Below are 113,858 nucleotides of genomic sequence, written 5' to 3' on the forward strand. Positions count from 1 at the left end.
TTGAGCGTGACACGGCAGGGAGGAGGGGAGCGCCCCTGCTCTCAGGGCGGGGAGACCTTGTTTGTCATGCCCAACGGCTGGGTGAAGTCAGGAGAGCTAGACCCCGGTTTCCTGCCCACTCCGGAGCACACACCCCAGCAGAAACGCAGAGGCCTGCGGCTGTCCGACTCCAACTCTGGAGGGTGGGACACAAGTCAGACCTACCTCGGGGGAGGTTCTGTAGGTCTGGGTTCACCCTGTCGCATGCCCCCCTCTGTTTACCTGACCACCAGACTCTTCCAGCAAGGCGGAGGTGGAAGACACAGCGGCGACAGCCGAGGGAATGACACGCCACGCCAGCACTATGTCTGTCTGAGCAAGCAAGAAAAAGCGAAGGGGACGCCCAAAGCCCCCCTCAGGAAGTCTGCAGTAGAATATGTTTACCCCATGACCCCCCAGGACTCACCTGAGCGTCGGAGGGTGGTCTCAGCACCCAGCGCACCAATGGAGTACAGCGAGCCACTGCCTTTGCGTTGGCCAGCCCAGGAAGGATACATCCTCAGCAGCCACGGGATGGTTCCCGTCCCCCTGCCTCCCCCGTCAATGCCCGCTCCCAGCAGCCAAGCTTATGTGTCCCAGCAACACAACCCCGGGCTGAGCAGGGCTCTCCTGAGAGGGGCCCTGGAGCGAGGGGAGCTGGGTGAGCTGGTGGATCTCAGCCAGCTGATGAGTAAGAAGAACTGCAGTGATAGGACTCAGGCTGGCCAGTGACTGTGGAGGAAACCAATTCTGTTTCCAGGGCTCTTTGTTTTGTTTACATAAATGTCCTTACTCTTTATTCTGCCTGTCACTCTCTCCCTTCTCTTTTCCCCACATCTTTATTTCATTGTCATTTCGGCCCACTACCCCACTGCATAATCTTCTCTGTCAGTCTCTCAGGCAACCCCTCTTTCACCCCGTGATGAGCCTCTCCTTATGACTGGCTGCTGGGTCTGCCGCTCATATCCTGGCTCACATTAATTGGTCAGATGGACTGAGGTTGTTGCTGTGTCTGCATTGCAGAGTTGCCTCCCTCTCCTGATCTTAGTGGCAGCAGGGAGAGAGAGAGAATAGAGGGGAGCAAAGAAGATGGAAAGAGAGCAGAAGGGGGGGAGCAGAGAGGACGAGGATGAAAATGGACGTGGCACTTAGATACTGCGTTCACTGTGCAGATTGACTGCAGAGCCAGTCGAATGCTCCTGCAATAGTGGGATGCTTTTCCCTTCATGGATAGCATTAACAAGACTGCTAGCCATCTGTTCCCCACTGCATTACCTGTTGGTGTGATTGCCAACTGGGTACTTGAAGTGAAATTGGAAATTCTGAACATCTTTAAAGTATCTGAAGCTCCAGGTGAAAAAAAATGGTCATTCTCTCAAGACAGATATTGAACCTATAAGTCCTTCAGTTTTTTCCCCGCTCTTTCTCCTTGCTGCACACATACAAGTACATGTATTTGTACAGGTGGGTATTTAGTATTCTGTGTATACGAAGGAGCATGACTTGTGTGCCAGATGCCTCTAACCTGTCTCGTGGGGATATGGGACCATAACTCACGTCTTTGGAGTGCAGGGCGCAGGACTGGAACGTCAGCACTATTCCTGCCAAATGCATGCTCTCTGTAATGACGGCATCTCAGCTGTCCATCACTCAATTCGTTTCTTCCTTCCACTCTATGTACTCTTTAACAACCAATAATTCCACAAGGACATCAGGTGGGATTGCACCACAGCACTGGACTGACAGAAAAATCACAAATGACAGAAATATAGACAGAAAGGCAGGAGGCGTTTTGGAGAATATAATGTATAAGAACTGCAGTGTAAGAACACCTTGTCCTTCACTGTCACCTTATGGTTTTTTCTGCTTACACACACACACACACACACACACATTCATTCATTAGGTCTGCATTATAGAACGCAGTCCAGTTTTACGGGACAAGATTTCCCCTTAGGCTCACAGTGGGTCAAGGTCCCACAGATGTAATACAGAGCACAGTGGCAGTTACAGTGGGGATGATTGAAACCTCTGGCTCATCTTAGAGCCAACAGGGGTGAGGGGAAATGTTCTCAGCTGGCAAATGGGACTATATATTCAGCCCATCAAAGTGTCCGCGGTGCCACGAAATGGTCGGCCTTTAGATCAACACAACACGGTTTAAACGTGTTGCAGCAGTAAAACAGAGACCAGATAAAGAGGGCAGATGGAAAAAAGGAAATAAAAACACGATCATATGAAGGTGCAAGAACTAAAACTACTGTGGGAAACAATGAGAATCTGTTACAGCTGACTGGGTGACTTGACGGTCAACCCTCCGGTCTACTAGACGACAAATGAATGCTGGTTTGCGCTGAATCCGAAGTGAGCAGCAATATATGGTTTATATGTACATAGTAAACTTTAATTTAGGTGAGACCATAATGTTAGACAAACAGTAACTTAGAAAAAATATAGACAGGCATCAGCTTGGAAACAAAAATATGCATTTTACTGTCTCATTATAAGAGTAACGTGGAAAATTCTCACAGTGACCTGCTCCAAGATGGAAATGTCCAAGACACTACGCATCGCCAGTGTCTTTTTTTCTTTTCTTTACTTCAATGTGCCAAACCCAAGTGAAGAATGATTTAGTGATGCCTGATTAATGAAGCAAAAAAAAAGAGTGGGAGAAACTTTAAAAGTGCCATGAAAACATAATTTAAGTCAGCAGTGCACCTTCCTCACGTACTGTGGTGTTGAAGAACTCACTTCTTGCAGTATACTTCTTATAATTCTGCCTTTGACGTAACGCGATGAATGTTTCTTCTTTTTTTCATTGAGATGCTGACTTGTACTGTTGTTAAAATACACTTTTTTCAGCTCTCTTCATGTGACGCTCCTGATGCTGAATGTTAAAAACACTATTTGAGGGTCTGTTTGTAAATTACTTTTACTTAAAGGGACGGTTCACCTCTGAAATGAAATGTATGTATTCTTCCTCTGGTCTGCTTTGCTTTATTTTATTTTATCCATAGTGTGAGTTGCTCCTTTAGAGACATCAGCTGTAGAAGTACTTGTCCGCTCTTGAATATAATGGAAAGAGATGACCATTTCCTTGTGCTTTTCAAAAATAAAAATAAAAACTCAGCAGTTATGTCCCTTTCCACACATCATGATGCAGTTGCTCAAAAAAACCCGGAAAAACAACAAAGCTTGCTGTAAGCAGTTTGTCATTGGAACTATTTTCTCCGTAACGTTTAATCATTGGTGAGAAGGAGCCTGACGCTTCCTTCTGCATAGTGACATATGTTGCTGATGTAGTTTGGTTCCTCCATGAAACTGCCTACATCAAGGTTTGTGGGCTGTTTTTTTTTTTTTAATCCAAGTAACACTTTTTGTAGAAATATTGCAGCTGAATCTTTCAAATGTAGTGTTTCAGCACTTTGTGCAACACAAGGCAACTGCAATGTGCTTCCATTATATTCAAGAGAAGGCTGACGTTTCTACAGCTGATGTATCTCCAACACGTTTTAGATCTATAGAAAGCACAGCAGACCGGAAAAAAAACCCTGATCTTAGGTTTAATACATCACGCCATATACTGTACATATGTAAGCATACATTACATACTCTGTCATGCCCTTTATGATCAACACTATTAATGTTTTCGCTGATGCCGTGACATGAACTGAATAGCAGATATCTAACAATAATAATAATGTTTTATAAGTAGTTCATAAGCAAACCCTCAAATGGACTGAAGTGCATTGAGGGAACACTGTGTAGCTCATTTCCTGATTATGGACGTTTCGTTGTGTAGTCTGTAGTCTGGTGATTGTCTGTCTGTCATCGTCAACCAACTGCCATACTGGAGGATCTTGAAAACCGCTCGTCAGCATCCCGAGTGAATGAATGTAATCACTTCTTTTGTTTGGCACCATTACAATGTGCAGAAATAAGGAAAAGCACAAACTGTGTGGGGGTTTCTTTCCTTTTCTTTCTAAAAGGGAGCTGTTCTGTATAACATTTGTGAATAATGTAAATAACCATCCTGAATGTATTGTGTACCTGTGTGGTTTCAGGGATGGGGGTGTGGAAATTGGGAGGGGGGGGGGGGGGGATCCGTGCTCTTCTAAGGCAGCACGGTTGCTGAAGTGCGAGGCTATTTTTTCGGTGACGATACTGTGAATAAGACGTATGTACAGTATTTACGTGACTATTGGCTGAACGCAGACTTCAGCAGTTTCCTTCCTGTCGTTAGAGTAGAGTCGCAGGCCTGACCTCAGTCTGAGCTGAGCCGTCTCATTTGACTGATGCCTGCCAAGTTTTGCAGTCGCTAAGCCACTGCTGATATAATAATCATCAATCTTTGGAGTACTGCTATTAAATGGCATTATATAATTGACTGCTAATGTTGTCGCGTGTGGTTTTGAATGCACTCATTAAAATAAATGCATGTCATTATGCACGTGCCCACGCACACAGTGCACACACAAATGCACAGTCACTAATGCAGCATGATTGCTTCACTGCCGTCTAGAGTGATGTGTATATCATTATCGCAGTTTATTTTCTTTAAATGAGACATATTTGTCTCGAGACTGGCAGCTTTAGGCTTCAGAGCAGACAGATTCAGAGCAGAGGAAGTGGAAAATCTTTCAAGCATGTGCTTTTCTTGCCACTAGAGGGAGCTGGACACTGGCCTGCATTCATGTGCTCCTGGGTTTCACACAGGAAGGAGTGAAGGACACAAGCTCCCATGGGCCCCCTTCTGTTAAGTGCACATTGTCTATCTGTGCTGCTATACGCCTGAGACAGACTGATGTTTTGATGAGAGGTGTGTAGCAAAGCTGGCAAAGCAAAGCCTTTGTTATCTCCTTTCCTGTTTTGCTATGAACATCACACAGACAGCACGGAAGACATAATGGGTTTTAAAAAAATACAGATATTTATAGCTTAAGACAAATATAAAACATACATAACACATATTAACTAAGACTTAATACAGCAATTTATTGAGTCAGTCCAAGCCAGGTGTTAAAGACAACTGATATATACCAATGAGTCACTGGGAAATAAACACAGATAAAAAAAGAAAAAGAAATCCATTCTCTTCCACTTATCCAATTCAGGTTTACAGGGGTTGATGCCATTTACCATATGAGCTGTGACAACCTGTCACAGGCCTAAAAGAGAAACAGACAACCATTCACACTTATGGGCAATTTAAATGACCATGGACTAGAAGGAAGGAAGCCAGAGTACCCACAGACAACATGCAAACTCCACACAGACAGTTGATTCAAACCCAGGACCTTCTTGCTTTGCGTCAACACTACTAATCTTGCTGTGCAACTAATACAAATTTCCATAGCTAACCAGGAATATTTGTGTACTTCATAGACTATAAAATTGCCTCTGCGAAAAAGGAATCATATGTCATAATACACAAAAAAGAACAAATCACAAAAAACGGTCAAATATTTCTTTTAATGCAATAAGTCAATCAGCTGCTCCATTGCTAAGTAACTCAAAGGGAACCAATGTTTTAAAAGTCAAAAAATGTCTTGAGAGAAGCAGCAAGAGACATTTTTAAAATGGTCAAAAAGTAGCAGCGGTATTCCAACTTTTTGTGAAAACCAAATGTATCAAGTTGATTCCTGTGATTCTCACAGTGTACCACAGCTTCTTCACTTTAATTCTCAGAGATTTCAGGTGCTTGTCTTCAGCAAATGTCAATCAGAGCAGGTGAAATTTACTAGAAAGCCCCTTCATGCATTGTGGTGCCATCAGTGTGGCAGCATGCCTATATGTGCAGTAAATGTGAGTTTTACATTAATATTCTTTAAGTCCTTAGATTGGTTTTGTTAAGCATTGGTAGGCATGGTAATCAGCTTTTGCTGTTGCAGACTACAAACAGTTCGTGGCAACCAAGGGAACAGTCAGATATATCTAAGCTGTCAGAAAAAATCATCCATACGAGTCACAGATTATTCACTTAAATTATGCATGAGGGATGGATGTTTTTGACAGATTTCTAAAGTATTTGTGTTTTCTTGTTTTTATGACAGGTGGTCTATTAGAGTTTCTTAAAAATGTGTGTGGAGATGACAAAACAGCACCTAAATGAAATACATTTAAGTTAGCATACATCTTGTTGTCTGATATCTGTCACTGAAAAAACATTCACCTAAGTTAAACAGCAGCTCTGACTCATTGTGGTCATTTGACCTGTATTTTTGCCCATGTGTTCTACATATTTATCAAAGCCTCAGGCTTTAAGATCTTCTTCTAGTTTAACTTCAAATATAACTGAACTTTAACGGTATTTTTGCCTCTTTGAATAACACACTCAAATGCTGCCTTAAGAGTTACGTGCTTTTGAATAAAAGCCTTTCAATAAAAAACAATAGCTGATGGAATCGAAACAGCAATTTGTGCCAGTAATCCATTCAGACCAGAGTAAATACTTGTGCACAGTAGTGCTTTTGCATATCCAGTCTTCCTGTGGCTCGTCAAAGAGGTCAGCAATGAAGGCGATATGGATCGGCGTGTAACAGACGATAAACACAATCATATTGGCTGTGACTATGCCAACAATGTTTTTCTTCTCCTCTGACTTGTCGGCCTCCTTTAAAAACATACGGATGATCCGAGTGGAGCAGAAAACGACGATCAGGAGTGGGATGAGAAAACCTATAAATATCACTGACGTGATACTCCATGTACGATGTGGAATATTTTTACATCGTTCAAAACATGTCCAGAGTTTTTCAGGATAGTTGTCCTTGCGGACTATAATGCATGCTGTTATCACAACTACCCAAATGACCAAACACACTGCAAAAGCTATCTGTTTCTTCCGTCTCCATGATCTGGCACGCAGTGGGAATCTTATACTCAGGTAGCGTTGGACACTGATGGCTGCTGTTGTGAAGATGCTGGCATACATGTTGATAAAATGTACGTACATGAGAAAGGTACAAAAGTAAGTTACAGGCAGGCAGGAGAAGGCGTCGTAAATCCTGAAGCTCAGGAAAAGGATGAGGGAAAAATCTGCAATGTTCAGGTTCAACATATAGATGTGGGTGTCTGTCCACGAGCGCCGTACGGTAATGAAGGCATACAGAGCAGCAGCATTTATCAGGAAACCCAGAAGAAACAAAGTTGCGTAACCCAGACCCTGAAGATAATCCACTGTGCAATTCGTGGAACAGTTGGTGGTAATGTTGCAAATGGTCTCATTTGCAGACATATTGTTCAGTATCTGTGGCCCTGCGTTAGAATCAAACAGAGTAATACGTTAATTACTTGTCTAGATAAGTGAGCAAATCAGTCATAATAATCCACATGTTACTCATTAAAATGTGTGTACTGTATATATTTTCAACTCTTCAGGGAATATTTTCATGACATATGTACATTAAAGTGTACAATGCTGCCTTGGAGTAACTGTTAACTCTTACTTTTTAGCACAAAATGTCCTCACGTGTTACTGTATCTACCCTGGAGTTCAGCAAGTGTGGGAAACAGTGAAGTGATTAGAAGAAGTGAAAACGTAGAAGGCACTCGCTTGACTTTGCTTAGAGTTGCTACAGTCATGTGCTCTGCATATGTACTCAAAAATATTAACGCAGCAGTTAACAAGTTACATCATTATTTGAAAATAACTGTCTGGTAAGACTAAATATAAATACCTTGCAATATAAATTTCAGTTAAATGGTCGTATATAAATAAAATCAGATGTAACGATTATTCAAAATCTTCCCCTTTTTAAACAGTGAAACAAATGTATAAACTATCAAGCAGGCAATACATAACAAAGACAACTATTGCACACCAATAACTACAGGACTGCCTCACAATATTGTGTTCAACAGAACAAAAAAATGAAATTAAGTTTGCCCTTTCAACTATTCATTTCCAAACATGCAACACAAGCTTCTGCCTGTCTTCTTCATCCCCAAGAGGGAAACTCAATTCACAGCCAAGTGACATCAGCCAGTAAAGTATCAGCTAAGAAAAACTGTGAGAAACAGAAACTGTAACAAAGTAACGTGTCTGACTTCCTGATAGCGCTGAAATTTGTCAAAACTAGAAGAAAAATCTGATAAACTTTGAGTTCCTGATTAAAGTCAACCATCAGAAACCAAAACTCACCGGCTGAGATGCACTCTTCTTCATAAAGCTTGCTGAAGTGATTTATCGTACTGCTGCACCAGCATGTTTCCGTGTCAGTAACAAACGCCCGGAATTCAAATCTGCTGTTAGGTTGCCTCATTTCCTTCTTTGTTCATTTTGGTTTATAAATTTCATGAGAAACGTCCAGCAGCATGAGCTATATGGTGGTACACCACATCATGCCGGTTTCATGGCAGGCTAACAGTATCTATTTTCAGACTACCTGCTACACAGAAAGATGTGTGGTGAGAAAATGAAACTGGTGCAGATTTTTACGACTACACTTTGAATCTGTAGTACTTGCTGTTCGCATGCAATACGAGAAAATGTTTGTAAAGTTCTTACATTTTTTAATCAATACATTGCAATCCAACAAAGACAGGTTGGAACCAAAGAACCAACTCAGGGCAGTACAGTAACATTTCAAAGACATTTTTAAAAGTGTGTAGTTTTGTCCTTGTGCAGGAGTTCTAGTTATGTAGAAGTTTTTCCAGTTTGCTGGTGTGTGTTAACACAAAGCAGTGGATAAAAGACATCGGCACTGATCTTACTTAAGCAATTATTGCTGCTGATCAGTCTGGGCAAAGATTATAAGTCCATTATTCCACAGTCTTCTTCTTTCAACTGCTCTCTTTGGGGATCACCGTCGTAGATCATTTGCTTCCGTCTCATCCTATTTCTGCTATAATCCTCTGTCACACCAACCGTCTGCATCTCCTCCCTCATTGTGGTCTTTTGTTCTCCTCCTGCCTGCTCTTTCTGCTATCCTCTCTTCACTCTCTTCTTCAACTTTCTTTTGCACCATCTGTTACTTAAGATGGTTGACCACAGGAATTCAAAATCATCTACCTTAACTGCCACTACACCTTGCACTTTCACTGCTACACCTGCCTCCCATCCATCCACACACATATTCCGTCTTGTTTCTACAGGTTTCTCTCCAGAGCATACCTCCACCTTTCCAAGCACTCTTCCATTTGCTGCCTATTCTCACTACAGATAGCAATGTCGTCTGCAAACTTCACAGAGACTTGCCTGACCTCATCTATCAACCCATTCATCGTGATTGCAAACAAGAAGAGGCTCAGAGCTGATCCCTGATGTAATGCTACCCCCATCCTCAGTCACTCCTACTGCAAACCTCACCACTGTCTTCCTGCATGTTCTGCATCACCTTCACATACTTCTCTGCCACTCCTGCCGTACAGCACCATAGTTCCACCTTTATATGCTTTCTCTACATCTACAGGTCAACTTCTTCTGACCTTCTCCATCAACACTCTTCACACAGACATTGCATCTGTAGGGCTCCTAGCTTTAACAGCCCTTTTCCATATCTTCATGGTATAGCTCATGAACTTCATCCCTCCGTAGTTCTGTTCTGTAACAACACGCTTCTTAATCATTCCTCAAGCATCCTCTCACTCTACAAGATTGTGTTAAACATCCATCCATCCATCCATCCTCTTCTGCTTATCTGGGGCCAGGTCGCAGGGGTAGCAGCCTAAGAACCAGCATGCTTTCATTCTCTTCTTGGCTGCCCTCACTTCCTCCTTACTAATCCTCTCCACTTCCTGATTCACTAACTGCCCTCCACCCATCCTCCTCTCTCACTCATTTTCTTTAAGCATGAGCTCCTTAAAGTACTCCTTTCAACTTCTCAACTCACTCTCTTTACATATTAGCACATTTTCATATCTATCCTTAATCACCCTACACTACTGCACGTCCACTCCACCTCAGTCTGTCTGTTTAACTAGCTAATCAACACAACTCCTGTTCTCCACCTTAGTGTTTAGCCTCACATACAGCTCACTATAAGCCTTTGCATTTGCTTTTGTAACCTCTCTTTCTAGCTGTACACCTAGCCATCAAGTCTCCTTTTTCCTCTGTCTGGAGGATACACCAAAAACCTTCTTGGCTGTTTTCCTTTCCACTTCAGCTTTCAGAGATTGTCTCAACCCCTCCCTGAACTCTGTGCAACATTCGTCCTACTTCAACTTCCACCATTTTGTCCTAGCCTCTACTTCACTGGCTTTCTCTTCTTGATTTCTAAAATCATACATGCTACCACCCAGTGCTACCTAACTACATTCTCCCCTGACATCTCCTTTCTCTTTCCGGTTGCACTTCCTGGATACGATGTAGTCCACCCAATATTATGTCACCTTGTGAAATATATCTTCATGGCTATGGCTACTTCCATCCTTTTTTCCCAAAATCCACTACCATCTGTCCTTCTGCATTTCCCTTCTTAATACCACATCTACCAACACCTCCTCAAGACCTCTGTTCGCTTCACCAGTGTGTCCACTGAACTCAAATTGTTCCAATCACTGGTCGCTCTCCCCTGAGAACACTCTATTCCAATTTATTCAAAAATTCCTCTTTGTCTTCTGCCTGACATCCAGGCTGTGGGGTATATGCCCTACAAACATTTAAAATCACCCCTTCAATTTCCAGTTTCAAACTCATGATACGGTATGAGACTTTCTGCACCTCCACAACACTATTTACATGCTTTTCCTTCAAAATTATCTTTACTCCATTTCTCTCCCCATCTACACTATGGTAGAACACACTGAATCCCCCTCTAATGCTGAGCTCTTGCTCCCCTTCCACCTTGTCTCCTGCAAAAATGATAAATCTACCTTCATTTTGTGCATTATTTCAGAAAGCTCGCTCTCTTCGCCAGTTATACAGGGAGTACAGAATTATTAGGCAAATGAGTATTTTGTCCACTTCATCCTCTTCATGCATGTTGTCTTACTCCAAGCTGTATAGGCTCGAAAGCCTACTACCAATTAAGCATATTAGGTGATGTGCATCGCTGTAATGAGAAGGGGTGTGGTCTAATGACATCAACACCCTATATCAGGTGTGCATAATTATTAGGCAACGTCCTTTCCTTTGGCAAAATGGGTCAAAAGAAGGACTTGACAGGCTCAGAAAAGTCAAAAGTAGTGAGATATCTTGCAGAGGGATGCAGCAGTCTCAAAATTGCAAAGCTTCTGAAGCGTGATCATCGAACAATCAAGCGTTTCATTCAAAATAGTCAACAGGGTCGCAAGAAGCGTGTGGAAAAACCAAGGTGCAAAATAACTGCCCATGAACTGAGAAAAGTCAAGCGTGCAGCTGCCAAGATGCCACTTGCCACCAGTTTGGCCATATTTCAGAGCTGCAACATCACTGGAGTGCCCAAAAGCACAAGGTGTGCAATACTCAGAGACATGGCCAAGGTAAGAAAGGCTGAAAGACGACCACCACTGAACAAGACACACAAGCTGAAACGTCAAGACTGGGCCAAGAAATATCTCAAGACTGATTTTTCTAAGGTTTTATGGAATGATGAAATGAGAGTGAGTCTTGATGGGCCAGATGGATGGGCCCGTGGCTGGATTGGTAAAGGGCAGAGAGCTCCAGTCCGACTCAGACGCCAGCAAGGTGGAGGTGGAGTACTGGTTTGGGCTGGTATCATCAAAGATGAGCTTGTGGGGCCTTTTCGGGTTGAGGATGGAGTCAAGCTCAACTCCCAGTCCCACTGCCAGTTTCTGGAAGACACCTTCTTCAAGCAGTGGTACAGGAAGAAGTCTGCATCCTTCAAGAAAAACATGATTTTCATGCAGGACAATGCTCCATCACACGCGTCCAAGTACTCCACAGCGTGGCTGGCAAGAAAGGGTATAAAAGAAGAAAAACTAATGACATGGCCTCCTTGTTCACCTGATCTGAACCCCATTGAGAACCTGTGGTCCATCATCAAATGTGAGATTTACAAGGAGGGAAAACAGTACACCTCTCTGAACATTGTCTGGGAGGCTGTGGTTGCTGCTGCACGCAATGTTGATGGTGAACAGATCAAAACACTGACAGAATCCATGGATGGCAGGCTTTTGAGTGTCCTTGCAAAGAAAGGTGGCTATATTGGTCGCTGATTTGTTTTTGTTTTGTTTTTGAATGTCAGAAATGTATATTTGTGAATGTGGAGATGTTATATTGGTTTCACTGGTAAAAATAAATAATTGAAATGGGTATATATTTGTTTTTTGTTAAGTTGCCTAATAATTATGCACAGTAATAGTCACCTGCACACACAGATATCCCCCTAAAATAGCTAAAACTAAAAACAAACTAAAAACTACTTCCAAAAACATTCAGCTTTGATATTAATGAGTTTTTTGGGTTCATTGAGAACATGGTTGTTGTTCAATAAGAAAATTATTCCTCAAAAATACAACTTGCCTAATAATTCTGCACTCCCTGTATTCCCTACTTTAAAGTCCCGACTCAGTATTCCACTCTCTTGACTGCAGTGTGAGAAATTAATCACAACTTGAAAACATTTAAAACAGTGTCCAATCTTCCCAGAAGTGGACGTCTGAACAATTTCACCCCAAGGTCGAACTGCTCATTTCTCAAAGAGAACTGTCCAGGCCTTAGTCAGCATGTTAAAAGTTCATGACAGGAGGGTTGATGATTTGGGCTTGTTTTGCAGTAATTGAACTGGTAGTGAAATCCTCTGTATACTGAAGTATTCTAGAGTCAAATGTGAGACCATCTGTCTGACAGATAAACTGGGTTGTGCAACCCAAAAAATATCCAAAGCACAGCAGCAAATTTAACAAAGAATGCCTGAAAAAGAAAAAACTTGGAGTGTTGCAATTACCTGGTAAAAGTCAAGACTTCAACTTTGCCGAAATGCTGTGTCAAGACCTTGAGAAAGCTCTGCATAAACAAATACCCACAAACCTCAATGAACTGTAGCAACATTTTAGAGAAGAGTGATGAAATCATACAGAAAACAGTTAATTCCCATTATTGCTGCTAGTAGTGTTTCTACAAGCTATTGAATCACGGGGTGTAAACTTTCTTTTTCACTTGACAGTAGATTGTAAAGATAAAATGCACCAGAGGAGGCAGCAAATTTCACCAAGCACAAACAGGAAAGCGATGATCCTTGGAAAATATGTGTCAGTGTGTCAGCCCTGATTGTGAAAATGTTTAAGTCATTTTCTGTTGTCAGCAGATGAACCAGAAACCACCTATGATTTTTCCAAATGCTGTCAAAAGCAGACAGTCACAGCACAACAGCCAAAGACTCCAGGATTCAACATCTGTTTATGAGCATGCACAGATCATTGAAACAGACTGAGAGCTCACCAAGACATCTGCGGGACTTTTTCTACCTTTATTCTGCCTGATGAAACAGCTTCAGGCTCATGAGTTATTTTGTTAACATGTCCTCATCAAAGTGTTTCTATGATGAGGACATGTTTCTGAGGGTGACACTCATGTAAGCCAGACTCCGCACAGTCAATGGGAATTTAACTAGACAGGGCCACAGATTGGTCACAGAATATGTGTGCTTGTGTTTGTGTTTTTGTCACCGTAACCATAATAATGCATGTAATAATCATCATTATAATCCTTTATACAGCTGTGGTCCCACAGTGAGTTCAAGTTTTAGTGCACAAGTCCAGACAGCGATGGACAGTGAAGTGCTAGTTAGCAGCAGGCAACACACGCAACAGCCAGGATGTTAGTCATTCTGGCTCCTGGCAACATTTTATACAAAACCGTCATGGTGTGAGTGACTGATTCATAACGTGGGTTTTAAGCTTATACTTCCTGTCAATGATTTTTCAGGGACTATGATGACAAAGCACGAAATACTAGAAAACTAGAACTAGAAGAATGTTAGATTTTTTGCGTTAGACTTGGACTTCCACAAAAAAAAGTTGGAGCGGGCTGAAAGTTTATCCAAGGGAAGGGAATTACTGACGAAAAATACTGAGAGTGATCAACTGATTTTATATGGAGTGACTGAAAATGTAATCTGGAAAGGGTTTTTTTTTGACGGGCTTAATGGAAATAATGAGAAAACAGATGACAGAGCAGAGAGGCTCAAAGTGTGAGCTTGTCCTTTTACTAGTTAAAGCTATTTTAGGCCCTGCAGCTTGGTTTCAGGAAAGTTTTGCAGTCGCTTTTAAAAAAAAGAGTAATCGGCTCCATCCGTCTGGGTCCTCTGTGAACTAAACTGTGATCCTAGGGGAAAGCCTGAATATCAGAATTAAATGAGCATTGACCGTGGGCCTCTTTTTTAAATAGAGTGGCTTAAGTAAGTAAAATACCTGCAAATCAATGTAGTGCATCCAGACGATTTCCCATTATAACACCCTTTAACATTCATAACAAGATGAGGAACTCTATAAAGCGGAGGAAATGTCGGATTAGATGTAGTTTATCAGTAATTACAGTATGCATTTTGCAGTTATTACATTTTTTGGGGGGAGGGGGCAATCTTGTGATTTTATTAAAAGCTACTTTATGCCCTAAAGATATTATGCTCTAGAACAACGGGAGAAATCTAATATTGCACAGGATATGAAGGGGTTTGATATTTCAGATGCTGTCTGTTGTTCACATTAATTCGTTTGAAATCCCTTTAAGGCCTATCCTGTTTTCACAAAGATATTTCCCAGATCTACTTTGATCTGATATATTTTGTGGACATATTTGCTTGACTCACACGGGCCTGTCTGTTGATCCGCTCCTACCTGTCTCTCTCGCTCTGACTCCCTGCATTCGTTTCTGTCTGTCTGGTACTGTTTGAAAGTGCCCTTTACACGTCAGTAGTGAGGCGGGTAGTGCAGGGAGGTGGGGGTTTCCACAGCTCTAACTAGGTCAGTGAAGACACACCCCTTTCTACCCTGGCTGTGCCCCTGTTCCTCTCCCCCTCCTGCTTGTCTCCTTTCCTTTTTCCTCTGCTCCCTGCTGTGACGCAATGCAGACTTTCTGCAAACCTCCCGAAGCTGAAAAACACAGCACAGTCTTCCATTTCATTAACTGACTGACACATCCAACAAAACAGCCGCACAAAAAACAACTTTCATAGATGCCAACCCGGGCAAGATGAATCAGCTGCACCATGTGGACCTTCTAATCGGCCAAAGTTTCAATGATTTGGCCCGGCTTCTTGTTGTGATTACAGATTACATAATGGTCCGGCATTGCATAATGTTTGTGGGGGTTGTCAATCTGTGATCAGCCTTTTGCACATTTGGAGGAACAGTGCGGCCACCATAAAGTGTTGTTTGCTTTGGGAACAACATCCTCTTACAGAAAGTCAGCTGGTGCACACCAGTGATATAGCAGATAGAAATGAATGCATTTATCTGCAACTTGTGAAACCCATAACATATTCGGCCTGTTACTTGCGATGTGTCTGACACGTTCTTCGAACAGTTTGGACTGGAAATCACAAAATAAGCACAAGTGCTAACTCCATGTGTTACATAAGTCCAGCCTGTTATGGCACAATCCCGACACTGGATGTCTCCGTTTCTGCTTGCTGTGCTGCGATGAGTCATCTGGGAGGTTATATATGAACTGAATTATCAATCTCACTCATGCCTGATTCCTAAATGTATTTTGGTAAACAACAACCAGGAAATAGATCCTGCTATCTGTAGGTGTAGAGCTGATCTCACAAGCAAGAAAATATCACAAACTCCAGCCAACAACCATAAATGAGCTGCAAAATAAAAAAAGATTAATTCACTGATTTTTTTTTTTAGCCATAATATGGAGTGACAAAAGCATCGCTCTCCCCTGATTAGATCATTTGAGGCGCTTAGAGAAGCTGGATTTAAGAGAAAAGGAAGCAAGGACCTGATGGGAGTATGGGATGATGAAAGAAAATGGGAGGACAACACTGAGATAAAGCAGCAGAGTGCGGTTGTCCAGTAGTGCCCTGCCTGTTGGCACACAGCAGATTTAGGTCATCGGTGATTGAGGAAACACATCACTGTGAGGTGGAAAAGAAAACAGAGAAGAGAAAAGAAGTAGCTTCTTTCTATTCACTGAGCTCACTGGCCTTAATTAGCATGGGTGGAAATATCACACTGTTGTCAGCGTCCATGTGCTATTACATGTGCTAATCCATGTGCATTTGGTGTGTGTCTCAGTGTGTGCGCAGTCACAATGAGCTGGGTGTAACTGGGTCAAGTTCACATGGCAAAGCACGTTGTTTCATGCTGGAGATAAACACAACCTTGTTGCCATAGTAACATCTCTTCCCGCTTCCCACAACTTTGCATGCTATACATTTGTATTTGCATCAGATCTCAGCTGTATTGTTAACACATACACAAGCTACAGATTCAGGACAGTGTGTGACGTCCCACCAAATCCCACTGTTATCAGATGTGGATCTGAACGAATGCAATCAATCACGGCTGTCGACTGTTTGGATGATGTCTTCTCTAAATCAGAGGTTCCATGAGTAGTCCGAGTGCGTCAACACCACAGAGTTCTCCCTCTATTCAAGCATTCGTGGGTGTGGACGTGAACCTGCTTTTGTGAAGAACAAAGAGGAGAGAAACGTGGAAGGGTGGAGGAAAAGGCAGTGAGTGACAGAACGAGAGCTTTGCTGCTGATTGTGTTTGTCAAGACAAGTTCAGACATACTGGAGAAATTTAAACATAGGCTTGTGCGCGCGTGTGTAGTTAAATTGTTTACAAACTCAAATAACGATAGAGAACCTCTCCATGAAGGCATGTCTGAATTTAGCAACGTGAAAGAAAGACGCGTCCTGTTTAGCAGACACGCTGGTATGCTGCACATGCCACGTTTGCTGGTGAGTGTTTATGTGGGTCAATAATGAAATTCTGATCCACTGAGAAAATCTCAGGATGTTTTTTTTTTAGAAAGATGAAAAGTGCTGGGACAATATCTAGAAATCCAGTAACTGAATAGATATGTGTAAAATAAGACAAATGCCTGTGAAAGTACAGTAAACAAGTTTGGAGTTGCTTGTTTAGAGTCACCAGGAAATGCAATTTAATATTAGAACATAAGATATTTACAACTAAATAAGCTAGGCTATTACGTTGTTGTTATTTGTTTTTCTTGAGGAAATATACTCGGCATAACCTCATCTAATCTCTTCTATATTAAGTCTGCTTTTTTTTCCTCTAGGTGACAACACGTTTCATTGGAAGTGACCAAATGTTCCAACAAATGAGATCATATTGTATTCCAAATGTCTGTTCATCCATCCATCGATTTTCTTGGAGCCTTTCTTGGATAGGCTGGAGTCTATCACAGCTGTCATCTGGTGAGGGGCTAGGTTCACCCTGTTCAGGTCTCCAGTTTATTACAGGCCTAACACAGATAGACAGATAACCATTTACACAAGCGAATCACCAGTTTACCTAACACGCAGGCCTTTGGACTCTGGCGTAAGCCGGAGTACCTGGAAAGAACCAACATGGATATAGATACAGACTCCATACAGAAAGGCCGCAGCCAGCTGCTGCACTCAAACCAGTGCTGCTAACCACTGCACCACTGTGCCCCCTTACTCCACACTTGTTGCATGAATGCTTCAAGTAAAACATTTTGGTTTTTCTTGGTCTTTTCTTTATTTTATAAATAATTATGAAGGCACACAAAAAAACCCATCAACTGATCAAATTGAGCATCCAAAGTAAAAGCTGAATCGAAAGTTACCCCGAGGTGATGGTGGATTTAGCAAAAGGCTCGAGTTTCTATTACGCAAGCCACAAATCTATCGGTGGCATGAACAAAGACTTCTGTGTTTTCATTATTAACGTTTATTAGAGTCTCACACACACAAGATCTTTAACTCTGAAACATCCTGATGCTTACAAGACGATACAAGACAGCTTACAAGACACATACATATATAGATAGCTAGCTAGATAGCTAGATAGCTAGCTAGCTAGATAGATATGTATATATATAACTGAATGTCATCTGCATATAAGATGGCATGAAATGGCATTAAAAGGGCTCAAAATGTTTTGAAGGGGGGACAGACATAACAGAAACAGTAAACCTTGCAGCACACCACAGGAAAGTGCAGCGAAGAACCAGCCACAGAAAAAGATTGCTCAGACAGATATGAAGAGAACGCTACGCCACAGCAGACCACCAGCCTACCCATCCAGTATCTTGGTCTATCAAGCGTAACGTGACAATATGATCAAAACCGAACATTCTGCTGCATCAATATGCATCAAAATGTCACTGGGGATATGTTGTCACGTTTTGGTTTTCAAATGCGGCTTTGTATGCTACAAGCCTTGTGCCGTTGACGCTAAACCTTCAAATCAGATACTGAATTTTTTTTTTTATTATTGTAACTGATTATTATACAGGCCAAAAACACTACTATAAACAGCATGCCTGAGCTCCTATTACGAGTGCTGAGGAAGTGCTCGGTGAGATAATCTGTACCTTGTGACCCATGATTGAACTCGCAATATTCATCCCGCAGCCTTTATCAAACTGTGAAGTTGTGCAGTACATAAAAAATGAAACCGATAAGGGGAAACTAGGAGCGAAATGAAGCAGATGCACAAGTGTAAAGCTGTAACAGGAGCTGAAAGGAGGAAAAAAAAGAACTGAGAATGACATGTATGAAACATGGAGAAAAAAGTAGATTGTGACAGGAGAGAACAGCGCTCGCACTCTCTCTGACACACTGACCTAGTGACGCAGCAAAGCTCACAGTCCAGATTACAGAGCCGTGGCTTTTTAGAGCGGAGGGGAGGGGGGATTAACGGAGCCTCGAAACAGAAGAAAACAGGGAGCTTAACTGAATGAGGGAAGTAGGGATTACAGCTCAGTGGAACCTGAAATAATCCCAGCCAACTGACTGGCACAGCCCAGCACACACTGAGTGTGTGCATGTGTGTGTGTTTAAATTTCAACCTTCTTGAGGGTGAAAGCATTTCTGTACAAATTAGGAAATGAAAGGGCACAAGGCGGTGAATGTGGTGCATGAAAAATGTTGGTTAAACTGACCCCTGTTTGCATATAAATGTGTATGAGGAGCTAGACGCGAACGACGGGAGGTGATGCCGCTAACACAAGGAGAGAGAAAGAGAGCGAGATCGCCCATGGGGCCCCATTGAAACCATGTGCAGCCAATCAGTTACAGTTGGTCCCTCGTCCCTACAAAGACTCTTTGATGTGAGAGGACTTTAAATTCAACCCTGGGCAGGCACGAGGTTATACCGGCTTTGATGGCAGTCAGGAGAAACCTTATTCCATTCCTCACAACAAGACCTTGTGTATGACAAAAAAGGCTTGCTTGCCTGAGATTCAAAGATTCAGTGGCAAGCGCAGATTCAGTAGGTGGTGGAAAAATGTGAAAAATCAATTACTCTGAACTAAAAGCAGCTACACTGCTTTTCCATGTGTTTAGCTATAGTTCCCCATCCTACACGTTCTTATACACATTATTCAAAGGGCTCTTTCACAGCCTGTTTCATCTCAGAGAGCCAATTTTTCTGCATACCTCCTTTCTATACCTCTCTGATATAAATATCCATCCATTTATATATGACTTCTGCCGGCCTCCCCATCTGCTCCCTCATCCTGTTATGCTTCTCCTGGCAACCTTCCAAAGTCTTCTCCAGCTCTAAGCTCTTCTTCTTCCGCGCCTCTTCCCTCTTCACCTCTTACTTTATCAACAAAATGTCTGCCACATAAGAGCCAATGCCGAAGCCCCCCTTCGCCTCCCACTAACTCCCTCTCTCTCCCTCTTTTTGTCTCTCTTTCTGCTTCCTCTGCTGTCTAACTGAGCAGCACAGCCGTTACGTAAGAGCTAAGGTCAAAGTGTTGCTGCAGTTGTCAAGGGAAACACAGAACAGGGGGGGCTTTGGAGGAGATGCACGCATGACGAAAGACACGAAAAAAGAAAAACTGTGCCACAAAGAAGAGGATATTTATCGTGAGTGAAGGATTAAAAATACTGAGGAGTTTGAATTTATTTCACGCTGGCTGATACCGATTAGGACGAGGAAGTGTATAAATAAAAAAGATAACATACGAAAAACAAGGAAGGGGAAGAGGAAAAGGATCTCTGGAGGAAAAAATAAATGACTCTGGACATCTGTATGTGTGTGTCTGTGTATAGAGGAAAGCAAGGAAACAAAATAAAAATAAAAAAAATCTGTTGCTGTAGGTGTTCTGTGCTCAGCTGCTCCACTAACCTAGTTTGAGTAATCTCTGCCTTCATGCTGTTTCATAACAGTGATGCCAGCGCATTGCATCATAAGGCCACCCGCTACGGCAACACACACACACTCCTCCTGCTCCTTCACCCTCCCAGATCCTCATTAACACCCACAGGCTCATACTTTCCCAAGCACGCATATTCATCAGAGTTCAAATCCCTTTTATTGTTATTAATCAGTTAAAGACAGAGAAAACAAACGATTCACAAGAGCAACAGAATAACACATGCATCTGCAACAAAAATTGTTGCGATGTTGAGACCTGATAGTGAGATTAAATAAATGAGACGCAAATGCGATAACAGGGTTTCTATTGCATGCCCTTGCATGTGCAGTGCAGAAATATGAACACGAAACAGGAACCAGACTTTTGCAAAGCAAACCTGAGGTTACTGAGTCTAAACTTTGCTCAGTTCCACCGAGAATACACTGAGAGATGGTGAGCAATCACCGGGAAAACAGCCAGGAATATTTTCCCATCTATTCTTCCAAATTCAGATGAACACCACTGAGCAACAAAGCTCATCTGAGTGCACAAGCTGAAATAAATACTTTACAGACCCACAAAGTCAATCAGTCCTTGTCACAATAATCTAAATCCACTTTACCCCTCTGTTTCCCCCCTCCCTCTCTTTGAGGAGAAAGGTCGCTCATAAATGTTCAGGAATGGGACAAAAACTGCAAAAGGTGACATAAGCACAGAGGCTGAATAGAAGAGGCATTGTACAATTAGGAAAAGTTGAGTCAGTGGAGAAATAGTGCGATTTTATTCATGCTTTAAACCGTGAAACCAATATTTGAGGAGCTGGAGTCACTTACTTTATTCTTCAATGAGCACCCAACTGATTATTAGTTTATCAGCTTGAACATCAAGCTTGTTTCCAGGAGAAATATTCACTTTGAGCCTTTCATTTTTGCATTTCATTGAGGCCACATTTCCATACACCATTAATGCAAATCTGGAAAATATGCAACAAATGGTGTGTGTGTGTGTGTGTAGGGGGGGAGTACTCTCTGGTAAACAACAGCCTTTTGATAGCATCATGACGCTTGTTTACATCTTCAGCAAGAGCCTGATTAGACAGGTATTAAATTTACATTAATTTATAGGTCACAACCTGTGCTGTTACAGTAAATTATGTCTTATATGAGGGGAAACAGTGTGTTAAAGCAGAACTGACTGCAGGTTTAATTGCCTTCCTTTTCCCTGCTGGATGGTAATAATATTTATTTCTCACACTATAACTGTGTGCTGTCAGGAGTCCGGGGGAGGGGGGGGAACAACTCTTGAATCAAACGCCAAGCCACCTTAAACGCGCTCCCGACTGCGCGTCCCCGCGAGAGCTGAGAGAGGAGCTGTCGGCAGTGAGATCATGTGAGAGTACACGCTTGGAGAAAGTAGGTTAGCAGGGTAGACTGAGAGGAAAGCAGGCGGAGAAGTCACAGAGGCAAAAAGGGGGGGTCCGAGCACCGCTCTTCCACCGTGGGACTATTCTGTCAAGAAGAAGGAGGGGAAAAAAAGTTGATCCAAATCTATTCACCAGTGCGCGGAGACAGTTACGATGCGAACCAAAGCGACTTCGTACACTCTTTTATTTTCCCCGGACTTTACCGAGCGATAAAAAAGAAGAGTTTCGGATAGCTTTTTTTTTCTTTCCCCTGCCGTGGTTTGCGAAAGCTGCCTGCAGCTGGGACGAAGTTAATATTTACAGAGTCAGTTGACTCTGGCTCCAGCGCCGTATTCCCCTCTCTCCCCACTGTCACTTACAGTAAACCCATGTAGTCCAGTCTTCGTCGTTCTTTCCAGAAATAAGAAAACACCAAAATGAGAGGTAAGTTTACTTTTTTTTAAAAATATGTCACAATAAATGCGTGTGTTTTTTGGGGGTGAACTTTGTATTTTGTGGTTATGTACGGGCTGGAACAGCCACATGTGTGCGCACAGGGATTTAGGAGTGCGCCTGTTTTCCTCTCAGTTCGCGTTAATCCCTCATGACTGGATTATAGGCGCACAGAGCTGCACGCCAAACGCTAAAGGACACAGCGCTGGAGGCATGGCGTTCACTCGTGACAAATACTAAATGTTATACATGTTTACTTTTCTTTCTTTCTTTTTTCCTATGCATCTGCTTATTATGATAACATCAGACCAAGTCCTAAATGCACACATGCGCATTTGTGCTTTGTAACTTGTGCAGTGACAGACCTTACAAACCTACCTTTTCTAAATAAATAAATAAGAAAACTTGGCGCGATCTCACCTGAGACTCCTGTAAATTTTGCCAGGGCGTCCATGTTGGGGTTATGCAATGAGGAGAGGGAGGGGCGTGGAAGGAGGATGTTGTTAACCAAAACTAGAATTATGTAATCGAGATGTTATTTGACCTTATCAGGTCTCTAATCGGCTAAACTAACGCTTAAATAGGCCACATTTAGCAATAATCACGCAATCGAACATCATAATAATAATAAATTAAGACATAATCTTGAATTTGTAAACTTATAACCATATATTTTGTTAATATTTCCATATATTTGAAAAATAAAAGAGCCCTTCAAATGCGCTTGTTTTCGTGGTTTGTTTTTTTACAGCTGATGTTACAACACGGATCTGAGCAGCAGTTTGTGTAGTTGTGTTATTGTTGTGATGCGGTGGCTGTGGCAGCATGGCCGACTGTGTGAGTCTACAGAGGGAGACGGACCTGGCTGTTCCACTGACCTAGTTATGTCACCCAACGTTATACAGCACACACAGCGGAAGGAGGGGAAGCGGCTCCGGGAAGCGTCGTGCCGCCCGGACGTGCGGCTTCATGTGCGGTTACAGGCTCGATGTTCACCGTGTCGCTCCCTGACACAGGCTGAACTTGAACTTGGCCTTGGCCTTGGCCTGGAAAGAGGGCAGCTCCAAGTGATAAAGGGAAGGGGCTTTTATAGTGAAATACTAAAGATGGTTAGATACGATTTCACATGAAATCAAACTAGTCCTCAGATTTGCAAAAAATGCAAATCACTTTCATATGAATTTTTTTTACTCGTTGGATTAAGGCAGCATATGAGACAACCCCCTCCAATTACAGCTGTTTTAAAGAGGCTGATAGTGTTCTGATGGTTGGATCTGTTTATGTTTGGCAATTTGGGAGTTTTGGCCAGAGCAAGGATTACAATCTATCATGTACAGGAAAGGAGATTACCTGCAAGGAGTTTGGGGGGGGTTTGGCAGGGGAAGAAAGATTTTTTTTTTTCTTCTCTTGTACTTAAAAGATAGAGAGGTGGGGAGGTAGGGAAGGGGGGCATCTGGTGGAGGGAGTTTCCCTTTCTGGAAGGATATTCAAATGTAAACAATCCACAGCCCTTTCTTAGTTGGCTGCACTCAAAATGTAGTTTAGTCACACAACCTGTCGTGTCCTCACTGGAAAAGCACATCAGCATTTTTTGCTTTTTTATCCCATCTTGAATCGTTTTGGTTTCAGAGTGTTGAGTCATTCCAAATGTTTAGGCATGCAGATGGGCTCTGGCCTGTTGTGATGTCTGGGCTTCTGACACTTCCTCTCGTTTGCTGCACTAGACAGCACTTCTACAAAATGTGTTCCACTTATTTATAACCTAGCAGACAGTGAAAGATCACAAGACTCGTGTCATAAGCTGACAGCCAGTGTAGGAGGTCCGTGACTTTCTTAGCTCTGTTCTAATCTCTCCCAAGTGGGGCCTCAACTTGGGCCTCCACTTGCTTGTTTTTGCATCTTTTTAAATAAAGTAAGCTAAATGCACGGGTGGCCAGATTGTATATGTTAATTTAATGCATGCTGCAGTCTATATATACACATATACACACATATATATCTGTATGCATCTGCATCTGTATCATGCTTTCTAATTGGGTGTAGGCTTACAGTGTTTTTATATATATATATATATATATATATATATATATATATATATATATATATCTCAGAGATATAATTGAGCACATAGGTTGTTTAAGACGGTTCCAATGTAATGGAGTTCCAATGCAACAAGGAACAGTCACAGTGGACTGTTGTTATACAGCTCTGTGAAACACTGTAAGCCTACACCCAATTAGAAAGCATGATACAACAAGCACCTCAGTGTTTCCAGTATGTACAGTATAGAGCTCCAGCACAAGGCCTCCACCTTTTGTTGAAGGTATTATCTGCCAGTCATTATGAGTAGGTAGCAAAGAATTAAAGGCACGCCACCTTTTATAAAGACTAGGATCAATCTTGGTGTATCACTTGTTATTTTAACCCTTATAATAAACCGACACAAACAAATTGTCCTCCTTATAATTTCGTTTTTATGATTATATCATCGAGAAGTGGCATGTGTGCGTGTGTTCTTGCACGTATGTCTCAGGGAACATGTGGAAGGTAAAAATTCAGCTTTCTCTTTTATTAAGCTACTGACATACTGACCATTTGACCCGTAAGGCAGGCGGCTCCTGGGTGAATTACTGACTGTTTGTTCCTCGTTAGATGCAGAGAAGTGAACTGCTGGAAGCTCAAAGTCAGTGATTTTATTTCCTGTTTCTTTCTTTGCCTCTCCATACCCCACCCCTACTGAATTAGCCTCTTTAGAGATAACAAGGTTACACATTTAGCTGCCTGATAAACACTGTGAGGCCAACGTGTTTGCCTGAACCGTTAAAGAGTCTGTTCCCTGTTTATTTTGTGCAAAAGGTTTGGGTGCGCCAAAGTCCTAGAGACGAAACACCTGCCGTACTCAAACAATACTCTGCGTTTGCCATTTGTCATTTCTCATCATTTCTCATCATTTGTTATCATTTGTTACTAAGTTAATGTGTCACCCAGTAATAAAGCTACAGGATATATGAGCTATGTTAGCGAGAAGAAGAACTACCTTGATCCTTTTGGAGAGCTGGCTGTCTGAAGAGTGCTAAAGGTCACATACTTCAGACTAGTTTTCAGGGTTAAAGGTACATGTTTGGATTTTTTTGCAGTTTAGTGTGGCCACTGTTGCTGTGTCGCTATCAGCATTTCAAGCAGCTGAATTTTTATCAGGTTGTTAGATAACAGCAATAATTCTGTAAAGATTAGCCAACTATCTGACATCTGAATATCCCTTAATCACTAAAGGCACAAAAGTCTGAAAAAATTAGGACAAAATGGCTTCTAATACATGCATGGGCTTCATAGTCTTTAATCATGGTTAAAAATAATACTTTTACAGTGTTGGTCCAAAATCTAAATGCGTCAATTTGAGAGGGCATTTTTCACCATCCTATCACTACTAGTGTTTTTACGTCAAACATTAACCAGCCAATCAGAAGAAAGTTAACCAGTAATTAAAATAGCTGCTATTTGAAAACCTATTTTTCCACCGACTGCTTCTTTTGTAAGGCATGCCTCTTAATTTTCTGTATAGATTTTGTTTTCTATCTAATCAGTTTAACTGCATGGCTGTTCCTTATTCAGAGCGACTTTAAAACAGGGAACATAGTAGATGCATCTGTTTCTGTCTCTGGTTTTTCTTGGATGTCTGCACAGATTCAGAAAAGAGGCCCATGAAAGTATGTATGTGTGGTTGTAGCAACAGGGGTGGCTGGCTGGGCATCTGTGTTATTCTGGCTCTCAGCACAGGACAGGAATAGAAGCAGAAGCTCAATGTCAAAGACCTGGGAGAGGAGTGGGGGCTGAATAACTGACATTCAAGTTCAGAAATGGTATGGTTTGCATGGACAGCAGCCAGGGACAGGAAGAGAGGGCAATCACAGTTCTAGCAAATGTAGTTTATCTTTAATATAAAAGCAAGGTGAAGCCCTAATTAATCCATACAGAAGTAGGAGAAAACTGTGAAGGCCTGTGTTGGATATTAGGTAATGTGCAGTTTGTCTAGGCCTGATATCGTTGCCTTTCTTGTTAAATTTGGCTGTTATGCAACCAAGCCAGTGTGCTAATGCAGGCCACAAGCCTTCAGGGAAATGTTTTATGGCGAAGTCTGAGCATTGTTCAGCTCCACCTTAAAACTGCTCCGCAGCGCCGGGATCGCGCTCGCCTCCCTCTCCCCCTGCAGTGGGAAAGTGTGTCAGTAGGACAGACCGTCCACATGGGCTGACAGGCTACATCGCCCGAGTGACGTATGACTCAGCCAATACCAAGAAGCTGCTAATGCAGCTCAGCCAGTGGGAGAAAGAGAGTCTGAGCAGGGCGGGTTGTCAGTGTTGCTAGAGTGAGCGTGCTGAATGAGTGTTGTTAGGAATGCTCACAGACAGGAGTTATATAATCGTGAGATGAGGGAGGGGTGGAGGGGAACCTGAGAGAAAGAGAAGAAGGAAGGAAGGGAGGGAGGGTGATATTTTTCCATTGCATGTCTGCAGCTGCCTTGATCAGTTGGAGTATTTCAGTCAACAGTTTTAGAGAAGAGACAGCCGACTGTATCATTAGAAAAAGAAGTGGAAAGTTGTGTTTTCCAGTACCTAAGAGTGCAACAATTCCTTCTCAATCCCTAAGTGCTTTTCCATACGTGATCCTCGCGGCACAAAGGGTGATTTTGTAAATCAATCTAGGATAGTACAGGCAGAAAACCTCTGCTGTAACTATCATATGATATAGAGCTTGTCGTCTTTACCACGACCTAAAGAGAACGAGTCTTTGTGTATGTGTCGTATGTGCAAGTGTCATGTGATTTCATATGTGGTTGTGAACTCTGTTCCCTCATGGGGGCCATTTACAGGGCGCAGACAAACACAGTTTATGGCAAGTTCTCATATACACTGTGTGCTAATTGCGGGATGGTTTGTTTATGGGGTTGTTGACATTAAACAAATAATCGATGCCAGTGCTACATAGTGGAGATCACTCAGTGGACTAATTACAAGATGTGTTTTTGAGTGGTCTGGGTCAACGTCAAAATACGGTAATAATTTCTTACCAATACCAATGAAAAGGCCTGAGGTGCATTGTTTTCAGTTAATCATATGGTGTACCGAGCAGTTTACAACACAAAGAAGTTCAGAGATCAGAAGGCGTAAAAGTGGTGCGTTTGGGAGAGAAATCGGGATAGCGCGGTCTAATGGCTAAATCTGTGCCTGGCTTAGGGAACAGAGATGTAGGAGTAGCTTTAATTGTATTAAGCTGATTGAATTTGAGAGTGAAACCAAAACTTTTCCAGATTTTGAACAGTTGTAGGGCTGTGTGGACAACAGATGTCGGACTCGAGTTTCCTAAAAATAAGGAAATTATTTAGGAGAAAGGAAAGCCAGCGCAAAACAGCATTTCTTTGCCAAATATGGACTTGTATGAAACTATTTTTGTAAGTCTTACTAAATATTTTTCTTCCTGTTTTTGTGTTGTGTGTTTGGATGTTAAAGCCAAAGTATGACTGAATATGTAGTCTGAAAGCCTAATGTGAAGCACGGCTTTCCTCTTAATTTTGAGACACATTAAGGAGCAGTTTTCTGACCTCTCCTCCATGTTTCTTTTCATCAATGCAGCTCAGATCGAGGTCATCCCCTGTAAGATCTGCGGGGACAAGTCCTCAGGAATCCACTATGGAGTCATCACCTGTGAAGGCTGCAAGGTGAGCCGAGAGTAACGCCTTGGTATCAAATCTCACTTTAACCGAGCTGTTTTATCGAATGTTTGCATCTCATTCGCAGTGTCTGTATTTTGTCTTCTTGTGTGTGTTTAGGGTTTCTTCCGTCGCAGCCAGCAGAACAATGCCATGTACTCTTGTTCCCGTCAGAGGAACTGCCTGATTGACCGAACCAACCGTAACCGCTGCCAGCACTGCCGCCTACAGAAATGTCTGGCTTTGGGCATGAGCCGAGATGGTAAAAAAAAAAAAAAATACACGCAAAAACCATGCACTTTATCCACCTTACCAACTTCCTCAGTCTTTAAGCTTTTAGCAGCCATCACGACCTATTTGGTTAATCTGAGACTTGCTTAAATAAGGGAAGTAAAGAGATATGTGTGTATTCAGTGACATGTAAGGCGTGTGGGTGTCATCGGTTTCAAAGCTGATGCCAGAGGAATTTGAAGACCTCACCAGTAAAGATCGAGATCAGCTGTTGTAAGAGGGTTGGTCACATATAGGCCTGTTCTGTGGGTTGCAGAAAGAAGACAAATATTATGTGTCTGCTACCCAGGGCTGGGTAATACAGTGCTCATATATAGAAATAGGGGGTTCAAAGTGAGGTAAGATATCCTACAATTAGACTGAGGAAGAAATGTTTACACAAGCTCTTGAATTAACCTAAAAAAAAATTGAAAGTGCAATATCCTTTTATCTTTTCAGCAGAACTTTATTTAAGCTTTTATATTTGCTATTTTATTATATTCTTATTTTATTCTGTGGAATGAATGAACTCCATTTTCACTGTGCAGCAACATAAAATAATCTTTATCTGTATCTTAGCTTAAACGTGACAGTCAATCACATACTGTACATTTAGCCAAGCAATAAAGCAAGCAGTCACCTGTAAAATGTATTTGTTTGTCGACTATAATGAAAGTATTTCTGTTTTGCAGCGGTGAAGTTCGGCCGTATGTCAAAGAAGCAGCGTGACAGCCTCTACGCTGAGGTTCAGAAGCACCAGAAGTCCCAAGAGTGTGTGGGGTCTGGAAGCGGGGGCTCTGCCACTCTTTCCTTACCCAGGGAAGATGGAGTCTGTGGCAGCGGTGGGGAAGATGGCGAAGAAGGTTTGAGCAGGTCCTACAGCAGCGGCGGCTCCAGCTCCACCCTCAGTGACCTGGATGACATCGCCGCGCTGCCTGACCTGTTTGACCTGCCGTTGACACCCGAGGAGGCCAGCGAATACTGCAGCCTGGAGCTGCTCGGAGGCGGAGGAGCCAGTGCCGGGAACACCTCCAACTCATCGTCTTCTTCTTCCACTTCCTCGTCTTTGTCCAATCAGAATTCCCCACAGCAGACCATACTGGATGGCGCGGACAGTAATGGCATCCAGCTCCTGCACTCTCACACACATTCGCTTCTGGGAAACACACATGCACTGCTGGACCAGCTGCCTGATGACTGCTCAATAACAGACCTTGGTGAGTGCTGAATATAATAAACAACAAAAAAAAAGTTCTTGTTATTCACCCGTAAACCCGTGTGTACAGGAGTACCTCAAAATGTCAAATAGCGGTGGCTGATGTGTAACAGGACTTTATTTGACAGGATATAATAAAAGAGAAGAGTGATTTAGAAGTCCGTATTTTCCTAGTGCGTGCTTTTCATGCAACGTTAATATTTCTTTCAGCCGTTTGACATTCAGTCACTCTTAATGGTTCGTGAAGCTTATGACTGATTCTGGTTAAGCAAAGCAGAGTCAGTCTGGATCATTATTTCAAGTAAAATATGCAGGTTTTGCTTGAGAATTTACAGTGAAATGCTAAAAGTATTTCTTTGTCAACAAGCAAAAGGGTTGAGCAATAAGTATAATATACTACATGAAAAAAATCATATTAAATTCAAGGACAAGGACATGGTTCATCAAAAGGTTGATTTAACCCTTTAAAACCGGTCGGAGCGGGCACGCTCTGTTTTGCATAACTATTTTTAAATCCCGGTAGCTCTGCAACCACGTAAGCTAGCGCAATAATTTTTTTTGCATATGAAACCGGAGGAGTTGTACTTACATCTTATGCCATCAGCTTGTCCTAGGTCACAGTTTCCTTCCACATATGGCTTTGCAAAAACTGCATAAAAAGCGCTTGCAGCAACAAAAACATAATATTCCAGAAACATGCTTTGCCGATCCGATCAGCTGTTCATAACACTTCCTACGTTGGAATAGACGTCAGCGCGAACTTTTGCATGTCCGCCATTACCTGCCCGAAACCGGAAGTGACGTCATTTCGCGGAAATGTAGTTTTTTTTTTTACCATCAAGGCCTCATGAGCCTATACTGGTGTTTTTAAAAGTTATGTTTGACTTTATGACTTTCTGTGTCGTTTCTGGGATGCTTAGGACTCATATTGCACTGCTGGAAATAGTTTATTTTGATGCATATGCTGCTTTTTTGCAAATTTGCAGTATAATATTTATTTTCGTTTTTCCTGCAGTATATAAAAATTGGTGTATTTCAAAAATAAAGCTATGAAGACACTCAAAATAAATTTCCTGTGGTGGGAAACTATTTTGTGCAACTTTTTTGTATTTACAGTTTTGAGGGATAAGCCTCTTAAATTTCTCTAACTAGAAATATATGTTAAAAAAACAAAAACGATTTTCAATTTTTTTGTAGTTTATTGCACTTTTTTGCAATTTATGTAATTACTATGCATTTAATGCAGACATATTATTAAAATCTGGGCTATAATGGTTGTATTGATGTATAGCAACTTGAAATGCTCCCAAAAATGGCACTACAACATGTAAAAATATAATATAAGCTCTGGCGGACTTGGTTCTATGGTAGGTCTTAAAGGGTTAACAAAAGGAATCTGAGTCATACATGCTAAATCTAAAAGCAAAGAACGTTGGCAAGTGTTATAAAGAACACAAAAAAATAATAATAGTCAAACTATATAGTACATCATCTCTCCAAAAACGGCAACAGATGAAGGGATGGGTGTGTTTCGGGTCTCCGGAGACCTTGAGTGTGAACACATTTCACTTTACAGGTGTTGCAACAACAGACTGTGAGGAATTAAATGGGGTTTTGGTGGAACTTTTAAATCAACCAAAAAAACCACTTGTGAATAATAAATGCAGGAGGTGGCAAAATGACAAACGGCTGTGGAAATAAGGTGAGGAAATGAGCAATTAACACTCCTGTAAGGGTCAGTCAGCAGTAACAGCAGAGTGGTGCAAAGCATCTAGTAATTCAAGGTCACATGGCCATGGTCTGTAGATGTGTAAACAATACCAGTGTTACACTGTAACTCTGCTGAGCTCAATGCTGTCTTTCCAAAGCACAAAATCGGTGCTACCGCAAATAAACAGCACTGATTGTGTGTGTATATACCTGTTTTGTCTTACAGAGCACATCACTCAGAGTATTGTTAAGTCGCACTTGGAAACGTGTCAGTACAGCGCCGAAGATATGAAGAGATTCAACTATGTACAATATACACCTGAAGAAATGCGTACTTTTCAGAACAAGGTAAATAATCCGCACGTGCCCTCCTGAAGATCATAAGGAAAAGGGAAAAAAAGACCTAAACCAAGAAGACTGATCCTATTAGTGAGCATGGGTTATATAGTCAAAGCATGATGGAGCTTATTCTTCAGTGGCATACACCCCCAGTCCTCATCTAAAACTCACTGTAAGCCACACTATTGCTTGGCATGTTCTTAACCGTGAACATCCATATTGTGGTTTTATGGTCAGTCGGAAAATTAGAAAGACACATGTGTCCATAAGATGTACTGTAATATGCATGTTTTTCTATACTTAACAGAAAAACAAAACTATTTACATCTATATTAATATTTGGGCATCAATGATCGTATTTCTTTTTAATGGGAGGCTAGGCATCAGGATGCTGTCCATCACATTATCATTGTGACATTGATGAACTTTTAGAACTTAAATCTCCTCTTTCTTGCACACTTTGCTTTTCAGTCTGCTGAGTGGATGTGGCAGCAGTGTGCACACCACATTACCAACGCAATCCAATACGTTGTGGAGTTTGCCAAACGTATTGCAGGCTTCATGGATCTGTGTCAGAACGATCAGATCATTTTGCTGAAAGCAGGTTAGTGCACAGTCTATGAAAGCGCAAATACTCTGTTCACTAAGTTTGTTCTTCGTAAGTAAACAAAGGCTGAAACCTGCTAACTGTGATTCCTTCTGCTTTGTTTTTTTTTGTCTCCAACTCTACCTTTGCCTTTTGTTTTAACTACCCGTTCGTTTGTTTGAATAAACTATACGCTCCTGATCTGAACACTGTATCGAACACATCAAATTGCGCAATCCTGGGGGGAAAAAAACCCAAAACATAATTTTATGTTACCCGAATACCTGCATATATCTGACAATGCATTTCTGTAAATGTTTTGAACTTTTTAAAACACTTTAAAAATGTTCAAAAATGTCTTATATATGCCGTCCTTCAATCTGTTTTTAGGCTGCCTGGAGGTCCTCCTTATACGTATGTGCCGAGCGTTCAACAGCAGCAACAACACCATTTTCTTCAGTGGAAAATTTGCTTCAGCTCAGTTCTTCAAAGCACTAGGTGAGTATCAGAGCATTAAAAACAATACAATAAATGTCAGAAATATAACATTTCTTTTTCTTTATGCAAGGTTATAATCAAACACCTGTTCTAAATGCAATATGCAAATCTACCATTAGTGCATTCAAAACTGCCAGTGATCCCACTGTAAGAAATACAGCCAACACCTCTATACCTGTTACCTAAACCCTACATTGATCAACACAAATCATTATTATAAATGACATAACAGTCATAACTGTCACTGTAATGCTTTTTCCTCTAAGATAGTTATTTCTCTTTTATTCTTATCAGCAGCAGTTCGTCACAACGAGAACAGATATTAACGTTAACTAGGGCTAATTGAAACCCTGCAGATGGATTTTCCAATTTTTGCCTCATTTTTGCCTCTGCGGTATCACCGGTGCGCTCTAACAGAAGAAAAATCAGCTTTAAAAACAGCAATGAGCTGTTTGATGAACTCATTTAAAGGAATGCTGCTCAGGTCTCATTTTAAAAGACAGATTGGTCAGTGGGGAAGGATTTTCCCTTTTCTTAAATACTTCTAAGAAATCAGATACACAGTAATCTGAGTAAGAAAGCAGCTCATTTAACTGTTATGAAATTTCCAAATCAGGGAGAGAGACCGAGATCTTCAATCTCTATGCATGTCCTGTTTCCCTAAGCAGTGCTACCTTTATGATTATTATTTCTGACAATTAACTTATCAAACACAATGCATGTGTGCAGGCTGTGATGATCTCGTCAGTGCAGTGTTTGACCTGGGGAAAGGACTCTGCCGTCTACAGCTGTCCGACGACGAGATGGCTCTCTTTAGCGCTGCTGTCCTTCTAACGCCGGGTGATTATCTTTCATGCACATCTCCTTGTCGCTCATACACACTTATAAAAGCAAACAAGCTTGAAAAGAGCTACACATTGGACTGCAAAATAATAGTGATAATCAGAAAACAGGCTACACTTACATTTATGTATTAGTTTTGCTTTAGATGTTTATTCTAAATGCAATGCTGATTATTAAGCTAACTTGCAGTAAAAAACCTTAATTTGGTTTCATGCATCCGTGTATCAGCTTCAGCATCACATTTGTGGGTTGCTCGGATGACAAAAGCGTAGAACAGTTTCATGACATAATTGCATAAATGAAGCTTTAATCTACCGTATTTATCGTTTCCTGGGGATATATACAGTATCAGGCTGGGAGAGAAGGTGTAGAAATCCTGACACTTGATGTTTCTATTCGATTGGATGGTGTCAGCTAGCCCTCACATCTCTATCAAGGCTTTAGTTTAAAATCTCATCTTTAGAACCTACACTGTAGGTGGCTAATATCTAAATGTCATCTCTGTAGACCGACCCTGGCTGACAGAAGGGCAGAAGGTTCAGAAACTCCAGGAGAAAGTCTATCTGGCTCTGCAGCACAGTCTACAAAAGAGTGGCGCATCTGACGAGAAACTGGACAATGTAAGGTTAAGCAAACGTTGCCCTTTTTAATTACACACAGTTACGTATTCACATGTTTACCCTTGTATTTTTTTCATCCCCACAGATGCTGTCCAGGCTGCCTGTAATGAAGTCCATCTGTAACCTCCACATTGATAAACTGGAGTTTTTCCGTTTGGTCCACCCAGAGACAGCCTACAGTTTCCCACCACTGTACCGGGAAGTGTTTGGCAGCGAGATATCTCTGCCGGACTCCACCGACAGCTAGACAGGCAGTTAGGCTAAAGACAGAGAGAAAGAGAGAGAAAGTGTATTAAGATGTAGGGAAGCAAAAAAAAAAAAAAAAGAGAGAGAGAGACAGAGAAGGGTAAGGATTTTTAAGATCCACAACCAGCAGTTAAGAGACAATCCAGGACTTTAAATTCTCCGTCTCCCATGATCCCAAAGTAGTCCTCCACTTTCCCAGCAGGCAAAAGCACCTTACACTACAGACCACACATGCTCACGGTCCTCTGCATATTGTAGCATTGACAACACACATATGGGTGTAGTAGTAATAATAATAATGATAATAATACCACAGCAGCCCACTAAGCATGTAACAGCTGCAAGCTCTAACACATGTTCAGCATGTGATCCACTGCGGATCACCCAACCATTTATGAATGTACCTCATCAATAAGCACAAAAAAAAAAAAATCAATAAGCACCAGTGCACAAGCGAGAAACAAACAACAGAGAATGTACAACCCTGCCATTTTCGAGACAGAGTTTTACAAATAGCGTTTGTATAAAGTTGCATCAAGTAACAAGTCTCCCTGTTCTTGCAGCTCTTAGTCGATATTCATGCATCTCAGTATGGTACGTCCGCGTATTCATACAGACAGCATCCTTGTACTGACCATCACTTAGGGACCAAGATCATGAGTCAAAATTTGTGGGGGTTTTTCTCCATGACTCACAACTTCGGCTGAACTCAAAAAGCTAAGTACCAGTTTCACTCACTTATTTAGACAGTGTTTGGTGCTGCCTTTTTGTAGGCTCTTGTAATGCAATGACAAACCTCAGTCCCACACACCCCCTTCCTTGTAAATGCCACTTAGTGACAGGACATGATGAAATTATCTTTAATTTATATACACATTTATAAAAGAAATATTTTAAATAAGAATGTAAATAGATAATAGTATATAAGTGTATGGAGAGAGTTAGAATGTGTGAGTTCCGTTTGGCATGAGAGGGAGAGAGAAGAGGATAGCAAGACGTGAGAGGAGGATTTTTTATTTTTTATTTTTTTAACGGATGGATATGTGAGGAGAACTGATATTTGGACTGGAATTTTTTATTTTATTTTTTTTGCCTGGATGATTTTTCCTCTCCTGACAATACTCTCAGGTTTGCACGGCAACCAACAACCCCAACTGGGCAAAGGCGCGGCCGTCACCCCAAGCGACGGGTTGGACATTTGCTGCAGATGCAACACAGCAGGGGAGGCGGTGTTCTCGAACTTAACGAAACAAACATTGTTTTGAATTTGAACTGTCAGCTTTCGGTTTGCACTGTGGTGTCCCGTCCCTCCGCCCTCCCCTCTGCCTAAAAAGACAAGAGGATAAACAGTAAGGAAACGAGAATGCAAAAAGGCAACTGACGACTTCAGGAACTGCATAACACAAGCGGACAGACCAGGACTGCCCACCCGTTTCTAACCAGCAGTCAGTACACAGCTAAACTGTCTTCACTCACAGTGTTTCAGGTGGTTAAAGGCCGGGATAACGATGGTCCATAATATGTATCATTAACCTTCTTTGCTGGTTGGTGCAACTGTATTATTTTGTACATTTGCTGTTCCTCTCTCCTCCTGTAGTCCCAAACCCGACACTTGTCTTATTACGAAGCACTTATACTTTTCCTCGTTCTCATTGGACACTAGTCTAAGGCCAGACAGAGCTACCAGCTGCCCCCCTGAGTTGGGCTTCAATGCCAGTTAAGACTTTATTTAATCTGTTGAGCTATCTTTTGTTAGAAGCCTGTCACACAAAAGTCACCCATAACTGTTTACATTTTTGATGTACATAAATAACACACGTTCTAAAGGTTCTATTTTAGCATAGAGATGGGGATAAATGTCTTACGATGGACGATGGTTGTCGAGCAGAGTCCGAGGACCTGCTGCCTGCTGCTCAGGGAGCTAGCTGTGATCTCCTGTCCCTTTATTACCAGTGTCGTCTTTTAGCCTTGTACTCCTCACACCTTTGCACCTAAGATGAAACGCATAACCATAATCACTGTGGACGTAAGTTATTTTTGTGAATGTTACTCACAAAGTGTCAAAGCCCTTCCCGTTTGTCCTAATATTGTAACTTTAAATTTAAGATGCATAGGATTACAAAAATAAATAAAGTAAATAAGTTAGAGTTCAGGATGAATTTCGTTATTGGGGTTTAATGTTTCTTTTGCTGTGATTTTCATTTATTTGTCTTTTCTCCACATTTTTTTTTTCTTTACGTGTCTCCACTTTCGTCTTGTAAAGTCAGTGATCTATTTTTTTTTTTTAATTGAAGAAAGAAAACTTCAAACAAAAAAATGTTTGTCTCTCTTCTCTTTCTCTGTATGACAAAATGTACAAGAGGTATATTACTAGTCCAAGAGTCACACAGCTCGATATACAGTATATTGTTGTCCAATGGGATACATTATATGTGGTTTTAAGAATGTAATAAATTGTTTCTTTTTCTTTTGAAGTGTTTGTGTAATTTATTTGCTTTTGTGTCAATTTATACAGGTCAATGCAAAGAATATAGGCAAATGTATAGGCGGTTCTCCACTGTACCCCCCCCCCCACAGACCCTTGATCACCATATAAGGGAGATAGATTGGGATTACATGAATGTAAAGAAGCAATCCAGACAGCCTAAATCCACAGAAGAGTCATGAGCTCACCAAGATGCAAGAATGTGCTGGTGTAAGGTTGATTTGCGTATATAAAAAAAAGTGTAATTTGCCACTTAAAAAAATAATAATTCATGCACTATAATTGATAAATGCATTCTGACTAGAACCTAAAAAAATTCACAGTGCTGCATGAAAAAAGTTCTTGCATATGGTTACCGTTCGGTGTGGGCTAAAACCAAACGTGAAAAGCCAAGAGCATTGTTAATCAAACTTGATCTTGTACACTCTATAGTTTCCACATGCCATTAACCATAGATCTACAACAAAAATCGATCTGCAATAATTAGTTAGTTCAGGAAATCACTTTAGCTGACTGTGACTTTCTTTCTACAAACTCGTTTTGTCCTCAGTAAATTAATTTAACACCTCAAATTAAGTTTTAGATTTTTTTGTAACTTTTTAAAATGCAATTTAATCTTTTATATTTAGCTATAAAATATTATTTGAAAAGGTGAATCAGTAGTGGAAATCGTGTGTCAAAACGAATGACCAGTTACTTATTAGAATAGAGAAACAACCTTTAGGCTTCAGTACTTGCAGTTTTAATATGGAGTAACGATACCTTAAGGTGGGCAGTTTATTAGTATTTTTATTTATTAGTCTACACGAAGTGCTTTGATCTGCTTTATCCAGCCGGATGGAGCCTCCCACACGAACCTGAAGCCAGGAAACTGTGGTTGCTTAGCAAACTTCTCATCCACGATCCAAAGTTTGGAGACGTGTTGCTCAGTCGCTGTTTGTGCTGTGAACTCAAGAGCAACTGCTTTCCATACGTTTACCCCCTTCTTTGAGGTCCGGGTGGCAACGCTGAAACCTGCAAAGATGTCCGTCGCAGGATTTAAAAAACAGATTTACAAAGCCACTCAGGTAAGCGCGCGACAGTTAAACATTAGCCTGTCGTTTAGTTAGCCATGTAGCATTCGGACTACCTGGTTAAGCAGAACGGAAAACTTTAACAACAAACAATTAAACACCTCCAGCTTGCTGCACATACCACAGGCTATGTTGTTGTTAAACATTTCAGAATATGACAAATGTGTTGCTAACGTAACGGCTAACGTAAAAGTTAATAGTTGACTTTATCTTAGCTAATGCTAATTAGCGAAACATTGACACAGCACTGGTTAACCCAGCTGTTAATCTTTCCATAAAAGTTTTGTTTTCCTCAAGTCTAACGATTTGTATTTATGCACGCACTGTTTTCTGATAAATTACTTTTTCCCCTAAGAAAGTGAGACCTGGGAACAGTATTTGTACCGAGTTTCTTCCAAAGTTTAGTACTACTTGGCTTGTGCTCTTGTTAAATTGACGTTAAAAGAGCAGCAGACAATCGGAGGTTTCTTTTCCTTCTCCCAAACAGAGACCTCGTACTTTGGGTGCAGTTTCTTGATATCTTTTAGGTTGTTTTTACGTTTCGTTTTTCGGTGTGTTGTTGTTGTTGTTGTTTTCCATAGCAGAGCAGTTATCCAGTCTTGTTCAAAACTAAGGTTTCTTATCTGTTTCTTGGTGTATCGCAACAACCCCGAGACAGATGAGCTGTCCTGTTAAGATGATAACAGTTAAAAGTAAACTAATTTTAAGTGTTTAAGTTTCATATGTTTCCCAGCTGTGTAAAACGATCAGTCATTATTTCTTAGATATTCTGTTCATCAGTCATCTGGTGTAATTTTCTTTTTTTTTTTACATCTTCAATTAGGAAGTATAAAACTCTAATCTTAAGAGTTCAGTGCTGTGTTTTTAACATTAGCTTTTCTCATTGCTGAGCATCTCCTATGTCACATAACAAGCATGTAAAAACTGAAGCAGCACACGTTAACATAGACAGCTGAGGGATTTGAAAGCTTAGATTCAGATGATTACACAAATTTAAGTCTGTGCATTCTTGTTACATCATGAATTTATTGTACTGGGTTTGTCTCCAGCTTCCACTTATCCATTAACAGTAATGCTTGTTATCAGAGAAACTTAAATAGCTGCCCTTTGATGTAAATGCAAAACCTGCCCATGACCTGCATTGTCCCTGTACCAGCTTTGCTAACATCATGTGACATAAAAGTGATTGATCTTACGTTGGTGGGTGTGTCTGTCATCCATTGTAAGTAATGGAATCCTAGTAATGTGGATACTGCCCAAGCCTGCTTCAAACTCATAAGTAATAACACAGATCTAGTTGTTATGTTAGTACTGTAACAACGGATAGGTGAATCCACAGAAACCAGTTCTTGCAAAACTAGCTGCACAAGTGGTTTGCTAACTATACAGAACAGTGACCAGTTCCTGTCGTAGAAAATCAAGAATTATTTAATATGCTATGGCTGCAAACACACAAGATTTATACTGAGTATTTTTTATCTGAGTTGTACGTACCTGGCCCAGCACAGCTAAGCATCTTGTCATTCAGGTTTAAAAAGAAAAAAATGGGGTGGAGATTATTAGTTGTGTAAGGTAATTGCCTAACAGACTTACGTCATATGGCCTAGATATTAATTACATATAGATTCCACATTTACATTTTTAAAGTTAAATCTTAAATAAAATGTGCGATTTTTCAAATTACTGTTTTTAGTACTTTGCCCACACAAAAAAACCCACAATTTTTATTTCCTATAGCCACTGTTGCAGGAAACAACTAAATAAACAAGCCCTTCAGTATGTTTTACAGTTTATAAGTGAAGTGCCAAATCCCTGTGCAATATCACATAAATGCTGAATGGTTCATAACTGTATCAAAAAATCAGTGCACCTTTAATTACTCAGATTATTAAGATTTCCTTTATGTTTGACAGACTAATCTCTCCTCGGCATGTGGGCACCAGTGTTGCCATTCTTCAGAGGCCATTTTTAATTTGCTCCTTATTAGAAGGACTTTGTGTTGCTTTACCCTTTATCTTATTAAAATATCCCAAACAAATACCCCAGACATGCAGGCCCAGGTCAGAGTTTTGTGTTTTTACCAATAATATGGAGCTGCCATGCCAGAGGAACAGAGGAGATTCATGGAGCTAGTGGTGGAAGAGATCCTCAGTGTTGGTGTGAAAAACGAGAATGTTAGGGATAGGATGAGACAGAGGAAGATGATCTGCTGCGGTGACCCCGAAAGGGAGGAAGTGTGTAGGGTTTTGGCATTGTGCTTTGCATCTTTTGGCTACAGTATTCCCTTTTTGCCAGTTTTTGGAGACTGCCAGTCATCTTGTGAGACTGTGTTTTGTTTCTGTACATCCATAAGGCTCATGGTGTCATATGGATCATCCGACATATTTTTGCAGAAAATATGTCAGCTCAAATGGGGCCTGCTGGGCCCCATTTGACATTATAATTCATTATAATTAGCCCATTTTGAACTTAGAAATGATTTTGATTTTAAAGTAGTAATTTCTGCTCCTTAATATACTGAAGCCAAACCCTTTCACAGAAGCTGAATTGGTTTTACTTTTCTTGTTGGCCAAAGACATTTCTTGGACTAAGCTGAATTAAACCTGCCACTGTCTCGTGTGGTGCTCAATAGAAGATGGCTAAGCTAATATTGCAAGGTCAGATCTGCACCTAATTGCTTGTTTGAGGTCATTGCTGGAGGTTCGGTGAGTTATTAAAGCCAAATGTTCACTCACTTTTTTCCCGCCTGCAATGGGAATGTGTGTTTGTCTGTGTTCAATAAAGCACAGAAAAATAGTTGTATTTTTAACTCAAGCCTTTGATTAGTTTCAGATCAGATCAGATTTGTTATAAGGGCAGAAAACCACAGAGCTGCAATGAGCTAAGTTTTCACTTCCCACTGTGCATAACAACTTCTCATCTGGTACAAAGAGATTCTTTGATTTCAGTTTCTAAATAGGGAAACATCCAGGGCTAATCTTTTTCCCATGAACCCTTTGGTGATAGGTGCTTAGGGCGAATTTCAGAGTCATTGAAGGTTAGAAAAAAACATTGCCAGGCCTGTGTACAATAAACTGGAGAGATTGATCGATCCATCTGTTCATAGAGTTTTATGTGTAGTGTGTTGCTGACAGCTGCACTGGACTGAACTGAAATAAGAGCGCACACACACAATGAGCCTCTGTTTGGCTTGCCAGGAGACCTAGTGGAAGAAAGATGAAGCCTGCATCTGTGATTATTAAAATTATCCATGGATGTGGCTGTAGTGTAGGAAACTCTGCTAAAAGTCTGTGCTGGCCTGATGGAAAAAAGGAAAACTTCTAGTATAATTCCTTATGGAATTATGGTTCTAAGTAAAGAGGAAAGAACTCAGTCCCTCACACAGAGCTGAGGAGGTTGCTTCCCCCATGGAAAATGGACAAGTATTGGAACTTGGGAGTTAATTAAAACAAAATCTTGAAAGATAAACAACAAAGTTTTAAAAGCAACAAAAGCGAAGGCGTTGCAGAGGGTTGTGAAAACTGCCCAATACATCGCCGGAGCACCACTTCCTGCCATAAAGGACATCTACAGGAAGCGGTGTCTGAAAAGGGCTGGGAAAATCATCAAAGACCCCAGTCACCCATCACATGGACTCTTCACCCTCCTGCCCTCTGGGAGGCGCTACAGGAGCCTCCGGACTAAGACCACCAGGTACCGGAACAGCTTCTTCCCCACAGCTGTCAGACTCCTGAACTCTGCCTCCTGACATCTGACCCACGTTAACACATGGACTGGACATACACACACCCACAACCACCTACACACACAATGGACAACTGTACCCTCATACACACAATAATAACATGGACTGAACCACCACTTACAACCACTAGCACTTTATATAGCCTCTGTAGAAATTATCCACATATTTCACTTATCTTAACTGCACTACTGTATAATTCTGTGTAAATAATCATTCTGTACAATTCGATAATTTTTAATTCTACAACTGTTTATAAACTGCATAGTTCACATTTCTGTATAGCTGTATATCTCATATTTCTGTATAGTTTTTTTTATTTCATATTCTGTAAAGTTTTTCGTATTTATATCCTGTTCATAGCCTGTACATAGCTTGTACTCACTACAGCCTGTACATACTTATAGTTATAGCATATTCATAACATACTTCATACCGTGTACATTATAACATACCATAATAGACCCATTTCTGTAATATACTCACATATCTATATTATTGCTAATATATATTTGTAATATATCTATATCATGGCTAAAGCACTTCTGGATGGATGCAAACTGCATTTCGTTGCCTTGTACCTGTGACATGTGCAATGACAATAAAGTTGAATTATATTCTATTCTATTCTAAAAGCACAGGTGTCCTTGGATCTGGAAGTGGATAGAGTTGTATGCAAAGGGTTAGGCATTTTGTGTTGGCGCAGACAACCAGCATTTTAGATTCTCTGGAGATGATTTAGAGAAGCCAGAATTTGTCAAACTCGAATGTTTACAACTTTTGTAGAAAAAGTGGCTTACAGTTTTCAGAAACATTCACAGGGATATCAATAGAAATTTTATATGAAATATTTTTCTTTTTCAGTCTTCGTAATCCTCCGTGAAGGCCAGTAAGAATGTTAATTTCAGTCAGTTGCATTTTTCTGTTTTCTCTGGGTTCACAGTTGATGAGTGAGAAGGTTGGAGGTGCAGAGGGAACCAAACTGGATGAAGACTTCAAGGACCTTGAAAGGGTATTTAATGCATTCCACATAATACTTACAGCTCATGTGTTTAAGTTGTATTAGCTTGTTGAAATGATTTTCTCCAGCTTCCTTTGATTTACATAAGTGGCCCTAATGGCATTCAACTTGCATTTAATTTATTTCATTTCTTGTGTGCCACCAGAAAGCTGATATTACTAGCAAAGCAGTAGTGGAAGTCCTCAATAAAACATCAGAGTACATCCAGCCTAATCCAGCAACGAGAGCTAAGCTTAGCATGCTCTCCACAGTTTCCAAAATCCGTGGGCAGGTCAACAGTCCAGGCTACCCCCAGGCTGAGGGCCTGCTGGGGGAGTGTATGACTAAATATGGACATGAAATCGGCGAGAGTAGCAACTTTGGTAAGAACAGCAGTTAATAGCAGGAAAAGATATAAGGTAGAAGAGGCATGTTATACTTGATAGCATATGCTTTAAATTAGGACAAGACACAAGAATGTGGACAGTATGATAGGGGAGTTGTGTGCATTTGTGAGGGGGGTGCCGACAGACATGGTTAATTTGGGGGCTTTGTTGTGTTTGATTGTTGCTAATTACATGACTCATATTATCTTAGGCATGCTCATGCTAATTGCGTGTGCATTTTCCACAGGTGGGGCTCTTATAGATGCAGGAGAGTCAATGAAGAGGTTGGCTGAGGTCAAGGATGCGCTGGATATTGATGTGAAGCAGAACTTTATTGACCCACTGCAGGGAATCGCTGAAAAGGACATCAAAGACATTCAGGTAGACTCAAAAGATTCTGTGCATACAGGCCTAGGCATTCACTAATGAGGTCTGCAGTCTGCATGTGAGTTACAATGTTATAAAAACGTATTCAGAATCCAAGCTGACATTGAATTACACTAATGACAAAGAACATTTGTCAAAGCAGTTATGAACAAGTGAAAATCTTTTGATGTTTGTATGATAGTATATATTCTGTGAAATTTCATCCTCCTCATTGTAACACTAATCTCCCACCCCCACTTTGCAGTTCCACCTGAAGAAGTTGGAGGGCCGCCGTCTAGACTATGACTATAAAAAGAAACGTCAAGGTAAAATCCAAGATGAAGAAATCAGGCAGGCCCTGGAAAAGTTCCACGAGTCCAAAGAACTGGCTGAGCGCTCAATGCACAACCTCCTGGAGACAGATGTGAGTATTAAGTAGTACAATGTGGCTTTTAGAACTGCTGCACCAAGTTCCTTCAACAGATAGTTGTAAGAAAACCTGACATTGTTTAATGAGTCTGATGTAACAAAAGTATTGATGTGATTAATGCCACATTTGCGGCTCTGTGTAAGACCAAAAGGATTAACCTGTAGGAAGACTGTATAAACTTAGATTATATATCTGCAGGAGTGCCAGTGAGACACTCTTTGTTATTCTACAGCACTATCAGCATCATGCATAATGAACAATACTGTGGTAGAGACTGAATGTATTGTGACAAGAGATCCCCAATGAGTTTAAAAGCAGCAGTAGCTTTTAATTTTGACCAATTGTTTACCTAGTTCAGTGTCAACAAACATGGTTATTTAGTCTATAGTCATCTTTAATCATTCTAGCAAGAATAATGATTTAGGGCAGATTTTGTGGCTGCCAAGCTATCTGTATACCAGTACTTGCAGATCTAAGTCTAGGAGGAAATGTATTATAATGCAAGGTATGCTGATGGATTACTTGTTAAAGTCTGTAATGGTGCATTAATACAGTAGCACTAAACTGAGAAAAGAGTGGCAAGTCACATAAGAAACTACGTAGCGAACATGAGAACCATGTGAAATTACATTGCCCAACTGTTTCACTGTTACATGTTTTGGAAATACATGTAGTTGGCAGCTCACAGGTTCTCCAACATCAAAACACACAAGTATTTAAGGACAGTACGTATCAGCTGACTTGTTTTTTTTCCAATGTGCTGTGCAGTTACGTGAAACCCGTCAAACCTGTTTGGTGTGGTATTTGCTGTTTTTCGTGCCATCAGTGGACCATTCAAAGCTTTGATTGGTTAACAAATGACGAGAATAGAAGTCACACTTAAAGAACTCACCATGTTTCGTTTCTTTTTTCTGTTTTTTTAAATACTCCTCATGTTTCTGCCTTTGTAGGTGGAGCAGGTGAGTCAGCTGTCGTCTTTTGTGGAGTCTCTGCTGCAGTATCACAGACAGGCCACACAGATCATGGAGGAGCTTTCTGACAAACTGAGAGAAAGGTCAGCACCAGACTATTTTTGGAAAGTGGCATGCCTTTTGTATATTGAGGCTTCGTCCTCTGGCTCATGACAGGATGATTCAGCCATATCTTTTATCCATCTGATTACATCCAATGAATACCAAGCTGCAAAATATGTTTAGTTTTTTGTTTTTCTGTTAGAGAAACAAAATATCAGCTTAGTTTAGAACTTTAGATCATTTTGTTTTCTTTTAATAAAATGTGTCTAGTTTTTGTGATGGGATTAAAGCCCAAAATAAGATCGGCCAACTCTTTGTTAGCATGTCTGTATTTGTATTGGCACATCCTCTACTTGTGAGCTCAAAGAGGTAATGGTTTGTGATTCTGATTGTTTGCAGGGTAAATGATGCTCAGTCTCGCCCAAGACAAGAGTACACACCCAAACCCAAACCAGCCTTTGATTTTGGAGAAGTAGAACACTCAAACGGAGGATACTCTTCATCCGCTTCAAGCCCTCCAGCTTACTCTTCTGGTACACTTCTTTCTTTCTGTTTTTTCCCTCTTCATTGTGTGTGTGTGTGTGTGTGTGTGTGTGTGTGTGTGTGTGTGTGTGTGTGTGTGTGTGTGTGTGTGTGTGTGTGTCTCATTCATATGACTGATGTGTCTTTCCTTCTGCAACATTAAGCAAACACAGCACAGTATCAAGGGCCATCCTTCCAAAGACCGTCCATCAAGAACAGACGGCGTGAGTGGACAGAGGAAGAAAATGTGTCACTTGCACTGAACTTAAAACTATTACTACTACTACTCAGCCTGTTGCACATCTTTGTAGCAGAAAAGTTTATGCATTAGTGTGAAGTGTCTCACTAGCTTTGCTACACTGTGATTGGTGGGTCAATTAATAACCAAGGCTGCAGATACATTCATTCATTGGCAAACAAAAACACATCTTAAATAACCATTGATTATGGTATTATGTATGAAGTTGTATGTATCTGACAGCTTTGTGCACTGATGACTGAATCTTCTGAATCTCAAGAAAAAAAACCCAATCATGATGTACCCAAATATTTAATTTGCAGTTTAAAGTCTGAATCAATTCTCAGACAAAAGAGAAGAAAATAATGGGGAAAATATGTAGCCTGATTTGTACTCCTGTGTTGATTTCTTGAGGTTCAGAAGGATTCTCCTTAAGCACACTGGTGACTAACTTAAAAGACTTTATGTTTCCTGTTTTTATGACTTGGACTTCATGGCTACAGAGTGGACTGGAAAACATTGGTGTTAAATTCCCTATAATGAAAACCTTTCAAAGGAGAATATACTAACCTCGTTGAAGGGAAATTGTTTCCATGGAATAACTGTATTTGTTTTTTGTTTTGTTTTTCTCCCTTTCTCCATCTCTGTGCCTCTGTCTCTTTCTTCAGCTGAGCCTTGCTGTAAGGCCATGTATGACTTTGAGCCAGAGAATGACGGAGAGCTGGGCTTCCAGGAGGGTGACATCATTAAATTGGTCTCTCAAATCGATGAGAACTGGTATGAAGGAAGCCTCCGTGGAAAATCAGGATACTTCCCCACCAACTATGTTGAAGTGATGGTCCCTCTGCCACACTGAAAACAGCAGGGGTTAAGATTATGAAGAGTGGAGGATAAAGGATTACCAGATCTCTTAATAACAAAGATTATATAAACAGTAAATATCAAGACGATGACCAATATTTTTTGTATCTCAAGGTTAAAGAGTACACACAGATTTGTAAAAACATCAAGGGCAGAGGAATGTTCGATGAGCCAAATTATATCGTAATATTTGGGTGCTTCTGTCATATCCTGAGTTTTATAGCCATTCTCTATGCACCTGTGCACTTTTTACACTACACCTCTATCACCAGGACTGATTAAGAAATGCTGAGAGAGAATGGTGTTTGGGGAAGAAATGGTCTACAAACTCTTAAGTGCAACAACTTTATTTTTCTTATCCTGTTTTTATACTCAGAATATTACGTTTCGTTCTATGCATTGTTCATATTGGTACTACACACATGCATGCGTTCCTCTAAACACTATTCATACACTCCCATTTTTAATCTCTGTACCTTAAGGCCTTAGTACTGTGCATCAACATGGAGGACTGGCTACCCTTTATCAATGTTTAGTCTCTGCCGCCCTCTAGTGGTCACAGAGTTTCTTCTTAGCTCCTTATTCAGCAACACTATTATGTGATGTTTGTTGGATGTTTCCTACCAAATCTATGTTGGGTAGTTTGTCCTAAGTTTTAGTTTGCACATGTTGAAACAGCGTGAGTGAGTCAATAGATGTATTTTATCTAAACATTGGTAGTTTTAGCATTAACAAAAAGAATTGCAGTTAAACTCTACAAATTACAATTTAACATTATTTATGTAATGCAGGTTATGAAGTTATCGGTGAATTCATTTACTTACAACCTAGATCATACTGCCCTCATTTTATTCAACATGGATGCCAAAGAATTTTTTTTTTTTTAATTTTCCAAAATGCAAAGGGCTGTTCGTGTGCACAATTTTGTTGATATTTTAGATGATTACATGCAGCATCCCACCGTTCATGTTGTGCAACGTTACACCAAAGCCAAAATCATGTTCTTTTAGTTCCTGTTTTCTCAGGCTCTATTGATACTGCTGGCAGTGTCACTCATAATGTTCTGTGGGATTTTTTTTTTTTTTTTTTAATTCAGCTGTTTGTTTCATGAACTTTCTGTCACTGGTGCATTTTCCACGTCAGTGCTCGGGTGAGCTTGGCCTTATTATTCTAACCTCCAATTTGATGCGTGGAATTTAATCTGATGTGTGTTTGGTGTTTTTTGTACCTGCCTCAGTTTTTTGGCCGAAACTGCATCAGACCTGATGGGGGTTACCATCTTCCAGTGACTGTGTACTGAATTTACAAATAATAAGGAAGGACCTTTGCACAATGGCTGGTTTCAGTTCCAATTAAGCCTATTACAAGCAAACTATGAACTGTCATGGTCTGTGCTGTTCACTAGAATGCCAACGTTCTCCTCTTGTCATGATCCCCTTGTTAGACCGCCCCCTGCCCCACTCATCTCTCCCATCTCCATTTAAACTGAGAGTGGAACAGACAGGTCTTTTCAGCAGGCAAGGGCACACAGCACTGGATTATGCCCTCCCCCACTATGCGTTATTCACCACCTGCCCCTGTGCCCCTACCCCCCTTCTCATTATCTACCCCATCCCAAGCCCACGGTGCCTCTGAGGCTCAGTCTCCCGGTCCATAATACCATCATTGCTATCACAGTAGATACCTCTTAATGTTTTGCTTGCATCTGTGCTCTGTTATTAGTGGTATGCATTGCACCGGGGGTTTGGCATGGCAGACTAATAACTGTGGTTCAGGTGTGGGTTTACATGCCTCATTACACATAATCAAAAGGCCCCTTCCCAAGTTTAGGAGAGGAGGAGGGTCAGGGACTCAGGGGCTCAGGTTGAGCTGTTCTGTAGCTTGTATAATATTCATGAAGAACAAAGGGCTAAGATCAGCTTTTGTCAGCTGCTGCTCTTACTGTGGAAATAAAGCTTTTATTTCTTTTCCCCCCATCATGCACGCTTTTGAATTTTCTGTGAAAGTAGCCTAACTTTTTGTATGTTTTTTCATTCTAGCTTTTGCCATATGCAATGCCTCATTTTTTGTAACTGTGACACAATAGGGAGAAATGTTGAGGCTAAAAGTGGGATTATCCTGGATTATCTTTAGGATGTATGAATTACCTCTATGCTAAATGTAATCTTGTGTATTGTATAATTAATGCGGTGTATGAATGAATGCTGTCCATTTGCTTCTTTAAATAAATGTTAAGTAATTTGTCCCGTGTGTCTGTGTAAAACTAAACTGCTACAGTTTTTGTTTTGATTTTTTTTGTTTTTTCGTTGATTATCACACAATACATATTTTGACGTTTCGACAAATGCTCTTTTTTCTTGCTCACTAAACATCTCAATACTTGGGACTTCATCCCCCAGTCATCCTATTTTTAATCTCTATAACCACCCGTCTGCATGACCCCCAGACACAGCAGGCTGCGTCTGCATGACCCCCAGACACAGCAGGCTGCATCAGCCAGCTGTTGGATTATTGCCACGGCACTATCTCATCGGGGAAGGCGTGTCAGTCCCCGAATTACTCAGCGCCCCTTTGTCCTCGTTCGGTGGCCAGCCAGCGACACTCATGGCGGCTGCACCCGTCAGGCAGCGCTCCGGACCAGGGGGGCAGCGGGCACAGCTCCCGCCCTGTTACTACGAAGGGTACCTGGAGAAGCGAGGACCGAAAGAAAAGGTAGGCTCACCCGGTGCACATCAATTGCCGTATTTTGGTTTCGGCGCGTCCTGTAGATGCTGGAAGTCGGGGTCGGCGGGTGTGTGTGTGTATGGACCGCACACCGGCTGAGCCACCATTCCCAGAGAGCTGTCAACTTCCTTATTGTGCGAGAATGGGTGAGGCGAAACTGCACTGCTGCTGCTGGCGGGGATTTATTTAATTCACACAGCGGTGAAGCATATTGGAGGCAAAGCATGCAACGATGTATCATCTAATCACAGCGTCTGGATGACAGAAATCACGACTGCTGTCAAACATTACATGTTATTTCGGTTGCCACATGAACCGAACAGGGCTGTATTTTGTTGATAACGGGGCATCTGATTGTCACAAACGGTACCCCAGCCAAGTATTTCCACTCAGAATCCATTAGCTGACTCACAGACACTCAATCTTTTGAATTATTGATCCGCCAGTCTGATCTCTGAAATACATATCCTAGATTTCAAATAAAGTTACACAGAGAAATTGGCAGTTTTGCCTAAGGATACTTTCACGTATTAGCTTTATTTATAGGGAAGACCCCTCTCTGATTAGGCTCCTTTTTAGTGCAATGTGGACATGTAATGTGAGCATGGCTCAGGTGCAGGGTGTCGCAGTGATCCATGGCCACAGACTGACAGCAGCTGAGGCTCACTCACTACAGCCATCTCCAGGGACAGGAAATGTGGGGGTGATAAAAGGAAAATATCCATTACACTGACAGGGAAGACAGCACTGGCCCTTTTTGGTTTAACATTTTTAGTTCAGGTCTGTGTGTCCATCTGTATGTGACAGGCATCCAGGCGGCTGTGGACGTGCCTGTGTGGGAATTCTTTGTATTTCTTCAACAACGCCAAGGACACTCATGTAAGTTCCAGATTATATAGCATCTTGTGTGTCTTTTTTCATATAATAGTGTGCTGGCACTAAAATATAATTATGTGTGCAACAGTATGTGGAGAAGCTGGACCTCAGCGGCTTTGTGTCCCTGAAGGACGACTGCAGCCGGGACAGAAACCTAGAGGCAGCTAGGCTCATCCTCCAAATGAAGGATGGAGAGACCAAACTCACAGTAAGCCACTTGGCTCACACGCTCAGACGCAAAGATGCTAAAATTAACAAATCTTTGCTGAGACAGAAAATGCTGCTGCTGTCTTTTCCAGGCACCAAACTTGGAATCACGGGAGCTGTGGAAAGGATTCCTCTACTCTGTTATAGATGTAGGTGTTAATCTTTTACACAGCTGCTGTCCCTGCGTCCCTGTACCAGCCTGCCTCTCACATGTTTTTCCTGTCCAATTACAGCTGAATGTACCATCCTATCTCACACTGCTGCCGGGGCAGCTACAAATGCTACAGGAGGTGGTGGACAAAGAAAGAGCCAGGCGGAGAAGTCGCAATCCTGCACGAGCTCCTCCTTCGCCTCTCTCCGTTCCTTTAGTAGGAGAGATCCCACCGTGAGCGCTCCTCTGTGCTACATAGAGAAGATGCACTGCAGCTAAAGTGGCTTTGGTATATCACCACATTACCTGTAATACTGTGTGTTTCATCTGCAGATGTTTTCGGCCCGTGTCCCGGACGGAGGCTGAAGTCCTTTTAGAAAGACACCCAGACTGTGGCAACATGTTGCTTCGTCCAGGCAGAGACGGATGCTCGTTGGCCGTTACTACTCGACAGGATCTCAACGGGTAAACACATTCTGAATATCTGAATACCGCAGTTACAAAATCACAAACACCAAAGGTTATCTAGAATATCATTACATGCTGTCTTTTTCTTTTTTGTGGCTCCAGGTCAGTTTTCAGACATTACAGAGTCACACAGAGGGACCAAGGTGGTTATGTCATTGATGTTGAAAATCCTGTAAGTGCAAAAGTGTTATCAGTTACAGTTTTACAACATTTCATAAGAGGAATGTAAAACATGTCAGTATAACTGACCTACTTTCAGATTCATGAGTATTAGGAAAAGGAAAAGAGGTTTAATTTTTCTAGTGTACACCACAGTGGATCAGGAATGGTGTAATTGACGTAAACACAAGGAAAAGGAAGGATTTTAACAATTATTGCATCAGCCATTTAGAAACTACAGCATTTTCACAAGCTCAAAAGTAATTACACATTGTGGACATGGGTCCCTTTTTTCATTTAGGAGATACAAGATACAAAACTTCTACCACAAGTAAAAGTGGTAACAAAACAGTGATTTTTAAATCTTATTTTGGTGTTAAGTCAGCACATTTTTAAAATGTTTATCAGATTTGACTGCTGATTCTTTTATATCTCAGTGACCATCAAAGTTAGGTCAGATGACACATATAAATAACTGCCACAAGTGTCATCACTATGGCTTTCAAATGGCAAAACCTGCTTCTAAAAATACTTTTATTCTCCAGCTCAGCAACACTAAAATATGTTAAAGACTATAACAGACAAGTAAAGTGGATGATTGTGGAATTAACTGATTAAAAACCCCTTCACAACATCTAGCCAGTCAAGAGCACTCGAGGAGGCACTGTAAGTGTATCATTGTCAAAGCCTGCAATCAAGAGACGCCTTCACGAATGTGCAGACGGTTTACGGCAAGACACAAAAACCACTGTTTACGTTTAAGAACGATAAGATCAGATTAGACTTTGCTTGGAAACAGAAAGCAATATATTATTGTGGAATAAGATTCTTTGCTAAAATTAAACCAAGATGAACTTTTATCTCAAGAATGGGAAGAGTGGGCAGAAGGAAAATAACAGCACACGATCCAAAGTAGATCACATCGGCTGTATAATACACCAGAATTAGCGTTATAGCATGTGCATGCATGGCTGCCAGTGGAACAAAGTCCACCAGTGTTTACTGATGATATGACTGCTCATAGAAGTAAGTGGGTGAACTTTGAAATAGATGTATACATTTTGAGTAAAAAAAGTACAGTTTGAAAAGGTTATAGCAAAAGTAACCCAGGAACTTGATAAGCCAGAGAAGTGAAATGAAAGTGGTTGAGTGAGTCTCAGGATCTCCGTTCAAATGAGCATGCTTTTCACCTGTGCAAGGAAAAAAAAACAGAAATCCACTAACAAGCAGCAACCAAAAGCAGCTGCACATGAGGGCCTGGCAGAGCATCACAGAGAAGGAACCACATTGTTTGGTGATATCCATGAGTTCCAGACAACAGAGAATCCTTGTATGCAAAGGATTGCATTCAAGCACTGAAAATAATCCCTCTGAAAACAATGTTTAAGCCTTTATATAAAAAATGGATGTAATTTCTATATGGGCAATGCTATTTATTTTTGTTAAATCTCTTGAATCAAAGTTAAGAGTCAAAGAGTTTATTTGCATCATTTCAAATCGATCGTGGTGGTGCACAGAGCCAAAATTCAGCTCATAGACCTTACTGTTATAGGTTCAGAGTTTTAACATTACATCATGGCTGTGTTTTTATTGAAGAAATGTGTGTTGTTGTTTGTTTATTTTTGCAAACATCAAACCGCTTAAATCCAGCTGATCAGACTGAGGCATGAGATTATTAAAAACACGGGTCTGAGTTCACCTCTTTTATTGTGAATCGGTCCCATCACAGCTACTTAACCATGATGCTCTATGTTGGATAATTTTAAAAAAAGAGTTTTTATGCAGGATGTCAGATACAAACTTGATGTTTCAGATCTCTTCAGAGCTTTTATTTTCTCTGTACTGACAGCTGGTCAAAATCAAATATAGCTCTGTCCTCACATTAATCTTTTAAAGCTTTTTGAGTTTTCAAGTTTTGAGGATTTTTGTGGATATTTTGGCACACAGAAGGCCTTAAAAACATTATTTGAAAATAGAACTGTAAGACATAAATTGTAAATTTGAGTAGAGAGATTGAATAAAGCAGGAGAATCAGGGCTATACTTCATATTAACACTTATATGTCCTCATTTGTGCTTCTTGTATGTGGAGTCCCCAAGGCTCAATCTTTGGACCGGTTTTTGTTTGCTTATATGCAGTACCCCTCGGTCTTCTGCTTAACAGCTACTTTGCTATGCTGATGATACACAGCTATACTTTTCTGTTAGGCCCAACAACCTCAGGGCCCTCTCCTACCTCAGCAAATGCTTCACTGCCATTAATATTTGCATGTATTTACATTTTCTCCATCTCAACACTGATAAAACGGAGGCTCTTGTGTTCAGCCCTGACAACTTCTCCAGGGAGGCCAGCCAATTACATTGTTCCCCATCTCCACCAATATCAGATCTTCTAAAAACCTTGGTATTATTTTTGACCTGCAACTGAAATTTGAAATACACCTCTAAGGGAATCCAGACTTGATTCTTTCATTTAAAAACCGCTGCAAAAATCGGTCGCTGTCATTTCATAATTTACAACTTTAAGATTGCTATTAAAAAGTCACTGGCCCTGATGAGGCACCTCTATTCTTGCTGCTCTTCACTGGCTTCCAGTGATGTTCAGAATCCACTTTAAAATTCTACTGTTAACGTATAAAGCTCTACATGCCAGGCTCTGCTTATTTAGCAGAGATACTGAGACCTTACAGCAGCTGTCAGCCTGTCAGTTTATCTGAACAGGTTCTTTTAACTGTTCCACGTTTTTACTTTTAAACCTGAGGTGATATTGAGGTGCTTTTGAAGTTGGAGTGCCCAAACTTTAGAACAGCTTCCCTCAGCCTGTCAGGTCGGGTGAATCTGTGGTTTGTTTTTAACAACTGCTGAAAACTAATTTTTTATAGATTAGCTTTCCCTTCATCTTTCTCCCATTATTTTTTAGCCGTAGTTTAGATCTAATGAGTATATGGAGGTGAGTATGTCAATAACATATGATTGACTATTTGTCTGTATGCTAGATCATGTATACTTATTTTTAATGTAAAGCTGTTATCCAAACTATGAAACACACTGTAGCTGTGTGTTTTAAGTTAATGTTATTGTTTTTATTGTTAGTATTATCATAACACAGAGGTATCTTCTTGTAGATCCCCTGTGCCACTCTTCATGAGGTCATTGATGCACTAGTAGAGAAAACAGCAGGAACTCTTCAGCCTTTCCTACTCGAGGAGCCTTATGAGGAGAATATAAGTGAGGCATTACTAAACATTTCTCACCCACCTTTTTAAACAAATTCTTAATACTAATTTTGTTAAGTTTATGTCATCAGCATATGTTTCTGCCAATGATGAGAACGGAGAGAGGATCCTCCACACTGCCCCCTCAAGCCCCCTGCCGAAGGCCCCTGCCCTTCCTCCAAAACAAGGTTTGTGCCGGTCATATAAACCATGTGCAATGAGAGGCAGAGAGCATATCGTGATCACTGCTCCCATTCTGGTGCAGATCGTTGGTCCTCCAGCAGTCCCCTGTCCAGGTCCCCCGCCCCAGACCGTCGCATTCTGACCTCACCAGTCCCGGCCTCGCCCAGCAACCCGATGAGACGACTCATCCTCTCCCCTTCACCTCTCACACAGAGTGAGTACAAGATGTGCTGATTTCATTTGCGGCAGTTTATCTGCAGTCCTTTAATCCCAAATTGTTTATCCCTGGTTGTCCACAGCGCTCAATGAGGAGCTGAAAATGAAGCTGGAGAAGAGACGAGCGAGTCAGGAGTGACTTTTACTCATTGGGAGGGACTTCCTGTCACAGCATACTCAATCTTCGGTGCCAAACCTACTCTCACTGCAGCTACGTGCTCATCCTGTGCCTTCAATGTGGAAGACAAGGGACTACAGAACCACTACTTTCTCTTGGGGAACCTTAAAACTGTGTTTGTTTGTTTCAGTATTTATGTTGTTAGATTTGACATGAGTTAACTGACTCTGGCTAGCTCCCTAAGAGCAAGACCGACTGGTTATCACCGATTACATTCATGCAATCTCTCAAAATGCTGCCCGCCCTGGTTGGCTGATGACCCACTTGCGGGTTGTCCAGTTGCATAATATTGTTTACAAGCTGCCTCCGAGCAAAAATACAGTCCACAAGAACAATGAATCAGTCACAGAAGGACTGACACATATCGGACCTCCAGTTGAGCCTCATGTTTTCCTGTTTGAGCCAAAAAAAACAAACAAATAAATGAAAAAATACTGGGTGCTAAACTGCTGCTACAACACTGGAAACCACTTAAAAAACAACATGTAGACTGCCATGATCAATTCCAAAGCAACAAACTCTGACATGAGACAAATCCAGGCATGCTCAGCTCCTTGAGTCTCCTCATTCACATCACTACATGTAGCATGACTGGAATAATAACAATACAACTTAGCTGCACACTCTCTGCCTGCCTGCTCCGAGTCCTACATCTGACTGATAAGCAACCATTAACACTGCTGTTGATACAATGTAGCTCATTTACAGCTCAACTTTAACTGTGTTGTGCGTGTTTCCTTATTCTCTTCTCTTGTGTACGTGCTATTGTATGGTGCTATGATTGACCAGACCTGCCTGGAAACCACAGACTGTATGTAACTCTAGATGATTTCTGTTCCTCTGTAAGAAAAAGGGAAAAAGAAAAAAAATCAGTCTACTGTAGTCATAAGTGAGGGCGCCCTCTTGTGGTACGTCTGTCCCATGACACTAATGAGCACAATCACTTACAATAGGTAAACCCCTTTACTTTGCAGAGTAAACCTGAAACTTTTGTTATAGTTTTTTTTTTCAGCTGCACTACAGTTAACTGATTACAGGTCTGAAGGTGCTCAAACAACGACAAGTAACTCTACGTGTAAAAAACGTTTACAGATCAGTGTCAAATGACTCTTAAATGTCTTGCAGTGAACAGTTTCTTGTATGTTGGTACATGATTGTCTCGTCTACTTTATTATTATCAAAGGTAGTTGGATATCTGAAGAATTAAATGTGTTTTTGCATGGATCCGTTGTGAGTTAAGACCTCTTGTTATCGAGATAACAGTGGAATTTATCAATACTATCAGTTGATGATTAGAAAGACTATTAGTGCCCCGTTTTTCCTTTAAAAAATCTTTTAGGTTAAAAGTTAAGGTATTAACATGGGGATTTTAGTCCTTCCACGATCTCGACAACTATCAGAAATACATGTTAATATGTAATCGACAGTTTCTACACATTTAAACGGTTAGAAATGTCTTGCTAGAAATACGGCTAGACATTTGGTTTCAATTGGAAGCAAGGAGAATATTTTTTAAAGTTTGAGTTTTATCTGTTTACCTTGTCAAACATGCTCCTTTGTTTAATAGCAAAGTGGCTAACCCTCTATCTCCCCTTTCTCTACAACCTTTCTCTTGATTTGTGGCGTCTCAATAAAATGTAACTATAAGATCATAACAAATATGCATCAGTTCTCTGCGCTTTTCATATTTCTGTGCATGTGCAGGATTATTATAGTGCCAGAATATTGCACATGCAGGGAGATGATGGTGGCATTAATGTAAATACATCGTTTCCATCGTGGAGGGCAGATAACAACACGCCGCCCTGCTATGTTGCATTGCTTCCTCACTCCTGTTTGGACACGCTGCCAGGTGTTTTTACGGTTTACCTGATCCGCCCAGCTGGAGTCAGCTGTGCCCTCTACAGACAGTAGTAGTACTATAACGAACACTTAATCAGACCGGAGGTCAGCGCCTTCCGCCACACTCTGAAGGGGTGTGGGGGACTAGTTAAAAAAAAAACCCTGCGCGGCTGTCCGGAGTAGGAGCCCCGGCCATTCAGATCCTTTCACCGACCGCGGGATATTACCGCTGAGAGAGGCTGTGGACAGAAACGAATCACCGCTGTGTCTTTAGAAACACTCACTGGAGGCTGACGGGCTGCCGAGCCGTTGCTTGAGCGCCTTTCCTTTTTAATTTTTTTTGCGGTGATTTTTAGACGCGAGCTTGCAGATAATAAACCTCAGTGAAGCTGCTGGCTACGGCCAACGTCTGACACCTCTGGGGTACGTTAGACGTTAGTCTCAGTTGTTCACACTTTTATTGAGTGTTTGCGAAAGGTATGTGGGAGTTTTTGATTTTGCCTTGTTTGTTTGTTTTTGTTTTTTAAACTATCAAACTGTCCGTGAAGCGGTGGTGAAATATGTCGTAAACAGGTGCTGGGACTATTTTTTTCTTAGAGGAAACCTCGGGAGATTGGGGTGTGTCCGTGCGCAGGTAAGAGATTAACTTGTGATTCGAGTGTTTGCTCACTCTTAGCTAATCTGCAAGAGCTACTTTATTAACAGCTTTAGGGTGAATTTCACGTTAAAGCTTCACTACACGGGGTAACGTACTTTATTACTGTTATTATAACTATTTTAGCTAAGTAGCGTACTGTTAAATTCTCATTTATTTTATGGATTTTTGTTTCCACATTGATTTTCACACACTTATCGGGTTTGTTCTACTGTTCAGATTCAGTTGAACGTAAACATGAGAGGCACTGTGCTGTGAGTGTGTGCGCATGTGCGTGTGTGTGTGCGCCTGCATGTGGGTGTAGAGTGAAGCTGGGATTGGCCCTCAAGGCTAAATAATCTTATCGGGGTGCATTCTCTGACATGTTGTGGCTCATCAGGTAACACACACACCATTACTTCAAATTTGATTACTGTGAGAGTAATGAAAACAGATGCTCCTTTTGTAACAACGACCTAATTAAAGGTTACCTCAGTTTCTTGCTCTGTGCAGTGAAACCACTCTTGCATCTAACTTCCTTGCAGCCAACTTTGTGCAAGAGCTCGTCTCTAATCGAGCCCAGAATTTGGCACTCTGTGTGAATCTTTCATTGTTTCGGTGCTTGGTGCTGCAGGAGAGCTGAGGTTGACATCCCTGCACCCTGCTGAATGCTTTTCATGGCCCTGCATTAACATCACTATGGCACTGACAGAATTACTGCGGTGCTGACTTTAGCTCACTCTGTCCTTTCTGGCGATTCCTTTACTTTTTCTTTTCTTTCTTTTTTTTCCCTTTTTTTTGGCTAAGTTTCTTACACTTTGTTTTGATGCACTTTAATGTTTACCCCTGTCAGCTATTGTCCTGGTGTTTTGCTGTACATCCATTAAGGTTCTATACTTTTCCTTCTTTACTCATGAACAGTTTTTAATATCTTGTACACCCTTGTATTTTTCAGCCCCCATCGCCTTTGTGTCTTTGGTCCGTGCCATCCATCTCCCCATGGACAGCCTGCAGAGCGGGGCCAGTAAAGGGGCTGCTACCCTTCAAACACCACAGACCACATCACATCATAGATGCCACCCTGCCGCCTTTACCGCTCTATGACTGGCTGTTGAGGAAACAATAAAGCCAAAATTCCTCTGAGCTTGAGCAAAAGGAGCCATGAATCTGCTGCTGTCCCTCACTGTCTTCTGCCTGCTGCCTCTGGCCTTGATGGCCAAGGAAAACTTACCACTGAACTGCATCCCCCGCAGATCTGTGCCTTATCACAGTAAGTGCTGCTCTTTTGTCTTGTGTAACTTGTAACTTGACTTACAGTGCGTCAGCTTGTGTTGGCTCATATAATTTGGATTGACTCAAAAGGAAATGGGATTTAATCACTGGTGGTTGCTGAGTTAATCATTTGTCTGCTGTCTCTTTTTTTTCCTTTAGGGGACAATGCTCGTTTTTTTAGTGAGAATGATGTCTATAACTACTCCACCATGCTGTTGATAGAAGATAAAGGCGTGCTCATGCTTGGTGCTAGGGAAAAAGTGTACGCACTTGACCTCTATAACATCTCCCAGAAACGTGCTTCAGTAAGAACACCATTTTTTGTTTGTTTGTTTTTCTTTAACAGGCAGCACCCACTTTATTCCTTTTAAAACAATCTCTTTCACCAATCCAGGGCAAGTGCCCAACATAGCCGATAAGACCATTTCCCATACCCATAAACATAAACTACTCTACACTCTTTTTATACTGCTCACACTTTACCCACTTTTAGTCACTTACAGTTATTTATTCACCTATTCAGACACTTTAATTTTGAAACTGTGTACATACTGTATATTCTGTGTATTTATTAGTTATTATTTATTATGTCCTTATCTTCCTTATCATGCTGCTTTGTTGTATCTTAATTGCCCCTTGGGGATAAATGAAGTCTTTCTGATTCTGATTCTGATAGAACCGTTTCAACATCTATCAAAGAAAAGAAAGCTAAAAATGTTCGCCCATCGCTTGAGCCACTGATGTTATTGGCCCTTTTCATGTGGTTCTGTGAGAAATTCACAGACTCTATCTACCATGAACGCTGAGTAAAAATCAGCTCACAGATCCATTGAAATACATGCTGGTTGTCAAAAGGCAACAAGACAGAACTTATTCCTCACAGCTGTGAAAGTCCCACTCTGTTGCAGAGTAGGAGGGAGTAGGGGCCGGACTGGAATTGATCCATCTGTGATCCGGAAATGGTGCTTCCTGAGAGCCTAACTTCAGGCAAACAAAAGACACGGGTTCATTTGTTTAATTCCTCAACAACAGTGTGAACTGATCTAACTCTTCTAATGTGCACAGTCCAATTCTTGATGTATATTTTTTTGTGTGTGATGTGATCATTTAGACACAACCATTTACCAACCACCAGCTGAACAGGAAGTCTCATAACCACAGAGTTTTGACACATTTTTCAAAGATGGAAAAAAACCTGTTTAAAACTTTGTCCTTAAATTACTCTTCCTTCACATGAATTTATCCTGTTTTCACCTCAGATTGTACCTTATTAATGATCAGCTACAGTCAAAAAATGGCAAATATCATGGCGTATTTGACCGTTGATTCTTAACACAGTGTAAACAAAGCTAGCAGACATAGTAAAGCAGATCATCTCATTTGAGCCGCAACACTTCCTGTTCAGCAACAATTTTAGCCACATCTTCACAGTTTAACCATCTTAACAGCAGCTGTGCTTCCTTTAAAAAATGTAAACGCTGAAAGTATTGTTCTGTACAGCAGAAAACCTGTTAGCCCTGAGAAACATGTTCTCCTACCACACAGAGTAGTGTGACCAGTAATGAAAGCAATGTCAGAGTTGTGGACTTGTCATAACGTTTGTCATCAATCAGTTATTATGACAGGCCCAAACTTTACCCTATTCAACAGAACTTCTATTAATTTTTTTGAAGTGTGACCAAAATTGTGTTTTTTATTTTTTAGGTTGCATGGGAAGCAACTCCAGCAAAAAAGACAGATTGTAAAAACAAAGGAAAAAATGCAGAGGTTGGTTAATTGTAGTTTTGTAAAGGTCAATTTACATTAAGCAGAGGCAGTCACTGGTTCTTGAATTCCTTTCACAGACGGAGTGCTTGAACTATATCAGGATCCTGCATGAGGTGGGAGATGACAGAATGTATGTGTGTGGAACCAATGCTTTTGATCCCAAGTGCAAATACGTGGTGAGATAAATTCACTAACTGATTGAATAGATGGTTTTTGTGGCTTTTCATCAGCTTCCCAATAAGTGCAGAATAATTCCAAAGATAAAACGGTGTTTGCCGGTGCAGTCCTTTTCAGGTGATGCATTGACTTTTGAGAAGAAGGTGGAGGATGGCCAAGGGAAGTGTCCATTTGATCCTTTCCAGAGATACGCTTCAATCATGGCAGGTAGGTAGAAATTTGCCAACTACACTAAGAAACCTGTTGAAAAGATTAGCAGAGCAAACATATTTTCTTTTGCTCTCTGGTCTCGTTAGGTGATGATCTTTACTCAGCCACGTCATTGAACTTCCTCGGCTCTGAACCCGTCCTAATGCGCTCGTCTGGTAACATACGGACTGAGTTTAAAAGCTCCTGGCTTAATGGTAAGATATAAAAAAATTTTTTTTAAACCTATTAGTCGAGTCAAAGTTAAAGATTTCTTTTCTTCTTGTGCCAGAGCCCACCTTTGTTTCCATGGCTCAGATGCCAGAGAGCAAGGAAAGTGAAAGCGGAGATGACGACAAAGTTTACCTGTTCTTTAGTGAGACCGCTGTGGAGTGCGACTGCTACAACAAACTGGTGGTGTCCCGCGTGGCCCGCGTCTGCAAGGTGATAAAAGCTTTTACATTGCATGCGCTTCCAATGACAATGGCACATAAATGGCACTTCCTCCATTTGTGATTCTGTAGCCCTTTCCGTTGTTTCGTTGCTATGTGTATTTTTCCTCCTGTTATGCATTTCTGTGTTCACAGGGGGATCTTGGCGGTCTAAGGACTTTGCAGAAAAAGTGGACAACCTTCTTGAAAGCTAGAATAGACTGTCCGGTGCTGGAGTCCCAGCTGCCGTACATTATCCGGGACGCATACCGCTGGTGTGACCCCGAGAAGGATTGGAAGAGCTGTATTTTTTACACTGTCTTCACAGCACAGTCGTAAGTTTGGACATGTTTGTGTAAGAAGGAAAAGGCTAACTTCCTTTTTTATGTCTTTAGGACACCAGTTGGCTAAGATCTCCTGCATGTTTGGTGTGTGTGTGCTTATTTAAGGGACACATCAGACTTGTCTGCAGTGTGTGCGTACCGCGTGTCAGACATAAGCCGAGTGTTTGCAGAGGGGAAGTACAAGACCCCAGTCCCCGTAGAAACCTCCTTTGTTAAGTGGGTGATGTATAGCGGAGAAGTGCCCGTCCCTCGGCCTGGAGCTGTAAGTCTTCCCAAAATTCCCTTGTGCATTTTTTTTTTTTTTTTTTAAAGAAAACCCTAGCAGGAAGCTGATTCCTTTTTGCACCCCGCTCTCTCCTTTTTGTTGATCCTTTGCTAGTGTATAAATAATGCAGCTCGTAAAGCGGGCATACATGAAACTTTGGATCTACCAGACCGAACCCTTCAGTTTGTCAAGGACAAGCCCCTCATGGACCAGGTTATCCAGCCAATAGGAGATAAACCTCTACTGGTGCGCAGAGGAGCTACATTCACACAAATCATAGTAAACCAAATGAAAGCTGCAGATGGCAACAAGTACCCCGTGATGTTTATAGGCACAGGTTTGCATCAATACATCATTCTGTCACTTCCTGTTTATTGTCCATTTTGCTGTTTTTGATGACTTAACAGTGGTAAGCATACTGGACTTTATGCATGTAAATATGTTTTCTTGTTTTTATACAAAAGACAAAGGCACAGTGCTGAAAGCTGTGAACTACGACGGAGAGATGTTCATCATAGAGGAAGTACAAATCTTCCACCCGCATCAGCCAATCAAGATTCTTAAATTGTCAAATATCACGGTAATTTGAGATAACCATTCATTTAAAAAAGTTTATATCACAGCTGATGCCTCAGTAGTGATATTGTTTCAGGAAGTCCAGTACATTTTTATTTTTTTTTATCCTTCAGCAAGACTGGATTTATCAAGAATGTGAAAAAACACATATTTAAGTTATTTGTAAAGAGTCTTCTCAGAAAGAATAAACAGGTTCAATATGTTTGGTGTCAATGTACATCCGCATCATCGGTGCTCTGTGTTTCTGTCATAGATCCAAGGTGTACATGGTCAGCTCTACGCAGGCTCAGACACTGGAGTAGCCCAGATACCACTGGCCACTTGTGAGAGGTCCTCATCCTGTATGGACTGTGTTCTAGCCAGAGACCCATACTGTGGCTGGAACAGTGCTCTGGGGAAATGTGTTTTCATTTCTAAATCACACCGGTAGGCATCACTTTAAAGACGAGGACCAAGTGATATTGATGTTGTATATTCAAACTAATTTTCCATTTACTTGCTTTTTTTTTTTTTTTTGTAGTGAAATAATTCAAAGTGTGAAAGTTGGAGATGCTTCCCTTTGCCCTGATGCTGGTGAGTTTATTCATGAAACTGAATCTTCTGGAGTTTGCATGTTTCTGCATGTGATCTGTTGCAGTTGTCAAACTGAAAATGCATTTATGGGCGTCTCTTGAAATTTCAGACCCTATCAAGCCTCTGAATTTGTCCGTCCGGGAAGGTGAGGACCTGAAGCTCAGCTGTCTACCCCTTTCCAGCTTGGGAAAAATCATGTGGCAGAAGAACAATATCGATCTGACGCCTTCAGCTGCACTTCAGCTACAAGACGGACTTCTGATCCAGAATGTTTCATTAAGCGATGCCGGTCATTACCGCTGCTTGTCTGTGGAGCACTCCAGAGCTAAAAAGCACAGCATAACTGTAATTGAGCATCTGGTCACAATTGAGCTATCAGACTCAGGTGATAGGACACTGGATACCCAAGCTCAGACTGATTGTGCATCAGTTACAGGACTGCGGGTTGCATGTGCTCTTTTGGGGCTTGCTTTTTTTGCCCTTTTGGCCTGGAACTTTTACAAAGGCCATCTGTGTCTGCCTTGGAGTTGCTTTAAGAGTAAAAGTGAAGAGCAACCTCAGGAGAGCCAGAACCAGGAGGCTTTACACTCTGGTGTGAGCTACCAAGCTGCACCCAGAGAGGAAAAGTCCGTGGTCATCAGCAGCAACAGTAACAACAACCAACACTGAGTCACAAAGCTGAAGCGCATGACATTAACAAAGATAGACTTTAGAGTCAAATCAATGCGGGGGACACCGAAACAGTCTCATTTCTGCCCTGAACTAATGAGAATAGGGGTTCAGCGGTAATATTTGCATAGAAACTTGGATGTAAAAACATTTCAAATGCTTGTTTTGATAAACAAAACTGATAAAACTAAGTTATTTTTGGTACAAATATGATGTACTTGAATTCCTGCCTTTTTGTTTTATATGCAGGTTTGTGCTTAAATTCCTACTAATTGTTTTAAGTACCACAGATTGGAATATGTTGCAATGACTGGTTTGATGATTTTTTTTTTTTATTTTTTTTTTGTTAAACAGGGAATGTACAGAAATTGAAATCGAGCCACTTATTCTGTAACCACTAGCTACCAAGACTGTTTTATTGTAATTAAACAATTTTTATATGTTCTTTAAGTTGTTTCAGCAAGTTTAAAATGCTTACTGTTTCATCTCTAACGTGAAGTTAGTATGAAACCCATTAACCAGTGACCAAAAGTAAAAAGGAGAATGAAAAAAAATCTTTAATGTGTAACTTTTTGACTAAATTACAGTTTTGCTTTCTTAGACATCAGTACAGTGATTTGAAGCTTTAATACTGCTTTTCTAAGAGAGCAGCTAAAACAAAAACAACAAAGCACCTTTACTGTACAGCATGTGTAAAACCCAGTCACTGGCGGCTTTGGTCCGTACTGATCTGTGGCATTTATCTCCTGTAGCGATACCTCTTGAAGTGGAACCAAAGCTGGAAGATCCCATTGGCGAACTGACAGCGAAAGCCGTGTCGGTGCGAGTACTCCCACTCCCTGTTTACGATCTTAAAAGCAATGTCCTCGTACGGCGGGCCCGCGTGGAACCTTAAAATCCCAAAGTCCTTGTTGTCGGGACTGGGCTCGAGGAAGTACTGAGGCGTGGATCGCTTGTCGATCAAATCTGGATAGAAGATGTTGAACTTGTAACCTTGGACTATCTTAGGGGGAGGGTTGTCGAAGTCGTAATGTGTCTGGTTGTACTTGTTCCACTCGAAGCCTGTGTGGACCCTGTTGAAGAAGCGTGGTTTCCTGGGGCGGTATTTGTCTGCCCACAGGTACATTTTCCCAGTGACCGGAAACTCAACGCTGAACTGGGCCTCATCGTTGCCCATGCCTTCCTTGGCTCGTCGCACAAAGGCGTCCTCTGCACTTTCGCTGGCGTCACCTGACAGACAGAAAGTGGTAAAACAGTGAGGCTACAGTTCCCAATATGCATGGTTATACATTTCTGCAGTGAGGATGCTTTGCTGTCACCTCATACCTGTGACTTGGAGCTGTCTGCGTGCTAACTGCAGCCGGTGTGCGTCTTCCTCTGGGGTGATCGTGTGGGTGTCCAGCGGCAGCTCAGACTGCATGAGCAACGTGGGGCTGTAGCGACCCGAGTCATACTCCGCTTGGCTCTGCTGGATCAGGTCCTCCTCGGTCAGAACAGCCTCCACAACCTCATCCTTTTCCTCTCCATCCTTCTTGTCACCCTTTTCGCCACCTTCCTCATCTTGGTTTCCTGCTGTAGATGTGGACGGACCCTCCTCCGGCTCTGTTTCAGTGTTTCTCTTTTTCTCTCTAGTTTGCCCTCCTCTCTCACTGGAATAAGGAAATGTTGGTTTAGATTTTACAATGCACCTCTTGCAATATTGCAAAGAGGAATTTGCAACTCAGGTCTGTACATTTTAACTTACTCATCTTCCTCACTCCTAGGCTCCTCTTTGATGATGGGAAACAAAGGTTCACTCTCTACTCCCTGTTCCTGTTTCAGTTTGAACAACTTCTGACGCAACACCTCCTGGTGTCGTTCTCTCAGCCTACAGCATAAAAAGTTAGATTTAGTTTTAAACAATCAGACTCTTGAGATTACAAATCTCTTTTACAAGAGTGCCCTGGCCAAAAAAGACAGCAGTGTGATATTAAGTTGCATAAAGATGGGACTTAACTTTATTAAGCCAGCCAAAAACAGTGGGCATTGCCACATCATTGTCATACCTTGCTCTGGCCATGTAGACTTTGACCTGCTGCAACAGACTCTCCCAATAACCGATATCAAGATTGGATCCTCCAGCCCGAATCTTTGCCTCAATGTTTTGGTGCAGTGCTTGCAGCTGACTGTATGTCTTTCCTTTGAACACAGACTGAACATCTGTGCTCACAGCTGTATTGATGCCCTCACGACGATCACCTGAGAAATAAACGGATAAATGAATACAGTGGAACCTCGATTTACGAAATTAATCCGTTCCCGACGGTCTTTCGTAAGTTGAAGCACCCATCGCGCCTTTTGACTGAGACGATGCTGGCTGGAGACGAAGTTCTTGGTGGTGGAGGCTGAAGAAAGCATACGTATGCATGCATACATACAGCGCCACCACGGGGCAAACTGGCATAACATTAGGGTGTAAAGTTCTTAATTTTTTTAATTCAAAGATTAATCAGGCTTTAAACATAGGGAGGTAGTGCAACAGACACTGAAGTGCACGTTAAAGACCAAAGAAAACTATATTTTTATTAACAAAAAGTTTTAATCCACCAACAGCCCTGCCATCTAAAAACACTACAAGTAAAAAACAAAGGCAACAAAAACAACGTATTCATTCAGACATTTTTACACAATTATTAACACTTCAACTTTCTTTGTAATGTCTGCTTGTATTTTAAGAAGTATCGCATTTGGGTAAAAATATTACCAATAAATCAAAATTAGAGGAATAAGTGTATATATATGTGTCAGCTGTGTGCATGCATGCATGCATATTTTGTGCATTTTTATGTTTTTTAACTAATCACTTCTGCCACTTTCATCGCTTTTCGCCTTCTAAGGCACACTTTCACCTGAAGGTTGACTTGTTGCCGGCCTCTTTGTGAAAAATCTATCCAATGACATCTGTTTCTGTCTACTTTTCAAAATGGATCTGAAGTGGGCGAGTCAGACGTCACCAAAATGCTCAATAGCCCGAGCGGTAAAGTTCTTTTCAGGGTGATTTTTTTTCGACAAATCGGCCACCCTCTGAAAAGTGCAGAGAATGCACTTGATATCGTCCGATGGTATGACGGCCTCCTCCTCCTCCTCACTGAATTGTTGCTGTATTGATGAGTGCTGCATCGCCTCTAACTCTTGCAGCTCTGCCGTTGACAGCTCCTCTTGATGTTCATGCACAAGGCCGTTTATATCCTCCTCGTCAACCTCCAGTCCCAGGGCGGTGCCAAGATTTACGATCTCCTCAACCTCGACATCAGGTTGAGGTTCCCCCTCCTCTCCCTCAAAGCCTTCAAAATCTCGAAGGGCAACAGCATCAGGCCACAGCTTCCTCCAGGCAGAATTCAGCGTTCGACGGCTCACCTCCCGCCATGCCAAAGAAATCAACTTGAGGCATGCAACGATGTCGAAATGACTTTTCCAAAACTCCCTGAGGGTGAGCTGCGTACTCTCTGTTATGTCGGAACACCGTTTGAACATGTGTTTCGTGTACAGTTTCGTAAAATTAGAGATCACTTGCTGGTCCATGGGCTGGAGGAAAGGGGTTGTGTTGGGATGGAGGAAGAGAACCTTGATGAACGAGAACTCCAGGATGTCGTCCTCGAGGCCAGAGGGGTGGGCGGGGGCGATCATGGGGAGATCATCCCCCTTAAGGAACTTCTTCACAGCAGGGCCAAAGACCAAGTTGACCCATTCGACAAAGAACTGTCAAGTCATCCAGGCCTTGGGGTTGGACCTCCACATAACCTCGAGCCTCTCCTTTAAAATTTTGTGTTTCTTGAAGGCACACGGATTTTCTGAGTGGTACACTAGGAGTGGCACACTAGGAGTGGCTTGACCTTACAGTCCCCACTGGCATTAGCACACAGGGCGAGGGTAAGACGGTCCTTCATGGGCTTGTGGCCTGGCATCATTATTTCCTCCGCGATGATATACGTACGCGGCTGCATTTTTTTCCAGAAGAGGCCGGTCTCGTCACAGTTGAATACCTGCTGGGGGATGTAGCCTTCTTGATTTATAAGCTCCTCAAATTTTTTAACAAATTCTTCGGCGGCCTTGTGATCGGAACTTGATGCCTCGCCATGATGCACAACGGAGTGGATGCCAGTCCTCTTCTTGAACCGATCAAACCACCGATGCGATGCACTTAACTCTGGGGAGGTTGGGGGTGCCTCCTGCGAAGACCTTGATGCCGTTGGCTCATTGGAAGCTGCCTTACTTACTAAATCATTATAAATTGAAGACGCCTTCTCGCAAATGATCGTCTCTGTGAGGGTATCACCAATCTTTCCCTTGTCTTTAATCCAAACAAGGAGAAGACTTTCCATCTCGTCGTGTATGGAGGTCCTCCTTTTGGACATGATGGTGGTGCCCATTGAAGGTTTACCTGCTTTGATGACTTCTTTTTGTTTTTAGAATTGTTCCTATGGTCGAAGGATTTTGGCCATACTCACGTGCAATAGCACTAAGTTTCATACCTTGCTCATATTTATCAATAATTTCTCTCTTTGTTTTCATCGAGAGCACTTTACACTTCCTCTTTTCACTCGCATCACTTGCAGGCCTCATTTTGGATGAACGACAGGCTATAGGCTAATTGCTGTGTCGTTCAAGTGGAACAGCGAAGCGCAAGTACGGAAGCCAAGGGGTTGTCACATGATTCAGAAGGCATCGTGGGGTTTGTAGGCTCAGCCAATCAGAGCTAGCGAATTTCATTACGCGACCGTTTTGCCGTAACACGGGCAAAAATATTGCCGTTCAGTGCCTTCGTAGCTTGAATTTTTTGTGAAACAGGGTATTCGCAAGTCGGAGTTCCACTTTAATTACAGTAATTAAAAAAAGAGAATCATATCAGGAGAAAAGCCATTAGAGAGGGACAATGTGAAGGGTGTCCTACCAGGCCCTTTTCCAGAGGCCTCCAGTTTTCTCAGTTTGCTGATCTCATCCTCAGTGATGGTGGTCATGTCTCTCCAGAAGTCCACGTTCTTGCCCTGTTCCAACTCCATGTACACCTACCAGAACATTGCGCATGCAGTAATGTTTTAATTATGCTGCACTTTAAGATCAGTACATGTTAACATGCATCTTTTGACATGTTTACGGTAAATATGTGTTAAAACATAAATATAGATTTACACTAAACAACCTACAGCTGATTTGCCTCCTAATAGCACCTTTATTCTGTGACATTTATATTATTAAGACTTGAAGTGTGAGAGTTGGTCGCTTCCTAGGTGGCCATACTAGGTGGTAGCCTGCTAAGCATGAGGTCTGCTAATCTGAGTCCCTGAATTGGACCTCGCCACCATGTTTGAAGTGATTCTGACAAATGGAGAATTTTAAAGCAATTACCAATTAACACCATCTGCTGTGTGGATACTTACACTAATCTGTGCTCAGGTATTTTACAAAGTAAAAGTCAATATTTATGTTAGGACTTAACACTATCTACAGTGCTGTGCAGAAGTCTTGAGCCACCCCTTATCTTTATATCATTAATGACATTATTAGAAATGGAAGATTGGTGCAAACGTACATAGAAATACAGTATATAAAAGGCAAAAAATATACAATTCCAACAAGCTTGAAAGTCAGTATTTTGTATGACCAACTCTCTTAGACAGCTTTTTTGTAATACATAATAATAAGACTTGTAATAAGTAGTCTTCAGGAATAGTTCTCGAGGCTTCCTGAAGGAAATTCAAAGTCCTTCTTTGGATATTTGCTGCCTTTTGTTCAATTCTCTATGAAGATGATCCCACACTGCTTCAATAATGTTAAACTGGGAAGGCCAATTGATAGTGTGTTCGGGATCACTGTCATGAAGCCGTTGCCAATCAGATGCCTTCCAGCATTTTCATTTCCTGTGTTGATAATTCAGTCAATTCTGACTTCCTGTCCAACACCACTGGTTGAAAAGCAGCCCCAAACTATGACAGAGAGCCCACCATGTTTTACAGAATGTTGTGGACACTGAGTTTTAGACCTCCTCTGTACATGTTAATGACAATTTGAATGAAAAACTTCAAATTTGGATTCATTACTTTACAAGATCTTTTGAACAGATTCAGTCCAGCTCTTGTGTAATTTGCTATACCTAACCCGCTCCTCCCTGTTTCCCTTCCTCCCTTCCTTCCTGCCACCCTTCCACTGAGACAGTTCTTGACTGAAGTAAAGAAATGTGCTGTGGAGTAACAAAGTGCCTGAAGATTCAATTTCAAATTGGTTATTTGCCAAGTTGTCTGTCGATGATAAACATGGCACAGATCCATCCCTTGCGTAAGGTAAGGTCTCTTTTTATGCTCGAATGATTCATGGTGGCTTAACAAACAAAGATTCCTCTGAGAAAGGTCAGGTACAAGGACTGGACTGAAAATAAGCAAAATAGGTGCCAGTGATCAAAGAAGAGCACTGAAAGGCCTTCAGGAAGCCAGGAGAACTATTGCTCAAGAGCACTTAAAAAATGTCAATAACATCTAACATCAGGAAGCAAAATATAAAGAAACGGGATAGTTTAAGAATTTTGCACAGTACTATAACATGAGATTTCATAGCAGTAGCTCATAACGCAGTGAGTGATGTTATGTTTTACATACAGTCTAAACTTGACACTACAAATTGAGCTGGGTTTTTAATATTGTATCTCTATGGGCATATTATGAAACACTGTATTAAAATCGGTCCTTTCATAAACAGAACTTTTACACTTTATTTAAGCACATCTACAAACCTTTATGTCCTCTAGCAAGTCGTCCATGTCAGTGACCGTGAGCCCATTGAGGAACGTGTATGGTTCGTGCATTTCCACTGCCAAATCATCATCTTCTGCACTGATGTACTTCGCCAAAAGGTCGATCGGCTTCGCGCGGCCGTCACGGATTCTAATCTTAGACCTGCAGAGACAAAGAACAAGGGTGTGAAGCAGGGTTAATTAGATAAATAGATGTAGAAGGTGGAGGTTTAAACAAACTGATCCAATCATAGTGGAGTAAGAGCCACACTAACCTTAGTTTGGCCTGATGCAGATGGAAGTTGTCTTCCTGTTCAGCCCAGGTCTTGAAATATTCTGCCTCTTTCTCTCTCTGCAGCATTTCCAACTCCTGCTCTCTCATGGCCTTCTCTCGCTCCCGCTCCAGACGCAGCTGCTTCACCTACATCAACATAAAGTTGGTGTATAAATATGTCGCTCCCAATCTCTAAACTTAAAACTGATCCTCCATGTTTTGCCTGGGAACTGAAATTCGATCCCTTTTTTAAGCTTTTGTATAAAAAGTCAGGCACTGTGTGAGCACTAATGTGGAAGATTTTTATCCCACAGTTCTTACCTTCTGCAGCTCTCTACGGTTCTCCTCCTGAATACATTTGTTCCTTTCTTTGAGCTCTTTCTCTCCGAGATGACCGATACCTTTCTTATCTAACGCCTGAGGAAGCAAAAAGAACCGTGGATGGGATACAAGGTCTCAAAGGCAGGTTATGACAGGCAAATATCCAAACTTTTGCAGTCAGGAACTCACCTTTTGCCATTTAAATGTCCCCAATAAGTTGTTGTCCCCAAAAGGATTGTCTGCATTGGTGTATCCCAGGTACTCCTCACTCCAGCCCATCTTCTCTCTCCTTTTCTTCTCCTTTGCTTCCTTCTTTGCCAACCTTCTGGCCCTCTTCTCCTCTGGTGTCTCAAGAGCTTTCATCATCTCCTTCTGTTTTTTCCTCTCCTCCTTTTCCTTGAGTGCGCCTCTCTCGCAATCAGACTCTGAGCTCTCAGATGACTCACTCGAACTGAAGCGCTGCTTGCCTCTGCCCCGGTCAGACTTCTCTTGGCTTCTCTTACTCCTCCCGCGCTCCCTGTCTTCACTTTTCTTCCTTCGCTCTCGACTTTTGTCGCTGTCTCTGCCGCTGTTCTTGTGCCTCTCTTTCTCTCTGTCCCACTCCCTCCTCTGTCTGTCTCTTGGTGGACTCCCTCTCTCAGGACTCCTTCTTCTTCTCCTTTCTCTGTCGCCGCTTCCATCATGGGAGTCAGAACTGGACTGGGATCTTCCCTTTCTCCTCTCTCGGGATGTTGTTCTATGACTCTCCTGTTCCTTTCTCCTCCTTCTCATTTTTGTATTATCTGAATCAGGACTGAGACAGAAAGTGTGATTTAATACAGTAACTGCAGGAATACAATATTAACTACAGAAGAACCACATAACAGGAAACTCTGAAAGTAAGGTCCCGTTGAATACAGTTAAAAACCTATTTTTTATTATTATTATTATTATTATTATTATTACATGCAATGGAGTTACCATAACAAGTTGATATAGGGATTATATCTACAGAAGGTCTTTTCATTCACATAAAGACTAACACTAACGTCACTGAACATCAGCATCGCTATCAGTTGATTGGATTACTGTGCAGCAGCCTGGCACTCAACCAAGGATGGGACAAACATCGATACAGCAATATACTGTGCACACTAGGGCTGCCACGATTAGTCGACTAGTCACGATTACGTCGACTATCAAAATCGTCGACGACTGATTTAATAGTCGAAGCGTCGTTTGAAGCTTTGTAAGATCACAAAAGACGCAGGAATAAGTAGTAGGATTTAAGAGTGTAATAACGGACTGAAACAGAAGATGGCAGCACTGCATGTACAAGGATGCCAGCTGCCGTTAAACCCCGAAGAAGAAGAAGAAGCTCTGTCCCAGAATTCATAGCGCAGCCCAGCTCAGTTTCCAACAATGGCGGCAGCTAGTTAGTTTTAATGTTACTCTTATTATTCTTTCTGGGTCACAAAATAAACGTTTAACATATTTTCAGGCGAGAATGTAGCTGTGTAAACCTCAAATATCTGCTCAGTTTATCAAGACACCACATATTTTCAAAAGCGCTCCGACGTTTTCGGAGACGTCTGTTACCCACTAGCTCGATAGCTCGCCGGGGGCACGGCTCACCAGAGCCGTGAGAGCACCGGACTCCCGGCAAATCGTTTTCAAACCCACCGCCGTCTTTCGCTACTCAGGTTAAACACAATATATAAGTCACTTAGATAACTTAAAAATGTTATTGTTTGGCTTTTTTCAGTATTTTATTTGTTCCTGAGTAAATCGGTTTGGCTGAGATTAAAGTTTTTACACAGCTGAATAAACGTCAAGCAGACAGCTGATTATCAGAAGTGTGAGATGCTCGAGAATTTACTCCGGTGTCCTGTTATATTTTAGATAGCAAGGAGTTTATTAAACTTCACCGAAACAATCTGCAGATTTCATTAAAATTTAATAAACTATCATCTTGTCTTTATTTTTAGTTAGCACATACCTTAAACACTTAAAGCTGTAAGCTAATGATAGTTATATAAGAGCAGATGCTGCTGGTGCAATAAGCTGTACGTTTTACGTCCAATGGATGATGATCTGATTAGTCGACTAATCGCAAAAATAATCGGTGACTAGTCGACTATCAAAATAATCGTTTGTGGCAGCCCTAGTGCACACATCTCTTTTATGTATATTTTATGCAGTGACAACAAACCTTATGCTGTACAATGATTTAAACCCTACCTACATCCAATCAAAAACCATACAGAACAACAAAAGATTCAATTCAGAAATGTAATTTGCTTTTCAAAAAAGAAGGGTTAATTTAAATTTAATTCCGGCAATACATTTTTAAAAAGCTGATATTGGGGAGAAAAAAAACCCTGGTGTTCTAATAAGATGCCTTCTCCTTGGGGAGGGGACCCCGAGCTAGACCCAGAACCCACTGAAGAGATTATACATCTCACTTTGCCTGGAAATGCCTCAGTATCTCCCAGCAAGGACTGGAAAGTGTTGCTTGGGAGAAGGGTGTCTGGAATACCCTGCTTAGCCTGCTGCCACTACAACCTTCGGATGATTGATTGATGGATAGACAGAATATCTACGAAGGTCTCACAGGCATGTTGCCTTCTAGTAAGCAATACTGCGCCACACGCACTGGTGGTATGAATTCTTCAAATAATAAAACAACAGACACATCTTTTTTTCTTCCTTTTTTAAATGTAAGGCCTTGCTCAGTTCTGCAAGTCAACATCAAATTATATTTAGCGCCTAAGCAAAAGCATAGATGCATGCTGATTCCTGGAATTCCCCCCAAAAAGAATAGTTTTTGTTGATGTCCTTTCGCTGTCGCAATTCGGACAGAAAAACGTTACGTTTACGGAGTCACTCGATGTGTTCAAATGAGGCCTGCTACTACCATCATAATATATAAAATCCCAAGTAAGCAGCCAACTCCGCTTCGCAAAGCGATTACCTTGATGACCGACCCTTCGACCTGTTCATCTTACTCTGAGTCTCTCGCCTCCGGTCGCTCTCCGAGCCGCTGCTGGAACCAGAGCGGCCCCTGGGCTGAGGCCGACGTCGGGCCGGAGAGCCATCGCTGGAGTCCCGACTGCAGGATCTTCCCCTACCACGAGCGGCCGTTTTCCCGTCGGCAGACCGACTGTGGTCTCTCCTCTCATCTGGGGATCTAGACTTGTTTCCTCTTGACTTGTTCGGCCGATCTCGGCTCCGACTTCTGGACTTGGAGGGAGCCCGACGTCGAGACTTGGAACTCATTGCGAACTTTCTCTCAATAGGGGGTCCCAACACCAGTTTGTCGCATAAATAAGATGTAACAAATGGGCCTTTTTAAGACATATTATGTTTGCACCAGGTTAAACGGCACTGGAACGATTAAACAGCAAATAATGTCAATAATTCACATTTTTAGGTCATATTTTAAAAAGTAAAATATAAAATAAAACCGTTATATTTTTAACTAGTTAACGGGGCAGCAAAAAGCCCCCCTCGAAGGGGCTTTCTGTGAAATGGCGCGTATTATTTACGTCACGAGAACCTTGAGAAAAATAAACTAGAAACAAATGCCCCGCTGTTTATTAACTGCTGTTTTTATGAAATCCGCACCCCTCCTCGGAGTACCATCTGAATACAACTGAGAACCGTCAGTGTGTTGAAATAATTTCAGGGTGAAAACAGCTCAGAAGCACGAACAATATTTGGCGTTTTTGTGACGTCAGAAAGTGGCAAATGCAGTTCCCTAAATTCCCTCTCAAATAAAATGTTAAAGAATTATTGCTTTAAAAGCTATCATTTTTTCTGGGTAAATGTAATTTTATATAAACTTATGTAATAAGACAGTTGAATGCGTCACCACACGCCTTCTTTGCTGCTCTAAAGGGGAAAAATAATGTTGACAGGTGGAAATTGGACTACAAATCCCGCATATCACAGGGCGCCATTGCCTGTTTGTAGAGGAAAGGGGACTCCTTTCAGCAACATTCTTCTCTATCCTGTCTTCTCTTATGGCCGTATGAGCTATATTTTCCGGCTGTTGCCGTAAAGAATTCATGGGTTTGGGTATATAGGTGTGTTTTCTGTCCTAGCCTGGCTCTTGTATGCGGTTAGGAAGTATTCGCGCCGCGCTAGGATCGGTTCGATCTGGTTGGTGAGGTAGGGCTTGTTAGCTAGCTCCCATTAGCCTACAGCTATCAGTAGATTTACGGCTTATATCCGCGGCTGTTCTGCCAGGTAGATCAGCTAAAGCTGGAGGCGCGGGTCTGACACAATGGTTGGTCAGTTGCAGATTTCTCTGAGTGTTGACATTGGTAAATAATTCCTCTGTTTCGGGGACAGATCAACGCCACCTTTGTTTGGCTCGAGCACAGCCTGACACGTTTGGCCTGTTTTATTGTCTCGGTACTGTTGTTGTTGTTTTCGGGGTAGGCTGCTTGGCTTATTAGGCTAACTTTGCCGTGTTCGCGTGAACAGAAGGAAACTGTACGCTGTTCACTCCAGAATATCCCGACAGCCACCCAGACCACCACCAACAACAACATTATGGCGCAACCCGACGCCCCTCATGTAGCCAGTTCACAGAAAGCACTCATGCTGGAACTGAAGAGCCTTCAGGAGGAGCCCGTGGAGGGATTCAAAATAACACTGGTGGACGAGGCTGATTTATACAACTGGGAAGTGGCCATTTTTGGACCACCAAACACTCACTATGAAGGGGGATATTTCAAGGTAAGAAAGCCAAAGTGGTGTGATTACTTCACTTAATGTAATACAATACACAGGCTTTACTGAATGAATAAAGGTTGCCACACAATTCAAGCCCCAAAGGTCTCTTTTTGTCCTAGGCTCGAATCAAGTTTCCTCTAGACTACCCTTACTCCCCTCCGGCTTTCCGCTTCCTCACCAAGATGTGGCACCCCAACATCTATGAGGTAACAACTTGACATACTTGAATGCCCTCCCACTGCTGTTTGTGATGGGAGCAGCTGTCCTAGGCTTGCCTCATGATTCATATGATCAAATACCACTTGCATCATGGGGCCCATTAGACCCATTAAAAAAATGTGTTTGTTTGTTTTTGAAGCCTTTAATGGATCAGCGCCACCATACATATCTGAGCTGCTGACATATGTTCCCTTAAGGTGTTCAACCCAGCTGAAAACATCAGGCAGTCAAGCTCCATAATCTCTCCGTAAGGGGGATTGGCTTTTTTTTTTTTTTTTAATTTATTTATATTTTGTGTGGTGTGTTTAGTATTTTTATACAGGACTTTATCAGATTCTTGTTTTTTAAAAAAGTGCTATATAACTAAAATTTGACTGAATCACATTTGAAGGAGCTTTCTTTCCCCTCTGTGTCTTTTAGAATGGAGATGTGTGTATTTCTATACTGCACCCTCCAGTGGACGACCCACAGAGCGGAGAGCTGCCTTCAGAGAGATGGAATCCCACCCAGAACGTCCGGTTAGCACTCCCTCATTATCTCTCATGTCTCTCCTTTCTTTGGTACCTCCTGTCTTTGTCCTGTCTCAGCTACTTCAATAATTTACTTGAGTCAGAGTCTTATCACATGACGTCTTCATTGGCTTCTTTTTACTTGTATCTAGAAACTGAATCCATATGTGGGCATTCAATGTATTATACACCTTGTTAGTTAAAGCAGTTTGAGTCGCCTGTTGTTTTTTGCAGTATGGAGGCATTATCATTCAGTAGGTAGAGGAAGATATCCTCCTTTATACTGTTTTATTATAGTAGAAGTACATTATTATGCATTGCTTTCAGAGCACAAGTTATTACACAAAAATACAAAAGTCACCATTTCTGAACATGCTGAACATTCAGTGACAATCTTAGCGTTGTTTTGCGTTGTTGTCTTCGGACAGGGGTCGGCAACCTGCGGCTCCGGAGCCACATGCAGCTCGTCCTTATAGTGCGGCTCCGCGTGGTTTGGGAAAATAAATTCGAAGTATTTAGCTGAAGTGTATTTTATTTATGTTAGTTCTTTTTTAACGTGTAGTTCTAAATTGTTAGATTATTGTGATATTGAAATATAAAAATAAAATTATATTCTATTATTTCTTCATCGCTCAAAATAAGCGTCACACTCGCGGAAGCCGGTATACCCGCAGAAATGCCGTGCATTTATCGAGACTTTCAACCCCAGATCGGCCCATTATGGATCTTCGGATCCACATTATGTCAGCAGCTGTTCTCCACCGTGAACTATGTTAAAACAAACACCGCTCACGCCCCACAGATGACAGCTTACAGTCTTGCGTAAAGATGAAAGTGACTTCGTACAGCCCCGATTTGCAGACGCTGTGCGCAGAGGTTCAGGAGCAGAAGTCCATTGTAAACATACCGCGGCAGACCTGACGATGTTTGCATGAACATGCTTTTCAGCATCTCTTTATTGACCACTTTTCACACACGGTTGCTGTACGCACACAGACGGCTGCAACTTTTCAGCTCACAGCTCGACACACACCAACAACAGCATAGATCGCACAGACGTTAAATCGGCGAGGCGTGATTGCGGGTGCCGCTCAGGTGCGTCCGCCTCCCCTGCAGCGGCGCTGCAGACCACGCCTTGCCACACACATTAACCAGGTAAAATACATATTTAGGCAGAATTTTGTAAATATCTATTTTTCTTTTTTTTGGGTTTTTTTTTAGCAGCATAGTGCTTTTTTTCTCGATAATTTTTTTAAAAGTCAGGTCAAGGCTCCAAAAGCCCAAAGGCGATATGAGGGTGGCGGCTCACAATTTTTGTTTGCTACATGGATCATTTTAGTTCAGCTGCGTGTCTTTCCTCTTGTTATATTTCTTTAAGAGTTCAAAATGTGTTAATTACATAAATAAAATGTAGTTTTTGCTGTAGCACTTCATGGATTTCATAAGCAACACACCTTAGTTGTTCACACAAAGTATAAAGGTAAAAAACAATATATACAGTGTTATCTTCATTTTAGATGTCAAAAAGTATTTGCCAGTGTTTTCTTTTGCGTGGAAACTGGGTCCAAATGGCTCTTTGGGTGTTAAAGGTTGCAGACCCCTGTCTTAGGACAACAATCCTCCTCAACCTTGTTTAAATAAGATTTACAAAGGCGTAGAGAGGTCTGTTTTAATCAAAACAGTCCAGTGTTCTAGTTGCTCATTGTTTTATCCAGTGCGAGTTACCTCACTGTCATTTACAGCATTTTTGAAAAATTTCAAATAATCTATTATCTGCCAGAATAATTAGCATTATATCCATAATTGGAGACTCTTTATCCATATTTCTAAATTCACCCAATACTAAAATAAAATGTGTTTTTAAAAAAATAACATAAGGGAGAAAGTAGAAATTAGTTCCTTTTTTTCTTGTTGTTTTAATTCCCATAACTTGTGTGTTCATGTCCTGCAGTAGATGCCACGCTGACTGCCACCTTTGTGTTTGCTTCCAGGACCATTCTGCTGAGTGTGATCTCACTGCTGAATGAACCCAACACCTTTTCTCCTGCCAATGTGGACGCGTCTGTCATGTACCGCAAATGGAGAGACAGCAAAGGCAAAGACCGGGAGTATGTGGAGATCATCAGGTAAACAGTTTGCATGATTCACAGTTAAAAGAAATGGTGTAAACTCACTCGCTGTGCAAAACAAAAGTAATTTCATGTCAGATGTATCCCGTAGTTATAGAGAAGATTTTACTGATTCAAAGGGTCAAACTAATGCCTTGCATCAAGCAGAGAAATACAGCTGTAGTGATTGTTGAAACAGCTAAAACTGTCCAGTGCATTATTAAAACTTGGTGAACCGCCATTCTTCTGGGAATAAATGTGTTCAGAAAATAAAAATCTTGAATGTTCAAAGCTGGAGTTCACTTAAACATTTGGCAAAATCAAATTGCCCAAATTGTGAAAGAGTGTTAGCAAATCCGCTGCAGCTGTTTTTAAGTGCCCAAAAAAACTTAAAAACAGCTGCAGTGGGAAGTACCTTGGAGGCGACCTAACCAGATGACTGTTGTGGGTGTGTGGACTCTGTACTCTGAATGTTACTTGTAAAATATTGATAGCATAAAAGTAAAATTTTGCACGGCTTCATTCATGTAGCAAAAGATCAGCTGACTGTTGGCGGATAAGGTGGGAACTTTTCTTCAGATTTGGTTGATCTTTTATGGAAAGACAGAAAATGATAGTAAATCTCCAGCTGTTTGTAATGACGCCACTCTGATCTCCCCTCAGAAAACAAGTGTTGGCTACCAAGGCTGAAGCTGAGCGCGATGGCGTGAAAGTGCCCACTACGCTGGCGGAGTACTGCGTCCGCACACGCGCCCCAGCCCCCGACGAAGGCTCCGACCTCTTCTATGACTATTGCTACGACGAAGACGACGTGGAAGGCGAGGATGGCGACTGTTGCTATGACGAAGACGACTCGGGCAATGAGGAGTCCTGACGCGCTTTTTTGCGGCACCCCGATCTTAGCTGACGTGTGCTACCCTTCCTCTCTCTGCCCGGGTTGCCAGATATTCTAGGTTTACAACCAAGAAAGATTGGAAGCTTCCCTCCTCTAAACCAACACAGAGCTTTTTTCCTCTCGCCTCTGAATGCGTCTTGGAGGTTGAAATTGATGCCTTGCTGAGGAAGGCTCTGACCTGGTAAGATTTGCACCAGCACAAAAGTCACCAGTTTCTTCAGTTTTTATCATCACCTAAATCCTTACTTTGAGGGGGAAAAAAAACAAAAAAACATAACTCTCAAATACCCTGCCGAGTTTCTCAGTCCCATGTATAGTGTAAGGTGTTGTGGGGTTAAAAAAACAAACAAAAAAACCCAACTGTCAACAATAGCAACATTTGCACTGGTGCAAACACTTCCAAACATTTCTCAGCCTGTCTTTTGCATATCTTTCTTTCCCTAATTGTAACTGGCTATTGCTCGCTGCTAGTTGGTCACAGTGATGAACAGAAGATTGAGGACTTCAAACAGCACGTTTGCTGTGCTGCAAATATTCTGTTTTTTGTTTTGTTTTTGGGTTTGTTTGTTTTTTTTTCTCCCCTCTCCCAAGTGTCACAGTCTGTTCCGCTTTGATAGGACAAGACCTTAATTGTCACATGACGATGTTTTCAAAGTTCCTGTGCATGCCGGAACTTCTTTTCAAAGCTTTTTGTCTCTTTTACTGGTGGACCGTTTATCTACGTCATGATCCGTGTGATGACAAAGACTTCAACAACAAGGACTCTCTGCCCAGAGGACCGGCTGGCTCAATCGGAAGGTCAAATCCTCACGTGAACTTTTTTTTTTTTCTTTTTTTTTTCCTAACATGAAGTTGATCTTTGCCGTGTTTTCTTCTGGTTACTGTTGGATGTATTTCTCCTGTCATTTTAAGTGTAGGTTTGTGTTATTTGAAGTAGTTCAGATTAAGAGTTGTGTAGGATGATCACGAGGGAGTTGTTGGGGCGGAGCTAATTATTGATCAGAATTGCATTTCTCCTCGGGGGAGGTCACTCGCTGATGGGCCCCACTTGACCCAAAGACCAAAAGAAGTGTGTTTTAAAGAAAGCCCAAAACATTTGGTAACTGTTTGTCGCACTCTGTTTGCTCTTTGTGTTCTCTCTTGCAAGCTTGTTTTCATTTTACTGTTTTCTTCAGATAGATGTTATGCCTGTGTTTTGTTTTTTTGTTTTTTGCTTGAGAATGAGTTATGTGATGACGAGATTATTAGGTTTGATTGACAGAAACAATTGTAGGTATTGTCTCATAATCTATGATCCCACACTTGTCAACAAGGTTCTTTCTTTTCTTTTTTTTTTCTCCTGCCAGTCCTCGGAAGTGAACAAGACCATCATGTTTTATTCTTCCATTGCTATTCTGTCTTAGTTGAGATTGGACTTTTTTCTTTTTCTTTTTTTTTCTTTTTTCAAGAGTGTGTGTGGGTGTGCTCTGTGTGAACTTTTTCATCAGCAATATTGATTGTTTTAATTAAATTGGGAAGTCATACTGAATTTCTCAGGATAATGAATTACATGTGACACAACAATTGAGAAAAAGTAACTATTTTCCTCTTTCGGTGGTCTTCAGTGTTGGTTTGCATCTTTAACAGGAACCGTGACAGATATGCACATATAGCTGTATGAATGATTACTATGTTGTTTTATTCACCTGTGTATTTTTTTTTTTTTTTCAGCTATTTAAAAACTGAAAAAATAAAGATTTATTTGGAAGAAAAAAAGACCCACAGTGCTTTTTCTTCTGTTTCACTTGATTTGTATGCCTGCATTTAAACGGGTTACTTTTTGTATTTTAAGAATTTTTGATATTTTGGTTTTATTATTAGTAAAGCTGCATAGCTATTTATAAAAAAAGGTTATTATAAGGTAAAGGCTGCTTTTTCTTCTTGATTCCTTAATACATAATTGAGGCGATCGTGGCTCAAGAGTTGGGAGTTCGCCTTGTAATCGGAAGGTTGCCGGTTCGAGCCCCTGCTCGGACAGTCTCGGTTGTTGTGTCCTTGGGCAAGACACTTCACCTGTTGCCTACTGGTGGTGGTCAGAGGGCCCAGTGGGTCAGTGCGCCCCAGGGTGGCTGTGGCTACAATGTAGCTTGCCATCACCAGTATGTGAATGTGTGTGGATGGCTGGATGACTAAACGTGTAAAACGCTTTGGGGTCCTTAGGGACTAGTAAAGCGCTATACAGGCCATTTACAGGTTTCATGTTGGAGCATGTTGGACTGTCATGTTATTTGCCACTGCGTGTCGAAATCCACTGATTTCACAATAGACTGCACCTTTTGCTTCACAAGTTGTGTGCAGCAGCTCTCAATGTGAAGATATATTTTTATTTATTTCTAGTTTATTATGTTATTCTTATTTTGTACACTTCTGCGTACTTTGTGCTACAGAAACAGTTATAGTACCAAAACTTTTTCTGGAGACGTATGCTTATGCTTTTCTTTTTTGTAACTTTCATCCATTCACCTGATTGGTGGGAATCAAACTCAGCAGATTTAGACATGACTGTAAAAGACAGTGATATAAGCAGACTGAGTGGTATAGAAACAAGCAGACACACAAGCTGACACTAATCAGAAACTGCTTTGAATATTTCAAATATTTTTAAGCATTTCAGGCAAAATCTTCACATTTTCTGCATTCACTTTGCTTTTTTTTTTTTTTAGTTACTGTTGCCTCACTTGATATTTTCTCTTTTTCTGACTATACTCTATAAACTGTAGAGATGGTTGTGTGGGAAAATCCCAGTAGACCAGCTCATCTGGGACCAACAACCAACAACTATGTTACGTTCAGAGTCCCTAAATCAAATCAAATCAAATCAAATCAATTTATTTATATAACTTTTCACAGGATAAAAATCACAAAGTGCTTCACAGTAATATAAAACAGAAATACATAAAATACATTAATAATAAAACACACAGCACAAATCTAATTAAAAGCCAATCTAAATAAATGAGTCTTAAGCTGCTTTTTAAAAGAATAAATACAATCAAGGCAACGTAATGATGGAGGGAGAGCATTCCACAACCTGGGGGCCACCGCTCTAAAAGATCTATCGCCTCTGGTTTTAAAATATGTTCGAGGGACTACGAACAGCCTTTGATTAGAAGATCTCAGGCTGCGAGAGGGAGCGTGGGGTTCTAAAAGATCAGAAATGTAAGCAGGGGCATCACAATTCAAAGCTTTAAAAGTCAGTACCAAGATTTTAAAATGAATTCTGAAATGTACTGGAAGCCAGTGTAATGAACGTAACACTGGTGTAATGTGCTCTCTTTTTCGTGTCTTAGTTAAAAGCCTTGCAGCAGCATTCTGGACTAACTGGAGACGGTCAAGATTCCTTTTGCTCAAACAAAGAAAAAGGCTGTTACAATAATCTAAGCGAGAAGAAATAAAAGCATGAATAACCATTTCTAACTCAGACTTAGACAGCAAAGTTCGTAGTTTGGAGATGTTTCTTAGCTGAAAAAGGCAGTTCCTAATTAACTGGCGAGAGTGTTGTTCTAGGGACATGGCAGAATCAAACATCACACCAAGGTACCTGAGGCTCAGGTGAACAGATGAGCCAAGAGAACCAAGATGCTGTTTGATTAGAGATATCTGGTTGTCGGGGGCAATAATTAATGTTTCGGACTTCTCAGAGTTCAACTGTAAGTAGTTGTCACCAAGCCACTGTTCAATGGAAGCTAAGCATTTAATTAAAGAGGACAGTTTATGGACTTCCATCGGCTTAAAAGAGCAATACAGCTGAATATCATCAGCATAGAAGTGATAAGACACCTCAGGGAACTGCCTAATTATAAGTCCTAGAGGTAACATGTACAAAAGAAAAAGAATAGGACCCAGAACTGAACCCTGCGGTACCCCACATGTCAGATCTTTAGAATGTGACATAAACCGATTCGCAAAAATCACTTTTCTTTCTCATTCTGATCCTCAGTTTGAACTTCCGGAGGTTGTCTTGACCATGTCTGCACAAATAAATGGACTGAGCTACTGCCATATGATTGGCTGCTTAGATCTTTCCATTAAGGAGCTCTGTGGTGCGCCTAATAAAGTGACGGAGAATTGTATCTATAAAACAGTCTTCATTCACAATGTAGTGCTATTAAAATGATTTTCAAATAATAATGTTAACTTAATTTATTACAAAAAATGTTTATTTCTTAAGATATCCATCATTTTGTTTATTAACATTAATTTATTAAGAGACATTTAGCATTCGTTGGTATATATGTAACAACTTGGAGGTTCAATGTGGAACGTCTTCTGGACACAGAGGTGAAGTCTTAATTTCCCAAAGTCCTTGAATGCAGCATCACCCAGTCGCTTTTTGATGTCGTCATCGTAACGATCGCCTGGTAAATTTTCGCCGCCCGGACAACACACGACTAATTTTATTAAAGAAAAAAACAAAAGTACACTACCGTCTGCAGCCATGTCTGTGAATTATGCAGCTGGACTCACGCCGTACGCAAACAAAGGTGTCTGCGGACTTCCTGAGGTAACTGAAGCTTTAAGAGCAGGTAGCTAGCAGGTTAGCCGCGGACGTTGTCGCATAGTACGTGTGGAGAGCTTGGTCTTTAAAAACGGCAACATCCGAGAGTAACACGAAGAGCTTCTGTTTGTCTCCAAGCATCAGATAATAATCCACGAGTGATATCACATTAGTTATACGTATTTTATTAGGCAGTGCACAGATCGTATACTGATACTATCTTCAGCACACACGTATAGATCTGAAAGCTACAAGGGGAGGGGGTTAGAGGAGTCACAAGTACCAGCACTTCAAAACTTTAAATCAGTGCTGAGCTGTAATAAACTGTGTTATAGCTGTGTGCTTGTACCTTTTCTCAAACAGACTTATTCATTGTAATTTGATTTGAATGTGGCTCTCTCGGTCAGCTCTTGAAGTCGCATTTTTCTCTTCTGCTGCAGCACTTTGATAATCCTGAGGAGCTGAAGGCCAAGGTGGAAACTCTAGCTCAGCTGATTAAAGAATCTCAGTACTTGGTTGTCCACTCGGGCGCTGGGATCAGCACCTCGGCAGGTATCCCCGACTTCAGGTGAGACAAGAACAAAAGTGTTTTTTTGTTTTTTTTATGTTGACGTGCAGTTTTTTGCATAGATTGCGCACCTCTAGCCAAGTTACATTTTCTTTTAGAAGTGCAAAGAAGGAAATACAGTTCCAACAAAAACAAATATTATGTTTGTTTTCTGGAGCCCAAATCTTAAGAAAAGAAAACAAGATATACTTAATTTATCTCAGATTTGGGAAGTTCTTTTCTTACAGCAGGTCAAAATCATCACCATCATCACCTTGGCAGATGATACAGTTGGGACACTGAGTAAAATGTGAATAAAAACACAGTCTAATTATTTGCAAATCTCATAAACCCACATTTTCTTTTCACAACAGAACAGGAAACAGTTAAAGTGTTTAAATTAAGACATTTTACTACTTCGCGTAAAATATTAGCTAATTTTGAATTTAATGGCAGCAGAGCAAATCAAAAAAATTTGGAGTCCCATGCTTTGATTTTAATGATGCACCAGATGTTTTTCAGATGTTTTTCCACCAAGACTCTTCTACTGTGAATCTATGCCATTGTGATAGATGCAGTATCCACAGAAGATGCCGTCTAGTTGTTAATTAAAATAGATGTAGCGTCTGATTGTTTTGATTTTATGAAATCTGAGTTGCAGTTAAGAAATTTTATCAGTTTAAAAAAAAGTCAGTGTTACCGATTCATTCAGATTATTATAATGCTGTTAATTTAGAGTTTTGATCAGCAGTGATTAAAACTGGCAGTAAAACCTCACTGTTGCTTAATGATAAAATCTTCCAAGTGTGTTTTATCCTTTGAGCCCGAAGTTGGCCAGTGTTGCTTCACGGTTTTGTCACTGAATAGTTTTCAGATGGAAATTTTATACTTTAATTGACCTTAAAGAGTGAAGTCATGAAATTTAATAGGCAGCACAAATGAATGATTCAGATTGTTTGTTTGTTTTAAATTTGTTTAATTGTTCTCTTATGAATAGCACATATTAGCATCATCAAATATCATAGCTACAGAAATTGTTACTGTGTGTAGAAAAGCTGTGTTGTGCGGTCATGAGCTCCACCAACTAAGAACAGCCATGCACCACCACCCACAGGATCCAGAAATAGCTATCAAGCTGTCAATCCCTTCCATGTCTGGGCCGGGTGAGGTTTCCTGTGTTGAGTCCAATTAAGTCAGGACTACGAGAATATTTGATCGTCTTTGAACCTTGTTCTTGAAAGTCGGAGAGGTCAGGAGATAGAGAAGGTCATCTACCAATTAGTAGGTTGGTGGTTCGATCTCTGGCCGCTCCAGTCTGCATGCCAAATATTCTTTGGCAAGATCCTAACCCCAAATTGGTCTCCAATGTAAGTAAGCGCTTAAGCATAGGGGGGGAAAAGTGCTTGTGTAAATGAGGCATGTTGGGAGAATAGAAAGCGCTATATAAGAATCAATCTATTCACTGTGAGCTGAGCTGATCATTTCTGATGTCTTTTTGGTATTTTGGGAGATGTAACAAGCAGCTCTCGGCTTATTCTCCTGTTTCTCTTGTAGTACCGTGATTTGAGCAGAGGAGGGTGGTGCTTGCTTACTTCACATAAGGTCTAGCACTGTGTAACACACTGAAAATATAATGGAAAATACTTCTATTGTCTACTTAGATTGTCTTTGGTACTGTGGCAAATGTTTGCCTCCCGAATGCAGAGATGTGGAGCGGATAGAGGTCTTCATTGTAAACATTTAGTTGTACTATGGATTATGTGAATTCACACAAACGCATAAATACTCGGATGTGAAGGCAAATTAATATTTCATTGCTTCGCCTGTCAGTCAGGTGGAGTTGACCTTGGAGGGTTTATCATTAGAGCCAAGATTAAAACATACACATAAAGCTCACTAATGCAAACTGTGTTCCTTCTGCTGCTCAGACACACATAAACACACGTACTCCAGATCAGAAGAAATTCAGCTCATTAAGTTACTGTTACTGACACGTTAATATGTAAATGTAACAGCTTCACAGACTCAGTGGCTCTAATGTCGCGCAGCATCGTTCACGGGGTGATTAGGGTGTTGTATGCGATGCACGCATCACTCCCTCACTGCCGATGAGGCTTTGAGCCGGTCGGCTGAAAGACGGGGTTTTTAAAGTCCAAGCTGAGAGCAAAAGATGAGACATGTGGATGTATTTTTGGATTTGTAGGATGCGCTCTATCGTCTGATGCTTAATGATAAGTTGCATGCCCTCAGAGTAACTTGGCAACTGTCACGGTGTTAGACAGCTCCAGCAGCGAGTGTACCACTGCGTTCATCCGACCATTCAGACATCCACAACTGACAGATAATCACAGGAGCAGAAACGGAGCAATTTCACATTGAACATCATCCACATAGTCAACAAAAGTTTTCCTCTCACATTAGACTGTGAGGATTTATTTTTGTTGTTGTTTAAAATGATCACTCTGATTTTTTTTCTTACTTTATATATATTTGCAGTGGTTTTATGGGTCTTGGACTAACAATAATGTCAATTTCATACAGATATTCTATAGAGCTTCTCTACAGAAACCTTTCCCATGGATTTATTGTTACACACACCTGATGTAAAGCCTCTAGTCCACTATATTACAACCTGTCCAGTCCCATTTATGCTCACTCCATGTATTTATAATCTTTATTTTCTTTCAGGGGTCCCAAGGGTGTGTGGACTCTTGAAGAAAAGGGTGAGTCACCTCATTTTGATACCACATTTGAAGATGCTCGCCCAAGCTTCACTCACATGGCTCTCCTGGGACTGCAGAGGGCAGGGTACCTCAAGTATCTCATCAGCCAGAATGTGGACGGCCTGCATGTGCGATCAGGCTTCCCCAGGTAATTTAAATCGTAGAGACATTGCTATTCTCTATATGCGACTATACAGTATATGTCAGATTTTAAGAATATCACTAACTTTCACGATGAATGCTTTGGAGCTGAAGCAGAATGAATGGAGGAGGTGTAAAGTAGGTCTTTAGCTTTCAGCCTGACTTGTTTATGAAATGCATGCAGCAACCACATTACTGTTGTTTTTTCCCAATCATATCAATTCATTCCCACATGTGACTCATTGTGTAAATTTTGAAGCTGCTGCTGTGTGATAACAGCTGCGGTGAATAGCTTGAAATAATTTTCAGTGCAATGGAAAATGTTTGGTCTGAGTCTGGGTTACACAGCCATGTTGGACTAACCCAAGGCCAGGAGTCCTATTTTTAATTCAGCACATACATCCAGCCTTTATGCATATTGGAAGGCTTGCTTTCCCTGGAAGCCGTTTTTTTTTTCTAAGCCTTCCTCCACCCTCGGTCAGGTTTTTTTAAATGAGACCAGGCAGCGTAGCGGTGGTTCTCTGAGGAAATAATTAAGCTGGCGAAGGAAACCAGTTGGGCCTAATCGGCACAGGTGGCAGGTGATGCTCAGAAATTAATATGAGTGCTCAGAATATTTATAAGAGTCCAAGTTGAAAAGAAGGACAGAGAAAAAGTTGAGCTGTAGTGTCCTCACATTACAGGTTTTTCCTGGGTCGAAATAGCTTTTGTTGGATGTTATGTACGGTAACAGGCTATGAATCGGTGGTATTTGGCTGAAATATTTACAGGTTTTTATTACACTATATTGGCAGAAGCATTTACTCAGCCATTCAAATCACTTAATCCATTGCCACAGGTGTATAAAAAACAGCACCCAGCAGGCATCATGGTGTGGGGGGGTGAGTTTGGTGTGGAAGAACTTGACCCACATACACAGAGTCCTGACGTCAAACCAATAGGACACCCTTGGATGAATTAGAGCGGAGACTGCAAGCCAGGCCGTCTCTTCCAACATCAGTGTCTGACCTCAAAAATGCACTTTGGGAAAAATGCCAAAAAACTTCCATAAACACTCCTAAACCTCGTGGAAAGCCTTCCCGGAAGAGTTGAAGCCAGGATGTCGCTCAAGTTCATATGGGCGTAGAGGCAGTGAAACCCCAGTTAACGAACCTACTTTAAAAAGTATTTTATAACATTGGTGGTTATTTTGTTTCGGTTCTGGCACCAAAAAGTTATATCTGCGTTGGCGACGGTGAATAACACGAATATCATCTGCCTCTCTCTGTCAGGGATTTGTTATCAGAGCTTCATGGGAACATGTTTGTGGAGGAGTGTGAGAAGTGTGGCAGGTATGTGCATGCACACAAACACAAAAAGTTACATTTTGATATAAAAACAGCTTGTCTTACATTGAATTCACATTTCATTAGGCGCTTGTTTGGCAGTACCAGCAGCAAACCACGAGGCTGCCACATAGTGCGTAAAGCATGCAAATAAGAGGATCTGTTTATGTTTACTGCTTAAGAATGCACGTATCCAAGGAGTCCTGCACCTTACATTTCCTACAGTCACAATGGACTTTCTACCATCTCCCTCCTGGAATTTGCACACAATCTACATGGGTAATGTGTTGATCAAAACATGCCGTGGTAGTATTCCTCTTTATGTATTCAGAGGAGTTCCATAAGTACACAGATAGTTGCTCAGAAGAGCCCTGAAGCAGATGCCCTGCAGCAGTAGAAAACCCATGCTGGTTTCCACTTCCAGCAGGTAAAAACAAAAACTGGCAACACTCAAAGACGTAAATGTAAGGAGTGGTTCCCCCTGCACACGTAAGGGATCCTAATGTGAAATGAATCTGGAAAGAGCAGGACCGCAGCAGCTTAATCCACACTCATTATCTCCAAATGCTCTCAGTAACATTGCAGTGACTTTACTTTGTTCCAGTGACCTTCAAAGTTGTTAGATTACCTCCGGGATTAGGTGGAAAAACAGGGGCTTGAGAATTAATGCATGTTTAAACAGGTCTGCGAGAGTTTCATGATGTGGTTTAATCCCTGAAATCTTTAGAGAACCTTTTTAGAAAGTCCACCGTTTAGGTCTAAAAGATGTGTGGTTTGAAGTAGCCACTGAGTGTCAGGCTTTGTGTAAAATTAGACCTTGCTTTGATGCCTTGGGAGCAGCTTGGTCTTCTTTCTTGTAATTCATGTAAAGCTGCTGTGGACGCACTGAGAATTAAATGGAATTCTTGTTGGTTTTCCAGGCAGTACGTCCGAGAAAAGGTGATCGGTGTGATGGGCCTGAAACCGACAGGACGCTACTGTGAGGTGGTACGATCCAGGGGGCTCAGAGCGTGCAGGTGACACATGCGTAGGCTTGTGCATTTTAAAGACTTGAAAAGTGAGTCATTGTTGATTTATTATTTCCTTTGTGTTTCCTTAATACTAAAGAGGGAAGCTGATCAGCACTATACTTGACTGGGAGGATGCTCTTCCTGACAGAGACCTGAACAAAGCAGATGACGCAAGCAGGTGAGAGGTGCAGTAGTTTGAACTTTTTTTTTTTTTACATTATATTGTAGGTGTTCTTTGTTTAACCATCTGTTTTGATAAGGCGGAAACAGAAAATGTATGCTCTTTTCTGTCAGAGTTCCTCTGACATGTCTGTTTTTTTTCTCAATATAAAAAGCAAAAGCAGTAGTTCAAACACATCCTGTGAACTGAAAAATGTGGAAACTGTTTGATGATTTGCTTTAGCCTTCTGTGGCTCTGCTATTGCTCCTGACATGCAAAGAAGACCTTATTTGAAAACCTTTTTAGGGATTATATATGCATTGCAGTGCGCTTTGATGTCCCCATTTTCCTCTGGAGTGTGAACATTTGCATTCTTTCCCTCCGCAGCAAAAAAACCCTCTTATTGCTTATGTGTCACCTTGATGCGCCGTTTGTAATGGATGTATTATTACTAAAGTACAAAGGGGAGATTTGGAGCTCCGACCACTGAACTCTGAATTATGTGTTCATGGCAGCGGAAAAAGGTGAAAAATTACCAAGCTGTAATCAATGTGAGGTTTAGCTGCAGTTCATGCAGTGGATTTGTCCGGGCGCAGACCTGGGAATCCATCCGTTGCACCGGTTTGAAGATGAAAACGACCAAATTTGTCTGAGCTCAAGCGAGCAGGGGACAGCACAGTGCAGGAGTTCAGCATGTGTTCATTGCACAGCTGGAAATGTTGCATGTTATGTGTGATCAGACTGTATATACTGAAATTTGTGTTTGTTTTATTTTCTTTGTGGTTTAGGATTGGAGCTGCATACACTAAGTATCTGTTTTAGTATCCGTTTTATTTATTTGTTTGCCATTTTTGCCTTTGTGACTGTAACAGCCGAGGCCAGAGGGAGGGACTGTGTGTTTGGTTTGGACTGCTTCTCACTTATGAACACAATATCTCTTGACAGCCTTGAGCGGATTTCTTCAAAGTTAGAACAAACTGATTAGAATTCATAGTGAACGCTCACTGGAAACCCTCAGTGTGGCTTTAAAAAAAAAAAAAAAAAAGACATTTTTCGGACCATAACGCAGAAGCTAATTTGCTACTTATAACAACAAACAACACAAGTATGTTATAAAATCAAATTGCAAAAGCTGTAGTCTGAAGAGTAACTCACAGCGTGCTGTACCTTGACTGGCTGACATAGAAAGTGCCTTGAAGCTGACCTTGCCATTTATTCAGTTTCAGCCAGGATAAATGAGCTTTAGCTGCCTTTTTACTGACTGATACAAACGTATATATACACGGGCCAAAGACGTGACATTGAGGTTTTTATCGAGGTGTATAGTTTCTGTTCATTAATTTTATGACATGCTGGAGTTTATTCTATAAAACTTTTTTTTATTTGAATAGATTTTCATTGCATTCAAATATATATTCTTTAACAATGTCAGGTGCCTTAGCTGCCTGTTGAATGAACAGATTTGGACGACTAAAAATGCTGTTCAAATGATAATAAATTTAAAGTAAAAACGGTTTTCAGCCATCCGTCTTCTTCTGGTTATCCAATTCGGGGTTGCGGGACAGCTGGAGCCTATCCCAGCTGCGAGCTGGGGTACACCCTGGACAGTTTGCAAGGCTGACACGGAGATACAGACAACTATTCACACTCATATTCACACTTATGGCCCATTTAGAATCACCAGTAACCTAACCCCACTAACTGCATGTCTGTGGACTGTGGGAGGAATCTGGAGTAGTTGGAGAGAATTAGCCCCGGCACAGGGAGAGCATAAAGTAAAAGTCAGGTGGTGCCACTGCAAGAAATGACACCTAAATAAATGAATAATGTAATTTAACACTGTAAGATAATCTGTTAGATATATAGATTGCATCAATTATGTACGAATGATGAAGAACTGGTTTGTGTGTGGCGTCGTCCTCTTTAGACGAGCGGACCTGGCTCTGACTCTGGGCACGTCCCTGCAGATCAAACCCAGTGGAGACCTCCCACTCCTCACCAAGCGCAAGGGTGGCAAACTGGTTATTGTCAACCTGCAGCCGACCAAACACGTGAGTGTCATGTATGCAACACCAACACATACAAACGCATGCACGTGTAATTATTTACCTTTGAAGTGTTGAATAATGCGTGTAAATGCTGAAAAAAACACTGATTATTATCAACCGTTACCTCAATGGCTGCAATTTTCTGAGTGCAGGACAAGCATGCACACCTGCGTATCCATGGTTATGTGGACGACGTCATGAAACAGCTGATGGAGCTGCTGGGACTGGAAATCCCAAAGTGGGATGGACCAACTGTCTGCGAGAGCTCCACAGCTACCACTGAGACCACCGCCGATGTCAAACCACCGCGTGGAGTTACTGCGAAGGAAAAGGTGGAAAAGAACTTTGTTAAGGAGGAGAGGAAAAGAGAAGCTTCACAGCTAACGGACGATGGAAGCGTTAAGGAGGAGACAGTTTCAGTAAAGAGGGAGAGAGCGGACCTCCCAGTGGAGATAAATGAAGAGAAATAGCCTCAGGTGCTCTTTCTGAAAAACACGCCACAAACCCGTCCACAATAGAACCTCACAGCCGAAGGTGATTTGAGCTGTTTCACGGAGGTCAGAGCTTCTTCTCATCTGGAACAAAGACTTTTCTAGTGCTGTAGTGGGTTTTTTAATCAGAGATTTCTGACACTCCCCTTGCTGTCATGTTAAGCGGCGATGTGAAACTGATGCAGCTCGAGCCTGAACGAACTCTTGAGTTACAGAGAGGATGTAAAAGTTCCTCCTGCCACAGTATGGGGCATCTCGGGCAACAAGGTGTTTTGCTTTAGGTGGAGAGCAGGGCTGTTGCAGGTGGGATAATGAGATGAGATCTGGAGCACTTCATGACAAATATAGTTTTAATCAGGTTTGTAAGATAGCTGCACCATGTTAAAGCTTTATTCATAGCCATGTGCTCCAGATCTCATCCCTGGAGACCTTGTCTCTAAAGACTCTTTAGTTCAGTAGATAATGAAAAGGAGAAAGCAAGCAAGCATTTAGAAAATATGAATAACAAGTATCTACTTTAAGTTGAGGGAAATTTCAGTTTTGATTCATAATCATGCTGTATATTTTTAGGAAAATATTTATAACTCAGGATAAAAGTACTGTGCTCTCAGTTTGTTTGTTTGTTTCATACAGTTTGTATATGTTTTGACAATAAACACCAAAAAATCTGTGGAACAATCTGTATACAGTGTTGCTTAGTGGAGATCAGCATTTGAGAGAACCTGGACTAAGCTGCGTTGTGCTGGGATAGTGTGTGATTAATTGTGTTTGCTGTGATTTTACACCTCTGAGGTCAACATTTAAACACTTTAGTAATGTTCAGATTCTCTCTAATTGTGTATCGCTGCTTTATGAATGAATGCTGTTATAAGGTCTATGGCAGAAATGACCTCAGTGACGAAAGGAGAGAAGAACATCTGTTTTTTTCCCCACCCCCACCTAAGTCAAATCGATGCTGCATCTGGATTGCACTTACCTTCTCTATTTTATGAAGCCAGAATATCCATTTTGTGTAATGGGTCACAGGTGTTTGCAAAGGTAGATAATTACTGCGGCAGACGTGTGGCTGCTTGGCTGTTTCAGTCCATTAAGGCACTTTGATCTGACACACACAGAAGCAACAAATGTTAGAGCTAAAAAACACAACAGCTGCAGACACAATGGCATACACTTAAACTGCCTGAATGTGAACGGATCATTAGACAAACCTAATGCCTTTACTGTCTGTACCTCCATTTAAATGTGTTTTAATCATGTCTACTCGAGAGATGTCCACACGCTATGTTTGAAATGAACCTTTTCAATTTACTCGTGATAAGGTGTGTTGGTGTTTCATGAAATAATGTGTCCACTGTCAGATTAGCTTTCACTTTGGGTTCAGGGTAAACCTTGCTAGTACTGACTTGGACCTCTTTTTACCTTCAGAACTGCCTGTGGCTTAGATTCAACAAGGTTTAGTAAACTCACTGTCATGTTTAAGAGACCAGTGCAACAGGCAACATTTCTCCAATTTTCCATTGTCCAATTTAGTGAGCATGTGTAACCTGTGTCATGAAATCAATATCCTTTTTTGCTGTGAAAGTGAAATTTATTTTTTATAGTTCAAAGGGCAAAAAAATACATTAAAAATCTTTTTAACCAAAGCAAACGAGAAGCATTCAAAAAGGTCCAGATTTGCACTTCAAGGTTTTAGCATTTTGATTTTTAAGGGACTGAATTTAATCACACGTTTTTTTAATTTGTCAGGAACTTCACTGGTTTGCATAGGAATATTCTGAGAGGCAGTAATACAATCCAATAAAACTTAAATTTACCCAAATCCACCTTGTAGCCACACCTTGCTTGACAGTTTTGTGTCACTCTAGTTGAAGTGGTCTAATGTTCAATAAAACCTGCGTTTCTAAACCAGGAATAACAGATCTTGCTTAGATGAGCTCAGCTAGGTGGAGTCTGATTTATGGATTCCCAGAACTTCATGATGATACCTCTTTTCTAAGGTGTGTTAGACTTGACAGAAGGGACACAGGAAGTTATCTTCAAAACAGGAAAAAACTTGTGAAGAGTTTCCTTGGTGTTTGGTAGGAAGTGGAAAGTTTTTTTTTTTTTCAGCAGCAGCTTTTCATCCTCTTGATTTCAGCGACAGGGATGCTGGTCAGAGAATCGGAGCCCTGATGTGACGATAAGTAGCCAGTCAGCGAGAGCAAGCGTATTTGTACCCAGGGCAAAGGCAGCAAAATACCACATTAAAATGTTGATATAATGAAGTCTGAAGAACACTTTTCCATTGTAATTCAAAGTGCTTCATTTAGAAGAGAGCAGGCACACCATCAGGGGTGGTAGCTTCATGCTGTGAGAAAGCATTTCACTGATAGTTACTGGGAAAGTGCTTTTAAGGAAAGTGAGAGCAACCAATAATGGCAGCAAAAGTCAGAAAACCCTGCTACAGACCTTCAAATATATAGTCAGGGAGTTCATGCTCTCTTGTGCTTGTCACACGAAAGCAGGCGAGCAAATCGTGGAACCAGCTGCTTTAGAGAAGCTCCACGTTCAGTATAACCGAGCTCAGGTGAGTCTCAGAGGAAGAACGGAGAAGCTGTAACCATTGTTACTGAGAATGACATCAAGAAAGACAGAAACTAAATGTGACTGAGATACTGGAAATTCTTTAAAGCCTGAAGTACCGCTGACTTTGAGCAGGATGTGCTTAGACAGGTTTCACTACTGCAAATATGTTATTTCATCAGAGCCTCAACAGTCACGAGTTTATCAGAAGCTTTATCTGTTGACAAAGCCTGATGACGTACTGTCATGCGTCATGTTAAAGAGAATATTTTCTCTCAGTATAACGTGCTCAGTTTTAGGGGAAAATAAAGCTTCCTTTTATCCATTTTCAGGCCCAGCTTCCCTCTTTCTGCATCATGGCATCCTCTCCGATGAAGAAATTAATCAACTTTTTCTCAGTTGGAGACATTTATCCATGAATTCACAAAAACATTTATTTTATGCCAAACTGAAAAAGGATGGGGAATTTTATAAGGCACTAAATTGATGTTTCAGTCCATCAGTGGAGATTTTTTTTGTCCTGTGTCCTGATTGAAGTTGCAGTTGGCACCAATTAAAGGCTTGATGACCCTTTTATCCTCACATTGGATTTATTTGATGTCATTATTTCATAAACAATTTCAGACACTTGTGTGGGAGACAGAGGAAAAGGACTTTGTTGAAAACCATTTTAGGAAGTTGCCTTTTAATTATAAAATAATTGAGTCACGTCTCTCACTGCTGCATCCAGATTCGTTATTACGGCTCCTGAAGGATCACTCCCCTGAGAGGGCTGTTCTTGTTGTTTCCTGCTTACGCTGGAACACAGTGTTCCTCGCATAATGTCAAAGATAACTGCAAATTTAATTTACCGTCATGGCCCATAAAGCCGCACATTGGTGGAGATAACTATGGTCTTAAAAGTGCTATTACAGATGATGCTTTCGCAGACAGAGAATAACACTGAAGATTAGATTGCTAAATAATCAGTGCAAACATAATCTCGCGCTGTTTGTGAAGTTTTGCCTGTGTGCACCACTGCAGTGGGGTTTACATCAAACAATCAAGATGTGATTGAAGTGCAGACTTTCATCTTTAATTCAAGGGAGCTTAACACAAATTTGGAATTGAATGTTCAGGAATTACAGGCATTTTTATTTGCAGTTCTCCATTTTCAGAGGCTGAGCATTAACTAGATAAACTAAGATAATTTTAAACCTAAGGATTGATTTTAATACTTAGATGAAAATTTGCAGTCAATTTAAAATCCATGGAAGTCACCAAATGCTCTGTTTCCTCCCTTGAGATTCTCTGCCAGACTTTCAGTTTGCTTGTTTGTGAGTCTCTCTCTGCCTCTTCAGGAACTGAAAACCTCACTCTGTTGGACTGAGATCACGCGACTCGGCTTGGCCATTGAGAAATATCCTATTGCTTTGAGAAACTCTTGCAGTTGCAAACTTGGCCACACTGCCTCAAAACTTGCTTTTGCAGTTTGTTTTTGGTCATTGTCCTTTTGCACGGTGAAGCTCTGTCTGATCAGTTTTGCAGCATTTGTCTGAATGTGAGCAGAGAGTACGGCCCTGTACATAGTTCATCCTGCTGCTTCTATCATCTATCGGCAGTCTCACCATCAATAAACATCCCCACCATGTTAACCAGGTCATATGGTATGCTTTAGATCATGAGCTCTCTGTCTCTTGTTCTACACACTTTTTTCTTCCTATGATTCTTGTACAGTGAAACTAGTAGTTTGCACCTTGTGAGCCCTCTGTATTTACATTCTCATTGTTGTCTCATTGTTAGAGGCTTAGATGTTGTGAAATAGTTTTTTAAACCTTGGAGATAACTCTTCCATTGTGCCCTTTAGTTGCCTTCCGTGGTCTTTCAGGCGTTTTGGTGTTGCTGAGCTGACCAGTGCATTTCTCCTTTTTCAGGATGAACCACACTGTTGATTTGGTCACTCGAAAAGTTTCTGCTGTCTGTCTGAAAATTTTATTGGGGTTTTTCAACCTAATGATGAACTTCACTTGCACTGTCATCTCTTTGGTCCTCACATTTAGAATTACAGTGAAAAACTATACAAATTCTTTGTCATGGCTTCACCGGGTCATGAAACTGCTCATCAGCCAATCCTCCAACTGTTTTTAAGCCTCTGAAAATGGAGAGCTCTGTAATTTCTAAAATGTTAACGCAATTTTCTTTGTAAAACTCCTTGAGTTAAAGTTGAAAGGTTATATATTCATTTGTCGGATTTAAAATCAGGTGATTGTGGTGATGTACAGATGTGTCTTTGTCCAACAAACTGTAACAAATTAAAAGCGTACTTCTTTTTTTTTTACAGTGAGGCTGATCAGAATTTCGTGAAATCAGTTTCACAAAAATATGCACGAGTTAAATAAACAGATGGTGAATTGACATGAAAAAGAGAAAAACATGTAAACCAACCATGTTTGTGGCCTTCTGTTGGGCAGTTAGTCACCATTTCTTTTGAGAATCATTCCTGGATACGAATAAAATGTTCTAGTTGAAGGATTTTGAAGGTCATGTAGATATAATGTATCAGATAACTTTATTAATTTAGAATTTTTACAGGTAAACAAGCTCCACAACTGATACTTAAGAAATGTTTCCACTTAATGGTGTTTCAAAAGCTTTCAGTGATGAAATCTCTCCATGATGAGGACCATGATTAGAAGCTGGACTTTCAAACATGGTGATACCTGTGACATGAGGCTGAAAGCTCTAGAAGGCCACTGCGTGTCCCCTGAGGTTGACTGTGTGAGATATACAGTACTGTGCAAAAGTCTTGGGTCACCCATGAGAAGTAGGTGCAGCAATTTATTTGAATATACGCAAACATGCATGGAAATACAGTTTATAAAGCAAAAACAGAGTTTGTACTAATGTTGAACTCCGGGATCTGGGGAAGCCAATCCATTACTGATGGTGCTCTTTTGTGTGTGTTTTTTGAAGCTGTTGCCAGTCATAGCTTTCCAGATGGTATTACAAGATTGATGAAAATCTGATGAGGCTTTTCTGCATTCATAATTACATTAATTTTGACAAAATCTCCATCAGATGAGTCTCTCCGGTGCTGTGTCAGGTCTTTGCTGGATTTTTTCCCCCCTATTTGTTAAGGAGGTGACTTTCAGATACTGATCATCTGCTGCTGATGAAGTCTATCTGCAAGTTCTTCTTTTGTCCTCGTCTTGTCCAATTTCCTCCAATGTTTTAAGGATACGCTGCACACCATGGTGCCATGGTCTTTGGGAGTCACCTTGTTGGCGCAAAAATATTATTTTATGCCCGTCAGAGAAAAGAAATGGGAACAGCTTTGAAAGCTCTTCGGAAAGTTTGGAGAATTATTACTCAAGACCACTTTGAAGAATTAAGTAAGTCTGGAAGTATAAAGAAATGAGGTGGCTCAAGACTTTTACACTGTACTGCACTTGACCTTGAAACTGGAGCGTTCAGCAGGATCAGATTCTTCATCATGATGATGATAAAAAGTTGATGAACGCATTTTCAGGTTAAGTTAACATCAGCTTTAGTTTTCTGAAAAATTCATGGTGAAATCTGTTTCCCCTGCAACACATATACAGGGAGTGCAGAATTATTAGGCAAGTTGTATTTTTGAGGAATAATTTTCTTATTGAACAACAACCATGTTCTCAATGAACCCAAAAAACTCATTAATATCAAAGCTGAATGTTTTTGGAAGTAGTTTTTAGTTTGTTTTTAGTTTTAGCTATTTTAGGGGGATATCTGTGTGTGCAGGTGACTATTACTGTGCATAATTATTAGGCAACTTAACAAAAAACAAATATATACCCATTTCAATTATTTATTTTTACCAGTGAAACAAATATAACATCTCCACATTCACAAATATACATTTCTGACATTCACAAACAAAACAAAAACAAATCAGCGACCAATATAGCCACCTTTCTTTGCAAGGACACTCAAAAGCCTGCCATCCATGGATTCTGTCAGTGTTTTGATCTGTTCACCATCAACATTGCGTGCAGCAGCAACCACAGCCTCCCAGACACTGTTCAGAGAGGTGTACTGTTTTCCCTCCTTGTAAATCTCACATTTGATGATGGACCACAGGTTCTCAATGGGGTTCAGATCAGGTGAACAAGGAGGCCATGTCATTAGTTTTTCTTCTTTTATACCCTTTCTTGCCAGCCACGCTGTGGAGTACTTGGACGCGTGTGATGGAGCATTGTCCTGCATGAAAATCATGTTTTTCTTGAAGGATGCAGACTTCTTCCTGTACCACTGCTTGAAGAAGGTGTCTTCCAGAAACTGGCAGTAGGACTGGGAGTTGAGCTTGACTCCATCCTCAACCCGAAAAGGCCCCACAAGCTCATCTTTGATGATACCAGCCCAAACCAGTACTCCACCTCCACCTTGCTGGCATCTGAGTCGGACTGGAGCTCTCTGCCCTTTACCAATCCAGCCACGGGCCCATCCATCTGGCCCATCAAGACTCACTCTCATTTCATCAGTCCATAAAACCTTAGAAAAATCAGTCTTGAGATGTTTCTTGGCCCAGTCTTGACGTTTCAGCTTGTGTGTCTTGTTCAGTGGTGGTCGTCTTTCAGCCTTTCTTACCTTGGCCATGTCTCTGAGTATTGCACACCTTGTGCTTTTGGGCACTCCAGTGATGTTGCAGCTCTGAAATATGGCCAAACTGGTGGCAAGTGGCATCTTGGCAGCTGCACGCTTGACTTTTCTCAGTTCATGGGCAGTTATTTTGCGCCTTGGTTTTTCCACACGCTTCTTGCGACCCTGTTGACTATTTTGAATGAAACGCTTGATTGTTCGATGATCACGCTTCAGAAGCTTTGCAATTTTGAGACTGCTGCATCCCTCTGCAAGATATCTCACTATTTTTGACTTTTCTGAGCCTGTCAAGTCCTTCTTTTGACCCATTTTGCCAAAGGAAAGGACGTTGCCTAATAATTATGCACACCTGATATAGGGTGTTGATGTCATTAGACCACACCCCTTCTCATTACAGAGATGCACATCACCTAATATGCTTAATTGGTAGTAGGCTTTCGAGCCTATACAGCTTGGAGTAAGACAACATGCATGAAGAGGATGATGTGGACAAAATACTCATTTGCCTAATAATTCTGCACTCCCTGTAAATCTATGATTAATATTTGTCCTTACGTTTGCATTTTTTAAGCATTATGGTTCCTCTGAGCTCAAACTGTGTCTCTGTGATTTCAAACAACCACTGAATCCAGCTAGGGAGTCCATTATTTTCTACTTTGCACATTATTCTTTTGACATTATCTAAATCCTGTTTGTTTTTAAGCATGCTGCTCGCTTCATATCTGATGGTGTTACGATCCTTGTAGCTTTCTTCTGCAGCATGCAAGCTGTGTTAATGTTTGTGTCCACCTGGGAAATAAACTTGTCACTTGTTATAAATCAGTAATCCAAGAAGGCCATATGTGGACACTTACGGATGACACTTCCTCGAGTGGTTTTCATCAGCGGGACTGTGAAATTCCTCTCCGTACAGCACTTGAAGATGAATAGCCGAGCACGCGTGCTTTGTACCCTCTTGTTTTAGATGTTTTTCTGTGAACTGGCTCTGAAATAGAAAGGCCCACCAGGGTCTGAGTGGATGAACTGTAGCTGCTGTGTCAGTTGTTTTGCTCTCGATGAGTTGTGAAGTGAGTTCTTCTAAAGGAGCCTTTCAAATAACAGAAGACTTTTTTGTGCTTAATAACAGTGCATAGTCTGAGTAAGGATCTTGAGTAGATAGCACTTGTGACTGTTGCTGTTCTCAGCTGGAAGATGCAGGCTCCCTTGGTGAACCGACGGCAACATCATAGCTCACAGAGAGCCTGCTGAATGAATCAGGCAAGTAATTATTGATGTAAGAAGCAGGGCTGGGAAATAATTACAACCACAGTGGCGCACAATGAAAACGGTGTGGTGGAGCTCATGTGTATGTGTGTGTGTGGTATTTGTATGTCAGGAACTGTCTGCGAGTGGCTGAAGATAGTTTTCCGTTCAAAATTTAAAGGTTGCTAAAGGGCAAAAACGTGCAAGAGCCTTTGTGTGGCTGACTCGTTTACCTTGTCTTCGTGATGCCGCTGCGGCCGCAGGAGAGATTAACTTTCCCGAGATGTCACCAAACTCTTGTTCTCCTGTTTTATTTAATGTCACAGCACACACGTGTATTCACAAAACAATTCACAGCAGGACAGGAAATCAGACACAGAGGCGAACATCAAACACTGAATGTGAATGCCAAAATGTCCTGGAGACGAGTTTCTCCGGCAGATTCCTGCACGGTGGATTAATTAGCAGCAATAACACAAGAAAATATTTCACACGTTAATCCTGATGAAACTGTAACAAGTCCCCATAATGGTCTCTGTGGGGAATTAAGACGCAAAGTACAAACAAATCATTTTGTAGATCATCTATTCAAACATCAAACAGCAGTGGGAAAAAAAACAGGCCACAGGCTGATTGAACAGTTTAACAATGGACATAACGCCCAAAGTCTCTTGTAGTATTTTTGCAAATAGTTTTTTTCACAGAAGTGCATAACAAAAATAAAACATACACACGGGTGCTGCATTAGAGGAAAGACTTGAGCCCTTGACTCCTGCAGTAAAAGGAACTGGTTGGCTCTGTGATGCTATGGGGGGCAATTTGGCCCACTGCTCCCACTTGCAGCCAGTAAGGATTATTCACCTTTATTCTTTTGTTAAACGAGGTTATGCTATCTTCAAGGTTGACAAGGCCCCACCAAAATTGCAGATGAATATGAAAATGATGTGAGTCATGCACTGTGAATTTTCCAGTCACTAGATTTCAACCAAAGCTCTCAGGGAAGCAAGCCTAACTACTCTGTAACCTTGAAGCACCTCTGGACACACTTCGGGGGGAGTTATTAGAAAGCCCAGGCTAAATTAATTAATTCATCACCCCATAAGACCTGTTGCACTTGTTGTGTAATTTGGCATACCTCAGCCTTCCCTCGCTGCTTTCCTTTCTTAAGAATATCTTATTTGCTTCAGCTGAAGAAATGGGAACACATGATGTGTTTTTGCAACAGGATGCTAGTAACAAAGTGCTAAAGATACAATTTAAACTAGTTCTTTGCTAATTGTCTGTTAGGTATAGACACAACATTGGTTTATTCCTTGAGTTAGGTGTGTTTTTATGCTCGAGTGATTCACAGGTCAGTGTTAAGTGGCTTAAAGAAAACAAACAAACACTCCTCTGAAAATGGTCAGGTTCAAGGACTCTACTGAAAATGAGTGAGAAGCAGACAACTCCAAAAAAAAATTATGAAAGAATTTTTAAAGCCCAAGTTAATTAACTCAAATTTGAATGGTTACCAGTGCACAGGAACTACATATATAGAATTACCAGTATTAAACATATTTAAAATGGTTAAAAGGCTTACTAACTTTGGCTCATAAAAGTTTTAAAGACCTTTTTTCCCGTAAAAATGATACTTCTACTACAATCTTTGCTGTTGCAGAATTCGCTGCAAGATTTGCTTAAAAAGTCTCTGTTTGAGTCAGATTTTAGACTGATTTATTAGTTGGTACTCATGATTATGTTCCAGAGACCTTGAGAATCAATGACAAAGCTCCTGCTTGAACAGAGTGGCTTAATGCCTTACTTAAACACTTTATTTCTTCTTTTAATATGTCACGCATGAAACCAAAGAAATATGGCATACAGAGTTGAATTACAAAGCAAACATTCAACATTTGGCAGAATATTCGTAGTGGCTTTCTTGCTAACATTTAGATGATGTGCGTTCTATTTATGAGACTACAATCAGCGGCCGTTTAGCCTAGCTTAGCACAAGACTGGGGAGAGATGGAAACAGCTAGACTGGTTTAGTACAGAAAGTGACCAAATTCACCTTCCAGCACCCCTGAAGCACACACAATCAAAATACATTTAACTGTGTTTCCAAAAATGTCAGGCTATTCTCTTGCTCTGAATAAATCACATATTAATGTCTTTATGTATCATAACCATGCTGGGCGGTGCTTCCTCCACTCTCCTTCCCCTCAGGGACAGAGAGAAAACATGCTGCACTGCATGAGAAATTCTCAGGAGAAGCTCCTTTAGGCCAGTTCTGTACTCTTTTCTGATCAGGCAGTAAAGCACTGGGTTCAGACAGCTGTTAGCATGAGCCAGGCACACAGTCAGGGGGAACGCATAGGCCTGGGTGTTGTAGAAGGCTTTGCTGAAGGGCACCAAGTCAAATTTGATCAGCACCCCCCACAAGGTGAGGGCCTGGTTGGGCAGCCAGCAGATGAAAAAGGAGAGAACTACGATAGTGACGGAGCGGGTCACTTTGGATCGGCGGCGGTGGCGGCCTCTCTCACACTCAGATTTCTCGGTGGCACTCCCGGTTACCATGCTGCACACAATGCGCCGGCTCAGGATAAACCTCAGCAGGAGGAGGTAGCACACAGAGATGATAATAAGGGGAACCACAAAACCCAGAAGGACCTTCTGTGTTTGATAGAGTCCCAGCAGGACTTGGGGGTCCCAGTGACCGGAGTCGGAGTCAGAGAAGCGAACCAAGCAGAGCTCGTCATCTGCAGAAACCTGGAAACATAAATAGGGAGATCAGAGCATGCACTGTAGGCAGACTAGTTGTTGAGTACTGATTCAACAAACCTGGACAGTGGTGGAGTAGAAAGCATGAGGCAGTGTGGCCACCAGAGACACCACCCAAATGGCTGAGCTGGCCCACTTGGCCCGAGCGGTGGCACTCCTTGGGCTCTCCATCTTCAGAGCAGTAACCAGGGAGTGGTAGCGTGTCACGCTCATGGCGGTGAGAAAGAAGACACTGGCGTACATGTTCATGGTGGTGACCGAGCTCACGATCTTGCACATGATCTGCCCAAAGGGCCAGCGGAAGTCCAGCAGCGTGTCCACGGCCCAGAAGGGCAATGTGAGGACGAACTGGAGGTCTGTGAGAGCCAAGCTCATCACAAAGCAGTCAATGGAGGAGTGGTGGTATCCACGGCGACGGGAGTGAAGCAAGAAGAGTGCCAGGAGGTTACCCACGAGCCCCAGAACACATACAACCAGATAAACCAGGGCAATGACAACTCGTACCTGTCACACACACACACACACACACACACACACACACACACACACACACACACACACATACATGTTTTGTGCTTGAAGGGTGTTTTCAGTAAACATAACTGAAAAAAAAAATCGGAGACTTTTCCAACCTGATAATTTAAAGGATGGTGTGGCCCACAGCAGCTTATTTGCATTTAAAGTTAGAGCCTATATGAGCAGAACTAAAACCAAGAGATATAAACAAAGACTGTATATAAAAGATAGCTTCTGGGTGTAAAAAACGTGGAAGTGTATTCAACCTGCATTCTTTCTAATGTTCTAATGCCTGGTCTATGGGGGGAAGTCACACCCTCGGCAAAGCTTTTCTATTGAGTCTATTTTTTGTCTCAAATGCTAGTTTTAAGATCACTATATGCAAATAATATTTATTTTATAATTATTTCAAGTCCAAAAAGATGACAAAGCAGATTATTCTTTAGGATGGGTGTCCTTTCAAAAAGCTCAGATGACACTTTGTGAAAACATTCGGCTCCAGACTTACCAAACCAATGAGTGGCATGGTGGCAATGTCATCTTTTATATACAGTTTATGCATACAGAGTGCTGCAATAATAAATGTTAAGATATTTTAAGCTGAAACATATTCTGAAGTTGTGTGACTTGTTTAAAAAAATGCTATAACCTGTAATGTCAGAATAAAGAAACAACATTATCTCCAAGATTCATGCACAGTTACCGTTTAATTTTTTATTAATCTGATCCAACTGGACTTGTAAAAAAAAAAAAAAAACCCAAGAAGGTAAGCAAACCTACTGCCAGATTGGCGCTGTCTCCGTGCAGATCCAACGAGGACTCCTGAGAGAGTATGTGAAGCCAGCAGTTTAACGAGAGGTTAAAAGAGGAGGCTGCTCCCGTAGGGCTGACCAGTTCGGAGATTTTGCGCTCATCCTCTTCCCCTCCGCACAGCCCTGTCAGAGCTCCAGAGGAGCTGCTGTTGTTGACCTGCATGGCTCAGCTGCAGGCGGGGAAGGGAAAAGAGGGCGAGCTACTTCGCAAAACTATCCACTTCTTCCACCGGGATAACTTCGAGATCGCAGGTGCGCAGGTGCGGTTTCAAAAATCCCCATCTCTTTCTCCTCATGCATTTAGTATGAAAAGAGATCAGAGCTCCAAAATGCGCGTTTCTTCTTCTTCTTCTTTTGCTTGAATCTTTTGTTTGTTTGTGGTTTCCAGTCGGAAATGTCTGAGATATTGAAAAAACAAAAGAAAGAGGTGATTAATCCGCATCCACCTACTTTGGCGCGTTCAGGCCGAAGTCTGACATGATGCAGTTGCCTCTTCTGTCAGCATCCTCGCACTGGAGGCTTTTATACTCGCCCAGCTTCTCGTTTCACCGCATGATGGCGCTCTGTCGGTGCACACACGGACTCCCCAGTGTTGATACATTATTGTCGTTATTAAAGCAGATGCCCCACTAACCAAGTTTCAGATGTCAGTACTCTTGGCTGAGCTTCATTCATATCCCCCCGCACCCACCCCTTTTTGATGTAATCCAGATTTAACTTTAATTTTTAAAGATAAATTGATCATATTTTTATAGATTTTCTTGCCTTCAAGGGTTTTTCAGTGTTCATTTCAACATTAGAAAATCAGAAAGCTTTCAGTCTTTTTGATGCTGTTAGTGGAAGAGCTGTGTGCGTGCATGTGTGTGTGTGTGCACTTGCGATTTGCATGTCTTATAGGTCACTGTTGGTATTCGCACAGTGCGTCGCTTGGATCTAAACTGAGTGCGTTTGAGAGAAAAGACATAGTGCAGCAAACATTTTCTCCAGCACCTTCATATTAAAACAGTCTGTAACTTTAAAAAGAAGAGATCTCAACATCTTAACCTCAACCAGTTTGCTCCAAGTGGTATTAAATAATTGATCCTTGCTTCTAAAACTTAGTAAAAGGGGGCAAATATAAGAGCAGCTGGGACATTTGGAAGAAAGTGTATCCTTTCCTTTTGGTTTCTTTTCCTGTTTTCACAAGCAGTCAATCACAAATTCAGATGTTAATAAATCATATTTTGTACACAGTGCTGACATGGAAAGAAATGCAGATGTGGTTGAAGTCTGACCCACCAAATCTCCCTCGTGAAGCCGCTTGTTGTCATTCTGCTGAGGCTTTCGAAGATGCTTAAAAATTCAGCTTTCATTTAAAAATAAATGGATGGCGAGATTCTGACACTGTTGGGCTTTTCTGACGTGTTTTCGACTATAGTCCAAATAAGTGCAAGTAAAGCTGAGGCAAACTTTGGTTTGTGTGTGTAGGGATAATGTGTAAGGGTGAATATTTCTGTCTGATCAAGGTGAAAATACTTTACACTGACTGTGTTACAATGTAAATTTGTGCCCAGACACGGTTATAAAAATGAGCTCTTCTTTAGTAATACATGCAGTTATTCAAATACAAATTCTTGGCCTGATCGAGGGCGTTTCGTCAATGTCATTCTTTGGTGGAGAGGATGATTTGAATTCACGCTCTAAATGCCTTCCTCAGAGCTGCTGCAATGCAAAGAATATGATGGCAGTGGAAGAAATGCTAATAAACCTCTAGATTAAATTAAATTTAGTTCAAAGGAGAGAAAAATCAAATATATATTAAATGCCCCAAGAATTTAGCCGGTTAATGTTTAAACAGTAAATATATGCAAGGTTGCGCAGGGATAAGAATTAAAGAAAAGACACTGAACAAACTCACTGAAAAGGGTGAAGGAGCTCAGGCTGCTGAGCAAAATCAGCCTCATTTGCTTTCATGTTTGTCATCATTAAGTCAGAATTATGTGCTCATGTTTGTGAGTGCAGGTTAATTATTCTGCAGCTATGTTCAGATGTTCATGAAACCCCACGCGGACAGCCTAACCTTCTAAAATTATCTGAGCAATCTTCTCCTCCTGCAACCTCTTTTCTCCCTCGGGTAGCAGCACCTCTGCTCAGCTCTGAGATCCTGATTGAATTTCTACCTACATCTTTAACTCTTTATCATTACAACACACTGCCTAACCTGCCTCATCAATAATTCATTTCCGACTCCTAGCCGGTGTGTGCGTATAGTGAACCCGTAGTTTTGAGCTTGGTTTGCAGAAATATTTATTTATTTATTTCGGTTATTCCACATTCTCTGCTCAGCGAGAGCTCTCAGGGAGAAAGGCTCGATGCACGGCTGCCAGGAGATTAAAAAAAACAGTGAGATGATAAACCCACATTTCCACAGCACAGCTCCACCAACAAAGACAAAAAAAAAAAAAAATCAACTGCGTAAAAATATAAACCAAAAAGAAGTATTCAAATTATAGAGTTGAAAGCAGATTTGAGTGCACAGCTGTGCTTTGACGGAAATGCCAACAGTGTTTCTTTTAAAAGTATTGTGTAAGTATATGAGGCAGAAAACTGCAGCTGAGTGTGATGGGCATCAATTTTGCAGATATTTGATTGAAAGTATAAAGTACTGTGGAGAAATTATAGTGATTATATATTTTTTGTATATGTTCTTTTTTTAAATGGAAGTTTATGGACATATTGCTAAACTGTAATTGGTAAAATTCAATGACTGGTTAAAAAAATAAGGAAAAAAACATCCATAAAAATGAATACGGAAAAATCATTTATTGTAAAATGGTACATTGTACTATTTTTCATTGATGCTTTTTGGGGGGTTGTTTTTCTGCTTCAAAATTGCATTTATTGTATAATTAATTACAAATTTGTCAAGATGTTTCATGCTCACCTACAGAGACAGATTTCATAGTTAAGAACAAAAAATAAAAAAAAAACTTTCTGATAGAGGTACTGCACTATGGACCAGGCTATAAAACAGCTCATCCCCCACACAGTACTGAACAATACTGTGTAAGTACTACAGTACAATGGGGTAGATCAGGTAGCCAAGGTATCCCACCTCAAGTTGCTCTCAGGTCCTTCTGTTAGAAACTTTTACATCAACAACACTTACAGAGTCCTCTGTGCCTTCTTTATGTGAACATAATCCATAACATACTCATCATTTAAAAATAATCACAGTTCAATTCGCTTCTCTTTTCCTTTCCAACAGCCAGTTGTTACTCCTGACTTAAAATCTACTACTATTGTATTTTCAGATTAAATTGTTCGAGGTTTGCAGCTGTGGAACATTTAAGCTGCTTATCTCATTTCATCTCACCAGAAAAAGGCACTTCACGTCGATCTGTAAACAGTCTTTAGTTACATTTCCACAATTACAGTAAGCGATATTTTTCTTTCTCAAAAATAATGATATGAAACTGAAACCCACTTTCCTCTGGTGTTTTGACAGCCGGCTGTGAACGTGAAGCTTTTATTTGCTCATTGAGTCATATTTGAAGACCCCGAATCATTTTTGTTTTCAAAATATTGTCTCATTATTTTTGCAAATCGGTTTTCCTCGACACAGGACACATGGTATCGCTGGAGGAAGGAAACAAAACAACAACAAAACTTTCAGACGGGTCCAAAATTCACTGGAGAAAATGTGAATTCACACCCGGCTGATCCTGCCAGTAGCAACCTGTCTCAAAGATTTAACCGTCTAAGCCTCAACACACACACACACACACACACACACACACACACACACACACACACACACACACACACACACACACACACACACACAGTGAAAAATGCAAATGCATCATTAAATTACTGCGCAGAGCTCCTACTGAATGCACCACAGATCATGGTATATATTCAAAGAAAATAATAAATCACAGTAGTGAGCGTGCATGTGTATTTAATGTGTTTGTATTTAACAGGCATCAGCTGCACAGGTATGATCCAGCATACATGATCCAGCAGGTGCGTAAAGGCTTTTTATTCAGAGCAAAATGAAAAATGATTACATCCACGTCAATGACCTCTTTACTGGCCTTTGTGAAAGTGCATTCCTGAAACACCTTTCAACTGGATGTTTATGTGCAGGAGCAGCCCCTCACCCAGCCTCTGTAGTGAAAAGCAGATGCAGAGAAGCTTTTAAACTACCCTGTTGGGGGCTGCACTCGCATCCAAACTCGCACCCCTGCGCTACGTCTTTCTTGTTAGAATAAATCAGTGAAGGTCCTTGTGCCTGTGATCTTGATGGCGAGAGAAGGGGACGTCTGCTTTGGGGAGATCTCTCCAGGGCCTAATCTTCTCTGTCAGATTGCACAGGGCTTCAAAGCCCCTGGTAACGCAGAGGAGAGGAAGAGGAAGAGAAGGAGGTGGAGGAGGAGGAGGGATGTCTCGGGCATCATCCATCGACTGCAGGGAGCGGGACGGCACTGAGAGACAGAGATGCGGTTGAGAAGAGTGAGTGTGTGTGCATGAGTGAGTGTGCATGGACGAAAAAGAAAAAAAGAAAGCAAGACTGGCCATGCATGATGGCTACGGACCTTTGGTCTCTGCATAGTCTGCCTGACTGAGCCGGCTGTAAGGGTCTGGTCGAAGATTTGAAGAAATCAGCAGAGAGAAGGAGAGGAGCAAGACCTGGATGTAAATACAGACAGATGGACAAAAAGAGGTCAAGCATAGAAAACACAGATCAGAAAGAAGAAACTGAGTAGGTTATTACACACACAACTACATAACATTTTGCACAACGGGTGCTTCTATGACTCATTTAAATATTCAAAGCATTCACAGCCACAGTCCTGCCGGTACAAACACTCGCGCGCCTTGATGTGCTTATGAACTTTTAATGTTTACTGTATTTCTTTGTTACAATTATGACTGCCTGAAAAATTACATAATGCTCTATCTCACCAGGATGCAGGTTGCTTTCTGTCTTGTTTTGCTGGGGCCATTAGGAAGGAGAGCCTGTAGCTGGCTTAGCTGCTCCAGCAGAGCACTGCAACACAAATCCAGACAGAAAGATGAAAGAGGCTGTGCAAAAGTTTCACATAAGGGGTCTCATCATTTCCAGCATCTGTGATCACTCTCGCAAAAAAAAGAGAGAGAGAGAGAGAGAAGGACAAATTGAAGGAATAGTGTGTGTCTGTGTGTGGAGCCTTCACACATTTAGTTTTTACAAGCAGCAGTCTGCCAGCGTCAGGGAAAAAAGAATAAAAAAAATCAGGACAGTGAAATTGCCGAGTGAAAAGAAAAGTTGGAAAAGCTGTGTGAAGATTTGGAATGGTATGCACTTTGTATTCTGGTAATTTTACTCTCAGGCTCTTCAGTCCTGAATCTTTAACAAGCAGAATGGTTTGGCCATTTTCAGCCGTGACTCGGTTTCATGAAAGCGGTGTTACAAAAGATGTCGTGGAGATTTATTTTGTGCAGCTAGCTCTGTACAAGCCCCGCGTCCAGGTTTGATTAATCCTGCTGCCTTATCTGTTCAACCGGTAGGGACTTTGATGGGAAACAAATGTGAGGGTTTGCAATTATGCCGTGTTTTCATATGGCTGCACCTCCTCAGCCTGGCCATTGTTAAATGTACGACCAGTGTTGGTCAAGTTACTTGAAAAAAGTAATCAGTAACTAATTACTGATTACTTCCCCAAAAAAGTAATCCCGTTACTTTACTGATTACTTATTTTCAAAAGTAATTAATTACTTAGTTACTTAGTTACTTAGTTACTTTTTAAAAACACGATTTACAACCTGAATAGGTGATAAAGCGATAGATCTGTCAACCCAATTCTACTTTTTCTGCATAATCCATCATACAAAATGTAATCAAATGGAAAAGTCTCTTTTTTTTAACTTGTTTTATCAGTTTTAATCTTTTAACTTTATGCATCAAGCAAAAATTTAATTATATGCACCATTCTCTGACTTGAAGAAATTAGTTTAACATTTAAACCTATTTTCTGCACATTCCAGCACATAAAATAAAATAGTTTTTGTGTTTACACTCAGTCTTTCAAATAGATGCAAGTAAAACACAGCAGAAAGTAAATAAAATCAAAGACTAGCAGTCCTGTTGCTCTATTTTTATCAGATTACAGTAACGCGTTACAAGTAACGCGTTACTGCCCATCTCTGTGTACGACACCCGGATGTTCTGACTATATATGGTCAATCTTAATTTTTTCTGTCATCCTATATTTCTGGATTTAGGCTTCATGAAACAGGCCTTATGGTGTCATAGCCTTGAGATGAAGTGGTTTAGGCCATCAACAAAATACAAAATACTACCAGACATAATCCCACTAATGAAAACACAGTAGCTAAATAACTGAAACAGGGAAATAAACTGAAAAACCGAGACATCTGTGGTGCTATTTTTACAGGAGCAATTGCTGCAGAGCTAAAATAGCCATTCTCTAAAATCTAACAGTGACCATTCGATCATGCCAGAGCTCTGAAGCTGTGCCCTGACTGTGCCTGAGCCAGGATATAGCTTCCAAAGCTTCAGAGACTTGGACTTTTCCAGACCATATGCTGAAGTGTAGTGCACTGGGCTGTAGTCATGGTAACTCTTTGCTTTTCATTGCAACTTTCAAAAGCAAGTCCTGGATGTTGTCACAGGTAAAGCTAATCAGGTGTGTTATGTTCTTTACTGTATTTTCTGGACTTTGAACTTTAAGCTCTCCATCATTGTACAAAACACTGAGTCGTCCAGGCATCTAATGCCAATAATCATCAGGTTAAACTTTTGTTGCCTCACTTAAGGACTCACTTGTTGGTCTCCTCCAGCTGCTGGATCTTTCTCTGCAACTCGAGGTTGTGAGCACCACATGCAGACATCCTACAGAAATAGGAGGAGGAGAATGAAGGCAGAATCGTATTAAAAAAAATATCGTTTTATGATGTTGCCTCGCCTGCCCTCCATTTCTCTCTCTGCCAATATCAGCCTGCTGACTGTTATCACAAACCCCATTCTGTCATCCAGGGACTCCACCCCCTTTCTTCTTCTGGTGTCTCTCTTCTTTGATTCAGTCACTGTGAGTCCATTATGCCTTCGACTGATAATGACACCCTGTTGATACGCTCCGCTTGAATCTGGTTTAATTATCAACGAATGCTGACTCTGGGAGAGACAATCTCACTCTGCCATGAAACTTTTGTTATCAGGAGGCAGCAGAGCTCAAGCTTGATTGAGATGTTGATAGCATGTAATTAGATATATAAACCTTCTGTGTTACATCAGTAAGACATTTTCATTAGTACGCAAAACACACAGACAGTTTTCACATTTCAAATATTTACTAAAGTGACAGTACATTTGTGTTTGGCCATTTTTAAAGCTCAAACTGTGTATTGGCTTTATCCAACCCGCTACACCCGTGGTCCAAAACACCTCCGTTCATTCTCGATCGACTCTTTTATTCTGAGACAGATCAGTAATGGCAGGTTTTAAAAGAGTCCAGCAGTGCGAGGGAGTCAATCTCAAGAACCACATCAGACTGAAACAAGTTCTAAAAATACCCCCAAGAGAAGCTGATGAATGATAAACCTAGGGCGATTTGACAAACAAAGGAATTTGGGGAACATTGCTGCATTGCGTTTCTTTGAGGCGAGTCAAATTACATGCTCGACCACGCAGCGCTGTTTGTGGAGGTGTGATGTGGTTGAAGCGCCAGCATGTGGGAGGCAGGTGGGATTAATAAATTTGGTGACAAAGGCTTGCTGGCTGTGTGGTGAGGCTGATTCCGAGCAGCCTCGAGGTAGAGGAGGAGGAGGAAGACTGACGCGATTCTGAGAAAACCTGCTTGCTGTTCTGGGTTGTGGCATCATGTTTAGGAATAATCCATTCTCTCTCCTGACTACATCTGTGAGTTTGCGTGTATGCACAATGAGAAAGTGGTCCAGATCGACCGTAAGTGTTTTGGTGCCCCACAGTGGAGCAGTTATCACAGTATGGTGGGTATTCTGAGTTTCTTTACAATGTTCAATGAATGTAGAAACTTTCAGGTCTTTGACTATACTGAACACCGATTTTTTTTCTCATAAACAATATTAAGATCTCTAAGAGGTCTTAAAATGAGTATATACAACCTCAGATAAACTGCAAACCGTGACATATTATACTATGTCAATAAAAACTAAGTCAAAGTGCAGAAGAAGAGCATTACAAATTAGCCGCTGCTAATGAAATGCACTTGATTAACAGATCGTCAAGACGATTTGCTAGTTTGCAGGTCTGGAGCATTCGGGTACGCGTTATCACAAATCCAAGCAGGAAAGACATCAGCAACAATCTTAGAAAAGCAATTGGGGTTATCAGGCCACTCAGAAAATATTTTCATTCTACAGTGAAAAAGATTATTCACAAGTGGAAAGCAACAGATGACAATCTCCCCAGGAATGGACATCCCAGAAAATTCACCTCAGTCAGACCATCCAATCCTTACAAAAACTTTTAAAAAAATCTAAGAGCTACATCTCAGACTCTACAGCCTTCAGTGAGCATGTTAAATGTTAAAACTCATGACAGTACAATTAGAAAAAGGCTGAACAAGTGTGGCTTGTTTAGAAGGGTTTCAAAGTATTCTTGAGCCAAATGTGAAGCCATCTGTCTGACAGCTAAAGCTTGGGCAAAACTGGGTCCAACAACAGGACTATGATCCCAAAAAGAAAGGAGGAAAAGAATCAAGGTGCTGCAATGGTCCAGTCAAAGTCCAGACCTTGACCTGTTGAAATGTTGTGGTGAGACCTTAAAAGATCTGTGGATGAATTTAAGAAGCAACACTGTAAAGAAGAGTGGGGTAAAGTTCCTTCACAATGATGGCAGAGACTAATGAAGTCATACAGGAAACAATTACTTCATGTTATTGCTGCTAAAGGTATTTCTACAAGCTACTGAATCACTGGGTGTGCTTAGTTTCTCACAGGACTGTTTCTGGATTTTGGTTTAGTTTTTTGTCACAACACAGTTTAATGTGAGAATGTTGTTGTCCTTCTCAGATTAAATTTACCTAAATTTAAGACCACGTAAAGACTAGATCATATTTTTTATTATACCCTGATATGATATGATATGATATGCTCCTTCAGTGGGAGACTGCAGCACCCACGGTGTGGGACGGAGAGATTTCGCAGGTCTTTCCTCCCCACTGCTGTCAGACTCCACAATAAAGACTTTTGCAGC

General features: G+C 41.2%; 11 protein-coding genes across 17 annotated transcripts in view; 7 read left to right on the forward strand and 4 right to left on the reverse strand.

The window, feature by feature from the left end:
- Positions 1-4,405, forward strand: part of LOC146367467 (semaphorin-6B-like) — a 37,136-nt gene extending 32,731 nt beyond the window's left edge. The window contains exon 17 of the mRNA XM_084911804.1: positions 1-4,405. This exon is cut by the window's left edge and continues 233 nt beyond it. Coding sequence (XP_084767930.1) covers positions 1-750 — 750 coding nt within the window. The 3' untranslated portion in view covers positions 751-4,405.
- A 104-nt stretch (positions 4,406-4,509) lies between these two features.
- Positions 4,510-8,546, reverse strand: LOC146367468 (G-protein coupled receptor 35). The gene is made up of 2 exons (XM_084911805.1): positions 8,162-8,546; positions 4,510-7,275 (listed from the first exon to the last, which is right to left on the reverse strand). The coding sequence occupies exons 1-2, from the start codon at positions 8,280-8,282 to the stop codon at positions 6,365-6,367; spliced, it is 1,032 nt and encodes a 343-aa protein (XP_084767931.1). The 5' UTR covers positions 8,283-8,546; the 3' UTR covers positions 4,510-6,364.
- A 13,020-nt stretch (positions 8,547-21,566) lies between these two features.
- On the forward strand, positions 21,567-36,582 carry LOC146367469 (nuclear receptor ROR-beta-like). 2 transcript variants are annotated; one of them, XM_084911418.1, is made up of 10 exons: positions 21,567-22,064; positions 27,704-27,789; positions 27,901-28,042; positions 28,743-29,267; positions 31,203-31,324; positions 31,787-31,919; positions 32,292-32,399; positions 33,129-33,239; positions 33,750-33,862; positions 33,948-36,582. In XM_084911418.1, the coding sequence occupies exons 1-10, from the start codon at positions 22,058-22,060 to the stop codon at positions 34,107-34,109; spliced, it is 1,509 nt and encodes a 502-aa protein (XP_084767544.1). In that variant the 5' UTR covers positions 21,567-22,057; the 3' UTR covers positions 34,110-36,582. The 2 variants fall into 2 exon arrangements, with proteins under 2 accessions (XP_084767544.1, XP_084767542.1); XM_084911416.1 differs by lacking the exon at positions 21,567-22,064 and having other exon boundaries at positions 27,667-27,789.
- A 770-nt stretch (positions 36,583-37,352) lies between these two features.
- On the forward strand, positions 37,353-48,468 carry LOC146367470 (endophilin-A2-like). Of its 2 annotated transcripts, XM_084911421.1 has the most exons (9): positions 37,353-37,660; positions 42,352-42,420; positions 42,575-42,791; positions 43,042-43,175; positions 43,426-43,584; positions 44,541-44,644; positions 45,003-45,136; positions 45,290-45,349; positions 46,032-48,468. In XM_084911421.1, the coding sequence occupies exons 1-9, from the start codon at positions 37,616-37,618 to the stop codon at positions 46,217-46,219; spliced, it is 1,110 nt and encodes a 369-aa protein (XP_084767547.1). In that variant the 5' UTR covers positions 37,353-37,615; the 3' UTR covers positions 46,220-48,468. The 2 variants fall into 2 exon arrangements, with proteins under 2 accessions (XP_084767547.1, XP_084767548.1); XM_084911422.1 differs by lacking the exon at positions 45,290-45,349 and having other exon boundaries at positions 37,356-37,660.
- Positions 48,469-48,689: 221 nt separating this feature from the next.
- On the forward strand, positions 48,690-55,824 carry stap2a (signal transducing adaptor family member 2a). Of its 2 annotated transcripts, none has more exons than XM_084911419.1 (11): positions 48,690-48,936; positions 49,756-49,827; positions 49,913-50,032; positions 50,124-50,180; positions 50,265-50,416; positions 50,516-50,647; positions 50,753-50,822; positions 53,934-54,036; positions 54,116-54,211; positions 54,289-54,420; positions 54,506-55,824. In XM_084911419.1, exons 1-11 carry the CDS (start codon positions 48,691-48,693, stop codon positions 54,559-54,561), a joined length of 1,236 nt encoding a protein of 411 aa, XP_084767545.1. In that variant the 5' UTR covers position 48,690; the 3' UTR covers positions 54,562-55,824. The 2 variants fall into 2 exon arrangements, with proteins under 2 accessions (XP_084767545.1, XP_084767546.1); XM_084911420.1 differs by lacking the exon at positions 48,690-48,936 and adding an exon at positions 49,501-49,645.
- A 708-nt stretch (positions 55,825-56,532) lies between these two features.
- Positions 56,533-63,786, forward strand: LOC146367472 (semaphorin-4E-like). 4 transcript variants are annotated; one of them, XM_084912582.1, is made up of 16 exons: positions 56,533-56,919; positions 57,040-57,076; positions 58,032-58,346; positions 58,508-58,653; positions 60,053-60,115; positions 60,193-60,291; positions 60,400-60,499; positions 60,589-60,696; positions 60,771-60,922; positions 61,066-61,244; positions 61,359-61,515; positions 61,633-61,855; positions 61,983-62,098; positions 62,348-62,520; positions 62,615-62,667; positions 62,777-63,786. In XM_084912582.1, exons 3-16 carry the CDS (start codon positions 58,238-58,240, stop codon positions 63,334-63,336), a joined length of 2,238 nt encoding a protein of 745 aa, XP_084768708.1. In that variant the 5' UTR covers positions 56,533-56,919; positions 57,040-57,076; positions 58,032-58,237; the 3' UTR covers positions 63,337-63,786. The 4 variants fall into 4 exon arrangements, with proteins under 4 accessions (XP_084768708.1, XP_084768709.1, XP_084768710.1 ...); XM_084912583.1 differs by having other exon boundaries at positions 56,533-56,865; positions 56,991-57,076; XM_084912584.1 differs by having other exon boundaries at positions 56,533-56,865.
- Positions 63,787-63,868: 82 nt separating this feature from the next.
- On the reverse strand, positions 63,869-73,988 carry cactin. The gene is made up of 10 exons (XM_084912581.1): positions 73,648-73,988; positions 70,884-71,487; positions 70,695-70,790; positions 70,375-70,520; positions 70,100-70,262; positions 68,267-68,381; positions 65,382-65,574; positions 65,081-65,203; positions 64,663-64,985; positions 63,869-64,566 (listed from the first exon to the last, which is right to left on the reverse strand). The coding sequence occupies exons 1-10, from the start codon at positions 73,950-73,952 to the stop codon at positions 64,076-64,078; spliced, it is 2,559 nt and encodes an 852-aa protein (XP_084768707.1). The 5' UTR covers positions 73,953-73,988; the 3' UTR covers positions 63,869-64,075.
- A 629-nt stretch (positions 73,989-74,617) lies between these two features.
- Positions 74,618-80,464, forward strand: cdc34b (cell division cycle 34 homolog (S. cerevisiae) b). The gene is made up of 5 exons (XM_084913088.1): positions 74,618-75,419; positions 75,536-75,622; positions 76,056-76,153; positions 78,136-78,270; positions 78,916-80,464. Exons 1-5 carry the CDS (start codon positions 75,234-75,236, stop codon positions 79,124-79,126), a joined length of 717 nt encoding a protein of 238 aa, XP_084769214.1. The 5' UTR covers positions 74,618-75,233; the 3' UTR covers positions 79,127-80,464.
- Positions 80,465-83,497: 3,033 nt separating this feature from the next.
- Positions 83,498-93,952, forward strand: sirt6 (sirtuin 6). The gene is made up of 8 exons (XM_084913080.1): positions 83,498-83,690; positions 84,125-84,252; positions 86,920-87,102; positions 88,367-88,426; positions 89,341-89,436; positions 89,528-89,608; positions 91,518-91,641; positions 91,791-93,952. The coding sequence occupies exons 1-8, from the start codon at positions 83,625-83,627 to the stop codon at positions 92,106-92,108; spliced, it is 1,056 nt and encodes a 351-aa protein (XP_084769206.1). The 5' UTR covers positions 83,498-83,624; the 3' UTR covers positions 92,109-93,952.
- Positions 93,953-100,842: 6,890 nt separating this feature from the next.
- LOC146367476 (relaxin-3 receptor 1-like) lies at positions 100,843-105,156 on the reverse strand. Its single transcript, XM_084913310.1, has 3 exons — positions 104,604-105,156; positions 103,368-103,811; positions 100,843-103,295 (listed from the first exon to the last, which is right to left on the reverse strand). Exons 1-3 carry the CDS (start codon positions 104,796-104,798, stop codon positions 102,684-102,686), a joined length of 1,251 nt encoding a protein of 416 aa, XP_084769436.1. The 5' UTR covers positions 104,799-105,156; the 3' UTR covers positions 100,843-102,683.
- A 2,331-nt stretch (positions 105,157-107,487) lies between these two features.
- The window catches only part of LOC146367477 (cyclic AMP-responsive element-binding protein 3-like protein 3-B), a 12,287-nt gene continuing 5,916 nt past the window's right edge, over positions 107,488-113,858 (reverse strand). Inside the window, exons 7-10 of the mRNA XM_084912653.1 lie at positions 111,447-111,515; positions 109,586-109,670; positions 109,216-109,309; positions 107,488-109,104 (exon numbers count right to left, since the gene is read on the reverse strand). Of these exons, the coding sequence (XP_084768779.1) occupies positions 108,893-109,104; positions 109,216-109,309; positions 109,586-109,670; positions 111,447-111,515 (460 nt within the window). The 3' untranslated portion in view covers positions 107,488-108,892. The remainder of the gene's footprint in view (positions 109,105-109,215; positions 109,310-109,585; positions 109,671-111,446; positions 111,516-113,858) is intronic.

This window comes from Perissodus microlepis, chromosome 18 (assembly GCF_051167445.1).
Source record: "Perissodus microlepis isolate ML-2025 ecotype Zambia chromosome 18, ASM5116744v1, whole genome shotgun sequence".
Lineage (NCBI taxonomy): Eukaryota > Metazoa > Chordata > Actinopteri > Cichliformes > Cichlidae > Perissodus > Perissodus microlepis.

Coding starts and splice junctions, on each gene's coding strand:
- cdc34b (XM_084913088.1), top strand. CDS start 75,234: ATGGCGCAACCCGACGCCCCTCATGTAGCCAGTTCACAGAAAGCACTC. Junction 75,420..75,535: donor ATGAAGGGGGATATTTCAAG/GTAAGAAAGCCA, acceptor TTTTTGTCCTAG/GCTCGAATCAAGTTTCCTCT. Junction 75,623..76,055: donor GGCACCCCAACATCTATGAG/GTAACAACTTGA, acceptor TGTGTCTTTTAG/AATGGAGATGTGTGTATTTC.
- LOC146367469 (XM_084911416.1), top strand. CDS start 27,682: ATGTTTCTTTTCATCAATGCAGCTCAGATCGAGGTCATCCCCTGTAAG. Junction 27,790..27,900: donor TCACCTGTGAAGGCTGCAAG/GTGAGCCGAGAG, acceptor GTGTGTGTTTAG/GGTTTCTTCCGTCGCAGCCA. Junction 31,325..31,786: donor TGCGTACTTTTCAGAACAAG/GTAAATAATCCG, acceptor TTTGCTTTTCAG/TCTGCTGAGTGGATGTGGCA.
- LOC146367472 (XM_084912582.1), top strand. CDS start 58,238: ATGAATCTGCTGCTGTCCCTCACTGTCTTCTGCCTGCTGCCTCTGGCC. Junction 58,347..58,507: donor CAGATCTGTGCCTTATCACA/GTAAGTGCTGCT, acceptor TTTTTCCTTTAG/GGGACAATGCTCGTTTTTTT. Junction 61,516..61,632: donor CCGTCCCTCGGCCTGGAGCT/GTAAGTCTTCCC, acceptor ATCCTTTGCTAG/TGTATAAATAATGCAGCTCG.
- LOC146367470 (XM_084911421.1), top strand. CDS start 37,616: ATGTCCGTCGCAGGATTTAAAAAACAGATTTACAAAGCCACTCAG. Junction 42,792..43,041: donor CGGCGAGAGTAGCAACTTTG/GTAAGAACAGCA, acceptor CATTTTCCACAG/GTGGGGCTCTTATAGATGCA. Junction 43,176..43,425: donor AGGACATCAAAGACATTCAG/GTAGACTCAAAA, acceptor CCCACTTTGCAG/TTCCACCTGAAGAAGTTGGA.
- cactin (XM_084912581.1), bottom strand. CDS start 73,952: ATGAGTTCCAAGTCTCGACGTCGGGCTCCCTCCAAGTCCAGAAGTCGG. Junction 70,521..70,694: donor ACCGTAGAGAGCTGCAGAAG/GTAAGAACTGTG, acceptor ATGTTGATGTAG/GTGAAGCAGCTGCGTCTGGA. Junction 65,204..65,381: donor GTCTACATGGCCAGAGCAAG/GTATGACAATGA, acceptor TTTATGCTGTAG/GCTGAGAGAACGACACCAGG.
- sirt6 (XM_084913080.1), top strand. CDS start 83,625: ATGTCTGTGAATTATGCAGCTGGACTCACGCCGTACGCAAACAAAGGT. Junction 84,253..86,919: donor GCAGGTATCCCCGACTTCAG/GTGAGACAAGAA, acceptor ATTTTCTTTCAG/GGGTCCCAAGGGTGTGTGGA. Junction 88,427..89,340: donor GAGTGTGAGAAGTGTGGCAG/GTATGTGCATGC, acceptor TTGGTTTTCCAG/GCAGTACGTCCGAGAAAAGG.
- stap2a (XM_084911419.1), top strand. CDS start 48,691: ATGACCCCCAGACACAGCAGGCTGCATCAGCCAGCTGTTGGATTATTG. Junction 48,937..49,755: donor AGCGAGGACCGAAAGAAAAG/GTAGGCTCACCC, acceptor TGTATGTGACAG/GCATCCAGGCGGCTGTGGAC. Junction 50,823..53,933: donor TCATTGATGTTGAAAATCCT/GTAAGTGCAAAA, acceptor ATCTTCTTGTAG/ATCCCCTGTGCCACTCTTCA.
- LOC146367468 (XM_084911805.1), bottom strand. CDS start 8,282: ATGAGGCAACCTAACAGCAGATTTGAATTCCGGGCGTTTGTTACTGAC. Junction 7,276..8,161: donor AGAAGAGTGCATCTCAGCCG/GTGAGTTTTGGT, acceptor ATTCTAACGCAG/GGCCACAGATACTGAACAAT.
- LOC146367476 (XM_084913310.1), bottom strand. CDS start 104,798: ATGCAGGTCAACAACAGCAGCTCCTCTGGAGCTCTGACAGGGCTGTGC. Junction 103,812..104,603: donor GAGACAGCGCCAATCTGGCA/GTAGGTTTGCTT, acceptor TGTGTGTGACAG/GTACGAGTTGTCATTGCCCT. Junction 103,296..103,367: donor TCTACTCCACCACTGTCCAG/GTTTGTTGAATC, acceptor TTATGTTTCCAG/GTTTCTGCAGATGACGAGCT.